Raw genomic sequence first — 144179 nt, 5'->3', positions numbered from 1 at the left:
TATAACCGATTAAGTGATTACTTGATAAACAAAGGGTATACAAATAACCTTACTTGCCATTGTGTTTTCATTAAGAAAACAACATCCGGATATGTGATCATAGCTGTTTATGTTGATAATCTTAACATCATAGGTACAAATAAAGAGATTCATAAAGCCATTCAACTTCTAAAGAAAGAATTTGAAATGAAAGATCTCGAAAAAACCAAGTATTGCCTTGGTTTACAAATTGAGCATATGCCTAATGGTTTACTTGTACATCAAACAACATATACTGAAAAGATTTTGAAACGTTTCAATATGGACAAGGCAAAACCATGAAGTACTCCTATGGTTGTTAGATCACTCAATGTTGAAGCTGATCCATTTTGTCCATGTGAAGATCATGAAGATATTCTTGGACCAGAAGTACCATATCTTAGTGCAATTGGAGCCCTTATGTATCTTAAAAATTGTACAAGACCTGACATTTCTTTTGCAGTTAATCTGTTGGCAAGGTTCAGCTCTGCTCCTACCAAAAGACACTGGAATGAGATCAAACACATATTTCGATACCTTCGAGGAGGAACTACTGATTTAGGATTATTTTATTCTAATAAATCAAAACAGGATTTGGTTGGTTATGCAGATGCATGTTATTTATCTGATTCACATAAAGCTAAATCTCAAACTGGATATGTATTCCTAAATGGAGATACTGCAATATCATGGCATTCTCAAAACAAGCACTTGTTTCAACATCATCAAATCATGTTGAAGTGATTGCATTACATGAAGCTACTCGAGAATGTTTTTGGTTGAGATCAATGACACAACTCATTACTGATTCTTGTGAACTAGAACGCAATAAAAGTCCAACAACTCTCTATGAAGATAATGCAGCTTGCATAGCACAGATGAAAGAAGGGTATATCAAAAGTGACCGAACAAAGCATATACCTCCTAGATTCTTCTCATACACTCAAAATCTCATTAAGGACAACCAGATTGAAATGAGATATGTTCAATCCGACAAAAACTCTGCTGATTTTTTCACTAAAGCACTTCCAACTGCTATTTTCAGAACACGCATTCATAACATTGGCATGAGACATGTTTCAAAAGATGTAACAGCTGAAGCGATGTCTACTTGAGGGAGAGTCAACTCTATGCTGCACTCTTTTTTCCTTAGCTAAAGTTTTTCCCACTGGGTTTTCTTTAGCAAGGAATTTAACGAGGCAACAACTTATAGTTGATCTCTTACAAAACAAAATTACTATCTAAGGGGGAGTGTTATGATAATAATAATAAATAATAAATGTATAGATAGTCAATTTTGTACAAAGATTTAGTCAACATTGTATGGCCATTTTTGTGTATAAATATGGGGTGTAAGTAACTCTTTAAACTTGCACATATATACACTTATCAATATATTTCTCACATATATACTCTATCAATTTCTTCTTTTAGAATAGAAATTGTTTTCTACTTCTCTTCTTTATTCTTTGTTCATATTTATTAGTAAGAAGCCTTGTTGCTAAGAATAGACTACTAAATGTAGTTTTTTTTTTTTTTTTTTTTTTTTTTTTTTTTTTTTAACCTGGGTATCCAAACAGTCAAATGTAGTTATAAACTAATAGATTTATAACATTAAAGAATTTGTGCAAGTCTTTCATTAAGGGTAATTTAGACATTATAGGTGGAAGAAGTAAAATGAATGTTGGAAATATCATCTCCTAGTTAGTTAGTTTTCTCTAGTTAAAAAGGAGTCACGTTGATTTTTTTTTTTTTATAAAAAAAATCAACGTGACTCATTAACATCATCCAATACAAAAAGAGTCACGTTAGTAAAAAGAGTCACGTTGATATGATATCTTATTACAGATGCATTAATGTCACGGTAGTAACTCATTAACATCATGCAATACAAAAAATGTAAAGATAAAATAAAATTTACTAAAAGATTCTAAAAAATGAAAGAGATTCACGGAAGTACATTATTTCCTGAATAAACAAATCAAATAAGGTTGACATACCTGATGGAGTAGTTTAATTTTTCATTTATGTTATACTCCTAACTAGTTGAGGACCCGCGAATTCGCGGAACTTTGTGAGTGTAAAAATAATATTAAGAATTTCAATAATGTATTAGATTTTAGCTATATCTTTATTTTTACTATATTCAATGTAGCAATGCAAATTAAAAATGCAAACATACATATATATATAGCAATGCAAATTAAAAGTATGATAATGAGTGTTCCAAGTACATAACAGCCATATAACACATCACACATGAACAAAACAATGAAAAACTAACCAAAACTTTATTTGTTGTTGTCAAACAGTTAATTTAAAGAATCCTCATTACTTCAATTAGTTGAAACGTTAGTTGGTAAACATCGTAGGTCACCGTACACAGATCTCCATCAGCCAACTCATTATGCTAATAAATTGCCTCCATCCTCTGGATACTACCTTGGCTGTTTTTGTAGTGACCCGAACTTTTTCATGTTTATATATATTAATTGAGATTGATATTTACATGACTAAATGTTTCCAACGTGTTAAGCAATCAAACTTGTTAAGACTTGATTAAATGAAATAAGTTTCATATAGACAATTGATCACCCAAGTTGACCGGCGATTCACGAACGTTACAAAATTGTAAAAACTACATGTTGTGGTATATATAGACATATATATATATGGTTGACATGAGATTATGATGAGTAAGTATCTCACTAAGTATATTAACAATGTGTGATATACAAAAGAAATGAGATTACTAAGTTAAGAAACTCGAAATGATATATATAACGATTATCGTTGTGATAACGTCTACTAAATATATATGTATCATATTAAGATATTGATACACTATATTTAACATGATAAAATGATATTTAAATATATCATTAAGTGTGTTAACAATGAGCTACATAAGTAAAAACAAGACTACTAACTCAAGAATTACGAAATGAGACTTATATGTAACGATTATCGTTGTAACGATATTTTAATGTATATATCATATTAAAAGATATTCATACATCATAATATCATGATAATATAATAATTTAACATCTAATTTGATATAATAAACATTGGGTTAACAACATTAATTGAGATCGTTAACTTAAAGGTTTCAAAACAACACTTACATGTAACGACTAACGAAGACTTAACGACTCCATTAGAATGTATATACATGTTGTGTTTTGATATGTATTCTTACACTTTTGAAAGACTTCAAGACACATATCAAAGTACTTCTACTTAACAAAAATGCTTACAATTACATCCTCGTTCAGTTTCATCAACAATTCTACTCGTATGCACCCGTATTCGTACTCGTACAATACACAGCTTTTAGATGTATGTACTATTGGTATATACACTCCAATGATCAGCTATTAGCAGCCCATGTGAGTCACCTAACATATGTGATTACCATCATTTGGCAACTAGCATGAAATATCTCATAAAATTACAAAAATATTAGTAATCATTCATGACTTATTTACATGAAAACAAAATTACATATCCTTTATATCTAATCCATATACCAACGACCAAAAACACCTACAAACACTTTCATTCTTCAATTTTCTTCATCTAATTGATCTCTCTCAAGTTCCATCTTCAAGTTCTAAGTGTTCTTCATAAATTTCATAAGTATAGTTTCATAAAAATCAAGAATACTACCAAGTTTGCAAGTTTACTTCCAAGCTTTCTAATCCATTCCAAGTAATGATCTAAGATCAAGGAACCTTTGTTATTTACAGTAGGTTATCTTTCTAATTCAAGGTAATATTCATATTCAAACTTTGATTCAATTTGTACAACTATAACAATCTTATTTCGAGTGAAAATCTTACTTGAACTGTTTTCGTGTCATGATTCTGCTTCATGAACTTTCAAGCCATCCAAGGATCCTTTGAAGCTAGATCCATTTTTCTCATTTCCAGTAGTTTTATCCAGAAAACTTGAGGTAGTAATGATTGAAATGCCCCGTCCTAATCCATCTGGACGAAGTCATCAACATTTGATCCCAGAGCGATGATCGACTCCAAATAATGTCCTTAAAATGAGGAAATGCACAGCGGAAGATTTCTTTCATATCTGAGAATAAACATGTTTTAAAAGTGTCAACCAAAAGGTTGTTGAGTTCATAGGTTTATCATAAAACAATAAAATTCATCATTTTGATAGACCACATTATTTAAATCCTGCATGGTACAAATGGGCCCGAATCCTATACCCACCTGTAATGTACATGCGATATCTTTTAAATATAGTACACCTTTCTCGTGTACGAAAACATTTTTCATAAATCTTAGTAACCGTACACATATCTCTTGCACAAAAGCTAATACACATAACCTGTGTATAAAAATCATTCTCTCGATATATAACATTCACATCAACTGGTGGCAATTATCATGTCCACATAATTCAATAATAATCCGCAGAACTTCTATCTGTATAATAATTCTTTCGAGGAATGTTTTGCTTGTGTCTATCTCGTCAAACATTTATAAAAGCATTTCATGTATTCACAGTTCAAAATATATTTCAAAAGCATTTAATAAAGCAGTTGTAAAAACAGTGCATGTATTCTCAGTCCCAAAAATGTAAAGAGTAAAAGGGAATCAAATGAACTCACGCATATAAATATTGTAAAAAAACAGTTAATAAAGCATTTGCATGTATTCTCAGCCCAAAAACGTAAAGAGTAAAAAGGGAGCAAATGAACTCAAAATACTGTATTTTGTAGTAAAAATACATAGAACGACATGGAACAAGTATAGGGTTGGCCTCGGATTCACGAACCTATATTATTCATATATATATTAATACATATATTCGCAATTGAGCAATTTCATATATTATAACCTTATATATAATATTTAATTTGAACATATGTTTAAAAATGGTTATCTTTTACATAGTTACATATATATATATATATATATATATATATATATATATTTATTTATTTATTCTAAAAGTACTTAATTTGTTATGTGTGAATATTTATATAAAGATTGTTAATATAAATAATTTCTTACTTTTATGTAATATTATTTGTAAGTATATTTTTATATATGTAATAATAGTGATAATAGTTGTATTTGATAGTAATGATAATATAACAAAATAACATTACATATAATTATTATAATAAGAATCATAGTAATAATAATAATAATGATATTAGCTGTAAAAATGATAATAATAATAATAATTATATAGTTGTAATGATAATAAAATAAAAATTTTGTAAAAATGATAATAAGTTTTAATAATAACAATACTAATAATGAATATAACACTTAAGTTGATAATAATAGTTATAATAGTACTAAAAATGGTACAATTACTAATATTTACGAAAATAATAATAAGTTGCATTATTTTGTTACTACTTATAATATTTAAAATGATAAATTTTATTATGTTCATAATAATGATAATAATAAATAATAATAATAATAATAATAATAATAATAATAATAATAATAATAATAATAATAATAATAATAATAATAGAAATAATAATAAGTAGGATTAATGATAATAATAACAATAATAGAAAAAAAAATATTAAGAGAGTATACCCTTAAAAATTTCCCCAAAAAAGAAGTGTCATTGCCCAGGACGGGACTCGAACCCGCGACCTCCAGTTCAGAGAACACTCGCCCAAACCACAACACTAACGGCCACTTTTCTTATTTATTTTAACTCTATATTTATTTAACCCATATTAATCTGTCCAACCCAACAGCCTGTTAACAAACTCGTCTGGCCCAACATGGAAAACAGATCACGGCCCAACTGGATTTCGGATTATCTCGGCTCAACACATAAATGTCTCTCAGCCCGTTTAACATATAAAATTCGTGGCCCAATGTCCCCAACAGGAAACACGGCTCCAAAAATTCTGTAGGCCATAATCAATCGATTGTGGTAGGGTTTTGTTGTTAGGAAATTAAGAAACAGAAATGTGATATAATTTGTAGGGTTAAAGGGATTGACAGCAACCTCATTCATCATTCATAATCATCATCTTTTCTTTATCTTGTCAATACAGTTTATTATAATAGTTCCTCATCATCATCATAATTCGATTATCTCATCATCTTCCTCATATTTTCTCATCATTCATTATTGTAACATAACAGAAGAAAACACCAGTGATTTGAGGGAGGGTGTGTTTGATTGTGAAGACGGAAACAAAAACAGCTCGTAAATTAGCAGCAGGAAAGATTACAAGCGGTGGTTTTTTTTTTAGTTGATGGTGGTGGTGTTGTTTATTGCTCGAAGACTGCAACAAAGCTACTGTGGTGACGGGTGTTTGAACAGAAGCAGAAACTGTTAGCAGCAGCCTTTTTATAGTGGTTCAATGGGTTAGAGAGAGAGGAAGGAGAGAGGGACAAAGGTAGTGATACATGATGATGATGGGCTGTAGTGAATCGAGCAAGAAATTGAATCTAAGTTGCAGTTTATTAATGGTGCAAAGAAATAACCATAACCCAATTAGTTGCAGGTTTATAAAGGAGATAATGGTGTTTTGTGGCGTTTGGTGATTATTGTGGGTTGAAGGAAGTGGTGGTGGTACGTGTTCGTTTGCGATTGTCCAAGAAGACAGAAAAGAGAGGAGACGATATAGAGAAAGGTGGGTTTTTGGGTTGGTTTCATTCGAGTTGCAGTAAGAGTAGAAACAACAACAATAGTAGGCCGTTATCAATAACGGTTCATCACATCATTATATTCATCATGATCACGGTCACAAGAAATCATAAATTATGCATCGTTATCATCTTTTAGCCGTGAGTATCATCATTATCATGTTTCCTATGTTCATACTCGCTGTATAAATCTTTTTATATAACAAGTGATTTAAAGTTTGGCCCTATCAATAACCAAGAAAATAAAGTGGTGGCAATTCACTTAGTGGGTTTGGTAAAAGCTGTCGGTTCAAAATAAAAAGTGTGTAGTAGCTATAATGATTGGTTTATGATGGTGTTTTGATGATGAAGGGTACGTACCATAATAGAACAGAAAACGGTAGAAAAAGGTAGCTGCAGCAGACAAGCATAATAACTGTTGCAGTCGTATTAGCTTCTTTTGAACAGCAGCAGTGTCGACAGAAGTTGCAACAATATGGGTGTTTGGTTGTCTTGAGTAATAACATTCCAAGTGGGTTTGAAAGCTTTCGATGGTGATATTAAGAGGGGAATATATGGTTGGGTCTCGATATGGTAGTGAGTTTCAAAATGGTTTACATGGTGATCTTTGTTGGGTGATCGATTATTAAACAAAATCATAAGCAGTTTGTAACTAGGGTAGTATGTTGATGGAGTCGGATGGTGTGGTTTGGTGATCGTAACAGGAGCAAGTTTTGGTCTTCAAATGATAGTTGCAATTTGTGCAAAAGAAAGATAAAAAAAAAATAATAGGAAAGAAAGATAAGGAAAAGATGGATAGTGGGTGAATGAGTGATGCATTCATTATATTAATATATTCGTAAAGTTTCAATTATACACAATACATTTCAATCCAATCGATTCATGGTTATAATTAAGATCCAAGTTGATTTGATATACACTGTAACTAATCAATTAGTGGATATATGTGGTAAATAAGTAAAAGGATTCCTAAAACAATAGTGATATAAAATAAAGTTAAAGGATGAGAGAACGTTTATATATACTTGTGTGTATGCATGTGTTTCTAAATTATAATTAAACAAAGATGGAGTTGAAGAAGTAAGGTGATGATTGAAATCGGGGATTTTTATGTGGTGATCTTAAATTACGGATGGATTCACAAGTGGTTGAGGTGGATGGATATATCATCTATATTTTATATTACTCCGTACTCCATCAAGTTGTGAGAACAAGAAAAATCATCCAATAATTTAGTAATAATAATATAATAATAAATATAATATAATATAAATATATAAACGTGTAATTAAGTTAGCCGTCATCTACTATTTCATTCACGGACTGAAATTCGTACTCCGTTGATAATCATTGACGGATAAAAGTGTTAAAACTTAACAATTAATTCCTAAATACACTTTTAATAAGTCTAAAATTTATAGAACTCATTTTCGTATCATCGTTATTTTAAAATTACATAAGTTTGAATCTAACTTGCTTAAAATCAATCGAAACATCAAACGAGTATTACAATCATTTAATATTTATTTATAATACAATTTTATTTATATATAGATATGTTTTTAAAATAATAATTATTATAATATTATATTTTATAACAACAACATTTAATATTTTAAATTATACTTCTAATTATTATTTATATATATATACTCAAATAGCTATTTACAAATAGTTGTTCGTGAATCGTCGGGAATGGTCGAAAGTCAATTGAATATATGAACATAGTTCCAAAATTTTCTAGACTCAATTCTACATACTTTACTTAACGTATCGCAATCATATAAAGATTTAAGTTTAAATTCAGTCAAAAATTTCTGGGTCATCACAGTACCTACCCGTTAAAGAAATTTCGTCCCTAAAATTTGATAGAGGTCATCATGGATAACAATAAAAATGTTTTCATGACAAATATGAGTTGATAAATAAAGTTTTATCATCATTGAGTAATATGGATGAAACCATTTGATTTTGTGAAGAGCACGAGTGAAGCTATCACCAAAGAGTGACATGAGTAGGTATAGATTCGTCATATCTTTTGACGTAGATAGGATTGATTTCCAAGTTCAAGAGGTTTGGAGAAAATCTTCGTAATAAGATTTGATTCTTCGATACTCGAGGAAATTAGGATCCGCTTTAAATGCGATCATCTGTTTAATTTCTCTGTCGGATATTTTACTATAAATCCATCCCCTACGTTTCCTTACAACTCACACCTTCTATTCTTTCTTCTCAATTTATACTTTAAAGCATTCATTAATATATTCCATCCAGTACTGATTCTTGATATACTCCTAACTTTCATATCTGTCATTCTTCTTTTTCATTTACCACCAGAGGATTTTATTTATTTTTACTATTACCTTGGGGTTATAGTGTTTTTAATTCTCCCGTGTCTTTATATTCCGATAAACATTGATATACACGGTTTGTAATTTATGTGTTATTATCGGGCTTTATATCCTCCCTTATATTTTGGAGCTCTTTACCTTTATTCTCTTTCTGATTCTAAGTCAAGCGAATAATGGTCCAGAATTTATAGATATGAAATTCAGAATGAACATAGTTTTAGTTCTAAGAAGGAAATCGTAATGGCACGATCTTGATTTGTCAAATTACCAGAATATCCCGGAAAAGACCGAATTGTCAAGAAAATATTTTCTTGATATGTTTAGAGATTAAATAGAATGTAAAAGTCGCGTAACATGGCACATGATGGCGGTACTGTGAATCATCACATTCCATTAGAAACTCAGTATGAATTACTGTAATATAATCACGTTGATCAAGTGTCATTATATTATACTAACTCATGCATCAGTTTCCAATACTACTTCAAAACATTCATATTTTAAATTCGAAGGTTCGCAGAATATAGAAACTAAAATAGTTTCCTTTTATGACATAATACGGATAGCGCAGTGAGATAATTAATATCGAACGAGAATATTTATGAAGATATCTTCAGAAATATTGAGGATATTAATAAAGAAAGGTACGATGATATCTTAGGATTTCAGAATCAAATTGTGATGAAGAAATTCATTCACGATGATTTAGAGCGATTAAGGAGTAAGGTATACGCTAAAGATTTCATCAGAACCAGAATCATCAGGATTCTTTAAATTCAGGGTTTGGTCCTTGTATTTGTCCTTGGTCTCCTTCATGTTTGCTCGATTCATTTTTTAGAACTCAGAGATCTGATTCATAAGCTAGAGTGCTTTTCAGAATTTCAGAATGAAAGTTCATAATTCTATGAGATAAATGTTATATGTATATATATAACTGTTGATGTAGAAATGTTACGAGATTCGAAATACTGATTGCGGATTCTCGGTAATTGGTACGACAATTCTCGTTATCAGATGCAGATGAGTAGATGATAGGATTTTAATGAATATAATAACTTTTCATAAAGTCAAAGATCAATGAAGTTGCTGGTAAGTTTACTGCTAATGTAGTGAGATATAAACGGTTTTTCCGGTATCGATGACGAAAGGTAAACTTATATATCAGAGTTATAATAAGGCTAATCCGAATGAAAGTTAAAGTTGATTTGCTGGAGCTGTCACAAAATTGGCTAATTTGAAAAGAAATTGCGTTGTGATTTTCGGAAATAACAATGCCAATAAGTTAGCACAGATACGTGTTAAACATTTATATAGATTCCGAGAATTTTTCAGGTGCATAACTATATGCGTAAATCTTTTCTTCCGTAGATGAAGTGCGGTTGATTCATCCGCCCGATTGAGGTGTTTTCAAGAATGATGAAAGGTTTGAACGCAGATTATAATTATCAAGATACAAATGAGGTTTAAGATGAAAATCAAGTGGCAAACTTGAAGAATTGTTTAGTTTCATATGTTATAATTAATATTTTAATTCATTTTAATTGTCCACTGTTGGTAGTCCTCAGTTGATTAGTCCACAGTTAGCTAGGAACAGTTAGCTAGGATTTTGTTAGCGTGAATTCTTAACCAAATCTATCATAGTTAATTTGTTTGTTTCTAACAAATTTTATTCCGTCAAATGTTTTCTTCATTATGCCACTTGTTGGCTTCTGATAGGTCAAATTCCAAATATGAAATTTGAATGAAAATGGTTATTCTGTGGTGAACGGATTCATACATCTGTGGATGTAAGTAGGATATGAAATGACCGTTGAATCAGATTTCAGATTTGAAGAATGTACAGTGTAACTTATTAATGTGAAACTAAATATTTCTCGGGTATTACCTACCCGTTAAAATATTTTCATCATTAACAGTTTGTACGAAAGAATTTTTAATCACAATCTTTATGAAAATATATATACATATATATTTTCTTCAGATATAATCATGGATTTAATGAGTCAATTATGATATTAATCTCATTTGATTTATTGTAAGAACAAGAATATATATAATCTTTAAAACATTAGAGATTACATAATTGCCATGTCGAACGAAGATAAATGATGTAAAACGATTCGCAGATTGATGATTATGCTCGAGGTACAGATTGCGATGTCGAGGCGTGTGATGCGGATGTTGTTGTTGGTGGTAATGGTACTGTTGATGTTGGTGCCATTGCTGAAGCTGGTACGTTTTGCACCATATTTTCCAAAGCTACAACTCGGGCCGGAAGCTCGTTGGCTTCTGCTATTACTCCGGGATGATTGTTGGTCGGAACGAGCGGATGAATAAAATATAGAATTCGAGATAGTGTATAATCATGACAAGATACCCTGAAAATGAGAGAGAGAAAATGGTATTTCGAACAGGTTCGCCGGTAAGTGCTTCAGGTTCTTTGCCAAGAGGTGAATTCAGTTGGTGGAAAAGATCGACTTATTCTCATCTTCATTGATTAAGTGGACTACGAACTCATCAGATGAATTAGGGATTACTGATTGGTTGATTCATTCTGGTGACGCTGCTTTCGGAGCTTAGGTAAACATCCATTTGGAATAACTGTCGGGATAACTATTGGAATAGCTGTCGGAATCCGAGGGACTCGAACTACTTGAAGGATTTATCTCGTACGATCAGATGAAGGATTTTCGATAAGAAATATATTATAGGATGTAGATTAGTATCCTGCAATACATAATTTACATATGCATATATAATACTAAAATCTCATAAGTTACGGAGGAATCTACGAAAGCTGTCAGACAAAGATAACAATAACAGATACGCTAAGATATGAATTAGCAGATACGCTATGATATGAATTTTGTCTATTCACCATTCCTGCAGTCAATGCAATAAGATGTGTCTAGACTAATAATAATAAGCAGGTAACTTACTAAGGATGATAAGCAAATGATTTCTGACAAAAATGATAAGCAAACTTTTGACATGCAGACACGGTCAAAGTCCAGACTCACTAATGCATCCTAACGACTTATTAGTTAGACACACTAATGTAGACCCGGTTCACTAAGACCACCGCTCTAATACCAACTGAAATGCCCCGTCCTAATCCATCTGGACGAAGTCATCAACATTTGATCCCAGAGCAATGATCGACTCCAAATAATGTCCTTAAAATGAGGAAATGCACAGCGAAAGATTTCTTTCATACCTGAGAATAAACATGTTTTAAAAGTGTCAACAAAAAGGTTGGTGAGTTCATAGATTTATCATAAAACAATAAAATTCATTATTTTGATAGACAACATTATTTAAATCCTGCATGGTACAAATGGGCCCAAATCCTATACCCACCTGTAATGTACATGCGATATCTTTTAAATACAATACACCTTTCTCGTGTACGAAAACATTTTTCATAAATCTTAGTAACCGTACACATATCTCTTGCACAAAAGCTAATACACATAACCTGTGTATAAAAATCATTCTCTCGATATATAACATTCACATCAACTGGTGGCAATTATCATGTCCACATAATTCAATAATAATCCGCAGAACTTCTGTCTGCATAATAATTCTTTCGAGGTATGTTTTGCTTGTGTCTATCTCGTCAAACATTTATAAAAGCATTTCATGTATTCACAGTTCAAAATATATTTCAAAAGCATTTAATAAAGCAGTTGTAAAAACAGTGCATGTATTCTCAGTCCCAAAAATGTAAAGAGTAAAAGGGAATCAAATGAACTCACGCATATAAATATTGTAAAAAAACAGTTAATAAAGCATTTGCATGTATTCTCAGCCCAAAAATATAAAGAGTAAAAAGGGAGCAAATGAACTCACCATACTGTATTTTGTAGTAAAAATACATAGAACGACATGGAACAAGTATAGGGTTGGCCTCGGATTCACGAACCTATATTATTCATATATATATATTAATACATATATTCGCAATTGAGCAATTTCATATATTATAACCTTATATATTATATTTAATTTGAACATATGTTCAAAAATGGTTATCTTTTACATAGTTACATATATATTTATTTATTTATTTATTCTAAAAGTACTTAATTTGTTATGTGTGAATATTTATATAAAGATTGTTAATATATATAATTTCTTACTTTTATGTAATATTACTTGTAAGTATATTTTTATATATGTAATAATAGTGATAATAGTTGTATTTGATAGTAATGATAATATAACAAAAATAACATTACATATAATTATTAAAATAAGAATCATAGTAATAATAATAATAATGATATTAGCAGTAAAAATGATAATAATAATAATTATATAGTTGTAATGATAATAAAATAACAATTTTGTAAAAATGATAATAAGTTTTAATAATAACAATACTAATAATGAATATAACACTTAAGTTGATAATAATAGTTATAATAGTACTAAAAATGGTACAATTACTAATATTTACGAAAATAATAACAAGTTGCATTATTTTGTTACTACTTATAATATTTAAAATGATAAATTTTATTATGTTCATAATAATGATAATAATAATAATAATAATAATAATAATAATAATAATAATAATAATAATAATAATAATAATAATAATAATTATAGAAATAATAATAAGTAGGATTAATGATAATAATAACAATAATAAAAAAAAATATTAAGAGAGTATACCCTTAAAAATTTCCCCAAAAAAGAAGTGTCATTGCCCAGGACGGGACTCGAACCCGCGACCTCCAGTTCAGAGAACACTCACCCAAACCACAACACTACCGGCCACTTTTCTTATTTATTTTAACTCTATATTTATTTAACCCATATTAATCTGTCCAACCCAACAGCCTGTTAACAAACTCGTCTGGCCCAACATGGAAAACAAATCACAGCCCAACTGGATTTCGGATTATCTCGGCCCAACACATAAATGTCTCTCAGCCCGTTTAACATATAAAATTCGTGGCCCAATGTCCCCAACAGGAAACACGGCTCCAAAAATTCTGTAGGCCATAATCAATCGATTGTGGTAGGGTTTTGTTGTTAGGCAATTAAGAAACAGAAACGAGATATAATTTGTAGGGTTAAAGGGATTGACAGCAACCTCATTCATCATTCATAATCATCATCTTTTCTTTATCTTGTCAATACGGTTTATTATAATAGTTCCTCATCATCATCATAATTCGATTATCTCATCATCTTCCTCATATTTTCTCATCATTCGTTATTATAACATAACAGAAGAAAACACCAGTGATTTGAGGGTGGGTGTATTTGATTGTGAAGACGGAAACAAAAATAGCTCGTAAAGTAGCAGCAGGAAAGATTACAAGCGGTCGTTTTTTTTAGTTGATGGTGGTGGTGTTGTTTATTGATCGAAGACTGTAACAAAGCTACTGTGGTGACGGGTGTTTGAACAGAAGCAGAAACTGTTAGCAGCAGCCTTTTTATGGTGGTTCAACGGGTTATAGAGAGAGGAAGGAGAGAGGGACAAAGGTAGTGATACATGATGATGATGGGTTGTAGTGAATCGAGCAAGAAATTGAATCTAAGTTGCAGTTTATTAATGGTGCAAAGAAATAACCATAACCCAATTAGTTGCAGGTTTATAAAGGAGATAATGGTGTTTTGTGGCGTTTGGTGATTATTGTGGGTTGAAGGAAGTGGTGGTGGTACGTGTTCATTTGCGGTTGTCCAAGAAGACAGAAAAGAGAGGAGACGATATAGAGAAAGGTGGGTTTTTGGGTTGGTTTCATTCGAGTTGCAGTAAGAGTAGAAACAACAACAATAGTAGGCCGTTATCAATAACGGTTCATCACATCATTATATTCATCATGATCACGGTCACAAGAAATCATAAATTATGCATCGTTATCATCTTTTAGCCGTGAGTATCATCATTATCATGTTTCCTATGTTCATACTCGCTGTATAAATCTTTTTATATAACAAGTGATTTAAAGTTTGGCCCTATCAATAATCAAGAAAATAAAGTGGTGGCAATTCACTTAGTGGGTTTGGTAAAAGCTGTCGGTTCAAAAGAAAAAGTGTGTAGTAGCTATAATGATTGGTTTATGATGGTGTTTTGATGATGAAGGGTACGTACCATAATAGAACAGAAAACGGTAGAAAAAGGTAGCTGCAGCAGACAAGCATAATAACTGTTGCAGTCGTATTAGCTTCTTTTGAACAGCAGCAGTGTCGACAGAAGTTGCAACAATATGGGTGTTTGGTTGTCTTGAGTAATAACATTCCAAGTGGGTTTCAAAGCTTTCGATGGTGATATTAAGAGGGGAATATATGGTTTGGTCTCGATATGGTAGTGAGTTTCAAAGTGGTTTACATGGTGATCTTTGTTGGGTGATCGATTATTAAACAAAATCATAAGCAGTTTGTAACTAGGGTAGTATGTTGATGGAGTCGGATGGTGTGGTTTGGTGATCCTAACAGGAGCAAGTTGTGGTCTTCAAATGATAGTTGCAAGTTGTGCAAAAGAAAGATAAAAAAAATAATAGGAAAGAAAGATAAGGAAAAGATGGATAGTGGGTGAATGAGTGATGCATTCATTATATTAATATATTCGTAAAGTTTCAATTATACACAGTACATTTCAATCCAATCGATTCACGGTTATAATTAAGATCCAAGTTGATTTGATATACACTGTAACTAATCAATTAGTGGATATATGTGGTAAATAAGTAAAAGGATTCCTAAAACAATAGTGATATAAAATAAAGTTAAAGGATGAGAGGACGTTTATATATACTTGTGTGTATGCATGTGTTTCTAAATTATAATTAAACAAAGATGGAGTTGAAGAAGTAAGGTGATGATTGAAATCGGGGATTTTTATGTGGTGATCTTAAATTACGGATGGATTCACAAGTGGTTGAGGTGGATGGATATATCATCTATATTTTATATTACTCCGTACTCCATCAAGTTGTGAGAACAAGAAAAATCATCCAATAATTTAGTAATAATAATATAATAATAAATATAATATAATATAAATATATAAACGTGTAATTAAGTTAGCCGTCGTCTACTATTTCATTCACAGACTGAAATTCGTACTCCGTTGATAATCATTGACGGATAAAAGTGTTAAAACTTAACAATTAATTCCTAAATACATTTTTAATAAGTCTAAAATTTATAGAACTCATTTTCGTATCATCGTTATTTTAAAATTACATAAGTTTGAATCTAACTTGCTTAAAATCAATCGAAACATCAAACGAGTATTACAATCATTTAATATTTATTTATAATACAATTTTATTTATATATAGATATGTTTTTAAAATAATAATTATTATAGTATTATATTTCATAACAACACCATTTAATATTTCAAATTATACTTCTAATTATTATTTATATATATACTCACATAGCTATTTACAAATAGTTGTTCGTGAATCGTCGGGAATGGTCAAAGGTCAATTGAATATATGAACATAGTTCCAAAATTTTCTAGACTCAATTCTACATACTTTGCTTATCGTATCGCAATCATATAAAGATTTAAGTTTAAATTCAGTCGAAAATTTTCGGGTCATCACAATGATGTTCATAACATCATTCGATTCATACATATAAAACTATCTTATTCGAAGGTTTAAACTTGTAATCACTAGAACATAGTTTAGTTAATTCTAAACTTGTTCGCAAAAAAAAGTTAATCCTTCTAACTTGACTTTTAAAATCAACTAAACATATGTTCTATATCTATATGATATGATAACTTAATGATTTAAAACCTGGAAACACGATGAACAACATAAAATCGGATATACGCCGTCGTAGTGAAACCGCGGGCTGTTTTGGTTTGGATGATTAAAAACTATGATAAACTTTGATTTAAAAGTTGTTCTTCTGGGAAAATGATTTTTCGTATGAACATGAAACTATATCCAAAAATCTTGGTTAAACTCAAAGTGAAAGTATGTTTTTCAAAATGGTCATCAAGATGTCGTTCTTTCGATGGAAATGACTATCTCTTTAGTAATTGACATGTAACTTAAATTTTCGACTATAAATCTATACATTTTCTGTTTGGATTCTTAAATTAGAGTTCAATATGAAACCATAGCAATTTGATTCACTCAAAATGGATTTAAAATGAAGAAGTTATGGGTAAAACAAGATTGGATATTTTTGATCTTTTTAGCTACGGGAAATGTTTAACAAATCTATACAAATCATATCCTAGCTAACTTATATTGTATTATACATGTATTCTAATATATTATGTAATCTTGGGATACCATAGACACGTATGCAAATGTTTTGACATATCATATCGACCCATGTATATATATTATTTGGAACAACCATAGACACTCTATATGCAGTAATGTTGGAGTTAGCTATACAGGGTTGAGGTTGATTCCAAAAATATATATACTTTGAGTTGTGATTTAGCCTGAGACGTGTATACACTGGGTTGTGTATTGATTCAAGATAATATATATCGATTTATTTCTGTACATCTAACTGGGGACAACTAGTTGTAGGTTAATAACGAGGACAGCTGACTTAATACACTCAAATCTTTAAAACATAATAAAAATGGTTGTAATTATATTTTGATCATACTTTGATATATATGTACATATTTGTATAGGTTCGTGAATCGATCCGTGGCCAAGTCTTATTTTCGAGGAAGGAAATATCTGTGAAAGTGAGTTATAGTCCCACTTTTAAAATCTAATATTTTTGGGATGAGAATACATGCAGGTTTTATAAATGATTTACAAAATAGACACAAGTACATGAAATTACACTCTATGGTTGAATTATCGAAATCGAATATGCCCCTTTTTATTAAGTCTGGTAATCTAAGAATTAGGGAGCAGACACCCTAATTGACGTGAATCCTAAAGATAGATCTATTGGGCCTAACAAACCCCATCCAAAGTACCGGATGCTTTAGTATTTCGAAATTTATATCATATCCGAAGGGTGTCCCGGAATGATGGGGATATTCTTATATATGCATCTTGTTAATGTCGGTTACCAGGTGTTCACCATATGAATGATTTTTATCTCTATGTATGGGATGTGTATTGAAATATGAAATCTTGTGGTCTATTGTTACGATTTGATATATATAGGTTAAACCTATAACTCACCAACATTTTTGTTGACGTTTAAAGCATGTTTATTCTCAGGTGAATATTAAGAGCTTCCGCTGTTGCATACTAAAATAAGGACAATATTTGGAGTCCATGTTTGTATGATATTGTGTAAAAACTGCATTCAAGAAACATATGTCGATGTAATATATTTCTATTGTAAACCATTATGTAATAGTCGTGTGTAAATAGTATATTTTAGATTATCATTATTTGATAATCTAAGTAATGTTTTTAAAACCTTTATTGATAAAATAAAGGTTATGGTTGTTTTAAAAATGAATGCAGTCTTTGAAAAACGTCTCATATAGAGGTCAAAACCTCGCAACGAAATCAATTAATATGGAATGTTTATAATCAATATGAACGGGACATTTCAGGTATCAGAGCGTTGGTCTTAGAGAACCAGAAAAATTTGCATTAGTGTGTCTTATCGAGTTTGTTAGGATGCATTAGTGAGTCTGGACTTCGACCGTGTTTTCTTTAAAAATGATTGCTTAACATTTTTGTTGGAAACTATATATTATTAACATGTAAATATTATGTGATATATTAATCTCTTAACATGTTTGATATTGTGTGATAGATGTCTACCTCTAGCACAAATCCCATTGACTCACCTAATAATAACGAAGAGTCGAATATATATTGGCAAGATTCACAAGTTCCCGAAGAACCGGAAGAAGAGGAAACGGAACCGGAAGAAGAGGAACCGGAAGAAGAGGAACCAGAAGAAGAGGAACCAGAAGAAGAAGAGGTTCTGGAGGGGGGAATAGTAGGAACCACAGAAAACCGGTCAAATAAAAAAAATCCTCAACCAATGGACCAAAGTTAATAATGGTCAATGGTGTTTCCGCTAAGGAAGCAAAATATTGGGAAAATTACCAATTTTCCGATGAATCGGATCCTGATGAGGATTCCGCTGATGTTATAGAAATTACCCCGACCCAATTTAATGAGGCAAAAGAAAATAATAAGGGAAAAGGCATCAAAATAGAGAAATCTGATTCCGACCCCGATGAACTTTATATGTATCATCAACACCCGTATTTTCAATATCGTGACAATAACCCGAGAACCTCTAAACCACCAGGTTTTTCTAAACCAATGTGGAAAACGACGACTCGTATTAGAGGAACATCATATATCCTTAGAAGATTAGGAAAAAGAACCAAGTCCGAAGAAGAAGAAACCAGTGATTCAGATTAGAGGGGTGTGAGCATGTTGTGTAATAAATGTATTGTAGTGCGCTTGTACTTTTATGTTCTATGTAAAAATTACTTGTATTGTTTGTTATTATGAATCTAATCCTTGTCTATTTTACAGTATAAAAACAAAATGGACGTTAAGGGTAGACAACCGAATATTTTAGAAGACCTACCAGAGGATATGATTGAGGAAATCTTGTCTAGAGTCGGTCATAATTCATCAGCACATTTAGTTATGGCGAAATTAACTTGTCAAATATTTGAAAGACTTTCCAGAAATGCCTTAGTTTATAAAAGGCTTTCCTTTGATAGGTGGGGTATATCACATTGGGGAGACTTTAAGTTACGCCGTGTTTTCTTTAAAGCGTTAAATGCGGGGAACCCAAATGCAATTTTACGCTACGGGTTAAGAACCTATTTTGACTCAACATATCCCAACATAGGATTTCGTGAATTAGAAAGAGCTTCTAACATGTAACATAAAGAAGCATGTTATGCTTACGGGTTAGTGATGTTCGCTTCTTACCAAAGTGAGAAAAAGAACATCGGATTACAGCTTTTAAATAAAACTTTCCCATAAGTGATGGATTCAGTAGTTAGGGTGAGAAACAAGGTTTTTAGATTATTACGGGGCTGTTGGACATTACGAAACCCTCGTCCTTTTGACGACATTACAACATGCTGCCTAGCCAATGGTCATAACGGTTATTTTCCACAAGACCAAGGATGGGAAGTCGTCTTAGTAAAACCAGAATGCATGACTTATTTCTGGACTTATGAATTATGTGTCTTTATTTCCTTGGCTGAACAACTTGCGTATTAACTAGATTTATCTTCAAAACTGTCCTGTATCATAGTGTACTATATTTCATGTTATATGTAATATAGCGAAGTTGTAAGTTTGAAGAATATTTGTATGTGATATATTATTATAATCAGTTTTTCATATGGAATTGTAGTAGTTGATTTGTATATTAGCTACTAAGTATGAACTTAACGGGTAGGTAGTACCCGAATTTAAACTTATAAAATGCTAATATGAAGAAAAAGCTTTTATAAATGAGTTCATATTATGCTACGAGATACTATTGACTACTCTTAATATTCTGTATGATTAACTTGTTTCATTTGACTATTTTGAAGGAAATGGCACTGACTACTCGACACACCTTGAATATGAGCGAAGAGGAATTCCGTGCCTTTCTTGCTTCAAATATAGCCGCAGTACAGGCCGCGCTACATACCAACAATAACTCTGAATCTAGCAATACAGCTAACGGCGCAAGAAATCGTGTAGGATACTCCTACAAAGAATTCACTACCTACAAACCTTCAGAATTTGATGGGACCGAAGGACCAATCGGATTGAAACAGTGGACCGAGAAAGTTGAATCGGTGTTTGTCATAAGTAAGTGTGCTGAAGGTGAAAAAGTGAAGTACGCTACGCATACCTTTACAGGTATTGCGTTAACATGGTGGAATACCTATCTAGAGCAAGTGGGACAAGATGCTGCGTACGCGCTACCGTGGTCAGCATTCAAGCACTTGATGAACGAGAAGTACCGTCCCAGAACCGAGGTCAATAAGCTCAAGTCAAAACTTAGAGGGTTACGAACACAGGGATTTGATATTACTTCATACGAAAGACGATTCACAGAATTGTACCTATTATGTCCGAGAGCATTCGAAGATGAGGAAGAGAAGATTGACGCGTTTGTAAAAGGGTTACCGGAGAGAATCCAAGAAGATATAAGTTCATACGAGCCTGCCTCCATACAAAAGGCATGTAGAATGGCTCACAAACTAGTGAACCAGATTGAGGGAAGAATTAAAGAACATTCGGCCGAAGAGGCCAACGTGAAGCTAGTCAAAAGAAAGTGGGAGGAAAACGGTGATAAGAGTCACCAAAACAACAACAACTATCCCAACAATCGCAACATCAATTGCAACTATAACAAACGGCACAACAACAACAACAACTACAACAATCATCCTAACAACAATAACAACCGCAACAACAACAACAATCAGAAGCAGCTATGCCAAAGGTGTGAAAAGTATCACTCGGGGTTCTGCACCAAATTTTGCAACAAGTGTAAAAGAAATGGTCATAGCGCGGCCAAGTGTGAGGTCTACGGACCAGGGGTTAACAGAACAAAAGGAACAAATGGTGTCGGAACGAGAAATGGCGGAGCAAGTAGTGTCGGAGCAAGTTATGCCAATGTAGTTTGTTATAAATGTGGAAAACCGGGCCACATTATTAGAAATTGCCCGAACCAGGAGAACACGAATGGACAAGGCCGCGGAAGTGTTTTCAATATTAATGCGGCAGAGGCACAGGAAGACCTGAAGCTTGTTATGGGTACGTTTCTTATTGACAATAAATATGCTTACATTTTTTTGATTCGGGTGCGGATAGAAGCTATATGAGTAGAGATTTTTGTGCTAAATTAAGTTTTTCATTGATGCCGTTGGATAGTAATTTTTACTCGAATTAGCAAACGGTAAATTAATTTCAGTAGATTATATATGCCGGAATCGAGAAATTAAACTGGTTAGTGAAATATTTAAGATTGATTTGATACCAGTAGAGTTAGGGAGTTTTGATGTAATAGTTGGCATGGACTGGCTGAAGGAGATGAAAGCAGAGATCGTATGTTACAAAAATGCAATTCGCATTGTACGAGAAGAAGGAGAACCCTTAATGGTGTACAGAGAAAAGGGCAACACGAAGCTACATCTTATTAGTAATTTGAAGGCACACAAACTAATAAGAAAAGGTTGCTATACTGTTCTAGTACACGTCGAGAAAGTACAAACTGAAGAAAAGAGCATCAATGATGTTCCCGTCGCAAAAGAATTTCCCGATGTATTTTCGAAAGAATTACCGGGACTACCTCCACATCGATCTGTTGAATTTCAAATAGATCTTATACCAGGAGCTGCACCAATAGCTCGTGCTTCTTACAGACTCGCACCCAGCGAGATGAAAGAACTGCAAAGCCAACTGCAAGAACTATTAGAACGTGGTTTCATTCGACCAAGCACATCACCATGGGGAGCTCCTGTTTTGTTTGTCAAGAAGAAGGATGGTACATTTAGGTTGTGTATTGACTACAGAGAGTTGAATAAACTTACCATCAAAAACCGTTATCCACTGCCGAGAATTGATGACTTATTTGATCAACTACAAGGCTCGTCGGTTTATTCAAAAATCGATTTACGTTCTGGATATCATCAAATGCGAGTAAAGGAGGATGATATTCCAAAAACTGCTTTTAGGACGCATTATGGTCATTACGAGTTTATGGTTATGCCGTTTGGATTGACTAACGCACCAGCCGTGTTCATGGACCTTATGAACCGAGTGTATGGGCCATATCTTGACAAGTTTGTCATTGTTTTCATCGATGACATACTTATTTACTCAAAGAATGATCAAGAGCACGAAGAACATTTGAGAAAAGTGCTAGAAGTATTGAGGAAAGAAAAACTGTACGCTAAGTTTTCAAAGTGTGCATTTTGGTTGGAAGAAGTTCAATTCCTCGGTCACATAGTGAACAAAGAAAGTATCCAGGTGGACCCGGCAAAGATCGAAACCGTTGAAAAGTGGGAAACCCCAAAAACTCCGAAGCATATACGTCAATTTTTAGGATTGGCTGGTTACTACAGAAGATTCATCTAAGATTTCTCCAAAATAGCAAAACCCTTGACTGCATTAACGCATAAAGGGAAGAAATTTGAATGGAAGGATGAACAAGAGAAGGCGTTTCAGTTATTGAAGAAAAAGCTAACTACGGCACCTATATTGTCATTGCCTGAAGGGAATGATAATTTTGTGATTTATTGTGACGCATCAAAACAAGGTCTCGGTTGTGTATTAATGCAATGAACGAAGGTGTTTGCTTATGCGTCTAGACAATTGAAGATTCACGAGCAAAATTATACAACTCACGATTTAGAATTGGGTGCTGTTGTTTTTGCATTAAAGACTTGGAGGCATTATTTATATGGGGTCAAAAGTATTATATATACCGACCACAAAAGTCTCCAACATATATTTAATCAGAAGCAACTGAATATGAGACAACGCAGGTGGATTGAACTGTTGAATGATTATGATTTTGAGATTCGATACCACCCGGGGAAGGCGAATGTGGTAGCTGACGCTTTGAGTAGAAAGGACAGAGAACCTATACGGGTAAAAGCTATGAATATAATTATTCGTACTAACCTTACTACTCAAATAAAGGAGGCGCAACAGGGGGTTGTAAAAGAAGGAAAGTTGAAGAATGAGATACCCAAAGGATCAGAGAAACATCTTAATATTCGGGAAGACGAAACCCGATATAGGACTGATAGAATTTGGGTACCAAGGTTTGGAGATGTGAGAGAAATGGTACTTAAAGAAGCACATAAAACCAGATATTCAATACATCCCGGAGCGAGGAAGATGTATAAAGATCTCAAGAAACACTTTTGGTGGCCGGGTATGAAAGCCGATATTGCTAAATATGTAGGAGAATGTTTGACATGTTCTAAGGTCAAAGCTGAACATCAGAAACCATCAGGTCTACTACAACAACCTGAAATCCCGGAATGGAAATGGGAAAACATTACCATGGATTTCATTACTAAATTGCCAAGGACTGCAAGTGGTTATGATACTATTTGGGTAATAGTTGATCGTCTCACCAAGTCAGCACACTTCCTGCCAATGAGAGAAGATGACAAAATGGAGAAGTTGGCACGATTGTATTTGAAGGCGGTTGTCTCCAGACATGGAATACCCGTCTCTATTATCTCTGATAGGGATGGTAGATTTGTTTCAAGGTTCTGGCAGACGTTGCAACAAGCATTGGGGACTCGTCTAGACATGAGTACTGCCTATCATCCACAAACTGATGGGCAGAGTAAAAGGATGATACAAACGCTTGAATACATGCTACGAGCATGTGTTATTGATTTCGAAAACAGTTGGGATCGACACCTACCGTTAGCAGAATTTACCTACAACAACAGTTATCATTCTAGTATTGAGATGGCGCCGTTTGAGGCACTTTATGGTAGAAAATGCAGGTCTCCGATTTGTTGGAATGAAGTGGGGGATAGACAGATTACGGGTTCGGAGATAATACAAGAAACTACCGAGAAAATCATCCAAATTCAACAACGATTGAAAACCGCCTAGAGTCGACAAAAGAGCTACGCGGACAGTAAAAGAAAAGATATAGAGTTTGAAATTAGAGAAATGGTCTTGCTTAAGGTTTCACCTTGGAAAGGCGTAGTTCGATTTGGTAAACGGGGGAAACTAAATCCAAGGTACATTAGACCATTCAAGATTATAGATCGTGTCGGACCAGTAGCTTACCAACTGGAGCTACCTCAACAACTTGCGGCTGTACATAACATTTTCCACGTCTCGAATTTGAAGAAATATTTTGCTAAAGAAGATCTCACTATTCTGTTGGACGAAATCCAAATCAATGAAAAACTTCAATTCATTGAAGAACCCGTCGAAATAATGGATCGTGAGGTTAAGAGACTTAAGCAAAACAAGATACCGATTGTTAAGGTTTGATAGAATGCTCGTAGAGGACCCGAGTTCACCTGGGAGCGTGAAGATCAGATGAAGAAGAAATACCCGCATCTATTTCCAGAAGATTCGTCAACACCTTCAACAGCTTAAAATTTCGGGACGAAATTTATTTAACGGGTAGGTACTGTAGTGACCCGAACTTTTCCATGTTTATATATATAAATTAAGATTGATATTTACATGACTAAATGTTTCCAACGTGTTAAGCAATCAAACTTGTTAAGACTTGATTAAATGAAATAAGTTTCATATAGACAATTGATCACCCAAGTTGACCGGCGATTCACGAACGTTACAAAATTATAAAAACTACATGTTGTGGTATATATAGACATATATATATGGTTGACATGAGATTATGATGAGTAAGTATCTCACTAAGTATATTAACAATGTGTGATATACATAAGAAATGAGATTACTAAGTTAAGAAACTCGAAATGATATATATAACGATTATCGTTATGATAACGTCTACTAAATATATATGTATCATATTAAGATATTGATACACTATATTTAACATGATAAAATGATATTTAAATATATCATTAATTGTATTAACAATGAACTACATATGTAAAAACAAGACTACTAACTCAAGAATTACGAAATGAGACTTATATGTAACGATTATCGTTGTAACGATATTTTAATGTATATATCATATTAAAAGATATTCATACATCATAATATTATGATAATATAATAATTTAACATCTCATTTGATATAATAAACATTGGGTTAACAACATTAATTGAGATCGTTAACTTAAAGGTTTCAAAACAACACTTACATGTAACGACTAACGAAGACTTAACGACTCCATTAGAATGTATATACATGTTGTGTTTTGATATGTATTCTTAAACTTTTGAAAGACTTTAAGACACATATCAAAGTACTTCTACTTAATAAAAATGCTTACAATTACATCCTCGTTCAGTTTCATCAACAATTCTACTCGTATGCACCCGTATTCGTACTCATACAATACACAGCTTTTAGATGTATGTACTATTGGTATATACACTCCAATGATCAGCTCTTAGCAGCCCATGTGAGTCACCTAACACATGTGGGAACCATCATTTGGCAACTAGCATGAAATATCTCATAAAATTACAAAAATATTAGTAATCATTCATGACTTATTTACATGAAAACAAAATTACATATCCTTTATATCTAATCTATATACCAACGACCAAAAACACCTAAAAACACTTTCATTCTTCAATTTTCTTCATCTAATTGATCTCTCTCAAGTTCTATCTTCAAGTTCTAAGTGTTCTTCATAAATTCCATAAGTATAGTTTCATAAAAATCAAGAATACTACCAAGTTTGCAAGTTTACTTCCAAGCTTTCTAATCCATTCCAAGTAATCATCTAAGATCAAGGAACCTTTGTTATTTACAGTAGGTTATCTTTCTAATTCAAGGTAATATTCATATTCAAACTTTGATTCAATTTCTACAACTATAACAATCTTATTTCGAGTGAAAATCTTACTTGAACTGTTTTCGTGTCATGATTCTGCTTCATGAACTTTCAAGCCATCCAAGGATCCTTTGAAGCTAGATCCATTTTTCTCATTTCCAGTAGTTTTATCCAGAAAACTTGAGGTAGTAATGATGTTCATAACATCATTCGATTCATACATATAAAACTATCTTATTCGAAGGTTTAAACTTGTAATCACTAGAACATAGTTTAGTTAATTCTAAACTTGTTCGCAAAAAAAGTTAATCCTTCTAACTTGACTTTTAAAATCAACTAAACACATGTTCTATATCTATATGATATGATAACTTAATGATTTAAAACCTGGAAACACGATGAACACCATAAAATCGGATATACGCCGTCGTAGTGAAACCGGGGGCTGTTTTGGTTTGGATAATTAAAAACTATGATAAACTTTGATTTAAAAGTTGTTCTTCTGGGAAAATGATTTTTCATATGAGCATGAAACTATATCCAAAAATCTTGGTTAAACTCAAAGTGAAAGTATGTTTTTCAAAATGGTCATCAAGATGTCGTTCTTTCGACGGAAATGACTACCTCTTTAGTAATTGACATGTAACTTAAATTTTCGACTATAAACGTATACTTTTTCTGTTTGGATTCTTAAATTAGAGTTCAATATGAAACCATATCAATTTGATTCACTCAAAACAGATTTAAAATGAAGAAGTTATGGGTAAAACAAGATTGGATATTTTTGATCTTTTTAGCTACGGGAAATGTTTAACAAATCTATACAAATCATATCCTAGCTAACTTATATTGTATTATACATGTATTCTAATATATTATGTAATCTTGGGATACCATAGACACGTATGCAAATGTTTTGACATATCATATCGACCCACGTATATATATTATTTGGAACAACCATAGACACTCTATATGCAGTAATGTTGGAGTTAGCTATACAGGGTTGAGGTTGATTCCAAAAATATATATACTTTGAGTTGTGATTTAGCCTGAGACGTGTATACACTGGGTTGTGGATTGATTCAAGATAATATATATCAATTTATTTCTGTACATCTAACTGTGGACAACTAGTTGTAGGTTAATAACGAGGACAGCTGACTTAATACACTCAAATCTTTAAAACATAATAAAAATGGTTGTAATTATATTTTGATCATACTTTGATATATATGTACATATTTGTATAGGTTCGTGAATCGATCCGTGGCCAAGTCTTATTTCCGAGGAAGGAAATATCTGTGAAAGTGAGTTATAGTCCCACTTTTAAAATCTAATATTTTTGGGATGAGAATACATGCAGGTTTTATAAATGATTTACAAAATAGACACAAGTACGTGAAACTACATTCTATGGTTGAATTATCGAAATCAAATATGCCCCTTTTTATTAAGTCTGGTAATCTAAGAATTAGGGAGAATACACCCTAATTGATGCGAATCCTAAAGATAGATCTATTGGGCCTAACAAACCCCATTCAAAGTACTGGATGCTTTAGTATTTCGAAATTTATATCATATCCGAAGGGTGTCCCGGAATGATGGGGATATTCTTATATATGCATCTTGTTAATGTCGGTTACCAGGTGTTCACCATATGAATGATTTTTATCTCTATGTATGGGATGTGTATTGAAATATGAAATCTTGTGGTCTATTGTTACGATTTGATATATATAGGTTAAACCTATAACGCACCAACATTTTTGTTGACGTTTAAAGCATGTTTATTCTCAGGTGAATATTAAGAGCTTCCGCTGTTGCATACTAAAATAAGGACAAGATTTGGAGTCCATGTTTGTATGATATTGTGTAAAAACTGCATTCAAGAAACATATGTCGATGTAATATATTTCTATTGTAAACCATTATGTAATGGTCGTGTGTAAATAGTATATTTTAGATTATCATTATTTGATAATCTACGTAATGTTTTTAAAACCTTTATTGATAAAATAAAGGTTATGGTTGTTTTAAAAATGAATGCAGTCTTTGAAAAACGTCTCATATAGAGGTCAAAACCTCGCAACGAAATCAATTAATATGGAACATTTATAATCAATATGAACGGGACATTTCAGTTTTCCTTTCTTCACTATAAAGCCCCGTACTTGCATCAAGGTTGACAACAGTAACACTTGAGCAAGGGAAAACTCCTGGTAGACAGTAGCGAATCCAGGATGAAAACGTTACGGGGTCCTAAAAAAATTTTCAAAGCTAATTATATTTAAAGGGCACTTAGTGGTTGTTTACTTCCAAAATTAATCATTGATTTTAAAATATATGAGGCCATCTAGTTAAATTTAGTTGTGTCATATACGATTTGAAGATTATATCGTATGAAAAATTGGTAGATAGACTATCAACTCAAGAGTTTTGACATTAATTGGATTGAAATGTAACAAAATGTAAAATGGTTTAATATGAGTAATCGAACGAAATTTGAAACAAAAGGGTAACCTCGTCGGCTTCAGAATCTGTAGGATGGCTCCCCTTTAATACATAAGTCAAAGTTGACAAATCAGAGACTGAGATACTAATGATAAATCTTTTACATGAGAGAAACAACATTAGTTTTTCTTTATTTTTTTTTAAATTACTTGAACCCCCATTCAAAGTAACTAACTGTTACTCCCCCTGAATTTGCAAATTTGTCAGGCATGATAACAACGCCTTTCTTCGATAAAATCTGTTAAAAACACATAATGGTGTTGTTATTGTAATGTAACAAAATGCAAAATGATTTAATATGAGTAATCGAATGAAATTTGAAAAAAAAGGGTCGTGTACTTCATAGATCACCCATATTGACCCGTAAGAAAACCCACCCATTTTGTTACATCTAAAATTTAAAAAGAGATCTAGTGCAAGTTTGTACCTTGGGGATGACTTGGATGTTTTTCAACTTGCGTTGAGTAGACATTTTGTATACAATTTCTCTGTCCGCAATTGGCACATCCGACAAAATTTCCTACATAGATTAACTTAAAATTTTGAGTAAATGATGGCCAGTATGTATGATCATTAGTATGAACTATGAAGTACACGACCCATTACCCTGACCCATTACCAATGCCTTTTAAGAATTAAAAAAAAATATTTTATAACAACTTTACCCATTACACTGACCCATTAGTTCTGACCCATTACCAATGCTTTTAAAAAAAAACTTTATAACAACTTTACCCATTACACTGACCCCTTACCAATGTCTTTTAAAAATAAAATAAAAAACTTTATAACAACTTAACCCATTACTCTGACCCATTAATTCTGACTCATTACCAATGCCTTTTAAAAATAAAAATAAAAAACTTTATAACAACCTTACCCATTACACTGACCCATTAATTCTGACCCAACTACCAATGCCTTTTAAAAATAAAAATAAAAATTTTATAACAACTTTACCCATTACACTGACCCATTAATTCTGACCCATTTGTAAATATGTAAGCAAATAATCATGCATATATATGTATATATATATATATATATATATATATATATATATATATATATATATATATATATATATATATATATATATATATATATATATATATATATATAAAGTATGAGTCTTTAATAAAAAAAGGAACATAGCTACGTACATGCAGGTTTACTGTAAATAATAACCTGAATTAGTGTCCTTAGCAATCTGTATAGCTTCTTCTACTGTTTTATACTTTATAATAGGTGCAACAGGTCCAAATAGTTCATGCATGTATAAATAACGATCCAAATAATACTAAAGCAATGTAGAATCAAGGCTTCTCAAACTTCACTTCAACCAATATCTTCTTAGTTAATGGATTCACAAGCACACCGTCCTTATCAAGTTAATCACGTGCACGTTTGAGACAAAAACTTGTTCAGTCTGACAATTTCATTATGCACCTACTTGATCATCCTGGTCATTGTGAGTAAAAGTAGATATAAAGTTTGGATCTTCATACACCATACACTTTTGGTATTGCATAAAAATTTCATTACAATATGAACTTGATATTAGGCCATATTAATATTATATTTGAACACATCTACTTTGAATTAAGTGAAAGTTAAAGTTAGAAAAAAAAAAAACAAATTTAACCCAAAGTAAAGTAAACCCAAGCTGCATATATAGTACTTGCTATTTGACTATGTACATGCATTAATAGATCATTAGTGGGTTTTTTCAACAAATAGACTATGTACATGACTTGTAGTCTATTTGAACGATTAGTTCATGGACCATTCATCTTATTGAGCATCAAGTGCACCACATCAAGAATACGATGCATACAACCTAGCTAGGGTAGATTTTGGGACCTTTGTAACCCATTTTCTTATGAAATGGGTCGAAAGGGAATGTTTTGGGTTGAAGTTGTGTGAGGTGTGGTTATTAAGCAGACAACCTCGTAATTTTCTTATGAAGTGGGTCTAAAGGCAAGCATTAGGCAGTCACTAAAATGACATCCAATGGGGACACGGAGACTCTTGCAAATTAATAGTTACAATAGCAGCCGTACAAATGAAGGACATCCAATAGGGACCCAAATGAGCACCGATAAACACGACCCAAAAGGATCAAAAGTAATTATTACAAAATTATGTATTTCACATTTCACATCTATATTAAAGTGATGTAGCCTTAAGGAGGTAGTATGTATGGAAAATATAAAATTAACTATAAATGTGCCCCATTGAATATGAAACATCTAGAATTGACCCGTTTAAGCCTCTCGTGTGGAGCTATTTTAGCCTATTTTCTATATATTTTTAGAAATTGAATTCCACCAAACTACACAATTAAAAACTTTTTGGAGGATGACAAACATATTTAAGAAATATTACTTTAACCACATCAGACTAAAAGCTTACAAATTTTTTTTTTTTTTTTTTTTTTTTTTTTTTTTTTTTTTGCTAATATGAGTTAAGAAGAAAAAAGAACAAATAAACATGCATTGTGAAATGTACTCAGATTCACATAAGCATATGACAATTATGAAACATGCCATAATCCTGAGATGCAGATGTGGAATTATTATTCAATTGCTCGCATACAATTCTGATCATAGAAAGCTAAGCTCTTACTTATCATGGCAGATTCTGTAGGTCTTTTACTATCCGAAAGCATAGTAGCAACAACCATTAGCTGCAAGTTGAAACAAATACACAAACCCATGAACCTACAAAATATGAAACGTTTTGCTTTTCATGAAAGAGCAGCTAATTGTAAGAACAATAATACATTTTACTTTTCATTAGGATCACCTTGTTTTATGAAATATAAAGCTTCATTCTCCGTGCAAAAACCAGGCAAAACTGATCTTTGTGAGTGTTCAATAAAAAGTAATGTTTAAAATGATTGTATTAAAGTAAGTTAGAAGCGTTAGGTTTCACCAAACAACTATAAATATAGAAACTAATATTAAAAATAAAACATTGTGGAAATAAACGAAAGAAACCCACAAGTAAAACAAACAACTCAATATTTCTATAGCATGTTATACTTTGGATTTTCTCTGCAAAATTACATGCTTTTTTATGGGTCAACTATGATCATTGTGTTCCTTCATTCTTTCTTCTTTTTGGAGTCTTTAGATGGTTGTGTTAACTGCAATTCAAGCTAAACATCAATTCATTATCCTCTTTCTCAAGTTCTAATTCCATAATTTAATCTATTGTTCATGTCTAATAGATTTAGATGAAAGCAAGAGCAATTGTAGAAGAAGCTGATGCAGCTAATGAACTCGAGTCATTCATATTAGTAGTAGATATGAACATAATATCAAAAATACTAACTTCTTCTAATAGTCATAAATTATATACAGAGAGAGAGAGATTGAAAAAAGTAACAAAGATTTCGGGTGAATTTATCATGTTGGAGTCAGACCTGAAGTTGTGCAAGTGGAACACAACGATCCTTTGTTTTTTTCTCTTTGTTGTACTATCGTGGTGTAACCATCACCCCGAAATATTTAGAACTCATATCGTCTTTTAAATTTGCGTATGGACATCATTTGCATCATCCTGCAAGTATTAAAAACGAACAAAATGATCAAAAAACAAACTTTATACTAACAGAAGGATTGCGCTTCATGCACATGTTTCATAATTTACTTGCAACTTCATCATATGACGCTCATCAGCTGAGCGACCGGCTATTTTGACCATTGTTTCAGCTTCATCACTACATACCAAGAACAAAGCACCACCACTTACATCAGTAAACTTTTCACTCATTATATACCTGAATGATCACAAAAGGATATAATCGCTTATTTTGCTACCACCAGATCATCGGAACTTCGAAATCACTAATGAATCTTACAATAACATACTCTTACGAATTGAACAAAACATCAAATTTCACTAACGGGTTAATTGAACCTAAACTTGTTTCAACGCTAAACTAAGATACTTATTTCGCTAAGGTTGGTAGTAACAAACCACAATTAGATATAACATCATATGTATCATATAGATGTACGCCGCTTTTCATCATCATATATACATCACACTTTCCATCTTTCACATTCACATTACAATCAGGCCAACCTTTGTTGTTCCTTTTGTGGTTCAGAAACCCGACTCGATAAGGATGTGAAGGTGATTCCATTGACTCAAAATGATAGATCTGCTGTTAACCTATCAACTTCCGTGTTATAAACCCAAAAGCAAACAATATACACAGTATGATGAATATCCGTTCGCAAACAAATAAATACGGTAACAAAATGCCCAAAATAAGGATAACAGAAGTTAATCAAAAAGTAAAGACCAGATAGCAAAAAATAATAAAAAACAATGTATCTTCAAATGCTTAGCAAATAGGAACAACAACATATTTGATCCATAATTAAGTAGACACCAGCACTGACGAACTTCGAATCTGTAAAAAATAAAGCACATGCAATCGACGGCAACTTACAAAATGAATTGAACTAAAACAAAAGGATTGAGAAACCAACAACCACAACAACTAACACGAAAGACATAACACAATATCAAGGAAATCCCAACAGCAAAGACAACAGCAACCATCTATGCAAAAATCATGGAGTGCAAGAAACGCGGTCTACCAAATCCATTGGCCTCCTAAGTCAACAAAATACATAAGATTCAACTGAAAATGTTTTATAAGAATTAAACTTCCTCTATCACAACTATGTTAAACCTATGTTAACACAAGTGATTACAATAGAAGAAACACTTAAAGTTGTTGTAGCTAATAAAACATTGTAACCTATTTACATAGAACTTATAAAAGATTATAATCACATATCAAGTACCGATTAAACCAACGTAGCACGAAAAGTAACCACACATATAATCAGTTTACTTTAACACAAACAATATAACTGAAAGTTGTGATTCTCCCAAAGTATCAAATTAATGTGTCTAAAAATCAGCCCATCTAATTTGTTGACCAACCCATATCTGAACAATATACACTCCACTAACCCTAATCACCATAAAATGAAGCTGCAATCCATTGCCCGTTAACTTTTATCATCACAATATCATCTTTAGGACAAAACTACTTTTCAAGATCATAACTCCTAGGCCTAACCTTCCTGAGTATGATTCCTTCACAACCATGGTATTTTACCAAGAGTGTTTAAACATATAGAGCAAGAACTAACGTTTAATAGACACAGTAGCAAAAAATAGACCATTGAATTGAGTGAGTTTTTTGTACAGAAAGAAACAGAAATATTATGAGCATAAATAATTGCACATGAGGTATACTGTATAGCGTTTACGACGGCAAAGATGGTGGAAGCGCTGGCACAGTGACGACAACAATACAAATGATAATTTGTATTGTTGTTATACAGCAGCAACTCAGCAGCAGCTGCAAACCTCTGTTCTGAAGTCAGTTTAAAACCAGTTTACACTCGAAAATATCAAACATATCATACACCGTTTTAAAGCGTGTAGGGAATACTTTATGTCCCAATATATAGTTTTTATTCAAACTTATGCATTTTTAACTTATGGGGCCGAAATGTAGGGCAGATAGTCATTTTGACACTTCTGCCCAAAATGACACCAAAATTAGTTAACGACCCAAACTCTTATCCATTGTACCCGAGTGACCCAAAGTCATTTTATGGATCAGAAAGAGTCTAAAAAGTCAACCTATCCGAGTGGTCGGTGCCACGAGTCAATTTACAACATCTATAAAGAAAAGATGTTATGAAAACAACTGATACCTTGAGATGGCTAGCAATTTTCCTCATGTTTTCAATATATTCACGAAGAGGGACATCAGGACCTAGACCGGAAGAGTGAGGTCTAATTAAATCATTACCACCAAAGTAAACAATGGTCATAGAAGGCTGACTGGCAACATTCTACATGAAATAAATGTAATTATAAAGTACGAGATAAGGTATAACCAGAGACGACCCTGGGTATAACTATAGGATTCGAAATGCTACAGTTAAAAAATAAAAATACTCAAATGGTGATCCACTTTACCTTCAAAAGAAAAGATAATTCAAAAAAACTGTTCCATTTGACTTTTCAAAGTCTTTTTTCTTCAGCTTTAACTTTCAATTATTTTGTTTGTATAATAAAATACTTCATAAAAGTTATACCAATAAAAAATACATTTAAAACTCAATCCATTCATGTAAAGAGAAGGACTGACCTGATTTAAACACAATGAAAATTCTTCAGTTCTTACAACAGCAGATACAACTTGTAAGTTTTCTGGAACATGAATATCATGCAGTCAAACATTACTAATATTGTTAGAGCATTTAAAATGTTATAGCTAATTAGTAAAATGCTGACCAAGGCGAGACAAACTTGTTTAACCACATGCTTTATTTTTAGTACCTTAGCAATAACCTATGAAAAAATTTGAAATTCTTGATGATGATTGCTACGACACTTTTTCAGCTGCAATTAGAAGACGCTTTACTTTTAAGATAGCAATAAGTTGTATAAACATTACATTTAAATTTTTTAGCATAACTCGTTAAACGCCGCTTTAGTTTTGCGATAGTCAATAACTTGTAAAGGGAAGGACTGGCCTGATGTAAACATACACACTGACACAAGTACTAACATGTTTGTATACATCCTTCATACGTAACCTCTGTAGTTGTGACAATCGCTCCAAATCCATATGGACGAACACGTCATTCATTGATTTCATTGCGAGGTATTTGACCTCTATATGATACGTTTTGTAAACATTGCATTCTTTTGAAAAGGCATACCATAAATGAATATTTAATTCCAAGGTTTTCGAAATCTGATGATTTCTACATATAGACAATCACCGTAAATAATAGTTTACAATAATACTTCCGTTGACAATGCAGTCAAAATAGATACATGATGATGGTTTTGTGAATGCAACGTTTTCTTGAATAAAGCATGCAAGACTCCATGCACATAGCTTGTATAACATGTAAGCAAACAGCGGAAGACTTCTAGGGAACCTGAGAATAAACATGCTAACAAGTGTCAACACAAAGGTTGGTGAGTTCATAGTTTTAATGTTTTGCATAATCTGTACATAAAGGTGGATCACAAGATTTCAGTTGTTTCATCCAGAAACGTTTATCAAAATATTCTACGAAATTGAGCACCCTGGTAACTAAACTTAACGTATATATATTTTATACCCTTTGTATAATCATCTTAATAATACACGCAAACCAACGTGTACGCTTCTCAAATAGCATACGTCCGTTAAAAGGCTAGCGCTCTAGCTCGGACGGGGATATCAAGCCCTATGGATCCATATACTACTACTCGCGCCCACCAGTTCTTATAACTGGCAGTTACTAGTTACCAAAGCTAAGGGATTTTCGGTTCAAACTCAGTGTAGAATTAAGTATGTATTGTGTCCATTGCGTTTAAAATAAAGTGCATGTATTCTCAGCCCAAAAATATATTGCAAAAGCAATTAAAAAGGGAGCAATGAACTCACCTTAGCAGCATATAAAGTCGTTCACCAAAATGTGACTGAAACTCGGATTACCAAATAACCGTAGATCTCAACCTAGAGAACATATGTTGGTCAATAAATGTCTATCAAGGTAGGTCAGGTCATAGTGTATCATAATCCTAATGCTCGAGATCGACATACAAAAGTTATCCAAAGTCGTTTCAAAAAGTCAATTTTGACAATAGTTCAACAAAACGAGACATACCTTATATAAGGAGTCATTTACTCGGTTGGTAATATTTAAAAGTTCACTTTATCAATCTCATAAACAAGTTGTTTAAATCTTAATTGCAGATTCAAAAGCAATTTCAATTAACGTCAATCATAATTCAGTTGATCATATCTTTTAATCCGTTCATCGAAACTATTCGGTGTCTAAATGAAAAGTTATTGATTTTTCGCCAGCTTTCCGAAAACATGTATATCATATACCTTTTACCAGTAATATATGTATTTAATTCGTGATTCATTATAAACTATTTAACCACAAAATTTAGCATACAAACATGTATAAATATATATACTCGAGCACTAGACATGGATACACAATTAATGTATAAAAGATAAAATATAAATGCTTACGTATCAATATTGTGATTCAATATTGCAGAAAAGTACGTAGACACAACATAGATGATAACAGTAGGTTTGACTTGTAAATAATACCCATGAACATTACCCATAACCTCCATAGCTATAACCCATAATTTCCTTAACTTTATCTCGCTCAAAAACCTATTTTTGAAAGTGAGACGCTCATAACCTCGTCGTAGTATTTTATGTATATTACTAATTAATAATTAATAATACTAATAATTAATAAGATTAATAATAATATTAATCTTAATAATAATAATAATAATAATAATAATAATAATAATAATAATAATAATAATAATAATTTAAATACGGAGGAAGTAACATAAATAAATATGTGTGTGATTGAAATGAAATCGTTTGAATTTATAGAACCTTTTCTGAAAAAGTACCCCATGCGATCGCATGGGATTTGTACTTTAAGGCCATGCGATCGCATGGCACCCTGGGACAGCTCACAAATTTTTAACTTCTTGTTTGTCGACATAATATTTTATAATATATATAATATATATAATTTAAATAATTAATTATATATTATATTAAATTCATGTGCATAGTTGACTTGTAATTTTCGTTTCGATGACTCGTACGTTGTCACTCGACTTATGTCCCGGTTTCGGTTTCTCGAACGCATTTTTGTACGCTTAGAAAACTCGCAATTTACGTTTTGTGACTCGTACCTTTGTCAAAATATAGTCTTAAATTATCAATAAACTATATCATTCAAAGTGTATCTTAAACTTTCGAGTGTTTTGGTCGTTTACTTCTATAAATCGTTGTCTCGCTATTTGTTAATATATATATATAATAAAAAATCATTTTATGACCAAGTTAATATATATTTTCAACATTCATAAACACGTTTTAAATATACGTCGCAAGTTATTCATATAATTAATATTCCAACTTATCATATATATTCAAATAAATATTTAAACCAATAAGTTTAATGTACAGTATCAAACAATTAATACATTGTTACGTTTTCAAGTTATAGTGTATATATATGTATCTATATACATATAATTGTTCGCGAATCGTCAAGAATAACCGAAAGGTATTTGAATATATGAAAGTAGTTCAAAAATTTTGAGATTCAGTTTTACAGACTTTGCTTATCGTGTCGGAAATGTTAATCATACAAAGATTATGTTTAAATTTGGTCAGAAATTTCCGGGTCATCACAGTACCTACCCGTTAAAGAAATTTCGTCCCAAAATTTGAGTGAGGTCGTTATGGCTAACAATAAAAATGTTTTCATGACGATTATGTGTTGATAAATAGAATTTTTATCACCGTTGAATAATATGGATAAAAAAAATCCAATTACTCGAAGCGTATGAGGGAAGTTATCGTAATAGAGTGAAATGGAGAATAGAGATTCGTCTTATCTCTTGAAGTAGTAACGATTGATTTTCGGAATTTAAGGAATAGAAAATCTTCATAATTTAAATAAGATTTGATTCTTCAGAATTTAAGGAAATTAGGATTTCCTTTGATTAAATGCGTAATCTGCCTCGATTGCTATGTCTGATATTTTGCTATAAATTGATCTTTTCCGTTTCATTTATTTTCACCACTCCTATAATCTTCTTCCTTATTTCATACTTACAAAAGATTTGTGAAAATGCTTCATCCAGTTCTGATTCTTGATATTTTCTTGGCTATCATATCATTCATTCTTCTTTTTCATCTGCCACCAGAGGAGGTTATTTTCTTCTACTATTACCTTGGGGTTATATTATTTTTCATTCTCCCGTGTCTTTATATTGCTATACGCATTGATATACACGGTTTGTAATTTCGGGGTTGTTTTCGGGCTTTATATTTTCCATTATATTTCGGAGCTTCATGCTTTCGTTTTCTCTTCTCGAATTTAAGTCAAGCGAATAATGGTCCAGAATTCGTAGGTATGAATTTCGGAATGAACATAATTAATATTCTAAGAAAGAAACGGTAATGGCACAATCTGACTTGTCAAATTACCAGAATACCTCGAAAAAACCGAATCATCAAGAAAAATATTTTCTTGATATGTTTAGAGGTTAAATAGAATGAAAGAGTTATGTAACATGGTTCATGATGAGGGTGGGATCTGTGAACCTTTATCTCGTTCCATTAGAAACTTAGCATGACTTACTGTAATATAATCACGTTGATCAAGTGTCATTATATTATACTAATTCATGCTTCAGTTCCCAACACTACTTCAAAACATTCATATTTTAGACTTGAAGGTTTCAGAATTTAGAAACTAAAATAGTTTCTTTTATGATGTAATACAGATAGCGCGAAGATATGAATGATTTTAGATAAGAATAGTTATGAAGATATCTCCAGAAATATCGAGGATATTTATATTGAAAGATACGATGATATCTTAGAATTTCTAATATCAGAGGATGATGCGGAAAATCTGTCTGTGAAGGTTTAGAATGAGGAGTAAGGTGTTTGCTAACGATTTTAACAGACACTGAATCATTTGGATCCTTTGAAGGTAGATTTCGTCCTTGTGATTTGTCCACAGCCTCCTTCATGTTTTGCTCAATCCGTTTTCCAGTTTCAAACCTTCTCTTTTTCTCAGCTTTACCACCATACTATTCTTTATCATCAAACTTTTGACTGTTAAGGTCGTTTACAGTTTTTTTTTTGCTGCTTCATCAGCATTGTTCCAATTTTAGAGAACTAGTTCATAGTTTGGGATGTTTTTTAGAAACTTCACATTCGGAGTAAATAAATCTAGGACATAGACATTATATGTTTATATATAACTGTTGGCGTAGAATTGCTGCGAAATTCAAAATACTGATTGCTAATTCCCGGTAGTTGGTATGGCAATTATCGTTAGTAGATGTAGATGAGTACATGATAGGGTTTCAATGAGTATAAGGATTTTTCGAAAGGTCAAGGATCAATGAAGTTGTTGGTAAATTTACTGCTAATGTGGTGGAACATAAAAGGTTCCCCAATAACAAGAACGTATATATCAAGATTACAATAAGGCTTAATCTGAAAAGTTGAAGTTGACTGGTTGGAAGTGTTGTAAAACTGGATACTTTGAAAAGGAATTGCAAGGTTATTTTTGGTAAAAACAATACCAAAGGATCTTTCACAGTTTTGAAGTCAAAGTATAGCTTTGAAAGATGTAGAGATCTAAGAATGATTTCACCGGTTCAGAGTTATGACTTGGATTATGATCCGTCAATATCAGAATATGTAATTGAATTTGTATGAAAACGATTGTATATCGTTGTGAGCATTGTTAATAACTTTTGAATCAAAGTTGAAGAATGTAGAGTGTAACATATTAATTGTGAACTTATATATTTCCCGAGTATTACCTACCCGTTAAAGATTTCACAAGTAATATTTTGTACAAAAGAATTTTTCATTACAGTCTTTATGAAAATATCTGTATGTATATTTTCTTCGGATGTAATTCAGATCATAGTAAGCTCATTTGATTTTTGGCTTGAATTAGAAATGAATAATCTCTAAAACATTAAAGATTACATAATCTTTGCGGAGTATTTCGCTAATGTAATCGATACTTCATTATTTATTCTTATTTCTCGGTGAAGGATGTTGATGCTTGTGGAATCTTTGTGAACCTTACAAGGCACAGATGATGTTTTCTGGAAAGTTTCGAGTACATCGAAAATGAAAATGTAAAATCAATTATGTAATTGAATAATACACTTGGTTTATTATGAAATGAAATTCATTAAGTTGGAACAGAGATTGTAGTTAATAATGGTTAAGTTGTTAAGGAAGGATGTACATCATTGCATATTAGTAATATGAACTAACCGAGTAGTACCTACCAGTTAAGATTCACACGTAATAGCTTAGTACGAAAAGATTTATTCTGATTTCAAAATTTATATATATTAAATATACATAAAATTTCTTCAGGGGAAATGAGTTAATACTTCATCGGTTATTGTTGCTGGTATTTCTTGGTAACTACGATGCGTATGACGTTGATGTTCAAGGTACATATTGTGATGTTGAGGCTTGCGGTGCGGATGTTGTTGGTGGTGGTAATGGTACTGTTGGTGTTGTTGTCGGTGGTACTGTTGATGCCGGTGATTCTTCTGGTGCTTGTAACCTTTGCACCATATTCTCCAAAGCCACTACCCGAGCACGAAGCTCGTTGACTTCTTCTACTACACTGGGATGATTGGCGGTTCGGACGAGCGGGTGAATAAGATCCAGAATTTGAGAGAGTATATGATCATGACGAGATATTCTGGAGATGAGAGAGAAAATGGTATTACGAACAGGTTCGCCGGTAAGCGCTTCAGGTTCTTCGCCAAGAGGGCAGTCTGGTGGATGGAAGGGATCGCCTTCTTCTTGTCTCCAATAATTAAGTAGGCTACGAACCCATCCCCAATTCATCCAGAATAGGTGATGGCTGATTGGTTGATCCATTCCGGTTACACTGTCTTCGGAATTCAGGTGAATATCCATATCGGAATAGCTGTCGGAGTTTAAGGAATTTGAACTTGATACGTGATCCATCTTGTATAATTAGAGGGATGATTTTTGATATGAAATAGATTATAGAATTTAGTTTGGGATTCTTTAATACATAATTTACATATGTATATATAATACCAAATTCCATATATCACGGAGAAATTTTTGGAAGATGTCAGGAAAAGTTTATAATGACAGTGATGTCGTGCGAGGTGTACGTGAAATACTATATATTTTTGATACAAAAAGTGATACAAACTACAGAAGTTTTAATTATTTATTTATAAAATGGATATACCTAAACCTTGCTACAACACTATAGGCAGTGTACCTAATCGTAGAGTAGTATAGTTTTTAGTAAGTCCGGTTCGTTCCACAGGGAGCGGGCTTATTGCACACTATATTTTTAAACAACTATATTTGTACAAAATATAAATATATATATATATATATATATATATATATATATATATATATATATATATATATATATATATATATATATATAATAATAATAATATATAAAAGGGGGTTTACAGTTTAATGACCGGTTTGTCGATTTATATTTTAAGCGAAGCGTAAAGTAAATGACGATATTTAACTAACAATATAAAATAAATAACAATAATTAAAATGACAATAAATAAAAGTACGAGGAAATATGAAATAAAATATATTATGCTTATTTAAGCTTCCGTAACCATGATGTTTGACGTGTTGATTTTAAGTTTTATGCCCATGGGTTAATTGTCCTTTGTCCTGGATTATTTAATATGTCCGTCTGGTTTTTGTCCATAACAGTCCATCGGTCATAAATTTAAAGTGCGAGTGTCCTTGTCAAATTATCCTTATAGCAGAAGTCAAATATTCCAACTAATTGGGGACTTAAACTGTAACAAGGTTTTATTACTTTGTTTAATAATTACACCGGGATATCGACTGCGTGTAACCCAAGGTTTTAATACTTTGTTATCAATTATGCCAAGTGTCCTTGTACATAATTTCACCCCTGTTTTAATAATTCTAGTGACTATTAATCCATTCCCGTGTCCGGTTAAATGAACGATTATTCGTACAAATAAATACCCCGCCCATCGTGTCCGATCGAGTGTATGTGGTTATTTATAGGTACGTCTAATTGTAAATCTTTATATTAAAATTAACAAACTATCATTTAGTTAAACAAATATAAAGCCCATTAATAGCCCATAGTCTAATTTCCACAAGTGTCGTTCTTTTGTCCAAACCCCAATTATGGTACAAAGCCCAATTACCCCGTCTTTAATATTTAGTCCAACATCATGATTACTTTGGCTCAAATAAGCATAATAATAACTTAAGTACGAGACATTAATTTAAAAAGGAGAACATAACTTACATTGAGTATTTATCGCGTAGTGTTACACGGACAGAATTTCGACTTCAAAAACCCGTAAAATAACCTTTACATAACCCGAACTAATCTAATATAAAACTACCCTATACTATATATACTATATATATATTTATTTATTTATTTATTACAGAGTATTATTATTATTATTTTTTATTTTTATCGAACGAATGCATGGCCTTTTATAGGCGTTTTGATTTCTGACAGCTCCGCGAGTCGTGGAGTTTTTGGCCTTCAAACTCCGCGAGTCGTGGAGTTTGAAAATCCAGCTCAGGATCCTTTGTCTCATAGCTTGTCGACATGATTATATATATATTTATAATATATAAATAATTTATATAATTATCTATATATTATATTTTATTCTTGTGCATAGTTGACTCATAATTTTTGGTCCATTGCGTCGGGCGTTGATAGTTGACTCATGTCCCGGTTCCGAATTTTCGAACGTCCTTGCGTACAATTTAATATCTTGTACTTTGCGTTTTGTAACTTGTACTCTTGTCATTTTGAGACGTTTCTCATCAATAAATTGAACCTTTTGAATTGTATTTTGTACATTTGAGCTTTTTGGACGTTTGTGTCTTCAAATCTTCATTTTCGCCTTTTGTCTTCGCACTTATTTATTTAAACAATTACAATGAAAATATAATACAATTACATATGAAAACCTATTATTTAGGAGGGATATTGCTATAAAATATATGTTCCTTTTTAGCCTTATCAAATATCCCTACACTTGAGCGTTGCTTGTCCTCAAGCAATACAGAACTTGAAATAAAAACATACATGAATCACTTTTTTATTCATCACACTTTGTACATTAGTGATTTTGATATGGTGGTATAAACAATGATAGTAACAATAGAACCATGGTTAAAGGTGGGTGTGTCATCCACAGTTGCCTCGGGTTTAGGTCAACGACACTTGCAATCAAATAGCCGATTTACTTTCGGTTTCCAAAGCAAAGTGCACATTTGAAAGGCGGTTTACAGTCCCACATGACTATGAAAATTTAGATCCTTTAGGAAATTGGATCTTTATGAAAACATTTGATCTTTTGAAAATTCAATCTAGCTTTTACCCTAGACAAGTTTTCCGGAACAACCCTTCACCGGTGTTTGCAAAATATTTTTGTGGGTTGTGTGGGTTTCAGATTTGAAAATTTTAGCTCAACACTTGTGGTTTTGTGTTACCCACTTACTAACCTTGTATTAGGAAAGCAACACGTCCAGTTTACTTGTCCCGTATATTACCTTTCGGCAAACTACTGTCCGGTTGTAAAGGAAAGCGATGAACAAGAAACTGTTAAGGCAATGTCTAATAACATGCATTTGATTATGGTCTATAAATGTGTCGGATGCTATTACTATCCTTTGTAGGAGCAATAGTAAAGATCATCCTATGATTTTTCGGTCTGGCACAAGGTCCTGTCTTCGACCATGCTATGCAACCACCGTTCTTACGGTTGACACCCAATTTGGTTCAGGTGACCTAATGAATTCCAATGAATTCTCAGGATTTTACGTTCAATGGTAATGAACGCATTGAAAATGGGTTTTCAGAAAACAAATCGGTTTATAATTTTGATCAAAATATTTTCTCGTTCAAGCTCGAGTTTAGATATCATTGAATTCCATGAGTTTGAATTCTCAATCTTTAAGGTCAATCTCAAGGATTGAGTAGTATCAGTCTTAAAAGTTGATTTTTAATCTTTAAGGAGATTATCCTTTCTAGGGATCTGATTCATTAGTCTTATCAAGCTAATTTGCACGGTGTCCCCCACATTGTACGAGATAAATCCTTCTCATGGTTAGGATAAATCTGACCACCTGGCGACCCTGTTTGATGCTGAGGTCCGTGGATTTCCTGTTGATTTTAGAGATGACTTTTCTAGATTTTTGGTCAACCTACAGCTGGTCTGGACGACAACTTCTTGACCTAAATCAAGAAGCGCGTGTCTTTTTCGGAAGACTTTACTTCCTTTTAATGATGGATTTGATTCATCGTGTAGATCCATCTTTTCTTTCAAATATATTACAGTAAATCGGGTAAAACTGATTAAAATCGTCCAAAATAAAAGTACCTGCAATAACTTTACAGAAACATGTGATAGATAGTTTTTAATTGAATAACTTGGTACATTCTCCCCACACTTAGTTTCTTTCTTTGCCTTTTTATTCTCCTTTATTCCATTTTAAATGAATTCAATCGTTTTAGGGTGTTTCTCAATTTATGTCCTTTCCGAGGTAATGATATTTTCGGCATTAACACCTAGTTTTATCGTTCATAAATATGTATAAACATGATTTTGAATTCATTTAGTTTAAAATTTTTCAAATTTTCATAAAATTTGGCAAATAAGCCAAGTATAAACCCGAGAGAATTTATAACCCTTCTCCACACTTGAGATCATGCAATGCCCTCATTTGCATGAAATCAGACTATAATTATAAATTCATGAGGGTGATTAGTGTAGAAAGTAGTTAAAGATACCATAAAATTGCAGGATGATAGATGGTGCACCTCATCGTTCATTACTTCTTGTTTTATCACACATGTTTTTCTTCAAAAAAGGCTGCTTTTCTGAACTGTTTACTAATATTTGAAAATACGTCTTTTACCCTAACTCATCATGCATTTTTATTAACGAGTTATGCACTAACCCGAACCCCTAATTTAACGTTAAGTGGGGTTAGACTTCCCCACACTTAGCTGACGACATGTGAAGTCGGTAGAATAAGTTCCACGAATTAGAATAGTGAGCCAGTTATTTACATCTCGGGTGGTATAAAATATATAAATGGGTTTAAAGTTTAGACTCGCCCGATTGTCACTACTTAATTCTTTTTTAAGTGTAGCTTTTAGTAAATGGATATATCTCTTTTCTGGTTCTTGGTCAAATGGATCGATATACACCGACATATATATTATAGGGTGGACAATTCCTAACATTTCCTTCCTTTTATTCTCGGGATTAAAGGTTTCACCTCTATTACCCAATTGGGTGAAATTTGAGGTGTCAATATCTATTACAGCTTGTAGTTCATCTTTGGTAGATGACTTGTCTATTGAGAATATTGAGTTGGAAGGTTGTGGAATGGTGAATTTCGGGATCAAAGCAAATTCTTCTTCATTAATCGGTCCCACCATTTTGGTCTCGGGGGTAAAATTTTCAACGTTATCGTTTTCCCATGAGTACCAATTTGTCACCCTTACTTCTTCTTCATCCATTGATGGATCGATGATTTCGTTGGTAGAGGCTAATGTGTCGATATGTTGTGAAATTGGTAAAACTGAATAAAAAGTATCATCGGGATAGTTGGTGATTTCGGAGCTCTCGAATTCATCAGAATTCGATGATATGAGATTTTCTTGCACAATACTCCTCAGATCAACAGGTGTGTAATCTGATAGAGTTTCAGCTTGTCTATTTACAAAGTCTCTCATTTGTTCATTTTGAGCATCGAGTTCTTCGAGTTTGATTTTCATATAATCTAAAGAATTTTCCGACACATAATTTTCCTCGTCTTCTGGTTTTTGAGTTTGGATATATTCTTGGAAATAATCCCAATTTGAATTGTATTCTTCATAATCGTTCCATTCAGGTTCCGTGGGTGCGTAATTTTTCATAGGAACGTAATAATAACATTCCCATGTTGAGTGATAATCTCCACAGATTTCACAACCAGTTATTGTTTCATCATTCATGATCCAAGATTGACCAAACGAATTGTCATCAACACCCGTTTGAGAGTATTGATTTAATTGATTTTGGATATCAAAAAGAGTTTCCATAGCCTTGTTTTCAAAATTTTCCATTTTATTGCGATGGCCAAATTTTAGCTACAATGTGGTGCATTTACTAATTATCCTATTAGTTATAAAAATAGAAAAACTTATATAAGTTGTCCAATTAATAGACTTTTCTGCTTTTGCTCACGTTTCGAATAGCCAAAAGATGCAGCAGGGAGCCAGAACCCTTTAAATCGGAAGCTCACAACTCAGCCACTAACAAATCCAACTATTACTACGAAGCAGAAAATTGTCAACGTCCATTAATTTAACCACTTAAATAATTTTTCTTTCCGTTTGAGATATTAGATAAGAAATAGAGAAAATTTCTAAGTCCTAAAAAAATTAAACCGTCGAGAAATAAGAAAGAAAAAGAAGTGCGTCGAAAAATATCGAAAAATAAAAGTGTCGAAAAATAATAGGCGTCGAAAAATAAAAATAAGAAAGTAGCGCTTCGAAACTTAAAAAGGAATTAAAAACTAAGAATTAAAAGTTGCGTCTAAAAATATTAAAGCTTAAAAGAAAAACTATATCCCAAATGGTAATAACTTAAAAAGGTACTAAAATATAAAAACGGTGTCGCAAAATTCTAAAGCACCTAAATCTTAGTCTAAAGAAAAAGCTCTTAAGGGATTTTATGACAAAGCCTAAAAATCTAGAAATAAAAATAACTACGGCAAAAACTATGACTTAAAACTAAGTACGAGCGATAAAATACAAATAATACGCTAAAACAAATAAAAAGATACAAAATATAAAAATAATCTTAAAGTTGTAAAAAGTACAATTTTTATAAAAATATTATTTTTATATTTTTATTTTATAAAAGTATTAATTTATATGTAAATAAAACTAATTAAAATTTAAAATACAATTTAATTAAAAATTAAAACTAATTATATTAAATTAATAAAGTAATTAGGGTTTAAAAATAATAAAAAATAATATTACTCCGTAATTAAAGCGAAAATAGGGCTTCTGTCAGCGCGTCTGAGTAGCTCCGCGAGTTGCGGCGTTTTAAGCCTGCAAACTCCGCGAGTCGTGGAGTTTGCATTTTCGGTTTTTTTTTTTAACTTAAGTTTTATATTGTTTTTCTAAAAATATATATATTTATACAAAAATAAATTAAAAATATAGAGTTTCGCCGACTTCCCCGGCAGCGGCGCCAAAAACTTGATGTCGTGCGAGGTGTACGTGAAATACTATATATTTTTGATACGAAAAGTGATACAAACTACACAAGTTTTAATTATTTATTTATAAAATGGATATACCTAAATCTTGCTACAACACTATAGGCAGTGTACCTAATCGTAGAGTAGTATAGTTTTTAGTAAGTCCGGTTCGTTCCACAGGGAGCGAGCTTATTGCACACTATATTTTTAAACAACTATATTTGTACAAAATATATATATATATATATATATATATATATATATATATATATATATATATATATATATATATATATATAATAATATATAAAAGGGGGTTTACCGTTTAATGACCGGTTTGTCGATTTATATTTTAAGCGAAGCGTAAAGTAAATGACGATATTTAACTAACAATATAAAATAAATAACAATAATTAAAATGACAATAAATAAAAGTACGAGGAAATATGAAATAAAATATATTATGCTTATTTAAGCTTCCGTAACCATGATGTTTGACGTGTTGATTTTAAGTTTTATGCCCATGGGTTAATTGTCCTTTGTCCTAGATTATTTAATATGTCCGTCTGCTTTTTGTCCATAACAGTCCATCGGTCATAAATTTAAAGTGCGAGTGTCCTTGTCAAATTATCCTTATAGCAGAAGTCAAATATTCCAACTAATTGGGGACTTAAACTGTAACAAGGTTTTATTACTTTGTTTAATAATTACACCAGGATATCGACTGCGTGTAACCCAAGGTTTTAATACTTTGTTATCAATTATGCCAAGTGTCCTTGTACATAATTTCACCCCTGTTTTAATAATTCTAGTGACTATTAATCCATTCCCGTGTCCGGTTAAATGAACGATTATTCGTACAAATAAATACCCCGCCCATCGTGTCCGATCGAGTGTATGTGGTAATTTATAGGTACGTCTAATTGTAAATATTTATATTAAAATTAACAAACTATCATTTAGTTAAAAAAATATAAAGCCCATTAATAGCCCATAGTCTAATTTCCACAAGTGTCGTTCTTTTGTCCAAACCCCAATTATGGTACAAAGCTCAATTACCCCGTCTTTAATATTTAGTCCAACATCATGATTACTTTGGCTCAAATAAGCATAATAATAACTTAAGTACGAGACATTAATTTAAAAAGGAGAACATAACTTACATTGAGTATTTATCGCGTAGTGTTACACGGACAGAATTTCGACTTCAAAAACCCGTAAAATAACCTTTACATAACCCGAACTAATCTAATATAAAACTACCCTCTACTATATATATTATATATTTATTTATTTATTTATTTATTTATTTATTACAGAGTATTATTATTATTATTTTTTATTTTTATCGAACGAATGCATGGCCTTTTATAGGCGTTTTGATTTCTGACAGCTCCGCGAGTCGTGGAGTTTGAAAATCCAGCTCAGGATCCTTTGTCTCATAGCTTGTCGACATGATTATATATATATTTATAATATATAAATAATTTATATAATTATCTATATATTATATTTTATTCTTGTGCATAGTTGACTCATAATTTTTGGTCCATTGCGTCGGGCGTTGATAGTTGACTCATGTCCCGGTTCCGAATTTTCGAACGTCCTTGCGTACAATTTAATATCTTGTACTTTGCGTTTTGTAACTTGTACTCTTGTCATTTTGAGACGTTTCTCATCAATAAATTGAACCTTTTGAATTGTATTTTGTACATTTGAGCTTTTTGGACGTTTGTGTCTTCAAATCTTCATTTTCGCCTTTTGTCTTCGCACTTATTTATTTAAACAATTACAATGAAAATATAATACAATTACATATGAAAACCTATTATTTAGGAGGGATATTGCTATAAAATATATGTTCCTTTTTAGCCTTATCAAACAGATACGCTAAGATATGAATTTTGTCTATACACTATTCATGCAATCAATGCAGTAAAATGTGTCAAGACTAGGAATGATAAGCAGGTAATTTCCGACAAAAATGATAAGCAAAACTTTTGACATGCAGACACGGTCGAAGTCCAGACTTACTAATGCATCCTAACAACTATCAGTTAGACACACTCATGCAAGCCTGGTTCGCTAGGACCAACGCTCTGATACCAACTGTGACAATCACTCCAAATCCATATGGACGAACACGTCATTCATTGATTTCATTGCGAGGTATTTGACCTCTATATGATACGTTTTGTAAACATTGCATTCTTTTGAAAAGGCATACCATAAATGAATATTTAATTCCAAGGTTTTCGAAATCTGATGATTTCTACATATAGACAATCACCGTAAATAATAGTTTACAATAATACTTCCGTTGACAATGCAGTCAAAATAGATACATGATGATGGTTTTGTAAATGCAACGTTTTCTTGAATAAAGCATGCAAGACTCCATGCACATAGCTTGTATAACATGTAAGCAAACAGCGGAAGACTTCTAGGGAACCTGAGAATAAACATTCTAACAAGTGTCAACACAAAGGTTGGTGAGTTCATAGTTTTAATGTTTTGCATAATCTGTACATAAAGGTGGATCACAAGATTTCAGTTGTTTCATCCAGAAACGTTTATCAAAATATTCTACGAAATTGAGCACCCTGGTAACTAAACTTAACGTATATATATTTTATACCCTTTGTATAATCATCTTAATAATACACGCAAACCAACGTGTACGCTTCTCAAATAGCATACATCCGTTAAAAGGCTAGCGCTCTAGCTCGGACGGGGATATCAAGCCCTATGGATCCATATACTACTACTCGCGCCCACCAGTTCTTATAACTGGCAGTTACTAGTTACCAAAGCTAAGGGATTTTCGGTTCAAACTCAGTGTAGAATTAAGTATGTATTGTGTCCATTGCGTTTAAAATAAAGTGCATGTATTCTCAGCCCAAAAATATATTACAAAAGCAATTAAAAAGGGAGCAATGAAACTCAACTTAGCAGCATATAAAGTCGTTCACCAAAATGTGACTGAAACTCGGATTACCAAATAACCGTAGATCTCAACCTAGAGAACATATGTTGGTCAATAAATGTCTATCAAGCTAGGTCAGGTCATAGTGTATCATAATCCTAATGCTCGAGATCGACATACAAAAGTTATCCAAAGTCGTTTCAAAAAGTCAATTTTGACAATAGTTCAACAAAACGAGACATACCTTATATAAGGAGTCATTTACTCGGTTGGTAATATTTAAAAGTTCACTTTATCAATCTCATAAACAAGTTGTTTAAATCTTAATTGCAGATTCAAAAGCAATTTCAATTAACGTCAATCATAATTCAGTTGATCATATCTTTTAATCCGTTCATCGAAACTATTCGGTGTCTAAATGAAAAGTTATTGATTTTTCGCCAGCTTTCCGAAAACATGTATATCATATACCTTTTACCAGTAATATATGTATTTAATTCATGATTCATTATAAACTATTTAACCACAAAATTTAGCATACAAACATGTATAAATATATATACTCGAGCACTAGACATGGATACACAATTAATGTATAAAAGATAAAATATAAATGCTTACGTATCAATATTGTGATTCAATATTGCAGAAAAGTACGTAGACACAACATAGATGATAACAGTAGGTTTGACTTGTAAATAATACCCATGAACATTACCCATAACCTCCATAGCTATAACCCATAATTTCCTTAACTTTATCTCGCTCAAAAACCTATTTTTGAAAGTGAGACGCTCATAACCTCGTCGTAGTATTTTATGTATATTACTAATTAATAATTAATAATACTAATAATTAATAAGATTAATAATAATATTAATCTTAATAATAATAATAATAATAATAATAATAATAATAATAATAATAATAATAATTTAAATACGGAGGAAGTAACATAAATAAATATGTGTGTGATTGAAATGAAATCGTTTGAATTTATAGAACCTTTTCTGAAAAAGTACCCCATGCGATCGCATGGGATTTGTGCTTTAAGGCCATGCGATCGCATGGCACCCTGGGACAGCTCACAAATTTTTAACTTCTTGTTTGTCGACATAATATTTTATAATATATATAATATATATAATTTAAATAATTAATTATATATTATATTAAATTCATGTGCATAGTTGACTTGTAATTTTCGTTTCGATGACTCGTACGTTGTCACTCGACTTATGTCCTGGTTTCGGTTTCTCGAACGCATTTTTGTACGCTTAGAAAACTCGCAATTTACGTTTTGTGACTCGTACCTTTGTCAAAATATAGTCTTAAATTATCAATAAACTATATCATTCAAAGTGTATCTTAAACTTTCGAGTGTTTTGGTCGTTTACTTCTATAAATCGTTGTCTCGCTATTTGTTAATATATATATAATAACAAATCGTTTTATGACCAAGTTAATATATATTTTCAACATTCATAAACACGTTTTAAATATACGTCGCAAGTTATTCATATAATTAATATTCCAACTTATCATATATATTCAAATAAATATTTAAACCAATAAGTTTAATGTATAGTATCAAACAATTAATACATTGTTACGTTTTCAAGTTATAGTATATATATATATATATATGTATCTATATACATATAATTGTTCGTGAATCATCAAGAATAACCGAAAGGTATTTGAATATATGAAAGTAGTTCAAAAATTTTGAGATTCAGTTTTACAGACTTTGCTTATCGTGTCGGAAATGTTAATCATACAAAGATTATGTTTAAATTTGGTCAGAAATTTCCGGGTCATCACAGTAGTGAAAGGCCCATTATTATAGGGGTGAGAAAATAGGCAGAGCGGGTAACGGTAAAAGACACATGAGGATCAAATGGATAAATTTGATATGGGTCAATGCAGGATGGTCAATCTGGGGTCAACCCCAAAATACTTACTACGCAAGGTTTTAAGCCCTCTATAACTAATTGTGGTAAAAACTGATAAATATGGTTAGAAAGGTATTTATACTACCTTTTTGAGAACCGTTGAAGCTGGAATAAGAGCATCCAACATTGTGCGATGAACCTGCAGCAGCCTCGCCATATAGCATAGCTGCAATGATCACTCCTTCAAATGCATCAGCCTCTAGGTAAACATTTTGACCATGTTAGTTGAATGAAATCATGTGCACAGTTGTAATTTACAATAAGAGCAACACAAAAAAATATCACATTGCAGTGGTGTAATATTTTATTTTTGTTTGATTTCAACTGTGCATATGCTGCCTTGCAAAATATGTCATACTTGTTTCAAACATCATTAAAGAGAAGTATATATTAAGTGTAAAAAACCCTAATTTATGCGAAACAATGATATCATACTACTCGTTACATTTACCGATTCAATAAAAGAAAATCGTTAGTATAATCAAAAAAAAATTTAATATCAAAGATGAATTCTTACATATCAACACCTAACATTAACTTACTGTTAGAATCTAAAATACCCCTTTACCTAACCTTAAACTTCGTGTTGAAGTGGTTATTGCAGAATAACACACAAAGCTTACACATTTTGATGGTTTCTTGGCAGGAAAATCAGCTGCAATTTAGAAGCAGTAAAAGAAATAAGGACTACAATCTCAAGGTGAACTAAAATATAAAATCCCATGATAAAATCAATTATGAAATTTACCATATCATATGCCATACGTATCGATCGTTTTACATCAATCTGGACAAATGGAAAATGTATCAGTTAATATAAAATGCCATGAATAAAATAAATCGAGGTAGACATATCACATTCCATATATCATAAAGTATTTCGTCCAAAATTAAATTAGTAAGTGATTTTTCAGTGTTCTTCTAGGAAGGAAGAAAAGAACAAAGGTTTTCATGCGATAAATTAAATTAGATGAATCAACCGACAAAATCACCATATCACAGTAAAAAATTAAACAAAGATGAAGTTACCTGATAGAGAAAAAGAAACGATAAGCCACAGCAGTAATGGCGATGGTTGGAGGTTTAGGGCTCAAACCCTAATCTTTACCCCAAATCAACAATCGATTTATAAAACCTAGAAGGAGTGTAATCCTTCATTAGGATTAAAACCCTAACAATGAGTTTTGATAAGAATTTGATTTTGGAGTAACATCGATCAATAATTAGATTTAGGGTTTTTTATGACTTGCTATTGAGTCGATTAAGAATATAAAGATGTTATTATAACCTGATTTTGACAATAACAATCCTTGATGGTCACGTTGTCATCTGATTCATTTCCGGTGATGAGTAGCCAACCATTGTTATCTGACGTATAAATCAATATACAGATTAGTGACGAACACGAATAAACAAAATAGGCTCTTTTATCATATAAACAGGTAAGATAAGACAGATCGACATGCACCTAAATTCGTTTACCTGGTTTCGCTTTCAAATTGTTGTTGTACATCGTAAGGAGGGAGAGAGGAATTGATGGATCAGAGATTGTGAGTATATGATGAACACCCGATTGTTTTTTCTTCGACACCTATTTTCCCCTAATTGTTGAGTGTTACTGATTTGAGATGAGAGAGTTTTGAAGTGTTGAAGAAGACTGCATAGCTTGCAAATGAATTTGAGATGGATCGATCCCTAATTTTAGGGCTAAACCCCGTACGCTTTTTAGTTTTGAAGGTTAATTTTGTCTGATTACCTCTTAATCCAAGGATTGTCACGTGATTAAAGGAGGGATTTTAAATGGATGGCTAGGATTAGAGGTGATTAAAAGATTGGATGGCTAGGATTGAAAGTTGATGAGAATTGTCACTCAATTGTGTGTTTACTTTAAGTATAAGAGAGATTATGATGAAAATTTATGACTTTAAGGTCGCACTAGAGACATACCACCACATATAATAAAACAATGACAGTCGATATTTGACATCTATTTAAAAATATTATAGTACAGATCCTTGTTATGTTTTTCTCATCCATGTGGTCTATGTGTTAGATTGATATGCGGTTCATTGATGTGCTTACACACTAGGCTACCCTTTTCCAAAAGCTCCGCCTGACAACTAAGCATGATACCCATCCCATTCCACCTATTTGCACCCTATGTCCGCTGAAATTTACTAGCTGATGTACTAGAAAGGTGTATCAGAAGTAAGTCAAAGAACTAGAAAGAGCTTAAATATTTAACACTCAGATTCATCAAAAGCACCAAGAATAAATGATCTTTTCAAAAGAAAATTCCAAACCTCCCAAAATATCACACCACTAGTGTAGTCAAATCTATATTGTGCATGTAGCTTGTCACTAAAATCAAATGCTACCAAAAGGGGTAAAACAATACTAGTACATAAAAAAAAAAGACATTCAAAGTTTGGCATCCATATACAGTAGCTGCTACTTTCACATTTCTCATATATACGTGATATTTTAGAGCATGATGCCCATTAGTAGCCCACTCATCCCTCGAAGTGATACACGACATGCAAATATCAATTCAATTCAACAATTAAACAAAAAAAAAAAAAACATAAACAAATTTAATAGTAGAATTTTAACAAACCTGAAACATTGAACCCAAATTTAACAAAAAAAACATAAAACAGAATTAAACAAACCTTGAACCCAAATTTGTAACTCAGATTTCTAGCTACCTCATCATTAGTGACAAAATAGATAAAAGTGTTAGAATACAGAACACAAAATGGGTCCTGATTAGGAAACATTGACATGGATCAGAAGCCTTTGACTTCATTATTTCCAGTTTTAGTAAAGTCACAAGGTGTAGTGACCCGAAAATTTCCGATCAAATTTAAAATTGAATCTTTATATGTTCCCGACACGATAAGCAAAGTTGATAATGTTGAGTCTCAAAAACTTTGGAATAGTTTACATGAATACATTTGACCTTGACTATTTTCGACGATTCACGAATCTTTAATTGTAAACGGAAATATATATATATATATATATATATATATATATATATATATAAATATATATATATATATATATATATATATATATATATATATATATATATATATATAAATAATTATGAAATTATATACAATAAATAAATTATATTAGTAAACTATCACGTGGTTTAGTTTTTGTAAAAGATAAAATAAAATAATTAAAAATTGTTATTTTAAATAAGATATATTGAATATAAATGACTTTTAACATAATTTATTAACATTAACAAAGTATTAAGAAGAATAATGTTATCCTTTAAATTTAATTGTTTAATGTGTATAATTAATATAGTCATCTAAATAATAAAATTTGACATTTCAAACATAATTATAAATAAAAGTTTGAATATATATATATAACATCTATACATGAATATTGTTGTATGTGTATTGATAAAATATATAAATATAAAATATATGTTACTATAAAACTATTAAATATCACACAATTAATAAATTATAATATTAATTACAAAAATATTTGTTACAAGTAATATTATTAATACTTTCATATTGTTATTATTATTATTTTTATTATTATTATTATTATTTTTATTATTATTTTTTATTATAATTATTAATGATATTAAATGTAGCATCATTATTAATAATTAACTAATTAATACTGATTATATAATCTGTATAAAAATTCAATTCATGTCTTAATCAAACTTTAATTTTTTTCTTACTTTCTTGTTATTTTTACTCTGCACGTACGATCCTATCTAATTTCTGTTAAGCATCACAATCTAATAGTATGTTATTCTTGTTTTCATCTACAACTTTCCAAATAAATCAAATTATATCTGTTAATTAAATCACGATCAAACAACTTTTCTTTCTTTTTCTTTTTTTTCCTCCATTTATATTCTCCTGTCTGATTCTTATCTAGAAGCTCTGATTCTTATCTAGAAGCTGCATACGTCGACATCCTTTAATCACTACACAACAATTTTAATGGAATAAAAGTAGTACAATTCGTTATGTACTTAAACAAACCCAATTATCAATACAATGGATTTAAATAAAACACTTTCCTGTAAACTTCACCACATTTCTTTTTGAGTCTACTTGAATCAAGAGCAAACCCACGTAATCCCCTAATTCTCGGTTCACCCATCACCTTCTAACCGTCACCCCTTCCATCCTTAAAGCACCATCAACAATCGGATATCACCACACTAAACCCATGCACCTAGACCACAGGCAATACGAGGTTGCCAGAGTCATTTTACTATCAAACGACTATACGCTCGTTCGTCTCTTGTACTTTTGGTATACAATGAAAATGATAGGCGACATGAGAATAAATCTGAATATAATTGTCATGGCCCATTTGATCATGAATATATTACTTGAGCAGGCTGCTACGCCATGTTTTCTGTTGCAGTTTTCGAAATACCATGACAAACCCACCACTCTCACCACCTAGCTTCTAACCGCCACCTCTAACCACCATTATCACTACCACGAACCACCTTGTATTTCATTCATGCTTATTCGATCACCACCATCTCCACCTACGTAAACAACCGCCAAACACCATCTGCAACAGGTTGCTGTTCGCCTCAAGAACTATCACCTAAACTGTCAATATGAATTAAGACATACGATTGAGTGTTTTTTTTTCTTTTGCCGACATTCACAAAGCAATATACCCACTTGCTAACCTTTTCAAAAGTGGGACGCATGATGTGATTAATATTATAATAAAGAGATCGTGCATGAATAGGTAAGCATTCTTTTCATTTGAGTACTACTTAATAATCATAATCATGCGGCAAATTAGCAGGCTATAATTGATTTAGGGTGATTCGGCCCAATAGCTCTAAAAACGGGATACAACTCGGGCTGATGATACTTGGGCCAGTTCTTAACAAGTTGGGCTTATAAACTAGCCTACTAATCCCTCAATCTAACTAGAGCAATGTTGGAACCTCTTATGTATTTATCACTCGACCTTTAGTGATGGACAATGATACATGTATTAGGATAATGGAAGATAACAAACAATGATATATATATATATATATATATATATATATATATATATATATATATATATATATATAGTGATTAATATGATAGAGGATGATGGCCTGTGATGGTTATGTTATACTAGCGAATAAATGAATGATGAAGTTTGATGATGTATACGGTTATGTTGTGATTGATAATCATGATTATGATGATGAAATTGTGGGGTTTAGATTATAATGATAAGATGATCGATATAGATGATGATGAAATAATGGTTAATTGATGATGAGGATGACAAGGGTATGATATAGACCATAATGAAAATGATTATTATGATTATGATTATAATCATGATCATGATAGATAAAGATAATGATGGAAAGATGATATGGGTTTTTAGTTTAAGAAGAAGGAGGAGATAACAGAAAGAATTTTATAGATTTAAAGTAAGAATTATAACAAAAAAAAAAAAATCGTGACAGATCATTGGTTTAGATTGTTATCGGGTTAGCGGGACGTCGCGGGTTCAAACCCGGACTTGGGAAAAAAAAATTTAAGGACTACTTCTTGAGGTAGTTTACTTATTACTTATTATTATTATTAAAATTGTTGTTATTATTATTATTAACATTAATTACTACCTAGTATTATTAATAAGTATTATTAGTATTAAGAGTTAGGATAAAAATTATAATTTTTATTGTAACAATAATACAACTTTTTATTATTTATTATCATCATTATTAAAATTAATATTTTTATTATCATTTATTATTATTATTATTAGAATTATCATAAATTTTATCATAATTAGTATTATTTTTATCGTTATTATTATTATTACTACTAATATATCAAATGAAGATTTTCTATATAAAAATATATTTAGGACATAAAACCTGATCATATTAATACTTCATTGAAACAAGTACTAACACTGAAATTAACTTCGCTTTATTCTTTATTAATTCGCATTACATTATTCAAATCATGAACATTACATGTCTCGCATTAATGGAATTTCAATACAATATTTTATTAATCATTTTCGCACTAAGCAGGGTTAACTGAATGCCCTTCAACACACATATCCGCACTTGTCATAACCATAGCACATGAAGGCTCCATTTCCGCAGAAATCAGGGTGCCAATTCCCTTATTAGCAGAAAACTTTAGCATACCATGTATTGTAGATGGTATAGAGCCAAACATGCGCAAAGCTGTGCGGCCAAGTATCATATTGAACCGCGATTGATTTCGCATAATGTACAAATTCAATAAGGCTTGACGCCTTAGCGACTCATCGCTATCATCAACCAATTCCATTTGTAATTCCAATTGGCCAACAGGCCATGATGATTCTCCCGAAAAACCAGCCAATGAAACCGCAGTAGGTTTCATCAAAGCCTGAATTTGTGCGGGCAGCTTGAGAAAACATTGCTCGTACATGATATCTACACTGCTACCAGTGTCAACATGTACCTTCATGATTATAATGCCGGTATTAGCAACACGACATGAAATAACCACGGGCTTATCAACATCCGCATTCAAACGAGCTGAGGGAAATGTAATAGAGGGACATTTCCAGCTAACAATTTGCGCCGAAATTTGCAGCACTAACATTTCACCGTGCACTTCCACCACATTAATCACTTGTACCCCGCACTGATTTTCTTTCTTATTTACCATCCGTACTCCCAAATTTTTCACCGCAGGAGCTTTCCGCTCAACCGCGTTTGGGGCACTCGAACCATTAGCTTCAGCTGGCATAATGATCGCATTCGCAGTGCTGGATGAGTTCTACGCCAACAAATGGTCCAACTTACCCTGTTCATACGCTTCCGCAATAAATTCCGCTAAATCTCTGCAGCGATTGGTGTCATGACCGTAATCGTCGTGAAAGACACAAAACTTTGATCTGTCAAACCTGCTGTTTTCTCCCAATGGCTGCGGATCAGGGAAAAACTTAGCAACTCGCTCTTGCAGTAAGATTTCTTTAGGCGTTTTTGTTAGCATCTGAATGATATTGAATGACTCATTATTCCACTTGCGCGTAGAATAGCGGTTATTACGGCCATATGAATTGTTATCGTTCTGACCTTGAAACCTGTCATTACGCTGATATCCGCCGCCACCATTTTTTCGCGAAAAGCCTGGACCGCGATAGCTATCGCTGTTACCATCTCTGAAAGAGTCATTGTCATCTCGCCAACTTTTATCTCTACCCCAGCCACATGCAGGGGTAATACTGCTATCTTCTCCTCCGCGGATATAATCATAAGTTTCCTGTTGCACTTTTGCGAATGTCTGCGGGACATCTCTTCTTAATCGCTGCACAAGTGTAGGGTGTCGCTGTGGGTTGATAGCATGCAAGAAACCAGAAATTTTCTGATCTTCATTCAACCGCGGAATTTTCTGGCACTCATAAATATACCGCGTAAGTAGCGCACTTAGAGTCTCCTTGTTGCCTTGTTTAATATCGTGACACTCTATATGTGTCTTTTTCTGCGGTAATAAATTTTGAAACTGCAGCAAAAACTTTTTTCGCAGATCCACAAAGCCAACGATACTGCGAGATGGCAAGCTGTGAAATCATTCCCTTGCTGACCCCTGCAAGGCCATAGGAAACACTCTACATGCGACTGGTTCATCCCAGTTATAAGTGCTTACGACGCCCTCAAAGCGTTGCAGAAAATCCAAGGGATCAGTGAGGCCTGAGTAAACTCCCAACGTCGCCGGCACAATCGGCGGAGAAACAATTGGATAGTTAGAAATGTGCTGGACAAATTTATCTGCAGCAGTGGTAATTTCTGTTGCCTTTTTTGCGCGAATGTCTGTGTTATCCGCACAGAATTTGGTAAACATATCTTGCAGAAAATTTGGCTGATCGAACTTATGCTGCATTGATTTCGGCACAATGCTTCTGAAAGCATTCGCTAAAAAATTTTGGGCGTTTTCTCTGCGCGCTGCTTCAGACGCTTCACCTTCCTCCCCATAGCGATGGAAAGGTGTTGGTGGTCGCTTTCGCTTGACGTATGTATTTTTAACAAACTCTTCTGCGCTGTCTGAGTCATCAGAAAATTCATCTTCCTGCCTTGGCGCTTTCGCCAATCTGGACTTGTGTGCGGAGCGCGCGTGAATTTGATCATCCGCGTTATCACTATCACTGTCATTGTGCTCAAGAACCAACCGATCACTTTGTGATCCTGAACCACTTAATGGCCATAAGTATGTGCGCGGTATGCGAGATTCACAATTATGCTTAGCGTCTCTTTTGGCTTGCTCAATAGCAGTATTAACAATTTTCTCAGTGCGTAAACTGGATTTTCCCGATAAGATTTTTGCTCGCTTTCCTTCAGCGATTGATTCTTCGCGATTTTGCAATAACGTTCTGCGTGCGATCAGTTTTTCAGCGGCAGCTTCAGGCTGCGAATCGTTAGCATTGTTTGCATTAGATTTTTTAGCATTCGTTTCCTGAACCGATTTTCCCGCAGTAACACTTGCATCTGTTTGCATTGGAAATACGATAACGTTCTGCGAATCGCCAGGCAATGCATCAGCATTCGCAGAGACGCCAGTTTGTTTTGCATTTGACGTCATGATTGTTAAGCAGATTAACAATTTGCGTATTGGAAAAAACACCTGCAAATCATCACAACAAAAACACGATTTGAAATTAAACCGTTGAATTAATTGTTTAATCGGCGTAAAACAAAAAATTTTCAGTTTAATTTGTAAAACGTGTTCCACGGATGGCGCCAATTGATCAATCCTTAATTAATGATGTTGCTTAATTACGGATTGAGTGCAATAAGATTATAATGGAGGATGGGATGTTCGATGATTATTTTGGGCCCCGATGATCGTTTTTCACTTTAACTATCAAGTGATCAACCACCCCGACCCGGTCTTCGTTATCGATTAGCATGATTCACCTTAACTCAATGTAAGAAGTCCTTGGGCAAAGTCACAAGTGAAATCTACAAAGGCTTAGGCAAAATGGCAGAGAATCAACAACCCAAAAATGAGAGGCCAAGCTCCCTATTTATAGTATCCGTGATATCCGCGGTCTGCGAGATGCTCGGCTCTCCGCGGAAAGTCAGCGGATCAAACCGCAGTTTGGCACTTCAGCGAATACATAACCGCAGTCCTTTATTTGTGCGGATATATAGCTGCTATTCTTATTTTCAGCGAATATTGCATATCTTGACTTTAAAGTCCGCGCAATTCTGCTTTTGGCCTATAGCAAACAAAGTATACATATACAATGCTATGTATATGATCATTAATTACTACCTAGTATTATTAATAAGTATTATTAGTATTAAGAGTTAGGATAAAAATTATAATTTTTATTGTAACAATAATACAACTTTTTATTATTTATTATCATCATTATTAAAATTAATATTTTTATTATCATTTATTATTATTATTATTAGAATTATCATAAATTTTATCATAATTAGTATTATTTTTATTGTTATTATTATTATTACTACTAATATATCAAATGAAGATTTTCTATATAAAAATATATTTAGGACATAAAACCTAATCATATTAATACTTTTATAATAAATGTTAAATATCTATATAAAGATAAATATATCTAATTAAGTTATTAATAAAACATATGATATAAAATAACAAATAAAATCACTAATAATATATATATTTGTTCGATTACCATTACATGTATTAATTATACATGATTGAATAATAGGTTCGTGAATCCGAGGCCAACCCTACATTTGTTCAATCTCGTCATATGTATTTTTACTACAAAATACAGAATTGTGAGTTTCATTTGCTCCCTTTTACTCATTACATTTTTGGGCTGAGAATACATGCACTGTTTTAATAACTGTTTTACAATATTTATATGCGTGAGTTTCATTTGCTCCCTTTTACTCATTACATTTTTGGGCTGAGAATACATGCACTGTTTTAATAACTGTTTTACAATATTTATATGCGTGGGTTTCATTTGCTCCCTTTTACTCTTTACATTTTTGGGACTGAGAATACATGCGCTGTTTTTACAACTGCTTTATTAAATGCTTTTGAAATATATTTTGAACTGCGAATACATGAAATGCTTTTATAAATGTTTGACGAGATAGACACAAACAAAACATTCCTCGAATGAATTATTATGCAGACAGAAGTTCTGCGGATTATTATTGAATTATGTGGACATGATAATTACCACCATTGAATTATGTGGACATGATAATTGCCACCATTGAATTATGTGGACATGATAATTGCCACCAGTTGATGTGAATGTTATATATCGAGAGAATGATTTTATACACAGGTTATGTGTATGTTATTTTTGTGCACAAGATATGTGTACGATTATTATGATTTATGAAAATAGTTTCGTACACGAGAAAGATGTACTGTATTTAAAAGATATCGCATGTACATTACAGGTGGGTATAGGATTCGGGCCCATTTATACCATGCAGCATTTAAATCTTGTGGTCTATCAAAATGATGAATTTTATTGTTTTATGATAAACCTATGAACTCACCAGCCTTTTGGTTGACACTTGAAAGCATGTTTATTCTCAGGTATGAAAGATATCTTCTGCTATGTATTTGCTCATTTTAAAGATATTATTTGGAGTCGATCATCGCAATGGAACCAGATGTTGGTGACTTCGTCCGGACGGATTAGGACGGGGTATGACATGTGGTATCAGAGCAGTGGTCTTAGCGAACCAGGTCTTGCATTAGTGTGTCTAACTAATAGTTGTTTAGATGCATTAGTGAGTCTGGACTTCGACCGTGTCTGCATGTCAAAAGTTTTGCTTATCATTTCGTGTCGAAAATTATCTACTTATCATTCTTAGGGAATCACTTGCTTATCATTATTAATCTATACATATCTTACTGCCTGGATTGCATGAATATTGTACAGACAAAAATTCATATCTTAGCGTATATATTACTGTAGATTTTGCCTGACAGCTTCCGTAGATTCCTCCGTAACTTATGGGATTTTAGTATTATATATGCATATGTAAATTATGTATTGCAGGGTACTAATCTACATCCTATAATCTATTTCTTATCGAAAATCCTTCATATGATCGTACGAGATGAATCCCTCAACCAGTTTGAATTCCTCGAATTCCGACAGCTATTCCGATATGGAGTTTCACCTAAGCTCCGAAAGCAGTGTCACCATAATGAATCAACCAATTCATCTGGTGGGTTCGTAGCCTACTTAATCATTGGAGACAAAAAGAAGGTGATCCTTTCCATCAACCAAATTCACCTCTTGACGGTGAACCTGAAGCACTTACCGGCGAACCTGTTTGAGATACTATTTTCTCACTCATTTTCCGAATATCTCGTCACGATTATATTCTATCTAAAATTCTAGATCTTATTCATCCGCTCGTCCGAACCGACAATCATCCCGGAGTAATAGCAGAAGTCAACGAGCTTCACGCCCAAGTTATAGCCTTGCAAAATATGGTGCAAAACGTACCAGCTTCAGCAACATCACCGGCACCAACTGTACCACCAACATCAATACCAGTACCACCAACAACCTAAGTTCAACATCTCACACCTCAACATCACAATCGGTACCCCGAACATAATCATCGTTCTACGTATCGTTCTACATCGATTATCTTCGTTCTTCATGGCGATTAGGTAATCTCTAAATGTTTTAGAGATTTTATATTCCTGTTCAAATGGTAAATGAAATGAGATTAATATCATATTAACTCATTAAATCCATGATTACATCTGAAGAGAATATATATGTAAGTATATTTTCATAAAGATTGTAATTAAAAATTCTTTCGTACAAACTGTTAATGGTGAAAATATTTTAACGGGTAGGTAATACCCGAGAAATATTTAGATTTCACATTAATAAGTTAAACTGTACATTCTTCGAATCTGATTCAACAATCATTTACTATCCTACTTACATCCACCGATATAAGTATCCGTTCACCGCAGAATAACCATTTTCATTCAATTTCATATTTGGATTTTGACCTATCAGAATCCAACAAGTGGCATAATGAAGAAAACATATGATAAAATAAAATTTGTTAGAAACAGATAAATTAACTATGAGAAATTTTCTTAAGAATCCACGCTAGCTGTTCCTAGCTAACTGATTACATTTTATCGCAGTTCATTTATCACAATTTAATTATCACAATTTAATTATCACAATTTTATTTATTGTCATTTAATTTCTGTTATTTACTTTACGCACTTTATTTATCGTCATTTAATTTCTGTAATTATTTTACGCACTTTAATTATCGGGACACGTATACAAGGTTTTGACATATCATATCGACACATCTATATATATTATTTGGAATCACCATAGACACTCTATATGCAGTAATGATCGAGTTCTCTATACAGGATTGAGGTTAATTCTACAATAATATATATAGTTTGAGTTGTGATCGAGTCTGAGACAGGTACACGGGTCACGATACATATTAATTAATTCGAATATTATATATTAAATTATTTATGAATTATCGGACTGTTAACTGTGGATTATCGACTGTGGACTAATGATATTGGATAATTAAAATGAATTAAAATATTGATTATAATATATGAAACTAAATATTTCTTCAAGGTTGCCACTTGATTTCATCTTAAGCCTCATTTGTATCTTGACGATTACAATCCGCGTTCAAACCTTTCATAATTCTTGGAAACACCTCAATCGAGAGGATGAACCAACCACACTTCATCTACGTAAGAAGAGATTGATGCATATAGTTATGCACTTGAAAACTCTCGGAACCTTAGTAAATGTTTAACACGTAATTGTACTAATTCCTCAGTGTTATTATTACCCAAAATAACTTGATAATCCCTTTTCAAAGTAGCGAATCTTGTCACAGCTCCAGCAAGACAACTTTGACTTTTCGTTCGAAACAACCTTATTATAACCTTGATATATATATGCGTGCTCTTTTATTATTACCGGAGAACCTTTCATATTCTATCATATTACCAGCAGACGTACCAGCAACCTCGTTGCTTCTTGGTTTAAATCTCTCTGATAAATCATTATATTTATTCATTGAAACCTTATCATATACTCATCCGCATCTTGTAACGAGAACTGCCATACCAATTATCGGGATTCAGCAATCAGTACTTTGAAAATGCACAGCATAACTACATCAACAGTTATAAGTATAACATTTATCTTTTAGAATTATGGTCTTTTATTCTGAAATTCTGAACAGCACTCAGTCTACAAATCCATACTCTGAATGTTGAAAAAGCTGAATGAAGCAGCAGAAACTGTAGACAACCGTAAACGATCTTAATCGTCGGAAGTTTAATGATAAATAATAGTATATTTACAAAGCTCAGAAAAGTAGGAACTGGAAACCGGATTGAGCAAACCATGGAGGAGATTCTGAACAAATTACAAGGACAAAACTTGTACTTAAAGAATCCTGATGATGCTGTTTCTGATGAAATTTTTAGCAAATACCTTACTCCTTAATCGCTCTAAATCATCGTGAATGAATTTCTTCATCACAATTTGATTATGAAATCCTAAGATATCATCGTACCTTTCTTTATTAATATCCTCAATATTTCTGAAGATATCTTCATAAATATTCTCGTCCGATATTAATTATCTCTCCACGCTATCTGTGTTATCTCATAAAAAGGAAACTGTTTTAGTTTCCGAATTCTGAAAAATTCGAATTTAATTATGAATGTTTTTGAAGTAGTGTTGGAAACTGACGCATGAGTTAGTATAATATAATGACACTTGATCAACGTGATTATATTACAGTAATTCATGCTGAGTTACTAATGGAATGTGATGATTCACAGTACCATCACCATGTGTCATGTTACACTACTCTTACATTCTATCTAATCTATAAATATATCAAGAGTATATTTTCTTGATAGTTCTATCTTTTCTCGTGACTTTTGATAATTTGACAAGTCAAATCGAGTTGTGGAAATAAGAAAACAAAGAAGGTGGATTAATAGTAAAATATCCGACAGAGCAATCAAAACAGATGATCGCATTTAAAGCGGATCCTAAATTCCTTAATTATCGAAGAACCAAATCTTGTTACGAAGATTTTCTTTAAATCCCATGAAATTCGGAAATCAATCGTAACTACGTCATCGATTAAAATGAATATACATTTATTTATTTCACTGTTTTGCAATAGCTTCACTTATACTCTTCGCGTAATCAAATTGTTTTATCTATATTACTCAATGATGATAAAACTCTATTTATCAACTCATAATTGTCATGAAAACATTCTTATTGTTAGCCATGACGACCTCACTCAAATTTCGGGACGAAATTTCTTTAACGGGTAGGTACTGTAGTGACCCGAAAATTTCCGATCAAATTTAAAATTGAATCTTTATATGTTCCCGACACGATAAGCAAAGTCGATAATGTTGAGTCTCAAAAACTTTGGAATAGTTTACATGAATACATTTGACCTTGACTATTTTCGACGATTCACGAATCTTTAATTATAAGCAGAAATGTATATATATATATATATATATATATATATATATATATATATATAAATAATTATGAAATTATATACAATAAATAAATTATATTAGTAAACTATCATGCGGTTTAGTTTTTGTAAAAGATAAAAGAAAATAATTAAAAATTGTTATTTTAAATAAGATATATTGAATATAAATGACTTTTAACATAATTTATTAACATTAACAAAGTATTAAGAAGAATAATGTTATCCTTTAAATTTAATTGTTTAAAGTGTATAATTAATATAGTCATCTAAATAATAAAATTAGACATTTCAAACATAATTATAAATAAAAGTTTGAATATATATATATATATATATATATATATATATATATATATATATATATATATATATATATATATATATATATATATATATATAACATCTATACATGAATATTGCTGTATGTGTATTGATAAAATATATACATATAAAATATATGTTACTATAAAACTATTAAATATCACACGATTAATAAATTATAATATTAATTACAAAAATATTTGTTACAAGTAATATTATTAATACTTTCATATTGTTATTATTATTATTATTATTATTATTATTATTATTATTATTATTATTATTATTATTATTATTATTATTATTTTTATTTTTATTATTATTTTTTATTATAATTATTAATGATATTAAATGTAGCATCATTATTAATAATTAACTAATTAATACTGATTATATAATCTGTATAAAAATTCAATTCATGTCTTAATCAAACTTTATTTTTTTTTCTTACTTTCTTGTTATTTTTACTCTGCACGTACGATCCTATCTAATTTCTGTTAAGCATCACAATCTAATAGTATGTTATTCTTGTTTTCATCTACAACTTTCCAAACGAATCAAATTATATCTGTTAATTAAATCACGATCAAACAACTTTTCTTTCTTTTTCTTTTTTTTCCTCCATTTATATTCTCCTGTCTGATTCTTGTCTAGAAGCTGCATACGTCGACATCCTTTAATCACTACACAACAATTTTAATGGAATAAAAGTAGTACAATTCGTTATGTACTTAAACAAACCCAATTATCAATACAACGGATTTAAATAAAACACTTTCCTGTAAACTTCACCACATTTCTTTTTGAGTCTACTTGAATCAAGAGCAAACCCACGTAATCCCCTAATTCTCGGTTCACCCATCACCTTCTAACCGTCACCCCTTCCATCCTTGAAGCACCATCAACAATCGGATATCACCACACTAAACCCATGCACCTAGGCCACAGGCAATACGAGGTTGCCAGAGTCATTTTACTATCAAACAACTATACGCTCGTTCGTCTCTTGTACTTTTGGTATTCAATGAAAATGATAGGCGACATGAGAATAAATCTGAATATAATTGTCATGGCCCATTTGATCATGAATATATCACTTGAGCAGGCTGCTACGCCATGTTTTCTGTTGCAGTTTTCGAAATACCATGACAAACCCACCACTCTCACCACCTAGCTTCTAACCGCCACCTCTAACCACCATTATCACTACCACGAACCACCTTGTGTTTCGTTCATGCTTATTCGATCACCACCATCTCCACCTACGTAAACAACCACCAAACATCATCTGCAACAGGTTGCTGTTTGCCTCAAGAACTATCACCTAAACCGTCAATATGAATTAAGACATATGATTGAGTGTTTTTTTTTCTTTTGCCGACATTCACAAAGCAATATACCCACTTGCTAACCTTTTCAAAAGTGGGACGCATGATGTGATTAATATTATAATAAAGAGATCGTGCATGAATAGGTAAGCATTCTTTTCATTTGAGTACTACTGAATAATCATAATCATGCGGCAAATTAGCAGGCTATAATTGATTTAGGGTGATTCGGACCAATAGCTCTAAAAACAGGATACAACTCGGGCTGATGATACTTGGGCCAGTTCTTAACAAGTTGGGCTTATAAACTAGCCTACTAATCCCTCAATCTAACTAGAGCAATGTTGGAACCTCTTATGTATTTATTACTCGACCTTTAGTGATGGACAGTGACACATGTATTAGGATAATGGAAGATAACAAACAATGATATATATATATATTGTGATTAATATGATAGAGGATGATGGCCTGTGATGGTTATGTTATACTAGCGAATAAATGAATGATGAAGTTTGGTGATGTGTACGGTTATGTTGTGATTGATAATCATGATTATGATGATGAAATTATGGGGTTTAGATTATAATGATAAGATGATCGATATAGATGATGATGAAATAATGGTTAATTGATGATGAGGATGACAAGGGTATGATATAGACCATAATGAAAATGATTATTATGATTATGATTATAATCATGATCATGATAGATAAAGATAATGATGGAAAGATGATATGGGTTTTTGGTTTAAGAAGAAGGAGGAGATAACAGAAAGAATTTTATAGATTTAAAGTAAGAAATATAACAAAAAAAAAAAAAAAAATCGTGACAGATCATTGGTTTAGATTGTTATGGGGTTAGCGGGACGTCGCGGGTTCAAACCCGGACTTGGGAAATTTTTTTTAAGGACTACTTCTTGAGGTAGTTTACTTATTACTTATTATTATTATTAAAATTGTTGTTATTATTATTATTAACATTAATTACTACCTAGTATTATTAATAAGTATTATTAGTATTAAGAGTTAGGATAAAAATTATAATTTTTATTGTAACAATAATACAACTTTTTATTATTTATTATCATCATTATTAAAATTAATATTTTTATTATCATTTATTATTATTATTATTATTAGAATTATCATAAATTTTATCATAATTAGTATTATTTTTATCGTTATTATTATTATTACTACTAATATATCAAATGAAGATTTTCTATATAAAAATATATTTAGGACATAAAACCTAATCATATTAATACTTTTGTAATAAATGTTAATTATCTATATAAAGATAAATATATCTAATTAAGTTATTAATAAACATATGATATAAAATAACAAATAAAATCACTAATAATATATATATTTGTTTGATTACCATTACATGTATTAATTATACATGATTGAATAATAGGTTCGTGAATCCGAGGCCAACCCTACATTTGTTCAATGTCGTCATATGTATTTTTACTACAAAATACAGAATTGTGAGTTTCATTTGCTCCCTTTTACTCATTACATTTTTGGGCTGAGAATACATGTACTGTTTTAATAACTATTTTACAATATTTATATGCGTGAGTTTCATTTGCTCCCTTTTACTTATTACATTTTTGGGCTGAGAATAATGCACTGTTTTAATAACTGTTTTACAATATTTATATGCGTGAGTTTCATTTGCTCCCTTTTACTCTTTACATTTTTGGAACTGAGAATACATGCGCTGTTTTTACAACTGCTTTATTAAATGCTTTTGAAATATATTTTGAACTGCGAATACATGAAATGCTTTTATAAATATTTGACGAGATAGACACAAACAAAACATTCCTCGAATGAATTATTATGCAGACAGAAGTTCTGCGGATTATTATTGAATTATGTGGACATGATAATTGCCACCATTGAATTATGTGGACATGATAATTGCCACCAGTTGATGTGAATGTTATATATCGAGAGAATGATTTTATACACAGGTTATGTGTATGTTATTTTTGTGCACAAGATATGTGTACGATTACTATGATTTATGAAAATGGTTTCGTACACGAGAAAGATGTACTGTATTTAAAAGATATCGCATGTACATTACATGTGGGTATAGGATTTGGGCCCATTTGTACCATGCAGCATTTAAATCTTGTGGTCTATCAAAATGATGAATTTTATTGTTTTATGATAAACCTATGAACTCACCAGCCTTTTAGTTGACACTTGAAAGCATGTTTATTCTCAGGTATGAAAGATATCTTCCGCTGTGCATTTGCTCATTTTAAAGATATTATTTGGAGTCGATCATCGCAATGGAACCAGATGTTGGTGACTTCGTCCGGACGGATTAGGACGGGGTATGACACAAGGCATCCAACGGCTACATCAAAAAGCACAACATATTTCTACTTTTGTAAAAGAGGTTCCAAAAAGATAATTGGATCCATCCTTGATTTAGAATTAGCTGTTACTGTCCTGGTTTATAAAAACCTCAGAAGCATGTAATAACTCAACAACAATTGTATCAATTCTGTCAATTAATAAACTGATCAATACAAATCATTGTTTGATTTTTAATTCTCTTAATTAATATGGTATTAGAGCTAATAGTAAAGAGCTAGGATCAATTCAACCGTTTCTTGCTTCAATCATGAAGCGATTCGTCCTAATCCATAAGGACGAATACAATAACATATGGTTACATTGTGAGGTACTTGACCTCTATATGATACATTCTACAAACATTGCATTCGTTTTTAAAAGACAAACTTTCATTACATCGAAAGTTGACGGCATGCATACCATTTCATAATATATTCAACTATAATTGACTTAATAATAATCTTGTTGAACTCAACGACTCGAATGCAACGTCTTTTGAAATATGCCATGAATGGCTGTAATATCTCTAAAATGAGCAAACGCACAGCGGAAGATTTCTTTAATACCTGAGAATAAACATGCTTTAAAGTGTCACCCAAAAGGTTGGTAAGTTCATTAGTTTATCATCAATAATCATTTCCATCATTTTTAATAGACCACAAGATTCTCATTTTCCATAAATATCAATACACTCGCAAGTGCATAAAAATCATTCATATGATGGACACCTAGTAACCGAACTAACATGGATGCATATAGAATATCTCCTGCATACTCGCAAGTATGCTATATAACGGTAATCGCAATCACCTTTTTAAAATCGAAGTACTAAAGCATTCCAAATTCCAGAATGGGGTTTGTTAGGCCCATAGATCTATCTTTAGGATTCGCGTCAATTAGGGGCCATTTCCCTGATTCTTAGGTTACCAGACTTGAAGGGGCTATATTCAATTTTGATAATCCAACCATATAATGTAGTTTCGATTACTTGTGTTTATTTCGTCTAACATTTATAAAACAGCGCATATATTCTCAGTCTCAAAAATATATATTGCAAAAGCATTTAAAAAGGGAGCAAACGAAACTCACAATACAATATTTTATAGTAAAAATATTCATACGATGATACTGAACAACGTAGGGTTGGCCTCGGATTCACGAACCCTTTAAAACTTCCTCTAAAAAGAATTGCCCACGATGGGGCTCGAACCTGTGACCTCCCGCTCACCTGACAAACACCTTAACCATTGAGCCGTTTCAGTTTTTCTGATTACCACTTGAACTAATTAAAATATAAACCCGTAAATTCTGTGTTCTTTACTCTTCTTCTTCATACAGTACGTGACCAAATTCAAATGAATCTAAATGAATTATTTACAAAACGATTTCTTTTGTTCATCATTAACTAGAAAATAACAATATTTAGTGAGGGTATTATTTAGAAAACGAAAAAAATAAAAAAAAAATCAGGTAACTGCTGCTGTTCGCTGTTCTTCAAAAAGAAAAAAACTTTTGAATTTTAAAATACAAAACGTTTTACAAAGTTGTTACAACATAAAATAAGTTTCAAATAATCCATAAAAACTTTTTCAATCATCAATTTCGACAGAAACGATCTACAAAACTTCAATTTGATTGAAGAACACAGGTTTGACTTTTTGAAAAAATAAAACTTTGACTTCGAAATTCGGATTCGATATGGAAAATTGGAGTTTAAGATTTTGCAGATAGTTTTAAATAGAGATTACAAACACAACTGCGTTAACACATTTTGAAATTTAATACGAAGTCGTGATTTGGCAAAATAGTTGAGAAACAGAGGTTTACGGTTTCTATTTTTTTTTATTAAGCTTTCTGTTTAACTTAACGAATTGTAGTGGGAGATTTATAGCATGTAGTGCATAATTGAAGTTGTAACATAAAGTGATTACATGAAATCGACTTGTAACAAGATTTAGACAGGAAGTACAATAATTCTTCAATCAGGCAATTAAATAAGAAAAAAGAATTAAAAAGAAGATCGATTCATATCTGATTTTGGATATTTCTGTATTTAAATTCGTGATTTTAACAGCCTCGGAGACAGAAAACAAAAACTTCTACAGATTGATAGTGATTGAAAACAGAATACGCTTTTATTTGTGTAATATCTGTATATAATCGTATATATATATATATATTTATTTGTATAAGCATTTATATATATAAATATATAACTGTAATTTATATATATGTATTTATATATATATATCCGATTTTCTATATCTGTATTTATTTATATATATATAACTAAAATTTATATATATATATATATATATATATATATATATATATATATATATATATATATATATATATATATATATATATATATATATATATATATATATCAGTGTTTGTATAATTATATATATCAATTATATATATATATATATATTAAATATATAAGGAAATATAATAATATTAATTATATAAACATCAATATTAATTTTAATAATAATGATGAAAATAATAATAATAATAATAATAATAATAATAATAATAATAATAATAATAATAATAATAATAATAATAATAATATCAATAATAATAATAATAATAATAATATCAATAATATAAATTTTACTTGTACATTTCAAGTTTTACATATTCATATATATATTTTATAATATAATATTAATTATTCAAATATTCATATTAGTGTTTATAATGAAATTATTGTTAATAATATTAACATAACAATTATATTCAAACTTGTAATTACAATTTATAAATTTTATCCTAGTTACTAATTATATAATATATATTATATAATAGCTTATATTAAATATTTAATATTTATAATTTACAATACATATAATATTATTTATGTTCAGAATTCATATATATATATATATATATATATATATATATATATATATATATATATATATATATATATATATATATATATTAATAGCAACTTATTTATTCTGTATTTTATTTTTACATTATTAATTCCAATTGATTGGAGTGCATTTTATTAATTCAAAATAATATCTATGTTTACTTGTATTTATATTTATATCTATATATTTATTTACAAACAATTGTTCGTGAATTGTCGGGCACACTCAAAGGGTAATTGATTGTATGAACATAGTTTCAAAATTTACGAGACTCACCATTACAAACTTTGCTTATCGCATCGAATTCATATTAAGATTAAGTTTAAATTTGGTCAGAAATTTCCGGGTTGTCACAGTACCTACCCGTTAAAGAAATTTCGTCCCGAAATTTAATTGGGATGGTCATTGTAACACCGGCCATTTTTTTTTTAAACACACAGCGGAAGACTTTATTTACAAACACTATATATGTCACGTCATTATATTAATACGTGTAATTACGCTTAAGTTTACACAACGGTGTTATGTTATTACAAAACATTATTTATACAAAAGTCAACATCAGAGTTGAGTTGTCAAACATGTCTTCTGCATCAGCACCTATCCCAACTAGCAGTACCTGAACCTGCAAGGGGGAAATATGTGGGGGATTAGCGCACCGCTAAGTGAATGGAATCTATCTAACAGATATAGCTTAAGGCACACACAAGCTATATACTAACAACAACACTTGCTAACTACCAACTAGCACACAATAAGACAATACGAGGATCGGCGGCTTGTACGAGCAAACGACTCTCAGCTGATCGGGCCGGAGTCTACCGATAGTCCCTGCTACTCAATTCACAGTATAGTTATCCAGATGCAGGGGATGCATCATTCACACTATACTCCACAATCAGTAGCCTATGGACCCAACCTCCCCTAGGCACGGTTGACCTCATACGGACTCTAACCTCTCCTAGGCACGGTCTCGAGTCCCCAATCTCCCTAGGCCCGACTGGTGCCATTCACACAGTGTACACATAATTCACATACAACATCAGGCAAACGATATTATTCTATCATGGTAATTCCTACACTATGCATGATAAAAGAGTCAACCACAGTAGCATGATATGCTACTTAAACTCTATCCGTAGATAGACCCACTCACCAATTACCAGCAACTGCTCAGTTATTATTTCTGAGCTTCCTCCTTGTCTTTATCTCCTGAGAACAGCAAAAACCAAGTTAGAATAGTGTTCTCATCAAGATTAGACACACTGACAGCGAATTATAGCAAATTAGTAAAAAAAAATGCGTCCGCTAAAATTTTCATGCTTAACACTTATGCACTTTCAAAATTTACATCCTGAACACCAAAATACAAACGGGCAGCATAAAGGCTAGGAAAAGGCACTTTGGTAAAAACATTCTGCACTGGACACACAGTCGGTCGACTGTCTCCTCAATCGGTCGACTGACATCGACAGTCGGTCAACTGTAGACACAACCGGTTGACTGACTTTCCCAATCGGTCGACTTATTTGGTATTTTCACAATCGGCCGAAAGTCAAACTCAGTCGGTCGGTTCACTCGCCAGTCGGTCGGTTCACCCTCAGTAGGTCGACTGTCGACCGACAGTCGGCCGACTGTGTTCATCTTCCTCAAAAACTGAACAAAGGCTACGGACTTCACGATGAAATCCTCAAATCTCGATCTAGAGCTCGTTTTAAACACCAAAATCGACCACAACTTGTTCACTACTTGTTATAGACTCAAAACTCACAACAATTTGACCATAACAACACTTAAATCACTTGTTTTGACACAAATTCAAGCTTTTTACAAAACTCACACAAAACCAAGAATTTAACAACGAATTGAACACAAAAACACATGTTACTTACCTTGATAGACTCAGTAATCTGTAAGAAACAAGATGGTATGAACAATTTGAGCTCTAGAACACAATTTAGAAATTAGGGTTTGAAGAGGTGGAAGTTAGGTACGGGAGTGAAGAATGAATTTTCTAGAAATGGGAAGGAAATACAGTACACTAGTCTCTTAGTTGGGTTTAATTCCCACACTGAGCAACACACGGGTATTTACCAGTTATCTGATATCTTTCGCACAAGATTAGGTAACCCAAACGAGGTCCAAATAAAATAAACAAACCTGTTCTGGGACCCTTGTCACAAACTGGACACAACACAAATATAATAAAACACTAATAAAATAATTAAAATAAAAGCACTTAAGACTAAGCACAAACCCTAAGGGCAAAATAGTCCACTTACAACTAGCCCGGGTTTCAGTCTGTTACAGTCATGGCTGACAATAAGTATGTTTTCATGACGCATATGAGCTGAAAATTAGAGTTTTATCATCAATGAGTAATATAGATAAAACAATTTAATTATTCGAAGAGCACGAATGAAGCTATCACAAATGAGTGAAATGAATAATTAATGTTTCGTCTTACCTTTTGACGTTGTCTTGGTTGAATTCCGGAATTCAAGGGATTTAGAGGAAATCTTCGTAATAAGATTTGATTCTTCGATAATTAAGGAAGTTAGGATTCCCTTCGGTTAAATGGGATGATCTGTTTTGATTATTCTGTCAGATATTTCACTATAAATCCACCATCTTCGTTTTCTTTATATTTTGGAGCTCTATACATTTGTTTTCTTTCCCCGACTTTAAGTCAAGCGAATAATGGTCCATAATTCGTAGGTATGAAGTTTCGAATGAATATGACTAACGTTCTAAAAGATAAATTGTAATAGCACGATCTTGATTGGTTAGATTACCAGAATTCAGAAGAGAAGATAGGACTATCAGGAAGATATGTTCTCGATATGTTTGGAGATTAGATAGAATGTAAGAGTCGTGTAACATGGCACATGATGACGTTATGATCTATGAATCGTCACGTTCCATTAGAAACTCAGCATGACTTACTGTAATATAATCACGTTGATCAAGTGTCATTATATTATACTAACTCATGCTTCAGTTCCCAACACTACTTAAAAAACATTCATACTTTACACTCAGAGGTTTTAGATTTTTAGAAACTAAAACAGTTTCCTTTATGGTGTGATGCAGATAACGCGAGGGGATAAATGATTTCAGATAAGAATGGTTATGAAAATATCGTCAGAAATATGGAGGATATTTATAATGAAAGATACGATGATATCTTAGAATATTTAAGATAAGAGGATGATGAAGAATGAACGGACCCGTTTATATACATTATAAACGATTCACAATAGTTGATTTCATTGCGAGGTACTTGACCTCTATATGATACTTTTTACAAACATTGCATTCGTTTTGAAAAGACAAACTTTCCTTACTTCAAAAGTGGACGACATGTATACCATTTCATAATATATCCAAACTATAAGTGACTTGATAATAATCCTGATGAACTCAATGACTCGAATGTAACATCTTTTGAAATATGTCATGAATGACTCTAAGTAATATCTCTAAAATGAGCAAATACACAGCGGAAGATTTCTTTCATACCTGAGAATAAACATGCTTTCAAGTGTCAACTAAAAGGTTGGTGAGTTCATAGGTTTATCGTAAACAATAAAATTCATCATTTTAATAGACCACAAGATTTAAATACAGTACACCTATCTCGTGTACGAAACCATATTTCATAATGCTTAGCAGAGTAGGTTCGTATCCTTTTCTCCCCCGTAGGTTGCCTCGCGATTTTTAATAATCGTACACATATCGCGTGCACAAAAACTAATACACATAACCTGTGTATAAAAGTCATTCATACGAACTACAAACACCTGGTAATCGACCTTAACAAAATGCATCTAGAATATCCCCCGCATACCGGCATTCCGCACGGTCATGCGAAAAGCATACAATCAGGCCACTTTTTTAAATATGATGGTTGTGTACACCTCACAAAAAGATCATATCTTTTAAAGCTGGCGGTTGTATACCTATTTCGAAGTACAAAAGCAGTTCAAATTCTCTGACTGGGGCTTGTTAGTGCCCATAGATCAATCTTTAGGATTCGCGTCAATTTGGGGTTCGGTTCTCAAATTCACAGATTACCAGACTAAAAGGGGTGATATCCGGTGTACTCATAACTCATTCGTAGAATATTGTTAAGTATTTGTGTCTATTTCGTCAAACATTTATAAAAGCATTTCATGTATTCGCAGTTCCAAATATATTTCAATAGCATTTAATAAAGCAGTTGTAAAAACAGCGCATGTATTCTCAGTCCCAAAAATGTAAAGAGTAAAAGGGAATCAAATGAACTCACAATACTGTATTTTGTAGTAAAAATACATATGACGACATTAAACAACTGAACAATGTAGGGTTGGCCTCGGATTCACAAACCTATATCAATTATTTATCAAGTAATATTAACACGTATAATAATAGTAAACAAATATTATGATCATATTTGATATTTATATATATCCAATTCTTATTAAAGTATTTTAATTAGAATATATATATATATATATATATATATATATATATATATATATATATATATATATATATATATATCATTTATTATAATTTTTATATATACTTAAAATATTATATAATGTATAAAAATTAATATTTATATATATATATATGATTATGTTAAAATATATATTTATACCATATGTAAATTAGTTATATATAAAATTATAGATAGTAATATTTTATTAAAAAAATGTAGTATTAATATAGTATATGTAATAGGTATATCTTTATATACAAAATATTTATTTGTTATAATAATAATGATAATAAAAATGATAATACTTATAATGATAAAAATGATATTACTAATGATAGTTTTAATTAAAGGCAATCTTATTAAAAATGATATTTTTAATACTGTTTAATAATAAGAATGACATTAATAATAGTAATAATGATAATAACTATAATATCTAAAATAGTAATACCTATGTTAATAATACTAATAATAATAATAATAATAATAATAATAATAATAATAATAATAATAATAATAATAATAATAATAATAATAATAATAATAATAATAATAATAATAATAATAATAATAATAATAACAATAATAATAATACTAATAATTATAAAATGGTACTAATACTAATGTTAATGATAATAATAATACTTTCAATATTTCTTAGTAATCACAAATGATAGAAGTATTAATCATATAATTAATATTAACATAATAACAACAATAATTAATAATTAATAATAATAATAACAATAATAATAAAGATAATAATAATACTAATAATAATAATAAGTAACTACCTCAAAGTAGACTAAAAATAATAGACTGCTCGCGGCGTGACTTGAACCCGCAACCTCTCCTTTCCCATCCAAACGCCCAACCATCTGCTCTACTTCTCATTTATGATTTAATTCGTAACCAAGTCTATATATTTGTATTCGACCCAATTTATAAAGAATATCATGGGACTCGGCCCAATGGAAAAACACAGCCCAATTAAAGATGGATTTATGAGTTCAGTTTAGTGGCCTAAAATCGGATCTAAATAAATTGTGGTTTGACTTTCGGTTTAAAAACAAACACAATGAAAATGTAGGATCACCTCACATCTTCACTGATCATCATCAAAAGGTCATTATTTTCATCATCATCATTGATTTCGCGCATCTTCATCATCATTATCTCCCTTTTTCCATCTTGATTTTTATAAACATCATCATCATTCTTCTTTGATGTACAGAAAGGAAACCGAAAAATATAAGCAGACATAGTAGTAACTGTAGCAATTTTAATGAAGGATGTTTGGTTTGGTTTTTTTGTCAACATAAGGTAGAAGTAAGAGTGGGTTTGTGGTGGTTACATGGGCGGGGTTCGGACTGCACTCATTTCGGCTGAACAGAAACAAAGGAAAGAAACAGCTGCAGTTGCAGGCTGTGGTGTTGATTTATGATGAAGAAACAGAAATCATAGAAATAGCAGTGGCAACGAGGAGAAGTTTTCATGATAAAGGTGGCGGTTTGGTTTTTGGTCATGAAGGTATCTGGCTCGCTAGACTTCTCGATGGTGGGTGTTTCGTTTTACTTACTTTTCAAGTGACTTGATTATTGTTAGTGTTGGTGTTTAACCGGCGGCTGAAGTGGTGGTGGTGCAATGGTGGTCACTATGGTTGATCAAAAACAATGAGGAGGGTGATGGTTGTTTGAGGTGTTCATGATGTAAACCGAAAACAGTAACATGTAAAACCCACGATGGTGATGATGATATGGTGGTTGTCTGTTGTAGGTGGGCGATAGTGGTGATAAGGAGGGTGTTCTCGAATGATGGTGTTTGGGTTGAATCTTGTGAGGATACATAAAGCAAGCTTGGATTCCAGTTATGGGTATGATCGAATGGGTTGTTTTGGTTGTGGTTGCCGAATATATGGAAAAGAAGGATCAAGGATTTTGATGAAATGGGTTGATCAAGTATCACCATTAGATATATTATTATATGATCATATGATATGTTAAAATTCTAAAAGGGTACAGTTGAAACAGAAAGAAAATACAAGTGGTGGTGACTCTTAGATGTCATTTGTCTATATATCCATAATATATACATATTACATAAAGTTATAATATAGTGTAAAATAAAAATGTGCAGATGGAACAATAAGCAGCCTCGTTCATGAACTATTCTACCGACAGTTTCATCGGAGTGCTTTAACGCGCTCCGCTGTAAATCAGTGGCGGATAAAAGTCTTCGGAAAAATCTCATATTTTTAAATTAAATAGCTTTATTTATTTTGGTCATTATGGTATAAAACTTGGTCATTAACTATTAAATAAAAATTACATCAACTGTCCCTCTCAATTCTGGGTAAAATATAAAAAATGTTGAAATTTATTAATTAGCTTCTAAATATATTTTTAATAAGCCTAAAATTTATATAGCTCATTTTCAGATCACCGTTTATTTTATAATCACATGAGTTCCTTTTTAACTTGATTAATAACTATCAAGATGACAAAAGAGTGCTACGAGTGTTTATTAATTAAATTCTAAATCCAATATATGTATATATATTCAATATACTTTATTTATATAGATACTTTTTAAATAATCATTATAATATCCTATTTTTATTTTACTTTACATAAATAGATTTTAGTAACAACAACATACAATATTTAAAATTATGTTTCCAATTATTTATATATATATATATATATATATATATATATATATATATATATATATATATATATATATATATACACACACATATCAAGTTACAATTAATTGTTCGTGAATCGTCGGAACTGGTCGAAGGTCAAATGATTTCATGAAACAGTTCAAAATTTTTGAGACTCGGTTTAATAGAATTTACTTATCGTGTCGAAACTATATAAAGATTAAGTTTAAATTTGATCGGAAATTTCCGGGTCGTCACAGTACCTACCCGTTAAAGAAATTTCGTCCCGAAATTTGATTAGGATGGTCATGACTGACAATAAGTATGTTTTCATGACGCATACGAGCTAGAAATTAGAGTTTTTATCAGTAGCAAGTAATATGGATAAACGATTCATTTATATGAAGAGTACGAGTGAAGCTATCACAAAAGAGTGAAATGATTAAATGCAGGTTCGTCTTAATCGGTGACATAGTCACGGTTGATTTCCTGAATTCAAGAGAAAAGATAGAACTATCAAGATAATATGTTCTTGATATGTTTAGAGGTTAGATAGAATGTAAGAGTCGTGTAACATGGCACATGATGACGTTATGATCTGTGAATCATCACGTTTCATTTAGAAACTCAGCATGACTTACTGTAATATAATCACGTTGATCAAGTGTCATTATATTATACTAACTCATGCATCAATTTCCAACACCACTTCAAAAAAAAAAACATTCATATTTTAAATTCAATATTTTCAGAATTTAGAAACCAAAATAGTTTTCTTTCCGATGTAACACTGATATCGCGAAGAGATAAATGATTTCGGATAAGAATAGTTATGAAAATATCTTCAGAAATATAGAGGATATTTATGATGAAAGATTCGATGATATCTTAGAATTTCTAATATTAAAGGATGATGAAGAAGATTTATCTGTAAAGGTTTAGAGTCAGAAGCAAGGTATTCGTTATTGACCTCAGCAGATACTGAATCATTTAGATTCTTTGAAGGCAGATTTAGTCTGTGTGATTTGTCCACAGCCTCCTTCATGGTTTGCTCAATTCGTTTTCCAGTACAAATTTTTACATTGAGTGTTTCCAACACTCCATTCTTTATCATCAAACTTTTGACTGTTAAGGCAGTCTTCAGTTTTTCACTACTTCATCAGTCTTTTCAAAACTCAGAAAACTGATTCATAGGCTAAAGCGTCTTTCAGAAATTCAGAACGGAAGATCATAATTCCAAGAGATAAATGTTATATGTATACATATAACTGTTGATGTAGACTTGCTGAGAGATTTTAAAATACTGATTGTTAATTCCCGGTAATTAATATGACAATTCTCGTTATAAGATGCGGATGAGTATATGATAGAGTGTTAATGAACAAATATAATGGTTCTTCGAAAAGATTTAAGTCAATGAGAAATGAAGTTGCTGGTAAGTTTACTGCTAATGTGGTAGAATATAAACGGTTCCCCAGTAACAACGACAAAAAGACAAAGTATATATCAAGGTTATAATAAGGCTAGTCCGACTGAATTGTCGAAGTTGACTTGCTGGAGCTGTGACAAAACTGGCTAATTTTAAAAAGAATTGCAATGTTATTTTCGATAATAGCAATGCCAAAGGAGCTTTCACAGATACGTGTTAAATATTTACTCAGGTTCTGAGCGTTTTCAGGAGCATAACTATATGCATCAATCTTTTCTTCCGTAGATGAAGTGCGGTTGGTTCATACTCTCGGTTGAGGTGTTTTCAAGAATCATGAAAGGTTTGAACGCGGTTTGTAATCGTCAAGATACAAATGAGGTTTAAGATGAAATCAAGTGGCAAACTTGAAGAAATGTTTAGTTTCATATGTTATAATCAATATTCTAATTCATTTTAATTGTCTAATGTCATTAGTCCATAGTTAGGAGTCCACAATTAGTAGTTAAACAATTCATATATAGTTTAATATATAATATTCGAATTAATTATTACGTGTAGTGACCCGTTATATACATATCTCAGACTCGATCACAACTCAAAGTGTATATATTATTTAGAATCAACCTCAACCCTGTATAGCTAACTCAAGCATTACTGCATATAGAGTGTCTATGATTATTCCAAATAATATATATAGATGCGTCGACATGATATGTCAAAACCTTGTATACGTGTCCCAATATATAAAGTGCCTAAAATAAATAACATAAATTAAATGACGATAAATAAAATTGCAAGAATATAAAATGCGATAAATAAATTGCGATAAATAAAATGTAATCAGTTAGCTAGGAACAGTTAGCTAGGATTTTGTTAGCGTGGATTCTTAACAAAATTTTTCATAGTTAATTTGTTTGTTTCTAACAAGTTTTATTTTGTCCAATGTTTTCTTCATTATGCCACTTGTTAGATTCTGATAAGTCAAAATCCAAATATGAAATCGAATGAAAATGGTTATTCTGCGGTGAACAGATACGTATATCTGTGGATGTAAGTAGGATAGTAAATGACTTTTGAATCAGATTCGAAGAATGTACAATATAACTTATTAATGTGAAATCTGAATATTCCTCGGGTATTACCTACCCATTAAAATATTTTCACCATTAACAGTTTGTACAAAAGAACTTTTTTTTAATTACAATCTTTATGAAAATATATATACATATATATTTTCTTCAGATGCAATCATGGATTTAATGAGTTAATATGATATTAACAAGAATATATAATCTCTAAAACATTAGAGATTACATAATTGCCATGTCGAACGAAGATAAATGATGTAAAACATCATGTAGAACGGAAATTATGCTTGAGGTATAGATTGTGATGTTGAGACGCGCGATGTTGAGGTTACTGGTGATGTTGATGCTGGTGATATTGTTGTTGCACGTGCTGTTACTGGTGCTTGTAACCTTTGCACCATATTCTCCAAAAATCATTACTCAGGCGCGAAGCTCGTTGACTTCTTCGATTACTCCGGAATGATTGTCGGTAACAACGAGCAAATGAATAAGGTTTAGAATCTAAGATAGTATGTAATCATGACGAGATATTCGGGAAATGAGGGTGAAAATGGTATTTCGGGCTGGTTCACCGGTAAGTGCTTCAAGTTCTTCGCCAAGAGGTGAATTTGGTTGATGGAAAGGATCACCTTCTTTTTGTCTTCAATGATTAAGTAGGCTACGAACCCATCAAATGAATTGGTTGATTCATTCTGGTGATACTGCTTTCGGAGATTAGGTGAAACTCCATTTCAGAATAGCTGTCGGAATCCGAGGAATTCGAACTAGTTGAAGGATCCATTTCGTACGATCATGGAATTGATTTTTGATATGAGATAGATTATAGGACTTAGAAATAAATAATTTTCATATGTATATAGAATACCAAGATCCCATAAGTTACGGAGGAATCTTCAGAAGTTGTCAGGCAAAGTTTACAGTAACAGATACACTAGGATAGGAATTTATCTATACACTACCTATGCAATAGAGGTTGTAAGACATGTCTAGACTAGGAATGATAAGCAAGTGATTCCCTAAGAATGATAAGCAGGTAATTTTCGACACGAAATGATAAGCAAAACTTTTGACATGCAGACACGGTCGAAGTCCAGACCCACTAATGCATCAAAACAACTATCAGTTAGACACACTAATGCAAGACCTGGTTCGCTAAGACCACTGCTCTGATACCAACTGAAAGGACCCTTTTATATACATTATAAACGATTCACAATAGTTGATTTTATTGCGAGGTACTTGACCTCTATATGATACATTTTGCAAACATTGCATTCATTTTGAAAAGACAAACTTTCCTTACTTCGAAAGTGGACGACATGTATACCATTTCATAATATATTCAAACTATAAGTGACTTGATAATAATCTTGATGAACTCAATGACTCGAATGCAACGTCTTTTGAAATATGTCATGAATGACTCTAAATAATATCTCTAAAATGAGCAAATGCACAGCGGAAGATTTCTTTCATACCTGAGAATAAACATGCTTTCAAGTGTCAACCAAAAGGTTGGTGAGTTCATAGGTTTATCGTAAACAATAAAATTCATCATATTAATAGACCACAAGATTTAAATACAGTACACCTATCTTGTGTACGAAACCATATTTCATAATGCTTAGCAGAGTAGGTTCATATCCTTTTCTCCCCCGTAGGTTGCCTCGCGATTTTTAATAATCGTACACATATCTCGTGCACAAAAACTAATACACATAACCTGTGTATAAAAGTCATTCATACGAACTACAAACACCTGGTAATAGACCTTAACAAAATGCATCTAGAATATCCCCTGCATACCGACATTCCGCACGGTCTTGCAAAAAGCAAACAATCAGGCCACTCTTTTAAATATGATGGTTGTGTACACCTCACAAACAGATCATATCTTTTAAAGCTGGCAGTTATATACCTATTTTGAAGTACTAAAGCAGTTCAAATTCTCTGACTAGGGCTTGTTAGTGCCCATAGATCTATCTTTAGGATTCGCGTTAATTTGGGGCTCGGTTCCCAAATTCTCAGATTACCAGACTAAAAGGGGTGATATCTGGTGTACTCATAACTCATTCGTAGAATGTTTTTAAGTACTTATGTCTATTTCTTCAAGCATTTATAAAAGCATTTCATGTATTCGCAGTTCCAAATATATTTCAAAGGCATTTAATAAAGCAGTTGTAAAAACAACGCATGTATTCTCAGTCCCAAAAATGTAAAGAGTAAAAGGGAATCAAATGAACTCACAATACTGTATTTTGTAGTAAAAATACATATGACGACATTGAACAACTGAACAATGCAGGGTTGGCCTCGGATTCACGAACCTATATCAATTATTTATCAAGTAATATTAACACGTATAATAATAGTAAACAAATATTATGATCATATTTAATATTTATATATATCCAATTCTTATTAAAGTATTTTAATTAGAATATATATATACTTAAAATATTATATAATGTATAAAAATTAATATTTATATATATATATACATATATATATATATATATATATATATATATATATATATATATATATATATATATATATATATATATATATATATATATATATATATATATATATATATATATATGATTATGTTAAAATATATATTTATACCATATGTAAATTAGTTATATATAAAATTATAGATAGTAATATTTTATAAAAAAAAATGTAGTATTAATATAGTATATGTAATAGGTATGCCTTTATATACAAAATATTTATTTGTTATAATAATAATGATAATAAAAATGATAATACTTATAATGATAAAAATGATATTACTAATGATAGTTTTAATAATAAAGGCAATCTTATTAAAAATGATATTTTTATTACTTTTTAATAATAAGAATGACATTAATAATAGTAATAATGATAACAACTATAATATCTAAAATAGTAATACCTATGTTAATAATAATAATAACAATAATAATAATACTAATAATTATAAAATGGTACTAATACTAATGTTAATGATAATAATAATACTTTCAATATTTCTTAGTAATCATAAACGATAGAAGTATTAATCATATAATTAATATTAACATAATAAAAACAATAATTAATAATAATAACAATAATAATAAAGATAATAATAATACTAATAATAATAATAATAATAATAATAATAATAATAATAATAATAATAATAATAATAATAATAATAATAATAATAATAATAATAATAATAATAATAATAATAAGTAACTACCTCAAAGTAGACTAAAAATAATAAACTGCCCGCGACGTGACTTGAACCCGCGACCTCTCCTTTCCCATCCAAACGCCCAACCATCTGCTCTACTTCTCATTTATGATTTAATTCGTAACCAAGTCTATATATTTGTATTCAGCCCAATTTATAAAGAATATCATGGGACTCGGCCCAATGGAAAAACACAGCCCAATTAAAGATGGATTTATGAGTTCAGTTTAGTGGCCTAAAATCAGATCTAAATAAATTGTGGTTTGACTTTCGGTTTAAAAATAAACACAACGAAACTGTAGCATCACCTCACATCTTCACTGATCATCATCAAAAGGTCATTATTTTCATCATCATCATCATTGATTTCGTGCATCTTCATCATCATTATCTCCCTTTTTCCATCATGATTTTTATAAACATCATCATCATTAATCTTTGATGTACAGAAAGGAAACAGAAACATATAAGCAGACATAGTAGTAACTGTAGCAGTTTAATGAATGATGTTTAGTTTGGTTGTTTTGTCGACATAAGGTAGAAGTAAGAGTGGGTTTGTGGTGGTTACATGGGCGGGGTTCGGACTGCACTCATTTCGGCTGAATAGAAACAAAGGAAAGAAACAGATGCATTTGCAGGCTGTGGTGTTGATTTATGATGAAGAAATAGAAATCATAGAAATAGCAGTAGCAACGAGGAGAAGTTTTCATGATAAAGGTGGCGGTTTGGTTTTTGGTCGTGAAGGTATCTGGCTCGCTAGACTTCTCGATGGTGGGTTTTTCTTTTTACTTACTTTTCTAGTGACTTGATTATTGTCAGTGTTGGTGTTTAACCGGTGGCTGAAGTGGTGGTGGTGTAATGGTGGTCACGATGGTTGATCAAAAACAATGAGGAGGGTGATGGTTGTTTGAGGTGTTCATGATGTAAACTGAAAACAGTAACATGTAAAACCCACGATGGTGATGATGATATGGTGGTTGTCTGTTGTAGGTGGGCGACGGTGGTGATATGGAGGGTGTTCTCGAATGATGGTGTTTGGGTTGAATCTTGTGAGGATACATAAAGCAAGCTTGGATTCCGGTTATGGGTATGATCGAATGGGTTGTTTTGGTTGTGGTTGCCGAATATATGAAAAAGAAGGATCAAGGATTTTGATGAAATGGGTTGATCAAGTATCACCATTAGATATATTATTATATGATCATATGATATGTTAAAAGTCTAAAAGGGAAAAGTTGAAACAGAAAGAAAATACAAGTGGTGGTGACTCTTAGATGTCATTTGTCTATATATCCATAATATATACATAATATATACATATAACATAAAGTAATAATATAGTGTAAAATAAAAACGTGCAAATGGAACAATAAGCAGCCTCGTTCATGAACTATTCTACCGACAGTTTCATCGGAGTGCTTTAACGCGCTCCGTTGTAAATCAGTGGCGGATAAAAGTCTTCGGAAAAATCCCATATTTTTAAATTAAATAGCTTTATTTATTTTGGTCATTATGGTATAAAATTTGGTCATTAACCATTAAATAAAAATTACATTAACTGTCCCTCTCAATTCTGGGTAAAATATAAAAAATGTTGAAATTTATTAATTAGCTTCTAAATATATTTTTAATAAGCCTAAAATTTATATAGCTCATTTTTGAATCACCGTTTATTTTATAATCACATGAGTTCCTTTTTAACTTGATTAATAACTATCAAGATGACAAACGAGTGCTACGAGCGTTTATTAATTAAATTATAAATCCAATATATATATATATATATATATATATATATATATATATATATATATATATATATATATATATATATATATATATATATTCAATATACTTTATTTATATAGATACTTTTTAAATAATCATTATAATATCCTATTTTTATTTTACTTTACATAAATAAATTTTATTAACAACAACATACAATATTTAAAATTATGTTTCCAATTATTTTATATATATATATATATATATATATATACACACACACACACATATCAAGTTACAATTAATTGTTCGTGAATTGTCGGAACTGGTCGAAGGTCAAATGATTTCATGAAACAGTTCAAAAATTTTGAGACTCGGTTTAATAGACTTTGCTTATCATGTCAAAACTATATAAAGATTAAGTTTAAATTTGGTCAGAAATTTCCAGGTCGTCACAAAGAATATTGTCCGCAAGGGTTTTAGAGTAAGGAGCAAGGTATTTGCTAAGGATTTCAGCAGACACTGAATCATTTGGATTCTTTAAGGGTAGATTTCGTCCTTGTGATTTGTCCACAGCCTCCTTCATAGTTTGCTCAATCAGTTTTACAGTTCCACCTTTTTCGGAGCTTGCCAACATACTATTTTTTATCATTAAACTTCCGGCGGTTAAGGTCGTTTACAGTTTTTGTTGCTTTTTTCAGCTTTTTCAACATTTCGAGTATTGATTCTTAGACTGGGCGCTTTTCAGAATTTCAGAATGAAAGATCATAATTCTAAGAGATAAATGTTATATGTATACATATAACTGTTGATGTAGAAACACTGCGAGATTCAAAATAGTGATTGCTGATTCCCAGTAATTGGTATGATAATTCTTGTTACAAGATGCGGACGAGTAAATGATGGGGTTTCGATAAATATAATGATTTTTCGGAAAGAAAAGATTAATAAAGTTACTGGAAAGTTTACTGCTAATGTGGTGGAATATAAACGGTTCCCCGGTAACGAAGGCAAAAAGACAACGTATATATCAAGAATATAATAAGGCTTATTCGAATGAAAGGTCGATGTTGATTTGCTGGAGCTGTGACAAAATTGGCTAATTTGAAAAGGAATAACAAAGTTATTTTCAGTAATAACAATGCCAAAAGAGCTAGCACAGATACGTGTTAAACGTTTACCCAGGTTCCGAGTGTTTTCAGGTGCATAACTATATGTATCAATCTTTTCTTTCGTAGATGAAGTGCGGTTGATTCATCCTCTCGTTTGAGGTGTTTTCAAGAATCATGAAAGGTTTGAACACAGATTGTAATCGTCAAGATACAAACGAGGTTTGAGATGAAATCAAGTGGCAAACTTGAAGAAATATCTAGTTTCATATGTTAATATCAATATTTTAATTCATTTTAATTGTCTAAAGTTGGTAGTCCACTGTAAGTAGTCCACAGTTAGTAATTCAATAATTCATATGTAGTTTAGTATATAATATTCGAATTAATTAATACATATCGTGACCCATTGTATACATGTCTCAGACTCGATCACAACTCAAAGTATATATATTATTTTAGAATCAACCTTAACCATGTATAGCTAACTCGAGCATTACTGTATATAGAGTGTCTATGGTTATTCCAAATAATATATATAGATGACGTCGATATGATATGTCAAAACATTGTATACGTGTCCCGATATTTAAAATGCGTAAATAACAGTATTTAAATGACGATAAATAAAGTGCGTAAAATAAATAACAGAAATTAAATGACGATAAATAAAATTGTGAGAATTAAAATTGCGATAAATAAATATAATAATGAATTAACAGTTAGCTAGAAACAGTTAGCTAGGATTTTGTTAGCGTGGATTCTTAACAAAAATTTTCTCATAGTTAATTTGTTTGTTTCTAACAAATTTTATTTTGTCCAATGTTTTCTTCATTATGCCACTTGTTGGATTCTGATAAGTCAAAATCCAAATATGAAATTGAATGAAAATGGTTATTCTGTGGTAAACGGATTCGTATATCTGTAGATGTAAGTAGGATAGTAAATGACTGTTGAATCAGATTCGAAGAATGTACAGTGTAACTTATTAAGGTGAAATCTAAATATTCCTCGGGTATTACCTACTCGTTAAAATATTTTCACTATTAACAGTTTGTACAAAAGAATTTTTAATTACAATCTTTATGAAAACATATATACATATATATTTTCTTCAGATGTAACACAGATTTAATGAGTTAATATTAAATTAAACTCATTTGATTTACCGTTAAAACAAGAGTATATAATCTTTAAAACATTAGAGATTACATAATCGCCATGTCGTACGAAAATAAATGTTGTAGAACTTCATGTAGAACGATGATTATGCTTGAGGTACAGATTGTGAGGTTGAGGCGTGTGTTGTTGTGGTTTGTGTTGTTGCTGGTGGTATTGTTGTGCATCGTACTCTCCAAAGCTACGTCTCGAGCACGAATTTCGTTAACTTCTTCTATTACTCCGGGATGATTGGCGGTTGGAACAAGCGGATGAATAAGGTTTAGAATTGTGGATAGAATATAATCGTGACGAGGTACCTTGGAAATGAGGCTGAAAATGGTGTTTCAGATAGGTTCTCCGGTAAGTACTTCAGGTTCATCGCCAAGAGGGCAATGTGGTGGATTGAAGGGATCACCTTCTTTTTGTCTCCAATGACTAAGTAGACTACGAACCCATCCCCAATTCATCCCGAATAGATGATGGCTAATTGGTTGATCCATTTCGGTCACACTGCTTTCGGAACTTGAGTGGAATTCCATATCGGAATTCGAGGGACTTGAACTAATGACGAATTTCATTTCGTACGATTGAATAAAGGATTTTTCGATATGAAATGATTTTCGGCTATCGGATGGTATTCTAATTACCTAGAGTATCTTGATTATAGAACAAAAGATTTCGTAGATTACGGAGGAATTTACGGAATATGTCAGGCAAAGTTTACAGTAACAGATACGCTAAGATATGAATTAGCAGATATGCTAATATATGAATTTTGTCTATACACTATTTATGCAATCAATGCAGTAAGATGTGTCTAGACTAAGAATGATAAGCAGGTAATTTCTGACAAGAAATGATAAGCAAAACTTTTGACATGCAGCTAAGGTCGAAGTCCAGACTCACTAATGCATCCTAACAACTATCAGTTAGACACACTAATGCAAGACCTGGTTCGCTAAGACCACCGCTCTGATACCACATGAAGCGACCCGTCCTAATCCATAAGGACGAATACAATAACATATGGTTACATTGCGAGGTACTTGACCTCTATATGATACATTTTACAAACATTGCATTCGTTTTTAAAAGACAAACTTTCATTACATCGAAAGTTGACGGCATGCATACCATTTCATAATATATTCAACTATAATTGACTTAATAATAATCTTATTGAATTCAACTACTCGAATGCTGTGACGACCCAGAAATTTTCGACCAAATTTAAACTTAATCTCTATATGATTTCGACACGATAAGCAAAGACTGTAATGGTGAGTCTCAAAAATTTTGGAACTATGTTCATATAACCATTTACCCTCTAACTGTGTCCGATGATTCACGAACAATTAATTGTAAATGTATGTGTAGATATATATATAATTTTATGTATATATATGATAACTGAAAATATTGATATACCATTTAATTGTTAGAATTAATAATATAAAATAAAATAATATATAATAATTATTACTTAAAATATCCATCTATATCTATATCTATATCTATATCTTATATAAAAGAGAGTTGATATTAGCTTAGATGTCATTAGGAGCTTAATTTAAGCTAATTTCTCCATCTGGCTAATCCACATGTCCCTTCATCATTAATTCTGAAAGTTATTTTTTAAAAAAACTCTAATTAATTAAATTAATAGACAAATTTATTAAATAAGTAAATTAAATTAGTTAATATTGAGTAATTAATAAAGGATATCACGTTGAAGCTTGGAAAGTCAAACCATATCTCAATCCATTTTTTATTCAAAGGATGTAACCCAATTTTACCCTAACATAACGCATACAAAATTGAGGAAAATCAGTTACGATAATCAAAAACGACGATCTTATCTCCATCCCTTTATTTTCTGAAAAAATTCAAGCGGCCGATGATCTTATCTTCAACCTCAAAGAAGCGGAACACAAACTCTAGCCATAAAAGATTGTCAGGTTATTATAAGCTACTGCTAATGATTATCTTCAATCTTCAATGTTTGTTTGGAGTAGACAAACTCATTAAGGCAACATGTTTGAGAATCAACATAATATGTGTAGTTTCATACTCTGTAATAGTTACGTATTACAATTTTCATAGAGCTCGGTTGTTTGGTGTCTATTTTTTTTTTTTTTTGAACGGCAAGCTTGCATCAGTCCGGACCGAAGCCTTGATGTTGCGTTTATAGTTTGATATTACATGAACATAAATTCGAATTGTAAGTAGTAAATTGTGCAGATAATTTAAATACGATCACAAAACTACTATAGATTTTTTCAAGGCAAATATACTTTTGAGTTCCATGGTTGATGTATCATTTATTTTTGCATATAAACGTATAAATTTTAGAAAGTGATCTACACATCTAATCACTAGACATTTATCTGACAAAGAATGTAAACATCTGATTCAGGATGTGAAGATTAACGAGCCTATGTTATTGCGAGTTATGGTATAAATTGACACTTCATACCGCTTTGTGCTGACTTTGAATATGATTATATTTCCTCAACTGTTTCATACTATGCTTTGGCATCAAAAGTCAAAACTCATAATATGAATTTGAGTCGAACAATTGGCTTATTTTGTTGTTTTCTACTCCGTAAGATTTATTTGTCTACGATCCATTGGTACACTATAAGCGGTTTTAAAAATATCAATGGTACCTAATGTCATGGAATTTCAATAACTTAATACTGTAAAATACTGTATTCATTTATTTAACACGAAGTAAATGATTACCAGGGATTTTGATAGCTTGGTGTTATAAATTAGATACTTGATGCATAAAATATCGTATAGGCTTATCTTATGACACTACTACAAAAAAAATTACCAAATTAAAGGAACTATTTTTTACCCTTTAGGAACGGTTTTGAGCATATAAGATCCAAGTAGTCAAACTATTATGGAAAATGGCAATGATGTTATTAAAACATTGTCACATAGGATTGTCATTATAAAATTAAAACTTGTATTCAAAGAAGATAGAATGGTGAGTTGTCTTGAGAGGATTATCTCATAGGTACATTACAAGAAAAATGAGCTTTAGTGACGAATGATATTGGTCACTAATAACACTAAAATGGTCACTAAATCAAGTTAATGACCAAAATAGGTTGGTCACTTCTCGTCACTATAAATCCGTCACAAAATATTTTTAGAGACCAAAATACCAAAATTGGTCACTATAATGACCATTAGTTTGGTCACTAATATCGTTTAGTGACCAAAATTTAGTGACCACTTTTTTAATGGTAACTAAATATCATTATTAGTGACCAAATATTAAGTCGTCACTAAAAGATCGTCACAAATAAGCATTTTTCTTGTAGTGGTAGTATGTATGGTGTTAGTTGGAGTCATGATAGTAAACAAGGATTTAACATCATAATTGAAGTTGGATTATGTGTTTGCTTTTGAAAACGTTAATGCTTTAGGGTAATAATTCATATATAACTTAAATATAACTTTGGTTGATGAGTAAGTGGAATTACAATATATACTGCTTTTCATACATTTAAGTACCTCCATATTCATACATATATCAAACTAATATTATATAAAATGCTTTTCATAAATATAATGGTCTCATATTGAATTTATATATAATCGCTCCTGATAGACTATTACATCTATAAATCTATATATAACTTAGTTGAAAAAGTTTATCAACAACCGTGCAACGCACGGGCTCAAAACCTAGTATCTATATATATATAAATAAAGTATATAGAATATATAAGTAGGGTTTCGAAGTTATTTAATGAACAAAGGTAATGCTCAATTGTCATTTGATTGATAGTAAACGAGTTAAAAAGAAACTTATGTGATTTTAAAATAAATTGTTAGCCGAAAATGAGTTTTATAAATTATAGGCTTATTAAAAACGTATTTAGGAGCTAATTGTTGAATTTTAAAACTTTTTATATTTTACTTGGGGTTGAGAGAGAATAATTAATGTAATTTTTTATTTAATAGTTAATGACCGAATTTTATACCATAATGACTAAAATAAATAAAGTTATTTAATTTTATAATTTGGGATTTTTCTGAATTAAATTTATCCGTAACTGTTTAGCAAGGGACACGATATTAGAATCCGTGAATTCATAAAAGTACAAACTTATGGCTGCTACTCTATTCCTAATTGATTGAATTATGTAAGACTACTATTTTCTTTTCTCATAATTAAACTTTACAGAATATATATATTATATATATATATTTCTGTTCTCAGTGGGTATCCGTGATTGAATTTAGACACAAACTAGTAAATTATTACTCTGTTATTTACAATATAAAGTTTATAATATATACATATATCTTCAACATCCACAACACCCACTTATGTTTTTTTTCTGTTTTCTTTGATTTCTTTGATCAACAAAAATGAGTCACCTTCTCCACCCTACCATTCGTTAAACGCCACTGCCACCACCTCCTACAGCCGGATCACCCTACAATCTTCATCTACGACCACCTTCCCTTCCACCAAGAACCACTGACAACCACCCACCATCTTCTTCTCCGGCCACTACACAACAATCGACAACCACCACCGTCACCTACCTTCTTCCTCATGATCAACACTCACTTCCACCATTCTATTCGCCACCATCTTCTTCGTGAGAAAACCACCACCGAGACCCCTTCACCACCACTTGTTCACCAAAAAGCCACCCAACACAATCATTTTTTTTTACTCGTCACTAACTCCAACTCTTCTCTTAGCTTATCAAACGAACACCATAACCGTCACTCTACATCACCACCTCCATGAACACCATGAAACCACCTGCATATTATTTCGTTGATGCTGCTACGGTTATAATGGCCAATGAATTTCGCATTTCGTATGAGTCCTACGCGATCTGCGTATGTGATTTTCGATGATGATGATGATGAAGTAATTTAGTTTTGATGATGATGAATAGTTATGGGTTTGGTTTTAGAAGAAGAAGAAAATAAAAACGGGTTGCATAAGTTTTTAGTTAGGAATTAAAACAGAAATCAGGTGACAGAGGAATGGTTTGGTGATGTGGTCAGGAAATAAGAGGTCCTGAGTTCGAATCTAGGCGTCTGCAATTTATTTTTTTCTTACAATAGAAGTTGTTTGGGTAAGATGAGCCAGTTGGGCTGATTATTTAAAAACTGATTTTGGCCGTGAATATGGAGTTAAAATTTCGGCTGGGCTGTTTGTATAAAGCCAAGCCTAATAAGATGATTAAAGGGCTTGAGCAGATAAACGGGTTATATTAAATAATTTGAGAATTAAAACAGGAAAGAATCATATAGAGCTTTGGTTTGGGGTGTTGTCGGGTGAGCGAGAGGTCTCGGGTTCGAGTCCGGGCAGCGGCTATTTTTTTTAAAGGCTTGTCTTCAAAGGTTGTACACTATTTTTATTGTTATTATTATCATTATTATTAAGTATTATTATTATTATTATTATTATTATTATTATTATTATTATTATTATTATTATTATTATTATTAAGTGTTATGAAAAGTATTATTATTATTATTATTATTATTATTATTATTATTATTATTATTATTATTATTATTATTATTATTATTATTATTATTATTAGTATGGTTATTATTAAGTGTTATGAAAATTATTATTGTTATTACTTTTACCATTGTTATAAATACTACAACTATACCATTATCATTATTAATAAAAATTACTATTATTATAGTTGTTACTATTATCAGTATTATTATTATTATTATCATTACTAAAAGTATCATTATTTTAAAATTTATAATTAGTATTTTCATTGAAATTAACATCTTTATTAAAATTGTCATTTATTTATCATCAAAACTATCGTTATTAACTGATAAATAATTTTGTATATAAAAACATACTTATTACATATATTATAATTAAATTAATACTTCATATAGCTATATATCAGACATATTAATATTATTTACATAAATAATTACACATAACGAACTACTGATTTTTAAACATAATACTAATCTTATATATAGATATATTAACATAAATAAATGAATAGATATATATACAAAATAAATATGTATTTTAAGATATAATATATATAAATAAAGTATATGTTTTAAAATGGAATTCAATATAAATTCTATATAACTACAAATATATAAATAATATATATTAATAAATGATATTATGTGATCTTCATCATATGTATTAATGGATATGCAATTGATATAGGTTCGTGAATCCGAGGTCAAACCTGCACTTGTACAGTGCCGTCGTATGCATATTTTTACTACAGAATATCGTATTGTGAGTTTCATTTGCTCCCTTTTTAGATGCTTTTGCAATATATATTTTTGGGATGAGAATACATGCACTGCTTTTATAACTGTTTTACGAAATAGACACAAGTAATCAAAACTACATTCTATGGTTGAATTATCGAATCGAATATGCCCATTTTTAGTATGGTAATCTAAGAATTAGGGAACAGACACTCTAATTGACGTGAATCCTAAAGATAGATCTATGGGCACTAACAATCCCCAGTCAGAGAATTTGAACTGCTTTAGTACTTCGATTTTATCATGTCCGAAGGGAGTCCCTGAATGATGGGGATATTCTATATGCATCTTGTTAATGTCGATTACCAGGTGTTCAATCCATATGAATGATTTTTATCTCTATGTATGGGATGCATATTTATAAGAAATGGAAATGAAAATCTTGTGGTCTATTAAAATGATGAAAATAAATATTGATGATAAACTAATGAACTCACCAACCTTTTGGTTGACACTTGAAAGCATGTTTATTCTCAGTTATGAAAGAAATCTTCTACTGTGCAATTGCTCATTTTAAAGATATTACTTGGAGTCATTCATGACATATTTCAAAAGACGTTACATTTGAGTCGTTGAGTTCATCAAGATTATTATTAAGTCAATTATAGTTGGATATATTATGAAATGGTATGCATGCCGTCAACTTTCGATGAAATGAAAGTTTGTCTTTTAAAAACGAATGCAATGTTTGTGAAATGTATCATATAGAGGTCAGAACCTCGCAATGTAATCAATTGATATGAGTCGTTTATAATCGATATGAACAGGGCATTTCAGTTGGTATCAGAGCGGCGGTCTTAGCGAACCAGGTCTGCATTAGTGTGTCTAACTGATAGTCGTTAGGATGCATTAGTGAGTCTGGACTTCGACCGTGTCTGCATGTCAAAAGTTTTGCTTATCATTTTTGTCGGAAATTGCCTGCTTATCATTCTTAGTCTCGACACATCTTATTGCATTGATTGCATGAATAGTGTATAGACAAAATTCATATCTTTTCGAATCTGCTAATTCATATCTTAGCGTATCTGTTACTGTAAACTTTTCCTGACATATTCCGTAAATTCCTCCATAATCTACGAAATAATTTGCTCTCTATATATAGATATTCTATGTAATTAGAACACCAACCGATAGCCGGAAAATCATTTCATATCGAAAAATCCTTTATTCAATCATACGAAATGGAATTCGTCATTAATTTAAGCCCCTCGGATTCTGAAATGGAATCTCACTCGAGCTCCGAAAGCAGTGTGACCGGAATGGATCAACCAATTAACCATCATCTATTCTGGATGAATTGGGGATGGGTTCGTAGCCTACATAATCATTGGAAACAAGAAGAAGGCAATCCCTTCCATCCACCACATTACCCTCTTGGCGAAGAACCTGAAGCACTTACCGGCGAACCTGTTCGAGACACCATTTTCTTTCTCATCTCCAGAGTGTCTCGTCATGATTATATATTATCTCAAATTTTAGATCTTATTCATCCGCTCGTCCGAACCGACAATCACCCTGGTGTAATAGAAGAATTCAACTTGCTTCGAGCTCGGATAGTGGCTTTGGAGAACATGGTGCAAAGGTTACAAGCACCAGCAGCAAAACCAATACCACCATCTACAACATCCACATCCTATGATTCAACATCACAATCTATATCTCGAGCATCAACGTCATACGCACCATAGATACCAAGGAATACCAACAACAATAGTAACCGATGATGTATTGATTCATAATTTCATTAGAGAACCATTCTGCGGTGATTATGTAATCTCTAAAGTCTTAGAGATTATTCATTTCTAGTTCCAACCAAAAATCAGATGAGTTTAATATCATATTAACTCATTAAATCCATGATTACATCTAAAGAAAATATAATGTAAGTATATTTTCATAAAGATTGTAATTAAAAATTCTTTTGTACAAACTGTTAATGATGAAAATATTTTAACGGGTAGGTAATACCCGAGGAATATTTAGATTTCACATTAATAAGTTATACTGTACATTCTTTCAATCTGATTCAATGGTCATTTACTATTCTAGTTTCATCCACAGATATACTAATCCGTTCACCACAGAATAACCATTTTCATTCAATTTCATATTTAGATTTTGACTTATCAGAATCCAACAAGTGGCATGTGACAACCCCGTCAAAACACTTAACGGATCCGTCAGTTGGTCCCACAGCTTGATCGGACTTAAATGAATTAAATAAACAAAGTTGCATTCTTTTATCTCAAAAGTTTCCTAAAAAGGAAACAAACCAAAATATGTAGTTTTAAACAACCAACCATAGTAATAAACCAAAAGTTGACACAAAACCTTGCCAACAAACCCACAAGTTTAAATTATCCAAAAATAGAATGCAAGCTTAAGTTTCATAAAATGTTTCATAAATTCTGCCCAAATGCATGCAGACTCTTCTAAACACAGCGGAAGCATCACAAAACTCAAGTACCTGTGAAAACATGCAAGTAAACTGTCAACACAAAGGTTGAGTGAATTATAGGTTTAAATAAATAAAACTTTAGACCACAAGATTTAAAAATGTTAGAAAACATTAAACATTATTCCATTATCAATAAGCCACCTGGTAACCACTTAACCCTTTATTTACCCTTGCCAAACACAATAAAAATATCCACTTGGACAGTGTATCTACAACAAATTACGAAGTACTAAACATTTCGATTATAAATTGCTAGCGCGACTAGCTCGAAATGGGGTTGTCAAACCCGATAGATCTATCCATTGGATTCGCGTTCACCAGTAGAAACCAATGATTACAGTTACCAAACTAGGGAATATTTTTGTCCAACTCACAATGAATAATTAAATTTAACTGTTACTTGTGTCTAAACGTAAATAAAAATGCATGTAATCACATCCCAAAAATATACTTTGAAAAGTATGTAAAAATGGGACTATAACTCACCTTAAAAGCAACTGAAGAAACCACACAAACAAGCGAACAGCAAAGAGAATAAAGTGATAAGGAATGATCGCAACGCCAACCTATAAATAAAGCAGGTCGATATAATTAACTAACTTAGGTCAAGTCTTAGTATGATAGCTATTGTACAAGTTGCAAGTAGACATAGAACAATACTCGACAAGCATCGGTTTGACTGGAACAGCGTACGGACACATACTTTCTATTTTTAGCAGGTTTCCATTTTTGGAAAGTTTCTATTTTGGAAAGTTTCTATTTTTGGAAAGTTTCCAAATTTAGAAAGTTCTATTTTTAGAAAGTTTTTAAGTTAGGAAAGTTTCCTTATTTAGAAAGTCAACAAAAGTCAACTGAAAGTCAAAGTCAACTGAAAGTCAACTCAAAAGTCAAACTTGGTCAAACATAGTCAACGTTAATTTGAAAAATGTAAGTTATAATAATAACATAAGTTATAATGTTTATTAAAGTTAAAAGTGTATAATTATGTCATAACATAAGTTTAATTAAATAAAATGAATTATTAAAGTTAATATAAGTTGAAATGATATAATTAATATAACATAAGTATTTAATTAATTAATTAAATATTAGTCATAATATAAATATTATTAATTAATAATAAATTTTAAATCATATCATAAGTATTATTAATTAATAATGAATTATTAATCATATCATAAGTTTCTAAATATAATTATTAAATCATAAGTATTTAATAATTAAATCATAATTAAATAATAATTAAGCCTTATAATAATTAAATAATTATTTAATCTTCATTATAAGTCTTATAATAATATTCTTATAAAATAAATTTAATACTTATCATAAGTATTTTCCATTAATAATAAAAGTGTCATTAATCATAAGTTAAATTAAAATGTTAATTAAATCATAAATAATAATTAAATGATATAATAAATATTTATATCATAATTCTTAAATAATAATAATTAATTCTTTTATCATAAGTAATTAATTAATAATGAGTTTCATTATTTTTATCATAAGTTTTAGAATTAATCATAAGTTTTAATTCAAAAGTTCATCGGGTCGTATTTTGAGCCCCGGGTGTCGATTTCTGGCGAGTCTTATATGCATCTCCGCCTATTCAAACCACCCGACACAATGGTGCACTCAAGAACACACCAAGAACAGTCCACAAGTCATGGTAATCAGCCATGACACCACTTGGACCTTCAATTTTCTCAAAATCGTGTTTTAGTCGTAACGGGTGAACCGTGGCTCGGATTTAGGTGACCCGAACATGAAAGTTCATCCCACCATCAGTCCTAACACACTAACACACCCTAAAGACATCAAGGAAGGCCACAAAGTCGGACCAAACCTGTTTCATGTCAATCCAAAATTCAATTTTAACAAAATAGTAATTTGATCATAACTAGGGCTCCGGGAATCGAAACGACATGAATCCGGAGTCTAAAATTAATGTCTTGATGAGAGGAACTCATCTAGATAGTTTATTTAAACTTTTATCTCAGTCAAAAACCCAGAATACACGAAATAGCTGCTGTCCAGAATTTTATAAACCGAAAACATGCAATTATGAGTACATCTATGCATACAAACACCATTACAATAATCCACAAACATCATACTACTAAATAAACATCAAAATACAGAAAATAATTGAAAAATTAAAAGTTCTAGGGTTAGGGTTTATACCCTAATCGAGAAACGATTGATGTTATCGCGTAGAGAATGAAGAGAGGAACGCGTTGGTGTTAATCAATTGATGATCCAAGCTTTAATTTTGGTTGATGATGATGATGATATGGTTGGTGGTGGCATCAAACACAAAGGAGAAAAGAGGAGAGGGTTTGAGAGAATTTAGTTTTTGATAAAAATAGATGGAATGTGATAATGATACAAAAAAAAAATGGAAAATGGGGAGTATACTCCCTCCCCTCCCATGGGTCGGCCGAAGTTTTTAGTGGGGTGGGCCCCACTTGGTCCATCTCACTTAAATGTAAATTCCTGATGGCCCGAAAGCCCGAACGAGTCCCGAAACGCAAAAACGCACTTACGCGATTAAAAATTCGGAAAGATAACAAACGCGCGACAAAAAATAAATATAAATACACTATATAATAATATGATCTTAAAATATCATATTTAAAATATTTAGGATTTAAATGTCCCAAAAACTCGACCGTTGGTTTGAAACCCAAAAAGATTCACCGGATGGAAATCCGCGAGACGTAGAAACGTATAAATTAAAATATGAATACAAATATTCACATAACACATAATAATTAATATATATATATATATATATATATATATATATATATATATATATATATATATATATATATATATATATATATATATATATATATATATTATAAAAATAATAATATAGGTCATAGAAATGATGTGGCACACTAACCGTTAACGGTCATTAAATAATTAACTGAAAAAGATAACGGAAAAAGTAGGGTCGTGACAGTACCTTCCCGTTATGGAAATTTCGTCCCGAAATTTAAGCAGGCGCAGGGGTTGACTCGGCATCTGAGAACAAATGTGGGTATTTCTGCTTCATCTGGTTTTCACGCTCCCAAGTGAACTCGGGACCGCGTCTAGCGTTCCATCTGACCCGAACAATAGGAATTCTGCTCTGTTTAAGAGTCTTAACCTCTCGGTCCATGATTTCAACAGGCTCCTCAATAAAATGCAATTGCTTATAAACTTGAAGTTCCTCCAAAGGAATAGTCTGATCAAATTCAGCCAAGCACTTCTTTAAATTCGAAATATGAAAAACATCGTGAACAGCACTGAGTTCTTGTGGCAATTTCAAACGATAAGCCACCGGTCCAACTCTTTCAATGATCTCAAAAGGTCCCACGAAACGAGGACTTAACTTCCTTCTTTTACCAAAATGGATTACGCCCTTCCAAGGCAAAACCTTTAACATAACACGATCACCAACTTGAAATTCAACATCTTTCCTTCCCTTATCGGCATAACTCTTTTGCCGACTTCTAGCAGTTCTCAACCTTTCTTTAATTTGTACAATCTTCTCAGTAGTCTCGTGAATAATCTCTGGACCTGTAAGTTGAGCATCCTCAACCTCATTCCAACAAATAGGAGACCAACATTTCCTACCGTACAAAGCTTCAAACGGTGCGGCTTCAATACTTGCGTGGTAACTGTTGTTATAAGAAAACTCAGCTAGCGGCAAATATTTATCCCACCCATTTCCAAAATCAATGACGCACGCTCGCAACATATCTTCTAATGTCTGAATGGTCCTTTCACTTTGACCATCAGTTTGAGGATGATAAGCGGTGCTCATATCCAACCTAGTACCCAAGGCTTCCTGTAAAGATCGCCAAAACCTCAACACAAATCGACTGTCTCGGTCGGAAATAATGGAAACAGGAACACCATGCCTAGAAACAATCTCTTTCAAATACAAACGGGTGAGTTTCTCCATTGAATCTGTTTCCCTAATCGGCAAAAAGTGAGCCGACTTAGTGAGTCGATCTACAATCACCCAAATCGCATCATAGCCACCCGAAACTCTTGGTAACTTAGTAATAAAATCCATAGTGATACCTTCCCACTTCCACTAGGGAATTTCTGGTTGCACCAAAAGTCCAGACGGTTTTTGATGTTCAGCTTTGACCTTAGCACAGGTCAAACACTTAGTCACATACTTAGCTACATCACCTTTCAAATTATGCCACCAATATAGCTCCTTAAGATCCTGATACATCTTTCCTGAACCAGGATGAATAGAGTATCTAGACTTATAAGCCTCATCCAAAACAAGTTGTCGAAGACCTCCAAATTTCGGAACCCAAAGACGTCCCGCAAAATACCTAGTACCATCAGCTCGTACTTCAAACTTCTTAGCTACCTTTTCTACATTCTCCTTCACGAAATTCTCCTCCTTTAAGGCTTCTTGTTGTGCCTCAAGAATCTGCCTAACGAGGTTTGATCTAACTGTCATATTCAAGGCCCTAACCCTGCGAGGTTCAGTCCTTTCTTTACGACTCAATGCATCAGCCACAACATTGGCCTTACCCGGGTGATACAAAAGGTCACAATTATAATCATTCAATGTCTCAATCCATCTTCGTTGTCTCATGTTCAACTGTTTCTGATCGAGGATATGTTGAAGACTCTTGTGATCGGTGTACACAGTACTCTTAACACCATAAAGATAGTGTCTCCAAATTTTAAGCGCAAAAACAACAGCCCCCAACTCTAAATCATGAGTTGTATAGTTCTGTTCGTGAATCTTCAACTGTCGTGACGCATACGCAATAACCTTCTTTCGTTGCATCAAAACGCAACCATAGCCTTGTCGCGATGCATCACAATAAACAACAAAATCATCATTACCCTCCGGTAGTGACAAAATCGGAGCGGTAGTCAACTTCTTCTTCAAAATATGAAAAGCATTCTCTTGTTCATCCTTCCACTCATACTTTTTCCCCTTATGCGTTAAAGCAGTCAGAGGTTTCGCAATACGAGAGAAATCCTGAATGAACCTTCGATAGTAACCTGCCAATCCTAAGAACTGACGAATCTGAGTAGGAGTTTTCGGGGTTTCCCACTTTTCAATCGCCTCAATTTTAGCAGGATCAACTTGTATTCCCTGTTTACTAACAATATGACCAAGGAACTGAACTTATCTTAACCAAAAAGCACACTTAGAGAACTTAGCGTACAACTCTTCTTTCTTTAACAAATCAAGCACTAACCTCAAGTGTTCTTCGTGCTCTTCATCACTCTTAGAATAGATAAGGATGTCGTCGATGAAAACAATAACGAACTTGTCCAGATAGGGTCTACACACACAGTTCATGAGGTCCATGAACACAGCAGGTGCATTTGTCAATCCGAACGGCATAACAAGAAATTCAAAGTGACCGTAACAGGCGCGAAAAGCAGTTTTCGAAACATCAGATTCTTTAACACGCAACTGATGATAGCCAGAACGAAGATCAATTTTTGAATAAACAGACGAACCCTGAAGTTGATCGAACAGATCATCAATTCTCGGAAGAGGATAACGATTTTTAACAGTGAGCTTATTCAGTTCACGATAATCAATGCATAAACGAAAAGAACCATCCTTCTTCTTAACAAACAGAACGGGAGCTCCCCAAGGGGACAAGCTAGGACGAATGAAACCTTTGTCTAACAACTCACGAAGTTGACTCGACAATTCTTGAAGTTCGGAAGGCGCAAGACGATAAGGAGCACGTGCTACAGGAGCAGCGCCGGGAACAAGATCAATCTGAAATTCTACCGCGCGTTGCGGCGGAAGGCCAGGTAAGTCATCGGGAAACACCTCGAGAAAATCCCTAACAATGTGAACGTCATCAACGTTCTTCACTTCCTTACTAGGATCAACAACATGAGCAAGAATAGCATGACAGCCTTTGCGGAGATGTTTACAAACTTTCATACAGCTAATAAGGTTTAACTGTGTGCATTTCTTATCTCCAAAGACCATCAGTGGCTCTCCAATCACATCAGTAATAGGAATAGCCTTATCATAACACACGATCTCAGCACGGTTCGCAGACAACCAATCCATACCAATAACAATATCAAAACTACCAAGTTCAACCGGTATCAAATCTATCTCGAAATCCCTACCACCCAGATTAATGTTACACTTACGATGTACAGTCATAGCAGTAAGTTCCTTACCATTAGCTACTTCAACAACATAAGTATTGTCTAAGAGAGTTAACGGCGTTTTGATTCTCGGACTTAATTTACTCGACACGAAATTTAAATCAGCCCCTGAATCAAATAATACATAAACTGATAAATCATTGACTGAGAACGTACCAGTAACAAGCTTAGGATCTTCCTCCGCATCCTTAGCATTAATGTTGAACGCTCGGCCGCGTGCAGTCTCTGCAGTCTTCTTGTTGGGACAAGCATCTCGGAAATGCCCCGGCTTCCCACATTCATAAAAAACCCTTGGATTACCTCCATTATTCGATTTCCCATTACCGTTACCGTTACCACCTCTATTACCAACATTATTATTATTACCACCAGTCGCGGGAGTAGCAGACCCCGGCAAAAGCACTGTACAATCTTTAGCAATGTGCCCTTGCTTAGAGCACCTCTTACAAGTAACTGTGCAGTAACCATCATGAGCTTTATAGCAACGAGGACACACACGCTGATTTCTGTTATTAGCACCTGAGGTATCCTGTTTCTTCTGCTGACCCTGGTTTTGATTGCGGTTGTTATCCCACTTTCGTTTCCCACTATCAGCCTTCTTGACAACCTCCTCACTACTTTCAACAACTGTAGTCTTGCTTCTTCTCAACACCTTGTCATTAAGTTTGTGGGCCATAGACATAGCCGCCTCAATAGTCTGGGGTTCACTAGACTCAACCCCGTGTTCAATCTTCTCGGACAAACCATCAATGTAAGCCTCAATTTTGCGGTCCTCATCCGCATAAACCCTAGGACACAGCAAAGTTAACTCGAAAAACCTTCGTTCATAGGCATCTAACTCGGTGCCATGCATTTTCAAATTCTTGAGCTCAACCTCTAGCTTCTTAAGCTCACCCCGAGGTCTATAGCGGGTGATCAATCTTTCCTTAAAATCATTCCAGGCCAACCCATAAGCTACATCGCTTCCCAAACTACTAACCAGATTGTTCCACCATGTCAAGGCACTATCCTTGAGAGTGCAACTAGCGAAACTAACTTTGTCCTCTTCATGGACCCGACTGACCCTGAAAATAGATTCGATTTTCTCGAACCAATGAGTAAGCCCTATTGGTCCTTCCGTACCACTGAATTCTTGGGGTCGACCAGCCATAAAAGTTTTGTGGGAGCATCCCACCAGGTTGTTGTTGTTAGCGTTAACATTAGCATTTGCTGCCATAGCAGCAGCAATTCCTTCATTGATCAGGCATTGCATACGCGCTTCAGTGGACTCTCTTGGAGGCATGATCTTCAAAATAGAACAACACATCCGTTAGTACCAAGAATAATACTAGTGTCATAAAGGAATAGATCAAAACACGAAAAGACTAACCATTAAGATATTAGTCAACTAACACTATGAGTAATAACATGACAGTTATGATTGTTATAGAAATAACCATCACATGCATACATATTTTATGATAACATCATACAACATACATAGCACCTAACATACGTGAACATATATTACGCATAATATAACATGCCAAGAGCCACAACATCAGAAATAAAACATGATAATGATAATAGATGTCATAAAAATAACCATCCATACATAATGAAAAATATCCCATAACAAAATCTTAATAAAATCCTCGGCAAAATGCCGTACATAACCCAAAATGTATGTATAAAAAGGACATTAAGTCTGATGAAATAGATAATCAATATGAATAATCATATCACATTCGCTTAGAGCGGGTGTGATAAGCAGGTCCAGCATGAGTCTCGGCAGGATCCTCATACTTACACAACTTCCCTTTCACAACATCCAACTCTTCCTTCAACACACGAACAGTGCTCTCGAGAGCCTCGAACTTAGCATTAACTTCTCGAACACGCTTACGGTTCGCATCCTGAACCCTATGCTTGAAAGTGATAAAGTTACCCATGTCGGCACGGATCTCGTCCATAACTTCATTATGTGGCAAAGTGCGCAAACAATCACTAAGGGCGTTAATACGTGTCACCTCATTATAAGCCCGGTTCATATGAGTAATGGTAGAAAAATAGTAATGAACAGGATCATCGATCTCTGGTTGATTAGCACGACGTCTAGCAGGAGACGGTGGAGCAGGAGCAGCAACGGAGTTATCGCTCGAAGTCGACATCTGCAAACAGCAAAACCGCAAACCACATACCAAAAAGATATAAAAGCTAATAATATAACGTATACGAAATGAAATGCATATTAATGCTATAGCAAAAAGGTCGGGCTGTAGACTAGACTCTAATGCACCCTAAAAACCACGGGTTGACCACATTAAGACCGCCTAGTTCCCTACAACCAACGCTCTGATACCACATGTGACGACCCCGTCAAAACACTTAACGGATCCGTCAGTTGGTCCCACAGCTTGATCGAACTTAAATGAATTAAATAAACAAAGTTGCATTCATTTATCTCAAAAGTTTCCTAAAAAGGAAACAAATCAAAATATGTAGTTTTAAACAACCAACCATAGTAATAAACTAAAAGTTGACACAAAACCTTGCCAACAAACCCACAAGTTTAAATTATCCAAAAATAGAATGCAAGCTTAAGTTTCATAAAATGTTTCATAAATTCTGCCCAAATGCATGCAGACTCTTCTAAACACAGCGGAAGCATCACAAAACTCAAGTACCTATGAAAACATGCAAGTAAACTGTCAACACAAAGGTTGAGTGAATTATAGGTTTAAATAAATAAGTAAACTTTAGACCACAAGATTTAAAAATGTTAGAAAACATTAAACATTATTCCATTATCAATGAGCCACCTGGTAACCACTTAACCCTTTATTTACCCTTGCCAAACACAATAAAAATATCCACTTGGACAGTGTATCTACAACAAATTACGAACTACTAAACATTCTGATTATAAATTGCTAGCGCGACTAGCTCGAAATGGGGTTGTCAAACCCGATAGATCTATCCATAGGATTTGCGTTCACCAGTAGAAACCAATGATTACAGTTACTAGACTAGGGAATATTTTTGTCCAACTCACAATGAATAATTAAATTTAACTGTTACTTGTGTCTAAACGTAAATAAAAATGCATGTAATCACATCCCAAAAATATACTTTGAAAAGTATGTAAAAACGGGACTATAACTCACCTTAAAATCAACTGAAGAAACCACACAAACAAGTGAACAGCAAATAGAATAAAGTGATCAGGAATGATCACAACGCCGACCTATAAATAAAGCAGGTCGATATAATTAACTAACTTAGGTCAAGTCTTAGTATGATAGCTATTGTACATGTTGCAAGTAGACATAGAACAATACTCGGCAAGCATCGGTTTGACTGGAACAGCGTACGGACACATACTTTCTATTTTTAGAAAGTTTCTATTTTTAGCAGGTTTTCATTTTTGGAAAGTTTCTATTTTTGGAAAGTTTCTATTTTTGGAAAGTTTTTATTTTTGGAAAGTTTCCAAATTTAGAAAGTTCTATTTTTAGAAAGTTTTTAAGTTAGGAAAGTTTCCTTATTTAGAAAGTCAACTTAAAGTCAAAGTCAACCGAAAGTCAACTCAAAAGTCAAACTTGGTCAAACATAGTCAACGTTAATTTGAAAAGTGTAAGTTATAATAATAACATAAGTTATAATGTTTATTAAAGTTAAAAGTGTATAATTATGTCATAACATAAGTTTAATTAAATAAAATGAATTATTAAATTTAATATAAGTTGAAATGATATAATTAATATAACATAAGTATTTAATTAATTAATTAAATATTAGTCATAATATAAATATTATTAATTAATAATAAATTTTAAATCATATCATAAGTATTATTAATTAATAATGAATTATTAATCATATCATAAGTTTCTAAATATAATTATTAAATCATAAGTATTTAATAATTAAATCATAATTAAGCCTTATAATAATTAAATAATTATTTAATCTTCATTATAAGTCTTATAATAATATTCTTATAAAATAAATTTAATACTTATCATAAGTATTTTCCATTAATAATAAAAGTGTCATTAATCATAAGTTAAATTAAAATGTTAATTAAATCATAAATAATAATTAAATGATATAATAAATATTTATATCATAATTCTTAAATAATAATAATTACTTCTTTTATCATAAGTAATTAATTAATAATGAGTTTCATTATTTTTATCATAAGTTTTAGAATTAATCATAAGTTTTAATTCAAAAGTTCATCGGGTCGTATTTTGAGCCCCGGGTGTCGATTTCTGGCGAGCCTTGTATGCATCTCTGCCTATTCAAACCACCCGACACAATGGTGCACTCAAGAAAACACCAATAACAGTCCACAAGTCGTGGTAATCAGCCATGACACCACTAGGACCTTCAATTTTCTCAAAACCGTGTTTTAGTCGTAACGGGTGAACCGTGGCTCGGATTTAGGTGACCCTAACATGAAAGTTCGTCCCACCATCAGTCCTAACACACTAACTCACCCTAAAGATACCAAGGAAGGTCACAAAGTCAGACCAAACCTATTTCATGAAATGTCCCGTTCTTATTGATTAAAAACGTTCCATATTAATTGATTTCGTTGCGAGGTTTTGACCTCTATATGAGACGTTTTTCAAAGACTGCATTCATTTTTAAAACAAACCATAACCTTTATTTCATAGATAAAGGTTTTAAAAAGCTTTACGTAGATTATCAAATAATGATAATCTAAAATATCTTGTTTACACACGACCATTACATAATGGTTTACAATACAAATATGTTACAATAAAATAAGTTTCTTGAATGCAGTTTTTACACAATATCATACAAGCATGGACTCCAAATCTCGTCCTTATTTAAGTATGCGACAGCGGAAGCTCTTAATAATCACCTGAGAATAAACATGCTTAAAACGTCAACAAAAATGTTGGTGAGTTATAGGTTTAACTTATATATATCAAATCATAATAATAGACCACAAGATTTCATATTTCAATACACATCCCATACATAGAGATAAAAATCATTCATATGGTGAACACCTGGTAACCGACATTAACAAGATGCATATATAAGAATATCCCCATCATTCCGGGACACCCTTCGTATATGATATAAATTTCGAAGTACTAAAGCATCCGGTTCTTTGGATGGGGTTTGTTAGGCCCAATAGATCTATCTTTAGGATTCTCGTCAATTAGGGTGTCTGTTCCCTAATTCTTAGATTACCAGACTTAATAAAAAGGGGCATATTCGATTTCGATAATTCAACCATAGAATGTAGTTTCACGTACTTGTGTCTACTTTGTAAATCATTTATAAAACCTGCATGTATTCTCATCCCAAAAATATTAGATTTTAAAAGTGGGACTATAACTCACTTTCACAGATTTTTACTTCGTCAGGAAGTAAGACTTGACCACTGGTTGATTCACGAACCTATAACAATATATACATATATATTAAAGTATGTTCAAAATATATTTACAACACTTTTAATATATTTTGATGTTTTAAGTTTATTAAGTCAGCTGTCCTCGTTAGTAACCTACAACTAGTTGTCCACAGTTAGATGTACAGAAATAAATCGATAAATATTATCTTGAATCAATCCACGACCCAGTGTATACGTATCTCAGTATTGATCACAACTCAAACTATATATATTTTGGAATCAACCTCAACCCTGTATAGCTAACTCCAACATTCACATATAGAGTGTCTATGGTTGTTCCGAAATATATATAGATGTGTCGACATGATAGGTCGAAACATTGTATACGTGTCTATGGTATCTCAAGATTACATAATATACAATACAAGTTGATTAAGTTATGGTTGGAATAGATTTGTTACCAGTTTTCACGTAGCTAAAATGAGAAAAATTATCCAATCTTGTTTTACCCATAACTTCTTCATTTTAAATCCGTTTTGAGTGAATCAAATTGCTATGGTTTCATATTGAACTCTATTTTATGAATATAAACAGAAAAAGTATAGGTTTATAGTCGGAAAAATAAGTTACAAGTCGTTTTTGTAAAGGTAGTCATTTCAGTCGAAAGAACGACGTCTAGATGACCATTTTAGAAAACATACTTCCACTTTGAGTTTAACCATAATTTTTGGATATAGTTTCATGTTCATAATAAAAATCATTTTCTCAGAATAACAACTTTTAAATCAAATTTTATCATAGTTTTTAATTAACTAACCCAAAACAGCCCGCGGTGTTACTACGACGGCGTAAATCCGGTTTTACGGTGTTTTTCGTGTTTTCAGGTTTTAAATCATTAAGTTAGCATATCATATAGATATAGAACATGTGTTTAGTTGATTTTAAAAGTCAAGTTAGAAGGATTAACTTTTGTTTGCGAACAAGTTTAGAATTAACTAAACTATGTTCTAGTGATTACAAGTTTAAACCTTCGAATAAGATAGCTTTATATGTATGAATCGAATGATGTTATGAACATCATTACTACCTTAAGTTCCTTGGATAAACCTACTGGAAAAGAGAAAAATGGATCTAGCTTCAACGGATCCTTGGATGGCTCGAAGTTCTTGAAGCAGAATCATGACACGAAAACAAGTTCAAGTAAGATCATCACTTGAAATAAGATTGTTATAGTTATAGAAATTGAACCAAAGTTTGAATATGATTATTACCTTGTATTAGAATGATAACCTACTGTAAGAAACAAAGATTTCTTGAGGTTGGATGATCACCTTACAAGATTGGAAGTGAGCTAGCAAACTTGAAAGTATTCTTGATTTTATGAAACTAGAACTTTTGGAATTTATGAAGAACACTTAGAACTTGAAGATAGAACTTGAGAGAGATCAATTAGATGAAGAAAATTGAAGAATGAAAGTGTTTGTAGGTGTTTTTGGTCGTTGGTGTATGGATTAGATATAAAGGATATGTAATTTTGTTTTCATGTAAATAAGTCATGAATGATTACTCATATTTTTGTAATTTTATGAGATATTTCATGCTAGTTGCCAAATGATGGTTCCCACATGTGTTAGGTGACTCACATGGGCTGCTAAGAGCTGATCATTTGAGTGTATATACCAATAGTACATACATCTAAAAGCTGTGTATTGTACGAGTACGAATACGGGTGCATACGAGTAGAATTGTTGATGAAACTGAATGAGGATGTAATTGTAAGCATTTTTGTTAAGTAGAAGTATTTTGATAAGTGTCTTGAAGTCTTTCAAAAGTGTATGAATACATATTAAAATACTACATGTATATACATTTTAACTGAGTCGTTAAGTCATCGTTAGTCGTTACATGTAAATGTTGTTTTGAAACCTTTAGGTTAACGATCTTGTTAAATGTTGTTAACCCAATGTTTATAATATCAAAAGAGATTTTAAATTATTATATTATCATGATATTATGATGTACAAATATCTCTTAATATGATACCTATACATTAAATGCCGTTACAACGATAATCGTTACATATATGTCTCGTTTCAAAATCATTAAGTTAGTAGTCTTGTTTTTACATATGTAGTTCATTGTTAATATACTTAATGATATGTTTACTTATCATAATATCATGTTAACTATATATATAACCATATATATGTCATCATATAGTTTTTACAAGTTTTAACGTTCGTGAATCACCGGTCAACTTGGGTAGTCAATTGTCTATATGAAACCTATTTCAATTAATCAAGTCTTAACAAGTTTGATTGCTTAATATGTTGGAAACATTTAATCATGTAAATATCAATCTCAATTAATATATATAAACATGGAAAAGTTCGGGTCACTACAGTACCTACCCGTTAAATAAATTTCGTCCCGAAATTTTAACCTGTAGAAGGTGTTAACGAATCTTCTGGAAAGAGATGCGGGTATTTCTTCTTCATCTGATCTTCACGCTCCCAGGTGAACTCGGGTCCTCTACGAGCATTCCATCAAACCTTAACAATTGGTATCTTGTTTTTCTTAAGTCTTTTAACCTCACGATCCATTATTTCGACGGGTTCTTCGATGAATTGAAGTTTTTCGTTGATTTGGATTTCATCTAACAGAATAGTGAGATCTTCTTTAGAAAAACATTTCTTCAAATTCGAGACGTGGAAAGTGTTATGTACAGCCGCGAGTTGTTGAGGTAACTCAAGTCGGTAAGCTACTGGTCCGACACGATCAATAATCTTGAATGGTCCAATATACCTTGGATATAATTTCCCTCGTTTACCAAATCGAACAACGCCTTTCCAAGGTGCAACTTTAAGCATGACCATCTCTCCAATTTCAAATTCTATATCTTTTCTTTTAATGTCAGCGTAGCTCTTTTGTCGACTTTGGGCAGTTTTCAACCGTTGTTGAATTTGGATGATCTTCTCGGTAGTTTCTTGTATAATCTCCGGACCCGTAATCTGTCTATCCCCCACTTCACTCCAATAAATCGGAGACCTGCACTTTCTACTATAAAGTGCTTCAAACGGCGCCATCTCAATGCTTGAATGGTAGCTGTTGTTGTAGGAAAATTCTGCTAACGGTAGATGTCGATCCCAACTGTTTCCGAAATGAATAACACATGCTCGTAGCATGTCTTTAAGCGTTTGTATCGTCCTTTCGCTCTGCCCATCGGTTTGTGGATGATAGGCAGTACTCATGTCTAGACGAGTTCCTAATGCTTGCTGTAATGTCTGCCAGAATCTTGAAATAAATCTGCCATCCCTATCAGAGATAATAGAGATTGGTATTCCATGTCTGGAGACGACTTCCTTCAAATACAGTCGTGCTAACTTCTCCATCTTGTGATCTTCTCTTATTGGCAGGAAGTGTGCTGATTTGGTGAGACGATCAACTATTACCCAAATAGTATCAAAACCACTTGCAGTCCTTGGCAATTTAGTGATGAAATCCATGGTAATGTTTTCCCATTTCCATTCCGGGATTTCGGGTTGTTGAAGTAGACCTGATGGTTTCTGATGCTCAGCTTTGACCTTAGAACACGTCAAACATTCTCCTACGTATTTAGCAACATCGGCTTTCATACCCGGCCACCAAAAATGTTTCTTGAGATCCTTGTACATCTTCCCCGTTCCTGGATGTATTGAGTATCTGGTTTTATGAGCTTCTCTAAGTACCATTTCTCTCATATCTCCAAATTTTGGTACCCAAATCCTTTCAGCCCTATACCGGGTTCCGTCTTCCCGAATATTAAGATGCTTCTCCGATCCTTTGGGTATTTCATCCTTTAAATTTCCCTCTTTTAAAACTCCTTGTTGCGCCTCCTTTATTTGAGTAGTAAGGTTATTATGAATCATTATATTCATAGATTTTACTCGAATGGGTTCTCTGTCCTTCCTGCTCAAGGCATCGGCTACCACATTTGCCTTCCCCGGGTGGTAACGAATCTCAAAGTCGTAATCATTCAATAATTCAATCCACCTACGCTGCCTCATATTCAGTTGTTTCTGATTAAATATGTGTTGAAGACTTTTGTGGTCGGTATATATAATACTTTTGACCCCATATAAGTAGTGCCTCCAAGTCTTTAATGCAAAAACAACCGCGCCTAATTCCAAATCATGCGTCGTATAATTTTGTTCGTGAATCTTCAATTATCTAGACGCATAAGCAATCACCTTCGTTCGTTGCATTAATACACAACCGAGACCTTGCTTTGATGCGTCACAATAAATCACAAAATCATCATTCCCTTCAGGCAATGACAATATAGGTGCCGTAGTTATCTTTTTCTTCAATAACTGAAACGCTTTCTCTTGTTCATCATTCCATTCAAATTTCTTCCCTTTATGCGTTAATGCAGTCAAGGGTTTTGCTATTCTGGAAAAGTCTTGGATGAACCTTCTGTAGTAACCAGCTAGTCCTAAAAACTGGCGTATGTGTTTCGGAGTTTTCGGGGTTTCCCACTTTTCAACAGTTTCTATCTTTGCCGGATCCACCTTAATACCTTCTTTGTTCACTATGTGACCGAGGAATTGAACTTCTTCCAACCAAAATGCACACTTTGAAAACTTAGCGTACAATTCTTCCTTCCTCAATACTTCTAACACCTTTCTCAAATGTTCACCGTGTTCTTGGTCATTCTTTGAGTAAATAAGTATGTCATCAATGAAAACAATGACAAACTTGTCAAGGTATGGTCCACACACTCGGTTCATAAGATCCATGAACACAGCTGGTGCATTAGTTAAACCAAACGGCATGACCATAAACTCGTAATGACCGTAACGTGTTCTGAAAGCAGTCTTTGGAATATCATCTTCTTTCACCCGCATTTGATGATACCCGGAACGTAAGTCAATCTTTGAATAAACAGACGAGCCTTGTAGTTGATCAAATAAGTCGTCGATTCTCGGTAGTGGGTAGCGGTTCTTGATGGTAAGTTTGTTCAACTCTCAGTAGTCGATACACAACCTGAATGTACCATCTTTCTTCTTGATAAACAAAACAGGAGCTCCCCACGGTGATGTGCTTGGTCGAATGAAACCACGCTATAAAAGTTCTTGTAATTGGCTTTGCAGTTCTTTCATCTCGCTGGGTGCAAGTCTGTAAGGAGCACGAGCTATTGGTGCAGCTCCTGGTACAAGATCTATTTGAAATTCAACGGATCGATGTGGGGGTAATCCCGGTAATTCTTTCGGAAATACATCGGGAAATTCTTTGGCAATGGGAACATCATTGATGCTCTTTTCTTCAGTTTTTACTTTCTCGACGTGTGCTAGAACAGCATAGCAACCTTTTCTTATTAGTTTTTGTGCCTTCAAATTACTAATAAGATGTAGCTTCGTGTTGCCCTTTTCTCCGTACACCATTAAGGGTTTTCCTTTTTCTCGTATAATGCGAATTGCATTTTTGTAACAAACGATCTCTGCTTTCACTTCTTTCAACCAGTCCATACCGATTATCACATCAAAGCTCCCTAACTCTACTGGTATCAAATCAATCTTAAATGTTTCGCTAACCAGTTTAATTTCTCGATTCCGACATATATTATCTGCTGAAATTAATTTACCATTTGCTAATTCGAGTAAAAATTTACTATCCAAAGGCGTCAATGGACAACTTAATTTAGCACAAAAATCTCTACTCATATAGCTTCTATCCGCACCCGAATCAAATAAAACGTAAGCAGATTTATTGTCAATAAGAAACGTACCCGTAACAAGCTCCGGGTCTTCCTGTGCCTCTGCCGCATTAATATTGAAAACTCTTCCGCGGCCTTGTCCATTCGTGTTCTCCTGGTTCAGGAAATTTCTAATAATGTGGCCCGGTTTTCCACATTTATAACAAACTACATTGGCATAACTTGCTCCGACACTACTTGCTCCGCCATTACTCGTTCCGACACCATTTGTTCCTTTCGTTCTATTAACCCCTGGTCCGTAAACCTCACACTTCGCCGCGCTATGACCATTTCTTTTACACTTGTTGCAAAATTTGGTGCAGAACCCCGAGTGATACTTTTCACACCTTTGGCATAGCTGCTTCTGATTGTTGTTGTTGTTGCGGTTATTATTGTTGTTGGGATGATTGTTGTAGTTGCTGTTGCTGTTGTTGTTGTTGCTGTTGTTGGGCCGTTTGTTGTAGTTGCGATTGATGTTGCGATTGTTGGGATAATTGTTGCGATTATTGTTGTAATTGCTGTTGTTGTTGTATTGGTGATTCTTATCACCGTTATCCTCCCACTTTCTTTTGACTTGCTTCACATTGGCCTCTTCAGCAGTCTGTTCTTTAATTCTTTCTTCAATCTGGTTCACTAGTTTGTGAGCCATTCTACATGCCTGTTGTATAGAGGCGGGCTCGTGTGAACTTATATCTTCTTGAATTCTTTCCGGTAATCCTTTCACAAATGCGTCGATCTTCTCTTCCTCATCTTCGAATGCTCCCGGACACAATAGGCACAATTCTGTGAATCGTCTTTCGTACGTGGTAATATCAAATCCTTGGGTTCGTAACCCTCTAAGTTCTGTCTTGAGCTTATTGACCTCGGTTCTGGGACGGTACTTCTCGTTCATCAAGTGCTTGAATGCTGACCACGGTAGTGCGTACGCATCATCTTGTCCCACTTGCTCTAGATAGGTATTCCACCATGTTAACGCAGAACCTGTGAAGGTATGCGTAGCATACTTCACTTTGTCCTCTTCAGTACACTTACTTATGGCAAACACCGATTCGACCTTCTCGGTCCACCGTTTCAATCCGATCGGTCCTTCGGTTCCATCAAATTCCAAAGGTTTGCAGGCAGTGAATTCTTTCTAGGTGCATCCTACACGATTTCCTGTACTGCTAGATCCAAGGTTATTGTTGGTATGTAGCGCAGCCTGTACTGCGGCTATGTTTGAAGCTAGAAAAGTACAGAATTCCTCTTCATTCATATTCACGGTGTGTCGAGTAGTCGGTGCCATTTCCTTCAAAATAGTCAAATGGAACAAGTTAATCATACAGAATATTAAGAGTAGTTAATAGTATTTCGTAGCATAATATGAACTCATTTATAAAAGCTTTTTCTTCATATTAGCGTTTTATAAGTTTAAATTCGGGTAGTACCTACCCGTTAAGTTCATACTTAGTAGCTAATATACAATTCAACTACTACAATTCTATATGAAAAACTGATTATAATAATATTTCGCGTTCAAACTTTTATACAATATTTTACAAACTTACAATACCGCTTATTTTACATATAGCATGAAATATAGCACACAATAAATTTGATACAAGATGGTTGTGAAGATAATTCTAGCTAGTACACAAGTCGTTCAGCAAAGGCAATAAAGACACGTAATTCATACGTCCAGAAACAAGTCATGCATTCTGGTTTTACTAGGATTACTTCCCATCCTTGGTCTTGTGGAACATAACCGTTATGGCCGTTGATAAGACAACGTGTTGTAACATCGTCAAAAGGACGAGGGTTACGTAATGTCCAACAGTCCTGTAACAATCTAAAAACCTCATTTCTTACCCCAATTACCGACTCCGTCACTTGTGGAAACGTTTTGTTTAATAGTTGTAGCCCGATGTTCTTGTTCTCACTTTGGTGAGAAGCGAACATTACTAATCCATAAGCATAACATGCTTCTTTATGTTGCATGTTAGCCGCTTTTTCTAAATCACGAAGTCCAATATTCGGATATATTGAGTCAAAATAATTTCTTAACCCGTTGCGTAAAATAGCATTTGGGTTCCCCGCAATATATGCGTCAAAGTAAACACATCGTAACTTATGGGTTTCCCAATGTGATATCCCCCATCTTTCAAACGAAAGTCTCTTATAAACCAAGACATTCTTGGAACGTTCTTCGAATGTCTTACAAACTGATCTCGCCTTAAATAGTTGTGCCGAGGAATTCTGACCGACTCTAGACAAGATTTCATCAATCATGTCTCCGGGTAGGTCTCTTAAAATATTGGGTTGTCTATCCATTTTGTGTTTTTAAACTGTAAAATAGACAAGAGTTAGATTCATAAAAAAATACTTATTAATACAAGCAATTTTTACATATATCATAAAGCATAAGCACACTATATTACATATATTACACCACACGAATACAACTATCTTATTCCGACTCGCTCGTTTCTTCTTCTTCGGTTTTGGTTCGTTTTGCCAAGTTTCTAGGGATATATGATGTTCCCCTAATACGAGCCGTAATTTTCCACATTGGTTTAGAAAAACCTGGTGGTTTAGAGGTTCCCGGGTCATTGTTACAACTTAAGGACTTCGGGGGTTGACGATACATATAAAGTTCATCGGGGTTGGAATTAGATTTCTCTATTTTTATGCCCTTTCCCTTATTATTTTCTTTTGCCTTTTTAAATTCAGTTGGGGTAATTTCTATAACATCATCGGAATTCTCGTCGGAATCCGATTCATCGGAGAATTGGTAATCCTCCCAATATTTTGCTTCCTTGGCGGAAACACCATTGACCATAATTAACCTTGGTCGGTTGGTTGAGGATTTTCTTTTACTTAACCGTTTTATTATTTCCCCCACCGGTTCTATTTCTTCATCCGGTTCCGATTCTTCTTCCGGTTCCGATTCTTCTTCCGGTTCTGACTCTTCTTCCGGTTCCTCTTCGGGAACTTGTGAATCAGTCCACGAATCATTCCAATTTACATTTGACTCTTCATTATTATTAGGTGAGTCAATGGGACTTGTTCTAGAAGTAGACATCTATCACATAATATCAAACGCGTTAAGAGATTAATATATCACATAATATTCACATGTTAAAAATATATAGTTTCCAACAAAATTTGTTAAGCAATCATTTTTCAACTAAACACGGTCGAAGTCCAGACTCACTAATGCATCCTAACAAACTCGATAAGACACACTAATGCAAAATTCTGGTTCTCTAAGACCAACGCTCGGATACCAACTGAAATGTCCCGTTCTTATTGATTAAAAACGTTCCATATTAATTGATTTCGTTGCGAGGTTTTGACCTCTATATGAGACGTTTTTCAAAGACTGCATTCATTTTTAAAACAAACCATAACCTTTATTTCATAGATAAAGGTTTTAAAAAGCTTTACGTAGATTATCAAATAATGATAATCTAAAATATCTTGTTTACACACGACCATTACATAATGGTTTACAATACAAATATGTTACAACAAAATAAGTTTCTTGAATGCAGTTTTTACACAATATCATACAAGCATGGACTCCAAATCTCGTCCTTATTTAAGTATGTGACAGCGGAAGCTCTTAATAATCACCTGAGAATAAACATGCTTAAAACGTCAACAAAAATGTTGGTGAGTTATAGGTTTAACCTATATATATCAAATCATAATAATAGACCACAAGATTTCATATTTCAATACACATCCCATACATAGAGATAAAAATCATTCATATGGTGAACACCTGGTAACCGACATTAACAAGATGCATATATAAGAATATCCCCATCATTCCGGGACACCCTTCGGATATGATATAAATTTCGAAGTACTAAAGCATCCGGTTCTTTGGATGGGGTTTGTTAGGCCCAATAGATCTATCTTTAGGATTCGCGTCAATTAGGGTGTCTGTTCCCTAATTCTTAGATTACCAGACTTAATAAAAAGGGGCATATTCGATTTCGATAATTCAACCATAGAATGTAGTTTCACGTACTTGTGTCTACTTTGTAAATCATTTATAAAACCTGCATGTATTCTCATCCCAAAAATATTAGATTTTAAAAGTGGGACTATAACTCACTTTCACAGATTTTTACTTCGTCGGGAAGTAAGACTTGACCACTGGTTGATTCACGAACCTATAACAATATATACATATATATCAAAGTATGTTCAAAATATATTTACAACACTTTTAATATATTTTGATGTTTTAAGTTTATTAAGTCAGCTGTCCTCGTTAGTAACCTACAACTAGTTGTCCACAGTTAGATGTACAGAAATAAATCGATAAATATTATCTTGAATCAATCCACGACCCAGTGTATACGTATCTCAGTATTGATCACAACTCAAACTATATATATTTTGGAATGAACCTCAACCCTGTATAGCTAACTCCAACATTCACATATAGAGTGTCTATGGTTATTCCGAAATATATATAGATGTGTCGACATGATAGGTCGAAACATTGTATACGTGTCTATGGTATCTCAAGATTACATAATATACAATACAAGTTGATTAAGTTATGGTTGGAATAGATTTGTTACCAGTTTTCACGTAGCTAAAATGAGAAAAATTATCCAATCTTGTTTTACCCTTAACTTCTTCATTTTAAATCCGTTTTGAGTGAATCAAATTGCTATGATTTCATATTGAACTCTATTTTATGAATATAAACAGAAAAAGTATAGGTTTATAGTCGGAAAAATAAGTTACAAGTCGTTTTTGTAAAGGTAGTCATTTCAGTCGAAAGAACGACGTCTAGATGACCATTTTAGAAAACATACTTCCACTTTGAGTTTAACCATAATTTTTGGATATAGTTTCATGTTCATAATAAAAATCATTTTCTCAGAATAACAACTTTTAAATCAAAGTTTATCATAGTTTTTAATTAACTAACCCAAAACAGCCCGCGGTGTTACTACGACGGCGTAAATCCGGTTTTACGGTGTTTTTCGTGTTTTCAGGTTTTAAATCATTAAGTTAGCATATCATATAGATATAGAACATGTGTTTAGTTGATTTTAAAAGTCAATTAGAAGGATTAACTTTTGTTTGCGAACAAGTTTAGAATTAACTAAACTATGTTCTAGTGATTACAAGTTTAAACCTTCGAATAAGATAGCTTTATATGTATGAATCGAATGATGTTATGAACATCATTACTACCTTAAGTTCCTTGGATAAACCTACTGGAAAAGAGAAAAATGGATCTAGCTTCAACGGATCCTTGGATGGCTCGAAGTTCTTGAAGCAGAATCATGACACGAAAACAAGTTCAAGTAAGATCATCACTTGAAATAAGATTGTTATAGTTATAGAAATTGAACCAAAGTTTGAATATGATTATTACCTTGTATTAGAATGATAACCTACTGTAAGAAACAAAGATTTCTTGAGGTTGGATGATCACCTTACAAGATTGGAAGTGAGCTAGCAAACTTGAAAGTATTCTTGATTTTATGAAACTAGAACTTTTGGAATTTATGAAGAACACTTAGAACATGAAGATAGAACTTGAGAGAGATCAATTAGATGAAGAAAATTGAAGAATGAAAGTGTTTGTAGGTGTTTTTGGTCGTTGGTGTATGAATTAGATATAAAGGATATGTAATTTTGTTTTCATGTAAATAAGTCATGAATGATTAATCATATTTTTGTAATTTTATGAGATATTTCATGCTAGTTGCCAAATGATGGTTCCCACATGTGTTAGGTGACTCACATGGGCTGCTAAGAGCTGATCATTTGAGTGTATATACCAATAGTACATACATCTAAAAGCTGTGTATTGTACGAGTACGAATACGGGTGCATACGAGTAGAATTGTTGATGAAACTGAACGAGGATGTAATTGTAAGCATTTTTGTTAAGTAGAAGTATTTTGATAAGTGTCTTGAAGTCTTTCAAAAGTGTATGAATACATATTAAAATACTACATGTATATACATTTTAACTGAGTCGTTAAGTCATCGTTAGTCGTTACATGTAAATGTTGTTTTGAAACCTTTAGGTTAACGATCTTGTTAAATGTTGTTAACCCAATGTTTATAATATCAAAAGAGATTTTAAATTATTATATTATCATGATATTATGATGTACAAATATCTCTTAATATGATATATATACATTAAATGCCGTTACAACGATAATCGTTACATATATGTCTCGTTTCAAAATCATTAAGTTAGTAGTCTTGTTTTTACATATGTAGTTCATTGTTAATATACTTAATGATATGTTTACTTATCATAATATCATGTTAACTATATATATAACCATATATATGTCATCATATAGTTTTTACAAGTTTTAACGTTCGTGAATCACCGGTCAACTTGGGTAGTCAATTGTCTATATGAAACCTATTTCAATTAATCAAGTCTTAACAAGTTTGATTGCTTAATATGTTGGAAACATTTAATCATGTAAATATCAATCTCAATTAATATATATAAACATGGAAAAGTTCGGGTCACTACATTTCATGTCAATCCACAATTCAATTTTAACAAAATAGTAATTTGATCATAACTAGGGCTCCGGGAATCGAAACGACATGAATCCGGAGTCTAAAATTAATGTCTTGATGAGAGGAACTCATCTAGATAGTTTATTTTAACTTTTATCTCAGTCAAAAACCCAGAATACACGAAATAGCTGCTGTCCAGAATTTTATAAACCGAAAACATGCAATTATGAGTACATCTATGCATACAAACACCATTACAATAATCCACAAATATCATACTACTAAATAAACATCAAAATACAGAAAATAATTGAAAAATTGAAAGTTCTAGGGTTAGGGTTTATACCCTAATCGAGAAATGATTGATGTTATCGCGTAGAGAATGAAGAGAGGAACGCGTTGGTGTTAATCAATTGATGATCCAAGCTTTAATTTTGGTTGATGATGATGATGATATGGTTGGTGGTGGCGTCAAACACAAAGGAGAAAAGAGGAGAGGGTTTGAGAGAATTTAGGTTTTGATAAAAATAGATGGAATGTGATAATGATACAAAAAAAAAATGGAAAATGGGGAGTATACTCCCTCCCCTCCCATGGGTCGGCCGAAGTTTTTAGTGGGGTGGGCCTCACTTGGTCCATCTCACTTAAATGTAAATTCCTGATGGCCCGAAAGCCCGAACGAGTCCCGAAACGCAAAAACGTACTTACGCGATTAAAAATTCGGAAAGATAACAAACGCGCGACGAAAAATAAATATAAATACATTATATAATAATATGATCTTAAAATATCATATTTAAAATATTTAGGATTTAAATGTCCCAAAAACTCGACCGTTGGTTTGAAACCCAAAAAGATTCGCCGGATGGAAATCCGCGAGACGTAGAAACGTATAAATTAAAATATGAATACAAATATTCACATAACACATAATAATTAATATATATATATATATATATATATATATATATATATATATATATATATATATATATATATATATATATATATATATATATATATATATATATATATATATATATATATATATATATATATATATTATATTATAAAAATAATAATATAGGTCATAGAAATGATGATGCACACTAACCGGTAACGGTCGTTAAATAATTAACTGAAAAAGATAACGGAAAAAGTAGGGTCGTGACATGGCATAATGAAGAAAACATTGGACAAAATAAAATTTGTTAGAAACAAACAAATTAACTATGAAAAATTGTGTTAAGAATCTACGCTAACAAAATCCTAGCTAACTGTTCCTAGCTAACTGATAATTCCGTATTACATTTTATTTATCGCAATTTAATTCTCGCTATTTTATTTATTGTCATTTAATTTCTGTTATTTATTTTACGTACTTTATTTATCGTCATTTAAATACTGTTAATTACGCATTTTAAATATCGGGACACGTATACAAGGTTTTGACATATCATATCGATGCATCTATATATATTATTTGGAATAACCATAGACACTCTATATGCAGTAATGCTCGAGTTAGCTATACAGGGTTGAGGTTGATTCTAAAATAATATATATACTTTGAGTTGTGATCGAGTCCGAGACATGTATACAATGGGTCACGAAACGTATTAATTAATTTGAATATTATATATATGAATTATTGAATTAGTAATTATGGACTACTAACTGTGGACTACCAACATTGGACAATTAAAAAAATGAATTAAAATATTGATTATAACATATGAAACTAAACATTTCTTAAAGTTTGCCACTTGATTTCATCTTAAACCTCATTTGTATCTTGACGATTATAATCTACGTTCAAACCTTTCATGATTCTTGAAAACACCTCAATCGAGAGAATGAACCAACCACACTTCATCTACGGAAGGAAAGATTTACGCATATAGATTGCACCTGAAAAACTCTCGGAAACTGAGTAAACCTTTAACACGTAGCTATGCTAATTCCTTCTGTGTTATTATTATCGAAAATAACTTTGCAACTCCTGTTCGAGATAGCCAGTTTTGTCACAGCTCCAGCAAATCAACTTCGACTTTTCGTTCGAAACAACCTTATTATAACCTTGATATATATGTGTGCTCTTTTATTGTTACCGGGGAACCTTTTATATTCCACTATGATAACAACAGACTTATCAACAATCTCGTTGCTCTTTGGTATAAATATCTCCGAAAAATCATTATAGTTGTTCATTAAAACCCTATCATATACTCATCATCATATTGTAACAAGAATTGCCATACCAATTATCGAGAATTAGCAATCAGTACTTGGAAAACTCACAGCATGTCTACATCAACAGTTATATGTATAACAATTATCTCTTAAAATTATGATCTTCTATTCTGAAAATCTGAAAAGCACCCAGTCTTCGAATCAATACTCCAAAGTTTGAAAAAGCAGAATGAAGCATCAGAAATGGTAGACAACCATAAACAACCTTAACCATCGAAAGTATGATGATAAAGAATGGAGTGTTAGAAACGCTCAATAGAAAATTTAGTACCAAAAAGCGGATTATGCGAAATTATGAGGGAGGCTGTGGATAAATCACAAGGACTAAACTTGTACATAAAGAATCCTGAAGATTCTGATTCTGATAAAATCTTTAGCAAATATCTTACTCCTTAATCGCTCTAAATCATCGTGAATGAATTTCTTCATCACAATTTAATTCTAAAATTCTAAGATATTATCGTATCCTTCATTAAAAATATCCTCGATATTTCTGAAGATAATTTCATAACTATTCTTATCCAAAATCATTTATCTTCTCGCGTTATCAGTGTTACATCAGAAAGGAAACTGTTTTCATTTTTAAATTCTGAAAAATTCGAATCAAAATATGAATGTTTTTGAAGTAGTGTTGGGAACTGAAGCATGAGTTAGTCTAATATAATGACACTTGATCAACGTGATTATATTACAGTAAGTCATGCTGAGTTTCTAATGAAACGTGATGATTTACAGACTATAACATCATCATGTGCCATGTCACACGACTCTTACATTCTACCTAATCTCCAAACATATCAAGAACATACTTTCTTGATAGTTCTATCTTCCTTTTAAATTCTGGTAATTTAACCAATCAAGATCGTGCTATTACAATTTTTCTCTTAGAACATTATCCACGTTCATTCGAAACACCATACCAACAAATTCTGGACCATTACTTGTTGTACTTAGAGTCGAGAAGAGAATAAAATGCAAAGAGCTCCGAAATATAAAAGAGGATATATAGCCCGATAACAACACATAAATTAAAAACCGTGTATATCAATGTTTATCGCAACATAAAGACACGGGAGAATTAAAAATATTATAACCCCAAGGGCGAAGTAGAAGAAAACAGATTCCTCCGGTGGAAGTTGGAAAAGGAGAATGATTGTTGCAATAGTCAGGATAAGGACAAGGATCAGAACTGAATTAAGCATTTTCACAATCTTTTGAATTTGGAAATTGAGTATAGGAGTGGTAAAAGTAATGGAACGGAAGAAATAAATTTATAGAGAAATATCTGATAAAGAAATCAAGGCAGATTTCTGCATTTAATTAAGAGGGATCTTAATTTCCTTAAATCTCGAAGAATCAAATCTTATAGATTTTTAAGATTTTTTTTTAAATCCCTGGATTTCTGAAATTCAAACATGACTATGTCAAAAGTTGAGACGAGCCTCTATGTCTTTATTTCACTATTTTGTGATTGCTTCACTCGTACTCTTCACATAAATGAATTGTTTTATCCATATTAATCTATATTAATAAAACTCTATCTATCAACTCATAATTGTCATGAAAACATTCTTATTGTTAGCCATGACAACCTCGATCAAATTTCGGGGACTAAATTTCTTTAACGGGTAGGTACTGTGACGATCCGGAAATTTTCGACCAAATTTAAACTTAATCTCTATATGATTTCGACACGATAAGCAAAGACTGTAATGGTGAGTCTCAAAAATTTTGGAACTATGTTCATATAACCATTTACCCTCTGACTGTGTTCGATGATTCACGAACAATTAATTGTAAATGTATGTGTAGATATATATATAATTATATGTATATATATGATAACTGGAAATATTGATATACCATTTAATTGTTAGAATTAATAATATAAAATAAAATAATATATAATAATTATTACTTAAAACATATCTATATATATAAATAAAGTATATAGAATATATAAGTAGGGTTTTGAAGTTATTTAATGAACAAAGGTGATGCTCAATTGTCATTTGATTGATAGTAAACGAGTTAAAAAGAAACTTATGTGATTTTAAAATAAATGGTTAGCCAAAAATGAGTTTTATAAATTATAGGCTTATTAAAAACATATTTAGGAGCTAGTTGTTGAATTTTAAAACTTTTTATATTTTACTTGGGGTTGGGAGTCAATAATTAATGTAATTTTTTATTTAATAGCTAATGACCGAATTTTATACCATAATGATCAAAATAAATAAAGTTATTTAATTTTAAAATTTGGGATTTTTCTGAATTAAATTTATCCGTAACTGTTTAGCAAGGGACACGATATTAAAATCCGTGAATTCATAAAAGTACAAACTTATGGCTGCTACTCTATTCCTAATTGATTGAATTATGTAAGACTACTGTTTTCTTTTCTCATAATTAAACTTTACAGAATATATATATTATATATATATTTCTGTTCTCAGTGGGTATCCGTGATTGAATTTAGACACAAACTAGTAAATTATTACTCTGTTATTTACAATATAAAGTTTATAATATATACATATATCTTCAACATCCACAACACCCACTTAAGTTTTTTCCTGTTTTCTTTGATTTCTTTGATCAACAAAAATGAGTCACTTTCTCCACCCTACCATTCGTGAAACGCCACTACCACCACCTTCTGCAGCCGGATCATCCTACAATCTTCATCTACGACCACCATCACTTCCACCAAGAACCACCAACAACCACCCACCATCTTCTTCTCCGACCACTACACAACAATCGACAACCACCACCGTCACCTACCTTCTTCCTCATGATCAACACTCACTTCCACCATTCTATTCGCCACCATCTTCTTAATGAGAAAACCACCACCGAGACCCCTTCACCACCACTTGTTCACCAAAAAGCCACCCAACACAATCATTTTTTTTTACTCGTCACTAACTCCAACTCTTCTCTTAGCTTATCAAACGAACACCATAACCGTCACTCTACATCACCACCTCCATGAACACCATGAAACCACCTGCATATTATTTCGTTGATGCTGCAACAGTTATAATGGCCAACGAATTACACGTTTTGTGTGTGTCTTACGCGATCTACGTATTTGATTTTCGATGATGATGATGAAGTAATTTAGTTTTGATGATGATGAATAGTTATGGGTTTGGTTTTAGAAGAAGAAGAAAATAAAAACGGGTTGCATAAGTTTTTATTTAGGAATTAAAACAGAAATCAGGTGACAGAGGAATGGTTTGGTGATGTGGTCCAGAAATAAGAGGTCCTGAGTTCGAATCTAGGCGTCTGCACTTTATTTTTTTCTTACAATAGAAGCTGTTTGGGTAAGATGAGCCAGTTGGGCTGATTATTTAAAAACTGATTTGGGCCGTGACTATGGAGTTAAAATTTCGGCTGGGCTGTTTGTATAAAGCCAAGCCTAATAAGATGATTAAAGGGCTTGAGCAGATAAACGGGTTATATTAAATTATTTGAGAATTAAAACAGGAAAGAATCATATAGAGCTTTGGTTTAGGGTGTTGTCGGGTGAGTGAGAGGTCTCGGGTTCGAGTCCGGGCAGCGGCTATTTTTTTTAAAGGCTTGTCTTCTAAGGTTGGTCTCTATTTTTATTGTTATTATTATCATTATTATTAAGTATTAGTATTATTATTATTATTATTAAGTGTTATGAAAAGTATTATTATTATTATTATTATTATTATTATTATTATTATTATTATTATTATTATTATTATGGTTATTATTAAGTGTTATTAAGTGTTATTATTATTATTATTATTATTATTATTATTATTATTATTATTATTATTATTATTATTACTTTTACCATTGTTATAAATACTACAACTATACCATTTATCATTATTAATAAAAATTACTATTATTATAGTTATTACTATTATAAGTATTATTATTATCATTATCATTACTAAAAGTATCATTATTTTAAAATTTATAATTAGTATTTTCATTGAAATTAACATCTTTATTAAAATTGTCATTTATTTATCATCAAAACTATCGTTATTAACTGATAAATAATTTTGTATATAAAAACATACTTATTACATATACTATAATTAAATTAATACTTCATATAGCTATATATCAGACATATTAATATTATTTACCTAAATAATTACACATAACGAACTATTATTTTTAAACATAATACTAATCTTATATATAGATATATTAACATAACTAAATGAATAGATATATATACAAAATAAATATGTATTTTAAGATATAATATATATAAATAAAGTATACGTTTTAAAATGGAATTCAATATAAATTCTATATAACTACAAATATATAAATAATATATATTAATAAATGATATTATGTGATCTCCATCATATGTATTAATGGATATGCAATTGATATAGGTTCTTGAATCCGAGGTCAAACCTGCACTTGTACAGTGCCGTCGTATGCATATTTTTACTACAAAATATCGTATTGTGAGTTTTATTTGCTCCCTTTTTAGATGCTTTTGCAATATATATTTTTGGGACTGAGAATACATGCGCTGCTTTTATAACTGTTTTACGAAATAGACACAAGTAATCAAAACTACATTCTATGGTTGAATTATCGAATCGAATATGCCCATTTTTAGTATGGTAATCTAAGAATTAGGGAACAGACACCCTAATTGATGTGAATCCTAAAGATAGATCTATGGGCATTAACAAGCCCCAGTCAGAGAATTTGAACTGCTTTAATACTTCGATTTTATCATGTCCGAAGGGAGTCCCGGAATGATGGGGATATTCTATATGCATCTTATTAATGTCGATTACCAGGTGTTCAATCCATATGAATGATTTTTATCTCTATGTATGAGATGTATATTTATGAGAAATGGAAATGAAAATCTTGTAGTCTATTAAAATGATGAAAATAAATATTGATGATAAACTAATGAACTCACCAACCTTTTGGTTGACACTTGAAAGCATGTTTATTCTCAGGTATGAAAGAAATCTTCCGCTGTGCAATTGCTCATTTTAAAGATATTACTTGGAGTCATTCATGACATATTTCAAAAGACGTTGCATTCGAGTCGTTGAGTTCATCAAGATTATTATTAAGTCAATTATAGTTGGATATATTATGAAATGGTATGCATGCCGTCAACTTTCGATGAAATGAAAGTTTGTCTTTTAAAAACGAATGCAATGTTTGTAGAATGTATCATATAGAGGTCAGAACCTCGCAATGTAATCAATTGATATGAGTCGTTTATAATCGATATGAACGGGACATTTCAAATGCAACGTCTTTTGAAATATGCCATGAAGACTCCAAGTAATATCTCTAAAATGAGCAAATGCACATCGGAAGATTTCTTTAATACCCGAGAATAAACATGCTTTAAAGTGTCAACCAAAAGGTTGGTGAGTTCATTAGTTTATCATCAATAATCATTTCCATCATTTTTAATAGACCACAAGATTCTCATTTTCCATAAATATCAATACACTCGCAAGTGCATAAAAATTATTCATATGATGGACACCTGGTAACCGAACTAACAAGGATGCATATAGAATATCCCCCGCATACTCGCAAGTATGCTATATAACGGTAATCGCAATCACCTTTTTAAAATTGAAGTACTAAAGCATTCCAAATTCCAGAATGGGGGTTGTTATGCTCATAGATCTATCTTTAGGATTCGCGTCAATTAGGGGCCATTTCCCTAATTCTTAGGTTACCAGACTTGAAGGGGCGATATTCGATTTCGATAATCCAACCATATAATGTAGTTTCGATTATTTTTGTCTATTTCATCAAACATTTGTAAAACAGTGCATGTATTCTCAGTCCTAAAAATATATATTACAAAAGCATTTAAAAAGGGAGCAAATGAAACTCACAATACAATATTTTGTAGTAAAAATATTCATACGACGATACTAAACAATGCAGGGTTGGCCTCGGATTCATGAACCCTTTAAAACTTCCTCTAAAAAGAATTGCCCACGACGGGGCTCGAACCCGGGACCTCCCGCTCACCCGACAATCACCTTAACCATTGAGCCGTTTCAGTTTTTCTGATTACCACTTGAACTAATTAAAATATAAACCTGTAATTTCTGTGTTCTTTACCCTTCTTCTTCTTCATACAGTACGTGACCCAAGTTCAAATCAATCTAAATGAATTATTTACAAAACGATTACTTTTGTTCATCACTAACTAGAAAATAACAATATGTAGTGAGGTTATTATTTAGAAAACGAAAAAAAATAAAAAAAAAATCCAGGTAACTGCTGCTGTTCGCTGTTCTTCAAAAAGTTAAAAAATTTTTATTTTTAAAATACAAAACGTTTTACAAAGTTGTTGCAACATAAAATAAGTTTCAAATGATCCATGAAAACTTTTTCAATCATAAATTTCTACAGAAATGATCTACAAAACTTCAATTTGATTGAAGAACACAAGTTTGACTTTTGAAAAAATTAAACTTTGACTTCAAAATTCGGATTCGATATGGAAAATTGGAGTTTAAGATTTTGCAGATAGTTTTAAATAGAGATTACAAACACAACTGCATTAACACATTTTGAAATTTAATACGAAGTCGTGATTTGGCAAAATAGTTGAGAAACAGAGGTTTACGGTTTCTATTTTTTTTATTAAGCTTTCTGTTTAACTTAACGAATTGTAGTAGGAGATTTATAGCATGTAGTGCATAATTGAAGTGGTAACATGAAGTGATTACATGAAATCGACTTGTAACAAGATTTAGACAGGAAGTACAATAATTCTTCAATCAGGCAATAAAATAAGAAAAAAGAATTAAAAAGAAGATCGATTCATATCTGATTTTGGATGTTTCTGTATTTAAATTCGTGATTTTAACAGCCTCAGAGACAGAAAACAAAAACTTCTACAGATTGATAGTGATTGAAAACAGAATACGCTTTTATTTGTGTAATATCTGTATATAATCGTATATATATATATATTTATTTGTATAAGCATTTATATATATAAATATATAACTGTAATTTATATATATGTATTTATATATATCCGATTTTCTATATCTGTATTTATTTATATATATATATAACTGAAATTTATATATATATATGTATATATATATATATATATATATATATATATATATATATATATATATATATATATATGTATATATATATATGTGTATATATATATATATATATATATATATATGTGTGTATATATATATATATATATATATATGTATATATATATATCAGTGTTTGTATAATTATATATATCAATTATATATATATATATATATATATATATATATATATATATATATATATATATATATATATATATATATATATATATATATATATATATATATATATATATATATATATATTAAATATATAAGAAAATATAATAATATTAATTATATAAACATCAATACTAATTTTAATAATAATGATGAAACTAATAATAATAATAGGAATGATAATAATAATAATAATATCAATAATATAAATTTTACTTGTACATTTCAAGTTTTACATATTCATATATATATTTTATAATATAATATTAATTATTCAAATATTCATATTAGTGTTTATAATGAAATTATTGTTAATAATATTAACATAACAATTATATTCAAACTTGTAATTACAATTTATAAATTTTATCCTAGTTACTAATTATATAATATATATTATATAATAACTTATATTAAATATTTAATATTTATAATTTACAATACATATAATATTATTTATGTTCAGAATTCATATATATAAATATATATATATTTTAATAGCAACTTATTTATTCTGTATTTTATTTTTACATTATTAATTCCAATTGATTGGAGTGCATTTTATTAATTCAAAATAATATCTATGTATACTTATACTTATATTTATATTTATATCTATATATTTATTTACAAACAATTGTTCGTGAATTGTCGGGCACACTCAAAGGGTAATTGATTGTATGAACATAGTTCCAAAATTTACGAGACTCACCATTACAGACTTTGCTTATCGTGTCGAATTCATATTAAGATTAAGTTTAAATTTGGTCGAAAATTTCCGGGTTGTCACAAATCATTTACCAAGATTATTTTTTTTTTAAGTTGCCATGTCAATAATCGACGGTAACTCAAAATTACAGAAGCAGGAAGAAAGCTTCATAAATATTGATGCCATGTCAAGTAATGACGGTAGCAAAATTAAAACCATCATTGAGAATAGTTACCTGGATGTTCTCTGTCAACCATCAAAACAGAAACCATCGGCTCCCATCATCAAAACAGAATCCGTCTTTGCAACCGACCATCAAGCACAAGAACAACTAAAGTGTGTACATTGTGGTATGTTCAATCATACTATAATTCAGTGTTTCAAGTTGATTGGCTACCCCGAAGGGTGGAGCAACAGGAAACATGGTAGAGCAATAAACAAAAAAGCACCAAGAGTAACGGCGGCCGGCAGAAACCTTTCGGCTACCTGCAACGGCACCGATAGAGGTAAATCTCTACCTTCTAATCTCTGTTCTTTGCAAAATTCGACCAAATGGGTGAAGAGGAAAATGAAAAATTCCTCAAACCCTAAATTGAAACAAACGATTGAAGTGAAAAGGGAAAACCCTAATCACCATCAATCGAAAAAGGGAAGAAACCATAATCGGTTTCATTGTTTGCAAAACCTTGAAGAGAGTGTTGAATGTTCTGATCAAACTGGTGTCGAACATGAACCAAGAAAAGGGACGGGTATTGAAAGAACCCAAGGAAAGTGATAAGGATCTCAAATTTTCCAAAACCTAAATTAAATATGCAGATCCTTAAAGCAGAATTTAAAACCGACCCATGTAATGTTGTTTTTAATCAAACACAAGCCCAAGCCCAAACTGATTTTAAGTGGGCCATAGATTTCCCTAAGGTTAATAAAGGAAGTGTTAAGGCCCAGATTACAAACAAAGAAATGAAACCAACCCATAACTCTATTTTTCTAGAAAATAAATATTTAAATGACTCGTGTATTACCGGAAAGGCTAACATGATTTCAAACAACGTAAAAAATAACGAATGGATTTTTGATTGTGGTGCTACTCACACCATGACTTTTAAAAAATCGGATTTTTGTTCCAAATCAAAACCTCGGGTTAATAATATACAAACGGCTAACGGGGGCATTGTACAAGTAGAAGGGGGAGGGAAAATCGAGATTACTCCGACTATGAAATTATCTAATTGTTTGTATATTCCTGTCCTATCTCATAAATTGTTATCTATTAGCCATGTTACAAAAGAATTGAATTGTTCTGTTTTATTACACCCTATCTTTTGTGTCCTACAAGATATTCGGACCGGTTTAATTATTGGGCGGGGCACTAAACGAGGTGGGTTATACTATGTTGATGAAGTAACTCAATAATGTTCTGTGATGCTTGCACACGGAACACCTGATAGAGAGGCATGGTTATGGCATAGGAGGTTGGGTCACCCATCAGCCGGATATTTACATGCTTTATTCCCTAGTCTGTCTAATGTTAAGTTAAACTATGAAACTTGTATTTTGGTTAAAAGCCACCGTAGTACTTTTAAACCAAGTAGTACTAGAAAAGAAATTGTGACGCCCCGTACAAAACCATAGTGTACGATTCGTCAACAACAGGATCTTTACACGGTTGAATACTACATGCTGTTTGAAAACCATTTTGCATTCATAAAAAGATAGCGTTTTACAAAAAATAACGTGCATCCTACGAATAGGAGCATAAACATAAGTATTTGACCCTAAGGTCGTTACAAAGTCATTTTTTGAAATTAACATAAACTACGAATGCAACAGAAAAGTTTCATGAATGAGACATCTCTAGTAATGCAGCGGATAACTAATACAGCAGGTCCTTAACAGCAAGACAGCAATCTGACAGCGGAAGCAAGAAACCTCTAGGCACCTGAGAAATACATGCTTAAAAGTCAACACGAATGTTGGTGAGCTATAGTTTAGGTTGTAACAGTAACATAAGGTAGGCCACGAGATTTCAGTGTAACAAAACAGTATGAAAAGTATATGTATAACCGTGGGCACCCGGTAACTAGACTTAACGTTTATAACCCCCTAAAAGTACACTTGGCGAGTGCGTATGTTCACGAAGTATTAAACACCCGTTAAATGCTAGCGCGACTAGCCCGAGTGGGGATGTCAAACCCTATGGATCCATATCTAAGATTCGCGTTCACCGGTTTAAAACCAATGAATAAACGTTACCGTGCTAAGGGGAATGTTTATGCCGTTGTATAACCCACACACATATAAAGTTTAAGTACTCATGCCTATTATGTAAAACGTAAAAAGCGCATGTATTCTCAGTCCCAAAATAGTTAAAGTTAAAAGGGATGCTATAACTCACAGTGATAAAAGCGGTAAAGTCGGAAATGAAAGTACGCAAGTAGTAAGTCGGTCCGAAAGGTCGTCAACCTAAATCAAAGGTTACTAGGTCAGTAGGTTGTCCTTATAAGTTCTAATAGTGCATAAAATAAGTTTAAGTGTCATCATCATCATCATCATTCATCATCATAAAAGCTAAGTAAGTTCGACAAGAATAGAGATCGAAACAATAGGCTGACTTTGGTCAGCTGCTGCGACCTCTACGTAAATCTAAAAGACACATAGTCAGTGGCTATCGCTCCGTATATGAGTTCCCTAACAGCTGACCAATTTTCAGAACCTAACTCGTCTTCGTTTGACCGTAATGACGGTTTAAGTGCGAGTAGGTCAGAAATTTCAGCACAACGTTAATAGGGTGTAGTGACTCTCGGAGGGCCATAAATCCTAAATCGTAACTCGGATTAAGACGAGGCCTAAATGGAAAATCATCTACTCGAACCGAAATAACTGAAAATCATCTTTCCAATAGCCCAGGTGGTCTGATCAGATACGAAAATCAGTGGACAAGTGCTCCGGTGGGGTTCTTGGTGCTTGATGCTCATCACGGTTCTCATCCTTGATGCTTGTAGCTTCAAGTGTACAACTCGTTGATGGTTTAGCATCACTTTTGACCAAGATTCTACCATCAATACAAAATATGTTAAGACTAAGTGGTAACACAACTCATTTAAGAGTCTTAGATGGATGATGAACCAAGGTTATAACATATCCTTAGTCTTAACACAATCACAAGTCCTATTTACAAACAAAGTTACAAATTTACATCAATCAAACAAGTATGAACATGATCTAAGTCAAATGAAGTGATGGAACCCTAAGCTAGAGAGCTTGGATCCCTTTCACACAATTTATAAGGTCACAAAGCTAGAAAGCTTGAACCTTTAGTGTTCTTGAAGATCTTGAAGCATAAAGCTTGGATCTTTAAGTTTCATGAAGACCATAAACACAAGTTTTGATCTTTATAACAAAACAACAAGATCATAAGCTAGAAAACTTAGATCCAATAACAAGATATGAAGATTCAAGCTAGAAAGCTTGCATCTTGGTTGTTCTTGAAGATCTTGAAGCATAAAGCTTGGATCTTTAAGATATATGAAGATAACAAACAAAAGTTTGAATCTTTTTAACAAAACAACAAGATTAAAGTAAGAAAATTATAGATCTACAAAGTTGGTGAAGATTCAAAGCTAGAAAACTTGAATCTTCCATGTTCTTGAAGGATTCATGCTTGAATCAACAAGATATAATCAAGATCAAAGTTAAAGGAACTTGATCTCCATATAATGATGATGATGAGCCACGAATTTAAAAAGGAAAAGGGGAAGAAAAGAAAACTTACAAGAATACTAGAAAGGAAAGAAAGAAGAGAGCAAGTGTGTGTGAAAATCAAAATGAGAGCAAGTGTAAAATGAGAGGAAGATGGCTAGTATTTATAAGCAAAATTTTGACAAGGATTGATGACATGGAGGCCATATAGGCCGTAGGTTTTGAGGGAGAGGGGAGGAGACGCCATTTTGCTTTTTGGTTAGTGGTTGTCTAAAGCATGTACTTATGCTAGAATCTCATGTAACAATATGGATAATCCTTATCCAAATGCTTGTATGACTCATAATTAATTTATTTTATTTATTTTATTTATTATGGGTGACTAGTAATAATACTTGGGCTAATTAATTGGGCCACTAGCTAGTGTAGGGTGGGCTAAGGTCCAATAAGGAAGAAAGTCCAACAAGACTAACTATTGTGATCTAGTAAATAATTAATTAAAATTAAGTATCCAAAAACCCAGGTAATTATTATTATAAAATAATAATTAATATTTCGCAGTCATAATATTCCGATTATGACAAAAGTCAAACGTGCGCGCAGTTCGCGGTTTAATCGAAACGTCAAGTAACGCTAACGGTTATAAAGGCTTCCGGTGAACAAGTTAAGTATCCTACATACTCTAAGGCACGTTTTAACATATAATTGGAAGTAAACCACGTATATCAAATTTCCAGAGTATAAAGTAACACAGTACGCACAAATACGCAGTTTCGCTAAAATACAAAGCACAAAAGCAAGTCGAAAAAGTCGGGTCGTTACATTACCCACCTGTTATTGGAAATTTCGTCCCGAAATTTAAGCTGATGGTGATGGAGTCGGGAAAAGGTGAGGATACTTCTGCATAATTTGATCCTCTCGTTCCCAGGTAAACTCAGGTCCACGCTTGGCATTCCATCGTACTCGGACAATTGGAATCTTATTGTGTTTCAAGGTTTTGACCTCACGGTCCATAATTTCGACAGGCTCTCCCACGAAGTGGAGTTTGTCATCAATCGTAAGTTCTTCCAATGGTATGACAAGTTCCGGTGGAGCAAGGCACTTCTTCAAATTTGATACATGGAAGGTAGGATGAACAACACTCAACTGAGTCGGAAGATCCAGACGATAAGCAACGGGTCCAACACGTTCCAAAATTTTAAAAGGACCAATATATCGCGGGTTTAACTTTTCGCGCTTTCCAAAACGAATTACACCTTTCCAAGGTGCGACCTTCAACATTACTCGGTCACCCATGTTGAATTCGAAGTCTTTACGTTTAAGATCAGCATAACTCTTTTGGCGATCACGGGCCGTCTTAAGTCTCGCTTGAATCTGAGAAATCTTCTCCGTCGTTTCATGGACTATCTCGGGTCCGGTGATTTGCACTTCGCCTAACTCGGCCCAACAAATAGGAGAACGGCACTTGAGGCCATACAATGCTTCAAAAGGCGCGGCTTTAATACTCGAATGATAGCTGTTGTTGTAAGAGAATTCGGCTAGCGGCAGATGCCTTTCCCAAGACTTTCCAAAGTCAATAACACAGGCACGTAACATGTCCTCTAAAGTTTGAATCGTTCGTTCGCTCTGACCGTCGGTCTGGGGGTGATACGCGGTGCTCATGTCGAGACGAGTTCCCAAGGCTTCTTGCAAAGAACGCCAGAATCTGGAAGCAAAACAGGGATCGCGATCGGAGATAATTGATAGAGGTACACCGTGACGAGACACAACCTCTTTGATGTACTGTTGAGCAAGTCTCTCTATTGTATCTGTTTCTTTCATCGTTAGAAAATGAGCAGATTTGGTAAGACGGTCAACGATAACCCAGATTGTATCGTATCCGCCCACCGTTTTTGGTAGCTTCATGATGAAATCCATCGTAATTGCTTCCCATTTCCATTGTGGGATTTCTGGTTGTTGGAGTAATCCAGATGGCCTCTGATGTTCAGCCTTAACCTTCGAGCAAGTCAAACACCTCCCAACATAAGTTGCAACATCCTTCTTAAGATTTGGCCACCAATACTGTTCCTTGAGATCGTGGTACAATTTTCCGGCTCCTGGATGAATCGAATATCTTGACTTGTGGGCTTCATCAAGTAAAAGGTTTCGTAAATCTCCATAACGAGGTACCCAAATTCTTCCAGCATAACATCGGAGTCCAGACTCCTTAACCCCGAATTTAGAGACCAGGATGTTCAGGTATTCACGAGATATGTTCTCCTCCTTGAGAGCCTCTTCTTGGGCTACCCGGATCTGGCTATGGAGGTTCGAATGGATGGTGATGTTCAGAGCCCGAAAACGAAGAGGTGTCGTTAGAGCGTCAGCTACAATATTGGCCTTACCAGGATGGTAACGAAGTTCACAATTATAGTCGTTCAGCGTCTCAATCCACCGTCGTTGTCTCATGTTCAGCTGCTTCTGATCAAAGATGTGCTGGAGGCTTTTGAGATCGGTGAATATGGTACTCTTTGTTCCATAGAGATAGTGTCTCCATAGCTTCAATGCGAAGACAACGGCTCCAAGTTCGAGATTGTGAGTAGTGTAGTTTCGCTCATGAATCTTCAGCTGACGAGATGCATAAGCAATAACCTTCGTTCTTTGCATCAATACACAACCAAAACCATTCTTCGAAGCATCACAGTACACAACGAAGTCGTCACTGCCTTCGGGAAGAGATAAGATAGGTGCGGTGGTTAACTTCTGCTTCAGGGTCTGAAATGCTGCTTCTTGTTCAGTTTCCCAAACGAACTTCTTTCCTTTGTGAGTCAGTGCGGTCAAAGGACGCGAAATCAATGAAAAACCTTCAATAAACCTTCTGTAGTAACCGGCAAGACCTAGGAATTGGCGGATGTGAGTCGGAGTAGTGGGTGTCTCCCACTTGCTGATAGCTTCAATCTTGGCGGGGTCAACTTTGATACCTTGATCACTCACAATATGACCCAAAAATTGGACTTCCTTCAGCCAAAATTCACACTTGGAGAATTTGGCATAAATCTGCTCTCGTCTCAAGAGTTCAAGCACTAACCGAAGATGTTGCTCATGTTCTTCTTCGCTCTTGGAGTAGATGAGGATATCATCTATGAAGACAATAATGAATTTATCCAGATAAGGCTTGCAGACACGATTCATGAGGTCCATGAACACGGCTGGTGCATTGGTTAATCCGAACGGCATTACGAGAAAATCGTAATGACCATAGCGGGTTCTAAACGCAGTCTTCATCACGTCACTCTCTTTCACCCTCAACTGGTGGAAACTGGATCGCAAATCGATCTTAGATTAAACGCTTGATCCTTGCAGCTGATCAAAAAGATCATCAATTCGGGGAAGAGGATATCGATTCTTGATCGTCAATTTGTTGAGTTCGCGGTAGTCGATACACATGCGGAAGGATCCGTCCTTCCTCTTCACGAATAAAACAGGTGCACCCCAAGGCGACGAGCTCGGTTGGATAAACCCTCGGTCGAGTAATTCCTGAAGTTGACTCTGCAATTCTTGCAGTTCTGAAGGTGCTAGTCGATAAGGTGCGCGAGCTACGGGTGCCGCTCCCGCACTAGATCGATCTGAAACTCCACTGCTCTTGTTGGCGGTAATCCAGGAAACTCTTCCGGAAAGACGTCAGGGAATTCATTCACGATTCGCACGTCATTCACACTCTTCTCCTCTGATTCTAAAGCCTTCACGTGTGCTAAAACAGCAAGTCGTCCCTTCTTCATGATCTTCTGCGCTTTCATACCGCTAATGAGGTTCAGCTTCGAGTTACATCTTTCTCCGTAAATAGTCAATGGCTCACCGTCTCCTTGTGGTATATGAAGAGCTTTGTCTCCACAGATAATGTCGACCTTTACTTTGGTCAACCAGTCCATACCGACAATCACTTCAAAACTCCCTAATTTGATAGGTATTAAGTCAATTGCGAAATCCACACCAGCTATGTTAATAATAGCTCCTCGTCCAATTTGGTCAACTTTCTCAAGTTTTCCATTGGCTACTTCTACTAGCATATTCTCTTCTAAAGGCACTAATGACCAATCTATCTTAGAGCAAAAGTTTCTACAGACATAGCTTCTATCGGCACCAGTATCAAATAAGACAGAGGCTAATAGTTTGTTGATTGTGAATATACCTGTAACTAAGTCGGGGTTCTCACGTTCATCCCTTGAATTAACGTTGAAAGCTCTACCAAGCGGTGGTCCGCCGTCCTTCTTTTTATTGGGGCAATCATTCCTAAAGTGGCCCTGCTGTCCACACTCATAGCATTTCCTTGGTCCATTTTAGTTTGTCCTTATAGCTGGAATGGGAATCTTGCAGTCCTTGCCAATATGCCCGGTCCTTTTGCACTTTTCACAGACCACATTACAGTATCCGGTATGGTGCTTGTAGCACCTCTTGCACTGCGGTAGAGTACCCTTGTAGTTAGGGTTCGAGCTAGTGTTCGGGTTGGGGTTCCTTCCGTCATTAGGCCTCTTAGCGGGGGTTTGATCATAGGTTCTCCCCTTGTTGTTGTAGTCCCACTTACGCTTCTCACCACTGGCTCCCGATTCGGATTTTGCCTTTTCCGATTCCTTGCTGATAATTTGGTTCATAAGGGTATGCGCCATGCGCATAGCTGCCGGGACGTTGGGTGGATTGGAAGAGGTGACATTTCCCTGGATGGACTTGGGAAGTCCCCACAAGTATCGTTCCATTCTCTTAAATTTCGGGGTGACCATCGTGGGACACATCATCGCTAATTCCAGATACCTACGATTGTAACCATCAAGATCGTTGCCCACAACCTTTAACTCCCAGAACTCAGCCTCCATTTTGAAATGTCCCGTTCTTATTGATTAAAAACGTTCCATATTAATTGATTTCGTTGCGAGGTTTTGACCTCTATATGAGACGTTTTTCAAAGACTGCATTCATTTTAAAACAAACCATAACCTTTATTTCATCAATAAAGGTTTAAAAAGCTTTACGTAGATTATCAAATAATGATAATCTAAAATATCCTGTTTACACACGACCATTACATAATGGTTTACAATACAAATATGTTACAACAAAATAAGTTTCTTGAATGCAATTTTTACACAATATCATACAAGCATGGACTCCAAATCTCGTCCTTATATAAGTATGCGACAGCGGAAGCTCTTAATAATCACCTGAGAATAAACATGCTTAAAACGTCAACAAAAATGTTGGTGAGTTATAGGTTTAACCTATATATATCAAATCATAATAATAGACCACAAGATTTCATATTTCAATACACATCCCATACATAGAGATAAAAATCATTCATATGGTGAACACCTGGTAACCGACATTAACAAGATGCATATATAAGAATATCCCCATCATTCCGGGACAACCTTCGGATATGATATAAATTTCGAAGTACTAAAGCATCCGGTACTTTGGATGGGGTTTGTTAAGCCCAATAGATCTATCTTTAGGATTCGCGTCAATTAGGGTGTCTGTTCCCTAATTCTTAGATTACCAGACTTAAATAAAAGGGGCATATTCGATTTCGATAATTCAACCATAGAATGTAGTTTCACGTACTTGTGTCTATTTTGTAAATCATTTATAAAACCTGCATGTATTCTCATCCCAAAAATATTAGATTTTAAAAGTGGGACTATAACTCACATTCACAAATTTTTACTTCGTCGGGAAGTAAGACTTGGCCACTGGTTGATTCACGAACCTATAACAATATATACATATATATCAAAGTATGTTCAAAATATATTTACAACACTTTTAATATATTTTGATGTTTTAAGTTTATTAAGTCAGCTGTCCTCGTTAGTAACCTACAACTAGTTGTCCACAGTTAGATGTACAGAAATAAATCGATAAATATTATCTTGAATCAATCCACGACCCAGTGTATACGTATCTCAGTATTGATCACAACTCAAACTATATATATTTTGGAATCAACCTCAACCCTGTATAGCTAACTCCAACATTCACATATAGAGTGTCTATGGTTGTTCCGAAATATATATAGATGTGTCGACATGATAGGTCGAAACATTGTATACGTGTCTATGGTATCTCAAGATTACATAATATACAATACAAGTTGATTAAGTTATGGTTGGAATAGATTTGTTACCAATTTTCACGTAGCTAAAATGAGAAAAATTATCCAATCTTGTTTTACCCATAACTTCTTCATTTTAAATCCGTTTTGAGTGAATCAAATTGCTATGGTTTCATATTGAACTATATTTTATGAATCTAAACAGAAAAAGTATAGGTTTATAGTCAGAAAAATAAGTTACAAGTCGTTTTTGTAAAGGTAGTCATTTCAGTCGAAAGAACGACGTCTAGATGACCATTTTAGAAAACATACTTCCACTTTGAGTTTAACCATAGTTTTTGGATATAGT

This window comes from Rutidosis leptorrhynchoides, chromosome 8 (assembly GCF_046630445.1).
Source record: "Rutidosis leptorrhynchoides isolate AG116_Rl617_1_P2 chromosome 8, CSIRO_AGI_Rlap_v1, whole genome shotgun sequence".
NCBI classification, from domain to species: domain Eukaryota; kingdom Viridiplantae; phylum Streptophyta; class Magnoliopsida; order Asterales; family Asteraceae; genus Rutidosis; species Rutidosis leptorrhynchoides.
This window is presented reverse-complemented; position numbering follows the sequence as displayed.